This window comes from Haematobia irritans, chromosome 1 (genome assembly GCF_050003625.1).
Source record: "Haematobia irritans isolate KBUSLIRL chromosome 1, ASM5000362v1, whole genome shotgun sequence".
Classification (NCBI taxonomy): Eukaryota; Metazoa; Arthropoda; class Insecta; order Diptera; family Muscidae; genus Haematobia; species Haematobia irritans.
Window position 1 is genome coordinate 250,627,551 of NC_134397.1, and position 132,808 is coordinate 250,760,358.

At 29.8% G+C, this 132,808-nt stretch overlaps 4 protein-coding genes and 2 long non-coding RNA genes across 17 annotated transcripts in view; 3 read left to right on the forward strand and 3 right to left on the reverse strand.

The window, feature by feature from the left end:
- The window catches only part of Stat92E (Signal transducer and transcription activator Stat92E), a 157,595-nt gene extending 136,272 nt beyond the window's left edge, over window positions 1–21,323 (forward strand). For 10 of the 11 annotated variants that reach the window (XM_075288984.1, XM_075288956.1, XM_075289028.1 and 7 more), the window contains 4 exons: window positions 2,356–2,622; window positions 2,688–2,873; window positions 7,204–7,339; window positions 8,050–8,500. In XM_075288984.1, the coding sequence (XP_075145099.1) occupies window positions 2,356–2,622; window positions 2,688–2,873; window positions 7,204–7,339; window positions 8,050–8,167 (707 nt within the window). In that variant the 3' untranslated portion in view covers window positions 8,168–8,500. Of the gene's footprint in view, window positions 1–2,355; window positions 2,623–2,687; window positions 2,874–7,203; window positions 7,340–8,049; window positions 8,501–20,309 lie in introns of those variants that run through there. The other variant, XM_075289004.1, reaches the window with a different exon arrangement.
- LOC142219628 (uncharacterized) lies at window positions 16,200–17,045 on the forward strand. The gene is made up of 2 exons (XR_012717678.1): window positions 16,200–16,601; window positions 16,661–17,045. It is a non-coding gene; the product is annotated as an uncharacterized LOC142219628 (long non-coding RNA).
- On the reverse strand, window positions 16,623–17,277 carry LOC142219627 (uncharacterized). Its single transcript, XR_012717677.1, has 2 exons — window positions 17,065–17,277; window positions 16,623–17,009 (listed from the first exon to the last, which is right to left on the reverse strand). It is a non-coding gene; the product is annotated as an uncharacterized LOC142219627 (long non-coding RNA).
- Window positions 21,324–52,509: 31,186 nt separating the features above from the next.
- On the forward strand, window positions 52,510–120,178 carry LOC142220038 (fatty-acid amide hydrolase 2-A). 2 transcript variants are annotated; one of them, XM_075288895.1, is made up of 3 exons: window positions 52,510–52,857; window positions 81,598–81,778; window positions 118,209–120,178. In XM_075288895.1, exons 1-3 carry the CDS (start codon window positions 52,763–52,765, stop codon window positions 119,610–119,612), a joined length of 1,680 nt encoding a protein of 559 aa, XP_075145010.1. In that variant the 5' UTR covers window positions 52,510–52,762; the 3' UTR covers window positions 119,613–120,178. The 2 variants fall into 2 exon arrangements, with proteins under 2 accessions (XP_075145010.1, XP_075145020.1); XM_075288905.1 differs by lacking the exon at window positions 52,510–52,857 and adding an exon at window positions 79,311–79,622.
- Window positions 54,767–56,439, reverse strand: LOC142220028 (succinyl-CoA:glutarate CoA-transferase). The gene has a single exon (XM_075288886.1). The coding sequence runs from the start codon at window positions 56,184–56,186 to the stop codon at window positions 54,870–54,872; it is 1,317 nt and encodes a 438-aa protein (XP_075145001.1). The 5' UTR covers window positions 56,187–56,439; the 3' UTR covers window positions 54,767–54,869.
- Window positions 100,125–101,484, reverse strand: LOC142220058 (uncharacterized). The gene is made up of 3 exons (XM_075288933.1): window positions 101,319–101,484; window positions 101,052–101,247; window positions 100,125–100,815 (listed from the first exon to the last, which is right to left on the reverse strand). Coding segments are annotated over exons 1-3 (744 nt in total). The 5' UTR covers window positions 101,321–101,484; the 3' UTR covers window positions 100,125–100,269.
- Window positions 120,179–132,808: the final 12,630 nt, after the last annotated feature.

Sequence of the window (132,808 nt, forward strand, 5' to 3'; positions counted from 1 at the left end):
TATTAAGTTCGACTTTAGCCGCTAAAAACGTAATTTTTTCACGATTACTTTTCTTTAATAATCCATTTTAAGGAATACAAACTTTGTGAAAATTTGCTTTGGGCTTTTCCCCATCAAATTATAATAAAATTTGCAACAAATACGTATAATTTCATGCATTTTTCTTACTGATTTAGTTTTCACTTTAGCGATTTTAGCAGCTAAACTCGAACTTAGTACTCACCTTAACGAAAAAATGTATATGAAATTTTTCCTTATTATGAAATTTTCTGTAACGTAAAAATGTATTTGAGATTTTCTCCATCGAAAAATTTCTATGAAATTTTCTCTAACAAAAACAATTTGAAAAATTCTCTTTCGCTAAAAATTTCTATGAAATTATCTCTAACGAAACAATTTCTATGAATTTTTCTCCAAGGAAAAAGCTTCTATGAAATTTTCTCTAACTAAAAAAATTCTATGAAATTTTCTCTAACGCAAAAATTCTATGAAATTTTCTCTAACGCAAAAATTCTATGAAATATTCTCTATCGAAATTTTTTTCTATGGAATTTTCTTCAACGAAAAAAATTCTATGAAATTTTCTCTAACGAAAACAATTCTTTTAAATTTTCTCAACGAAAATTTTTATGGAATTTTCACCATCGAAAAAAGAATTCTCTAGCGAAAAAAATCTATGAAATACTCTTTAACTAAACAATTTCTAAGAAATTTTCTCTAATGAAAAAAATTCTGTGTATTTCTATTAAATTTTTTTTAAGAAGAATTTCTATGAAATTTTCTCAAACGAAAAAATGTATATGAAATTTTTCCTTATTATGAAATTTTCTGTAACGAAAAAATGTATTTGAGATTTTCTCCATTGAAAAATTTCTATGAAATTTTCTCTAACAAAAACAATTTGAAAAATTCTCTTGCGCTAAAAATTTCTAGGAAATTTTCCAACGAAAAAGTTCTATGAAATTTTCTTTAACGAAAAAAAAATCTATGACGATTTTACTGTAACGAATAAATGTCTATGACGATTTTACTGTAACGAATAAAAGTCTATGAAATTTTCTCTAACGAAAAATTCTATGAAATATTCTTTAACGAAAAAATGTCTATGAAATACTCTCTATCGAAATTTTTTCTATGGAATTTTCTTCTACAAAAAAAAAAAAAAAATCTATGAAATTTTCTCTAACGAAAACAATTCTTTTACATTTTCTAAACGAAAATTTTTATGGAATATTCTCTATCGAAAAAAAATCTCTAGCGAAAAAATTACTATGAAACACTCTCTAACGAAAAAATTTCTAAGAACTTTTCTCTAATGAAAAAATGTTTATGAAATTTTCATTGACAAAAAAAATTTTGTATACAATTTTTCTAACGGAACTATTTCTATGAAATTTTCTCTTACGAAAAAATGTATATGAAATTTTTTCTTATTATGAAATTTTCTTTAACGAAAAAATTTATTTTGAGATTTTTATAAAAATTTCTATGACAAACAATTTGAAAAATTCTCTTCCGCTAAAAATGTCTATGAATTTTTTTTAATGTAAAAATTTCTATGGAATTTTCTCTAACAAAAAAATTTCTATGAAATTTTCTCTAACGAAAAATTTTTTTATGAAATTTTCTCTAACGAAAAAATTCTATGAAATATTCTTTAACGGAAAAATGTCTATGAAATTTTCTCTAACGAAAAAAATCTACAAAATGTTCTCTAATTAAAACAATTTTATAAAAATTTCTCTAGTTAAAACATTTCTATGAAATTTTCTCTAAAAAATGTCTGCGATATTTTCTCTCACAAAAAAATGTATATGAAATTTTTTCCTTTCTATAAAATTTTCTCTAACGAGAAAATGTATTTGAAATTTTTCCTAACGAAAAAATTTCTATGAAATTTTCCCTAACAAAAAAAATGTCTATGAAATTTTTCCTAACGAAAAAATGTATATACATTTTTTTGTAACGAAGAAATATCTATGAAATTTTCTCCAACGAAAAAATTTCTATGAAATTTTCTCTAACCATTTCTTTTTTAATTTTTTTTCTAACAAAAAAATTTCTATGAAATTTCTGAGTTTTTATTAAATTTTCTCTAAAAAAATTCTACAACATTCTCTAATGAAAAAAACGTATATGAAATTTTCCCTAACAAAAAAAAAATTTTATGAAATTTTTTGTAACAAAACATTATATGAAATTTTTTGTAACAAAAATTTTTTGTAAAGAAAAAAATTTCTATGAAATTTTCTCTAACGTAAACATTTCTATGAAATTTCCACTAACGAAAAAATTCTATGAAAAATTCTCTTTCGCTAAAAATATTTTCTACATTTATTCTTTCTCTTCTTACAGATGAAAAACTATTCCGCCGCAATTGTATAAATGGTGATGAAGACTATATAACATGGGCACAATTCTGTAAGGAACCTCTGCCCGATCGATCTTTCACATTTTGGGATTGGTTCTTCGCCATTATGAAACTTACCAAAGATCATTTATTAAGTTTATGGAAAGCTGGTCTCATTGTAGGTTTCATCAACAAACGCCGGGCCGAAGAGGAACTTATGCGTTCGCAGGTGGGAGGTACATTTTTGTTACGTTTCTCTGACAGCGAATTGGGTAAGTTTGTTTGATTCGGTGACCATATGGAAGTAATTTTTAACCTATTATTTTTTTATTTGTAGGAGGCATTACAGTTGGTTTTCTGAATGACCAAAAAGCAGTTTTAATGTTATCACCATGGACAGCACGAGATTTAAATATACGTGGCCTAGCCGATCGTATTCATGATTTGGATATATTACGCTTTATCTATCCTACAAATCGTATGCGTGATGATGCTTTTAATGAATTTTACACACAACGAATGGGTAAGTTTTTGAAAATGATTTCGGTTTTATCTTAATCGCAACAATCAGAAAGGTATTTTCAACTTCTTTGAGAACTTTATTAAATTCGAAAAAAAATTTTTTTGGAAGAGAATCAGATAAGGTACATTATAGTGGCGTAATTCATGTACCCAAAACTTCATTATGTTTAATAATGCAAAGCTGGAGCCACCATTGTGCATTAGCATGGCCGCCGTGCTTATAAAAGGTCATGAGTTCAATCACAGTTTCGACCGAACTCCAACCATTAACCCTTAAATTCTCCTAAAGGGTTTGATAGGTAGCCACTAAACCTAACCTATAACTACATTAAAAAACACTAGAAAGGAAATGCCAGTTAATTTTCGAAATTTTTAACTGCAAATGCCGATATGACAAAAAATAAGTAAATACTTTTTTACACATTTCAAAAAAAAATAAATAAATAAATAAATAAATAAATAAAAAAATCACACGTAAGCACTTAAGGAGAAACTTGGTGTTAGAAATTGCAAAAATTTCTTTACGAAGTTCATGATGGTAATAAAACTTTGACAAAACTTTCCATAGAAATAACATTTTTACCAACATTTTTTCTATAGGAAATAGAAAAAAAATTTTGACAAAATTTTCTATAGAAATAAAATTTTGACATTTTTCTATAGAAATAAAATTTTTACAACATTTTTCTATAGAAATGAAATTTTGACAACATTTTCTATAGAAATAAAATTTTGACAAAATTTTCTATAGAAATAAAATTTTGACAACACTTTTCTATAGAAATAAAATTTTGACAACATTTTCTATCGAAATAAAATTTTTACAAAATTTTCTATAGAAATAAATTTTTGACAAAATTTTCTATAGAAATAAAATTTTAACAAAATTTTCTATAGAAATAAAATTTTGACAAAATTTTCTATAGAAACAAAATTTTGAAAAATTTTCAATATAAATAAGATGTTGACAAAAATTTTCGATAGAAATAATATTTTGAGAAAATTTTCTATAGAAATAAAATTTTGGCAACATTTTCTATAGAAATAACATTTTGACAAAATTTTCAATATAAATAAGATGTTGACAAGAATTTTCTATAGAAATAATATTTTAAAAAATTTTTCTATAGAAGTAAAATTTTGGCAACATTTTCTATATAAATAAAATTTTTATTTATTTATTTATTTTATTTATCAACTAATTACATTTACAATAAAATTATAAATATAATTGTAAGCTATGGCTGCTAGGGTCTTAAGCTTAAATAAAATTTTTATTTTCTTTTATTTGATAATTTATTATTATAAATAAATTTTGGCAACATTTTCTATATAAATAAAGTTTTTATTTTCTTTGATTTGATAATTTATTATTATAAATAAAATTTTTACAAAATTTTCTATAGAAATAACATTTTGACAAAATTTTCAATAGAAATAAGATTTTAACAAAATTTTCTATAGAAATAAAATTTTTACAAAATTTTCTATAGAAAAAAAATGTTAACAAAATTTTCTATAGGAATAAAATTTTAACAAATTTTTTTATAGAAATAAAATTTTTGACAAAAATTTTCTATAGAAATAACGTTTTGACAATTTATATTTATAGAAATACAATTTTTGACAAAATTTTCTTTAGACATAAAATTTTGACAAAATTCTCTATAGAAATAAAATTTTGACAAAATTGTCATAGAAATAAAATTTTGACAAAATTTTCTAAGGAAATAAAATTTTGACAAAATTTTCTATAGAAATAAATTGTTGACAAAATTTTCTATAGCAATAAAAATTTCTACAAAATTTTCTATAGCAAAAAATTTTTTTACAAAATTTTCTACAGAAATAAAATTTTGGCAAAATTTTCTATAGAAATAAAATTTTGACAAAATTTTCTATAGAAATAACGCTTTGAGAATTTTTTATAGAAATAAAATTTTGACAAAATTTTCTATAGAAATAAAATTTTGACACAATTTTCTATAGAAATAAAATTTTGATAAAATTATCCATGGAAAAAAATTTTGACAAAGTTTTCTATAGAAATAAAATTTTGACAAAATTTTCTATAGAAACAAAATTATCCATAGAAATAAAATTTTCGTTTTTTGTTAGGAATTTTAAAATATCCCTCTCCAACTAATTTTGAAAACATTTTCTATAGGAATAAAATTTTGACAAAATTTTCTACAGACATAAAATTTGGACAAAATTTTCTTTAGAAATAAAATGTTGACAAAATTTTCTATAGAAATAAAATTTTTACAAAATTTTCTTTAGAAATAAAATTTTACAAACATATCTATACAAATAAAAGTTTACAAAAATTTCTATAGAAATAAAATTTTGGAAAAATTTTCTATAGAAAATGTAAAAGTTTTAGGTTTCTATAGAACTAAAATTTTGACAAACTTTTCAATGGAAAAACATTTTTGGCCAAATTTTTTTATAGAACTAAAATTTTGCCAAAATTTTCTATAGAACTAAAATTTTTACAAAATTTTCTATACAAATAAAATTTAAAATTTTGCCAACATTTTCCACATATCCAACATTTTTTAAATTTTCGTGTTGGTCCATTTCGTTAAAGTCGAATAAGTTCTCAATTTTTAATGAAGTAGTAACTATGCCAGCCACCGTGGTGCAATGGTTAGCATGCCCGCCTTGCATACATAAGGTCGTGGGTTCGATTCCTGCTACGACCGAACTTCAAAAAGTTTTCAGCGGTGGATTATCCCACCTCTGTAATGCTGGTGACATTTCTGAGGGTTTCAAAGCTTCTCTAAGTGGTTTCACTGCAATGTGGAACGCCGTTCGGACTCGGCTATAAAAAGGAGGTCCCTTGTCATTGAGCTTAACATGGAATCGGGCAGCACTCCGTGATAAGAGAGAAATTCACCAATGTGGTATCACAATGGACTGTATAGTCTTAAGTGGGCCTGATACATAGGGCTGCCACCTATCCCAACCTAACTATCCCTTGTTGGTGCAAGCCAAATCGTTAAAACAAAATTCGACGAATCAGAAATTTAAGGAAGATTTATACACCCAAAAAATTGTCGCTAATAGGAGAGATTATAATACTCGTATATAATATTGCAAATACTGAAATAAACTTTTAAAATAAAATAATAAAACATTTCTTTCGAAGAAAAAAATCAAAATAATCATAAATAGTTGATAAAATAAAATTTTTTGTTTTAATTTAGTAGATTTTTGGCACGAGTGGCAACCGTGCTCAAAAGTCGGTTCTGAGCATTATTGCCAAAGACACCATATAACGATCTCGTTTCCTTCTAGGCGTTGAAAACATATGCACGAACTTATTGTACACTTTTCCACATTGTGGCACAGGGTATATAAACAGCCAATATCTATAAAAACGTACTAATTTGCTTTTGTGGCCCCAAAGTAAACCTACGATCCATTTTAGTCAAATCCAATGAATGTGGAGGCTTCTATGCGCTCAAAAATAGGTTTATGTAAGGGTATATCAATATCTGGATTGACATGATTCCTATTTCGAAAGGGATTCCAAATTCTGGCAAATGGAATGAAAATTTCAGACTGGCGAAAAACATTAGAGCCCTTGGTACAACCAGTATAACATTTTAGGAAGCATTGAATATTCTTCATTATTGGAAGTTTCACCGCAATTACTCAATGAATTCAATTATTTTTTAATATATATTTACACCCATGTTCCGATATCCACTTCAATTCCACTATTCACGTCAAATCCACGAACATGAAAATTTGGTGTTCTTAATTCCACGTTCTTTTTTGAACTTTTCTGTAACCAGCTGGGTTGCACAAATCACCCAAAAATTCACTAAGGCGGAATTCAGAATAAGTGGAATCAATAGACTTATTATAATTTATTATTTTTTTTTAATTAAAATGACGCAGTTTTAATAAAACTCATGTATTAAATATAAAACATTTCAATTTTTTTACGCGAGTACTTTTTTTTAACCGGAAATACACCCATCTTTGACATAATTCAACTTTCACCAAGACTTTTGCAAGTGAATTGATTTCACGAAAATTCCGGTGAAAGTGGATTGTAAGACACGAAAATCGTGGAATTGATTCACATTCACCTGGAAGTGGATTTGGGAACATGGGCATTAGTTACAAATATATAAAGTGTTTTAAAATTTTGGCTTGGCCGGAGTCGGAGTCGAGCAAAATTTTTACGACTCTGACTCCAGCAAAATCTTCAGACTCCGACTCCACAGCCCTGCTTTTGACGTTGTATCTTTGTTTCCGAGCATACCCATTGATTACTAGTTCCACATATAACAAAAAAATTCTTTTACTTTCAGATGAAAATACACGTCGTGATGGTTATGTTACAAGTAACATAAGAGCAGTTGTTCCAGCCATAGAAAATAATTTCGGAGGTGGTACACCCCAACACAATATGCAATCACCCCATCCACAGGATATACAAATGGGAAAGTAAGTAACACATTTCTTTAGAGAAAAATAATTAATTACACCAAATTCATCACTCATCATTCATCTTCACCAATACCCTCCACTTCAAACACAAACAAAAAACTTTTAAATTATTTTTCTATTTGTTTTTCCTCATTTTTTTGTGCTTAACACTTGTTTTTTTTTCTTCTTAATAATCGAATAATATTGTATAACACATCATTATATCGCTATGGCAACAAAAAACAACACAATTAGTTATAACGCGTTTATTAGTTTTGGAAATTATTCAGCTTATATTTGTGTTTAATTTTGTTAACAATTTCTAGCAATACTTTGAATAATATTATTTGTTGCTTTTACCTAAAGCTATTCGTAGAATTTTGAAAATGATCATCATTTGTAAAGCTTAAATTTTCACTTAGTTCAATAGTTTAAGTATAATCTCTTCTTCTTCTTTAAATTTTTATTGATTTCAATTTTTGTTTATTTTGTTTCTTCCCACTTTTCTCTTCTCTCTATCTTTTATTTTGTTTTTATGTTTAAAATATTTAATTTATCAACAAATTACAATATTAAAAAAAAACGTAAAACAAAACGCCGATCGTGTTCTCTGGGTGGTGTATTGTAATATGTTTGATTACTGAACGATGTTACTGTGCTCATCGGCCCTTCTTGCCCTTCTTCTTCCTAATATAACAATAATAATAAAAACTAATTGCAAATGAAAGTGAAAACAGCCTTAGTCTTATAGATGATCTCTACACATCACAGGATCTCAGTACAACAACGGATAGCAGTTACTGGGGCAATATGTCCGAAACCGAGAGCCTTAATTTTTTTAATTAAAACATAATGGTGTAGTAGTCTCTTATTTTGGTGGGTTTGCACATTTGCATCTACACCAAACACTGAAAATTCACAACTTACACACATACACACATAAAAGTCTGATCATTGTCTAATTGAAATTGCTACAAGAAAAAAAAATGGAAATTGTTATTAATTTAGTTCAAATCTAATTAAAGCCTAATGTAAAACTACTCCAAACAAAAAAAAAACATTTTTTTTAGAAATTTTTGTATAGTTTGTCAGCTTCCGAAATTGTTGTTTTCCCTTTCATTTATATAAAGAATAAAGAAAAATATCCAAAATACACAAAAAAAGGAAAAGTACACAAAACCCAAGTGCCTTTCGTCTTATTCTTCTTCAAATTCCTGCAATTCTCCAACAACATCGACAACAACTATAATGAAAATCTAAAAAAAAAGGTATTTACGTTTATATTACGTTTATTCCATGAATAGTTTGCTTCGATTTCAACTATTTAAAAAATAATGCCATTCACATATTCAAACATTAAGCTAATAAAAAAAGCCCCACCATTTTGCCTACATATTTTCGCTGCCGTTTCATTCAAGATACATTAACCCACCGAGCCTATGTACAAATCCTTAAAATTGTCCGTCCGTGTTTTGTATATGTCATGAAAAGAAAACATTTACATTGTCACTCCTCATTATGTGTGGTTTAATTGTTCCAGCGCACCTGAAATAAAAAATGCTTAACATTCAATACAATCATAATTTTCATGCGATTATTTAACACTTTATTTGAAATTCATTTGTGAATTTTGTTTTATTTTTTTATTTTTATTTTACTAACACAACAGTAATGGAAATCATAATTTATAAAAATAATTCAAGCTTAACATTAGCCAAGAGGAAAGAAACGCTAAAATAAACTAGGACTCTGTTCAATCAGGACCGAATCTCATACATTCCCTAAGATGTATTATATATTTTGCTAAAAAAAAAAAATTTTGTCAAAATTTTATTTCCATATAAAATTTTGTCAAAATTTTATTTCTACAGAAAAGTTTGTCAAAAAAATTTTTTTTCTACAGAAAATTTTGTCAAAATTTTATTTCTATAGAAAATTTTATCAAAATTTTAATTTTATAAAACATTTTGTCAAAATTTTAGTTCTATAGAAAATTTTGTCAAAATTTTAGTTCTATAGAAAATTTTGTCAAAATTTTAGTTCTATAGAAAATATTTTTCCAAATTTTATATCTATTGAAAAATTTTGTCAAAATTTTATTTTTTATAGAAAATTTTGTCAAATTTTTACTTTTATAGAAAATTTTGTCAAAATTTTATTTTTATAGAAAATTTTGTCAAAATTGTATTTCTATAGAAAATTATGTCAAAATTGTATTCCTTTTGTTTTGTTATTGGTGGCTTATTCTGCAATCATTATTGTTGTTTTTGATTTTATGTTTTGTTATTGTTGGTTTATTCTTCAATCATTTTTTTTTATTTCAGCTTAAAACCACTACAAGTGTAGCTTAACCACAGAGGAAAATAATGTTTGTCAAATTTATTTGGGTAAAGCAAGATGGTTGGATGGACGTACGAAGATTTATTTCGGCAAAAGCCGACTATCAAACCTTTTTTCGGAAAATTCAAGTGTAGTTCACTTTGGGTTGACTGAATTACTGTTATTCTGATAATTGGTTGATAGTTTTGCTGCAAGTAGAGGATGCTGATGAGGAATGTGGTAATTCCGTAACGTGCGTCCATCCAACCATCTTGCAGTCTATAGGACTTTGCCCAAATAAATTTGACAAACATTATTTTCCTCTGTTGGTTAAGCTGCTCTTGTAGTTTAGTCAATGCGTGGTTTTAAGATGAAATCAAAAAAACAAAATGATTGAAGGATAAACCAACAATAACAAAACAAAAGGAATAAAACTTTGACAAAATTTTCTATAGAACTGAAATTTTGATAAAATTTTTTATAGAAATAACAATTTTCTATAGAAATAACATTTTGACAAAATTTTCTACAGAAATAAAATTTTGAAAAAATTTTCTATAAAAATAAAATGTTGACAAAATTTTCTACAGAAATAAAATTTTGACGAAATTTTCTATAGAAATAACATTTTGACAAAATTTTCTACAGAAATAAAATTTTGAAAAAAATTTTCTATAGAAATAAAATTTTTAAAAAATTGTCAATAGAAATAAAATTTTGAAAAAAAAAATTTCTATAGAAATAAAATATGGACAAAATTTTTCTATAGAAATAACATTTTGACAAAATTTTCTACAGAAATAAAATTTTGACAAAATTTTCTATAGAAATAAAATTTGGACAAAATTTTTCTATAGAAATAACATTTTGACAAAATTTTCTATAGAAATAAAAATTTGACAAAATTTTCTATAGAAATAAAAATTTGACAAAATTTTCTATAGAAATAAAATTTTGACAAAATGTTCAATAGAAATAAAATTAAAAAAAAATCTATATAAATAATAGTTTGAGAAAATTTTCTATAGAAATACAATTTTGACAACAGTTTCTATAGAAATAAAATTTTGACAAAATTTGTCAAAATGTTATTTCTCTTGTAGTTTAGTCAATGCGTGGTTTTAAGATGAAATCAAAAAAAAAATGATTGAAGAATAAACCAACAATAACAAAACAAAAGGAATAAAACTTTGACTAAATTTTCTATAGAACTGAAATTTTGATAAAATTTTTTATAGAAATAACAATTTTCTATAGAAATAACATTTTGACAAAATTTTCTACAGAAATAAAATTTTGACAAAATTTTCTATAGAAATAAAATTTTGACGAAATTTTCTATAGAAATAACATTTTGACAAAATTTTCTACAGAAATAAAATTTTGCAAAAATTTTCTATAGAAATAAAATTTTTAAAAAATTGTCTATAGAAATAAAATTTTAAAAAAATTTTTCTATAGAAATAAAATTTGGACAAAATTTTTCTATAGAAATAACATTTTGACAATATTTTCTACAGAAATAAAATTTTGACAAAATTTTCTATAGAAATAAAATTTGGACAAAATTTTTCTATAGAAATAACATTTTGACAAAATTTTCTATAGAAATAAAAATTTGACAAAATTTTCTATAGAAATAAAATTTTGACAAAATTTTCTATAGAAATAAAATTTTGACAAAATTTTCTATAGAAATAAAATTTTGACAAAATTTTCTATAGAAATAAAATTTTGACAAAATTTTCTATGGAAATAAAATTTTGACAAAATTTTCTATGAAATAACATTTTGACAAAATTTTCTACAGAAATAAAATTTTGACAAAATTTTCAATAGAAATAAAATTAAAAAAAAAAATCTATAGAAATAAAATTTTGACAAAATGTTCAATAGAAATAAAATTTTGACAAAATGTTCAATAGAAATAAAATTAAAAAAAAAAATCTATATAAATAATAGTTTGAGAAATTTTTCTATAGAAATACAATTTTGACAACAGTTTCTATAGAAATAAAATTTTGACAAAATTTGTCAAAATGTTATTTGTATAGAAAATTTTTTCAAAATTTTATTTCTATAGGAAATTTTGTCAAAATTGTATTTCTATAGAAAATTTTATCAAAATTGTATTTCTATAGAAAATTTTGTTAAAATTTTATTTCTATATAAAATTTTATCAAAATGTTATTTTTATTTTGTTAAAATGTTATTTCTATAGAAAATTTAAATCCAATCACCAAAGTCAATTAAAAAACTAATTAATATTATTTTTTGTAATTGATTTTAGTTTTAGTTAAAAAAATGTTGAATCAATTATATTTTTATTCGAATATTTTTGAAAATTCGATTAAAATTTTAATTGGCATTATTTTGGTGAAAATGTTTTTTATGTAAGCAAATTGATTTTTGTGAATGTCGAAAGCCTACTTTTTCGATTTCGACTAATCGATAAGCTTGGGAGCCACCATGGTGCCCGCCTTGCATACACAAGGTCGTGGGTTCGATTCCCGCTTCGACCGAACACCAAAAAGTTTTTCAGCGGTGGATTATCCCACCTCAGAAATGCTGGTGACATTGCTGAGGGTTTCAAAACTTCTCTAAGTGGTTTCACTGCAATGTGGAACGCCGTTCGGACTCGGCTATAAAAAGAACGTCCCTTGTCATTGAACTTAACATGGAATCGGGCAGCACTCAGTGATAAAGAGAGAAGTTCACCAATGTGGTATCACAATGGACTGAATAGTCTAAGTAAGCCTGATACATCGGGCTGCCACCTAACCTATCGATAAGCTTTTTTATGTTTACAAACTCGAATAATAGATGTTGGCCAATGAATTAAATTTTTATGTTTAACATCAAATTCCAAACAAAAATGGAATGTTTACCAAAGAATTCCAAATAATTGAAAAAATGCGAAAATTCTAACAAATATACAGTTGAGCATGGTCATAACAAATTGGGAGAGATTAGGACTCTTAGTTCGTAATAATATGATTTTCGTCTGTACAAAGTAGTTCCAAATAAAACATTTTTCAAAAATTTTAAAATATCGTTATCTCAACCCCAAAATCAACTTTTGAAGTCTTCGAAATTTATTTGTTTAAAATTTTGAAAATTCTAAAGTCGTGCGCTCACATGGTGCCCCTTTACATCTGGTTTTATTTATATTAAAATAATTAATCTGCGCATAGGTTTGTTAGGTTTTTAGAGGATGACATCAATTCCTAAATCGAATTGCTGTTCAGTTAGACCATTATAGGTCCATTGTGATTACTTGAGGTAATTTTCTCAACTTCCTATTCCTGAGATGGTCTCCTTTAGAATTGCTTCCATTTGTCCGTCTTCCTTAAAGTTGCTTAAAACATCCAACATCCAAAGGCTCCGATGAAGGCGAGTATGTTCCTTAAGTTACACCTCCGCAGACCGGAAGATCGCATTTCCTATCGTTCCCCGACTAATTTCTTAGAAGAACACAATGCCGAGTAGGCATTACGGTGTACGGTATTTTCCATCCAGTTCAATTTAGAGTCCTAGAAAAGCCTGAACTGTCTTTCTGATTTCGAGAGAGTGGACTTCGTCCGTTCAAAATTCAGAAGCTTTGTATCCAATGATCTTCCTTCTTCTAAATGAAGAGTATGAGCTCTGTTTTTTCTAGGTTTCACACCCAATCCACATCCTCTGGTCCAGTCTGAATGAGATAATGTAAAGCCTCACTCAAAACAAATGTGATCATATCCAGGAATTTTATCATACGCATAACTTTTATTTCAGATATTCGTTAGTTGATGTGGGTAGGGCTAATTAATATAGAGTGGAAAAATCTTCAAAGTATTGTTAATATATAATTTCTTATAATTTCGTTCAACTTATAATTTATTTTCCGTTTTAGTACTACACTAACAATAATAACCTCAAATCATAAGCACCATCAATCATCAATAACACTAAAGCTTTACACACACACACACACAATAATGCTAATCGCTAATATCTAACAAATAACATTTCTTTTTTTCCACTTCTTTTTTTGCTTTAATCTAATTATAATGCAACAAAATAGCTTGCAAAATAGCACCATAATGCATCTCTAAATAATTTTTATTCAAAATTATGAAAAAACGAAAAACAAAGAGCAGCGAAACTAATTTTAATAAAATTTCCGAAATGAGAAGAAAAAAACTTAAAACAATTATATAGATAAAATATTTAAACGAATTTCAGAATCACAAAAAAAAAAACAATATATTTATTACAAAACGAAAAAAAAGATAAGCTAAACAAATATACATTTATTTAAGAAAATATTTAAAACAAATATTTAGTCTAAAGAAAATATTTAAAGAAAATTATACAAAATGGAAAAATATATATACTAAAATTTACAAGATGCACGTTTGTTGTTTAATAACAGAAAAAAAATTTTGGCTTCTATGTATTTTTGTTTTGAAGCTACCTATGATCGTCATACATTTTGGCAAAAAATAGATTTTATTTATTTTTTAGATTTTTTATACATGTTTGCACGCTTTTTGCATTTGTATGTAGTTGTTGATTTTTTGTTTTTAGTTTTATATTTGTTAATGTAATATTTGTTTGTTTTTTTCTTAAGGGATTTATATTGGTGTTGTTATTTAAATTTCAAACATAAATAGAAGTGAACTTCTATTTATTTTTAATTAAATATTTTATTCTCTTTATTACGTCTATTTATATTTACGATATTCACAAAGATGCCATTAAAGAATTATTTAATTACCTATATATGTATATCCATAAATTATAGCATATATGAACAGACGAAAACATGGATTATACCACATCCCATCCCATCGATGAGAATTTTCAAAAACGATGCCAAAATATGTCATTCTCAATAAAAAACATTAATTTAAAAATTGACACAGGCAGAGGGCCTTATAAATATTGAAAATCCTTGCATACTTTCAGGCAGTGGTTAGTGAAAGTCATTTTTTATACCCACCACCATAGAATGGTGACGGGGGTATAATATGTTTGTCATTCCGTTTGTAACACATCGAAATATCGATTTCCGACTATATAAAGTATATATATTCTTGATCAGGGAGAAATTCTAAGACGATTTAACCATGTCCGTCTGTCTGTCTGTTGTAATCACGCTACAGTCTTCAATAATGAAGCAATCGTGCTGAAATTTTGCACAAACTCGTCTTTTGTCTGCAGGCAGGTCAAGTGCGAAGATGGGCTATATCGGTCCAGGCTTTGATATAGTCCCCATATAAACCGACCTCCCGATTTGGGGTCTTGGGCTTATAGAAATCGAAGTTTTTATCCAATTAGCCTGAAATTTGAAATCTAGAGGTATTTTATGACCATAAAGAGGTGTACCAAAAATTGTGAGTATCGGTCCATGTTTTGGTATGGTCCCCATATAAAACGACCTCCCGATTTGGGGTCTTGGACTTATAGAAACCGTAGTTTTTATCCAATTTGTCTGAAATTGGAAATCTAGAGGTATTTTAGGACCATAAACAGGTGTGCCGAAAATGGTGAGTATAGGTCCATATTTTGGTATAGCCTCCATAAGAACGATCTCCCGATTTTACTTCTTGGGCTTATAGAAACCGCTGTTTTTATTCAATTTACCTGAAATTGGAAATCTAGAGGTATTGTAGGACCACAAATACGTGTGCCAAAAATTGTGAGTATCGGTCCATGTTTTGGTATGGTCCCCATATAAAACGACCTCCCGATTTGGGGTCTGGGGCTTATAGAAACCGTAGTTTTTATCCAATTTGTCTGAAATTGAAAATCTAGAGGTATTTTAGGACCATAAAGAGGTATGCCGAAAATGGTGCGTATCGGTCCATGTTTTGGTATAGCCCCCATATAGACCGATCTCCCGATTTTACTTCTTGGGCTTATAGAAATCGAAGTTTTTATCCAATTTGCCTGAAATTTGAAATCTAGAGGTATTTTATGACTATAAAGAGGTGTACCAAAAATGGTGAGTATCGGTCCATGTTTTGGTATAGCCCCCATATAGACCGATCTCCCGATTTTACTTCTTGGGCTTATAGAAACCGCAGTTTTTATTCAATTTACCTGAAATTGGAAATCTAGAGGTATTGTAGGACCACAAATACGTGTGCCAAAAATTGTGAGTATCGGTCCATGTTTTGGTATGGTCCCCATATAAAACGACCTCCCGATTTGGGGTCTTGGACTTATAGAAACCGTAGTTTTTATCCAATTTGTCTGAAATTGGAAATCTAGAGGTATTTTAGGACCATAAACAGGTGTGCCGAAAATGGTGAGTATCGGTCCATATTTTGGTATAGCCTCCATAAGAACGATCTCCCGATTTAACTCCTTGGGTTTCTAGAAACCGTAGTTTTTATCTGATTTGCCTGAAATTGTAAATATTCTGGTATTTTAGGCTCACAAAAACGTGTATCGGATTAAGTTTTTATCGGTCCATTTGGTAATGCCTCCATATAGACCGACTTCACTTCTTGAGGGTGTAGAAGGCGCACAGATCATGAAAATTGCTTGAAACTCAATGTAAAATTTCCAGGGGGGTTACTCTGTATTGCGATACGAAAGCAAATGCGATGCGATAGTTAAATGCGTTAAGAGTACAATTCGGTACTCTGTATCACTTGCGCAAACGCTTTCGCAAAGTAAACTGAAAATATGGTAACGCTTTAGCAAAATAAAGCGAAAATATGACAACGCTGGCTGCACAATGTAAACAATAACGAAAATGATAAAAAGAAATGTCAAAAAATTGTAAATAAAAACATTTTAAACAATCTTCCGTTCGGTGCGTGTTCTTTTAAAACTTGCTAATCGTTTATAACAAAAAAGTAATAATTATGGATTCGATAGCGTTATGGTTTGAAGAAAATTAACATGAACGAATTACAAGAAGAATTTTGCGAGATCGGTCAAATATACTCTACCTAAGTGACCACGGGTAAGAAAATGGAAACTCAAATTATGTGACAAACGTTTTCGAATATTTCATTTTTATAGATTTATACAAAATTTTCGTCTTAATAAAGATGCGTTTATGTATGTATTAAACGCTATTAAAGACGACCTCGTCGTTCCAAATAAATCCACAGCCATTCCAACTCCAATAAAAGTGGCCGCTGCTTTGAAATTGCTTGGACAAGGTGGTTATCAACACCAAATCGGCCAAGACCATCTTTTAGGACTATCAGAGCAATCTATGTCGCGCTGCTTAAAAGAAGTTTGCGAGGTGATTGAACGAATACTTTGTCCCAAGCACATACAATTTGAGGTAACTGCGGAAGAGACCATAAAGTCTACCAAAGTTTGGAACTGACGTTGCTGTGTCTGTAACTTTTTTGGTTTTTCCCTAAAACAATAAACAATTTAGATACAAATATAAAAATTTAATTGTGCTTACTTACATGTTTGTTACTTTGCGATTGCTATTTTGTTTGCGCACGATTTTTGCGATCAACGAACGAGTTTGACATACGCTTTCGCATTATAGAGTGCGGTGATGCCAGATTTGCGAAAACTAGATGCGCAAGGTAGATACGAAAACGAATTACTGAGTACCAATTACTCGATTCGCGACAATTTTTCTTACGCATCGCAATACAGAGTAACCCCCCAGATTTTACTTCTACAGATTTAAGATTTCAAATCAAGACGTTATTTAATAATTTTCTTGCACACTTTCAAGAGATGTTAATGATTCCTCTAAAACTCAAACAAAAATGGTAATTGTTTGTGTACGTTAGTTAAATTAACTAAAACCGAGGAAAAAAATATACTCAAATGAAGCATAAAGATTAACTAAATTCGTGTCTTCCACAAAATAGTTCAGTATTTCTTTAAATTTGCAAATTTTACTACAAATGCGTTCATAATGAACTTCGTATGTCACTAAAGACATTCTTGCAATTTTTAACTCCAAGTTTTTCCTTCAAACTACAAAATTTTCTTTAACAAGTGAAAAAACTTAGTTATGTTTAATAAATTTTCTTGAATTTGTCGAAAAATATTTACTTATTTTAATGCCATCGGGGTGATGCCAACGTTTGTAATCCAGTTTAGTTAAAATTTTCTACAAAAATTCAAACTTTTCTAAAATTAACCGAAAGTTTTCTTTCTAGTGGGTTCACTGTTTTTTCAGTGTAGTGCTGTATATACTTGTTTTTTTTTCAAAAACTCAAACAAAAACAAGTAATTTTTTGCACAAATGTATAGTTGCGTGAAGAAAATAACCACCAAAGCTCACCAACTTTTGATTCTCAAAAAAAAAAAAAAATAATAATAATAATAATACAGTCGAAGCTCTGTTTAACGAATACCCCATTTAGAGAAAATCCAATTTAACGAAAGTCCAAATTCCTAGCATAGAGTATTCTAAATAAAGAACGGTCGATTTAACGAAAGTGCTTTAAATCTTAAGAAAATTTAGAACAAAAAATCGGCTATATTTGGCGATTGGGAGAATGTTTTAAGTTTGTCGGAAATGTCCACAAAGTACGGCATTCCCAAGATATTTAGATTCCATCAAATGTTTGGAAATACATATTCAATGACCAGGTACCTAGGTAAAGTTAGGTTAGATAGAGTAGCAGCTCTGCTACCGGAAATGGGTCTAACCCAAAACCGGTACAGGACTACTCCCTGGTGTGAATGGGCCACTCCCAGTTCTGGTCGAAACGTATGGAAGGGACTGTTAGGTTAGATAGAGTAGCAGCTCTGCTACCGGAAATGGATCTAAACCTGAACCGGTACAGGACTACTCCCTGGGGTGAATGGGCCAGTCCCAGTTCTATTCGAAACGTATGGAAGGGACTGGCCACGGGTTTGTCCTTGACGAGGTAAATTTACACTGTAGGACATGGCTTGGAGCCATTGCAAAGGACATGACCTGAATACTGGCGTAAGTAGGACGCGTTATGAAGACGTTACTATGACCACTACTTATGTCGCATATGTACTTGAACACTAAATAACGAAAGGGCCTGACAATATATCGTTCCGAGTTTCGACTGTAATTAAAAAATGGCACATACAGAAAGTTTTATAAATCTTGGATATCTTTGCCTACTTTCAGGCTCTCATATGTTGTCCCAGAAGTAAGTATCGTTGCTTGAAGAAAATGACCACAAAATCTTATCACCTTTTCGTATGCTATAACGTCGAATATGCCATAAGACAGCTACAAAAAAAAAACAAATTACTTGATCCACGAAATTACTTGATCCAATTAATTTTTCAATTGAAATGTCTTCAATCACGAAAATGATAGTATGAATCACAGTTTTTATTGGACATAAAAAAATATTTGATTAAAAAATTAATTGGTTTCATTTGAAAATTTCAATAATAATTTTTTTGAATTGATTCAATTAAAAATTTAATTGATGTTGATTGCAAAACTCAATTATTCTTTTTTAATTAAAAACGTAACTATTTTCAATTACTTTCTTATCTGACTTTGTGCTTTTGGTATGATTAAAAATTGATTGTTTGAAATAAATTTAAAAAAAAATATGTATCAATAAAAACACTGTTGAAAAGTCGGAAAAAGGCCGACGAAACGTCCAGGAAGTAATGAAATAAAATTATTTTATTTGCATCTTCAAAAAAATGACCAAAAAATAGCCCATCACAAAGAATTAAAAATTAAAACAGCACACCTATTTATAGTCATAAAAAACTTTCAGATTTTCAATTTCATGCAAATTAAATAAAAACTACAGTTTCCAGAAGCACAAGAAGTAAAAGCGGGAGATCGGTCTATATGGGGGCTATATCAAAACATAGACCGATACACGTATTTGTGGTCCTAAAATACCTCTAGACCGAGGTATTTTAGGACCACAAATACGAATATGGACCGATATAGTCCATATTCGACCTTGACCTGCCTGCAGACAAAAGACGAGATTGTGCAAAATTTCAGCACGATTGCTTCATTATTGAAGACTGTAGCGTTATTACAACACACAGACGGACAGACTGTTTTTATTTATCCCTGATCAAGTATATATACACTTTATGTAGTCGGAAATCAATATTTCGATGTGTTACAAACGGAATGACGAAACTTATTATACCCCCATCACCATTCTATGGTGGTGGGTATAAAAATGGATCTTATAAATGTCAAAAATCATTGCCTACTTTCAGGCTTCATAGTAGTTCCATATATAGCTATAACGTAGTATGTGCCAAAAGACAGCTATATCAGTCTTGTGCCTTTTTAGGACACCTTTGTTGTAAAGAAGTGGTATTTTATATATCCAAAATCCCTAAAATGTTGGCCGAAATTGCTTTCTTTTCTTTTCTTTCTCCATCGGTTTAATGGTACAGTGCAAGGGCGTTAGTCTTGTACAACGAATTCCCTATAGGATTGGCAAAAACAATTTTTTACGTATTATATTAATTAATTATATTGTATTAATAAAATCAAAAAAATATGGTAAACAGTTCTCTAATAACATCTTTGTGGATTTCTTAGCTTTTACAATCTATTGTATATGGTTTTTGTGAATATTGTTCCATTATCTGTAGATTCTCTATATTAATGATTGTTTATGCAAATACTTTGAATTTATATATCTTTTGTAATTAATGTTTCATTTTTTTATTTCTTTTAATTTCTTCATTTTATTATTTTTTTTTACAGTGAGAACCTAAATTTTACGGACTTTGAATCCATATTATACGGAAACCCTAATTAAAAATAAAAACAAAAACTTATGGATAATGCTACATATAGTTATATATATATATATTTACATATACACATACAACCACATACAAAATTTATTATTTTTTTTATATTTTAAACACAACAAAAAAACCATATTTTTTGTTTTGTTAAAAAAAAAAACAAAGAAAAGAAATTAATATTTAGTGAAAAAAGTGAAAGAAAAAATGCCCTTTTTAAGGAAAACTAAACGTATTTTGAATACAAACAATATTTTATGTCATATATTTTACAAAAGGATATCTTGATAAAAAAATAAATGAAAATAATAATAACAATATAATATATAAATAACTATAAAATATACATACATACAATTCAATAGATGTATGCACCTCTAATATGGCATGGATAAGACAACAGAAGTAGAAGATGAACAAGAAAAAGAAACTACCCCATTAGATAAACGTCAAAGTCATTAAACTACAAGTCAACATACATTCATACACACACACACACATATAAGAAACTTACTAAATTTTAATGATAACGATAATATTATGTACCAGTTAAAGAAAACCCATAGATTTTGAGTTTTAATATATATGTTAATTAAAAATTGCTTTTAATTGCTAAGATCTATTTTTAAAGCATACAACGCTTTCTATTTCTTAACCTCTCAATTTTATCCATCCATGCTGACGAAAGAATTTCGTTTCACTGCAATTCTCTTCTACATAAAAAAAAAAACTTTAATTGTTTTTGAAACACCCCTTCTTCCTCCCCTTCCCCAGCAAAAAAATATAAACTAAAATAATGAATAATATTAAAATAAAAAGCAAATATATATTCTTAATAAATATTTGTATTTTCATTATTTTAATCCTATCTCTATAAATGCGTAAAACTATATTTTAATAAACTCATTTGTTTTAATGATTATTTTAAAATTAAACAATAATAAAAAGTGATATAAAATACAAAAAAAAACATATGTTTATTTATTTTCTTAATTATCATATTTATTACAATGTTTTAGTGACCGAATTAAAAATTTACAAAAAATATATAATTCGGAATTCGAATTCAAAAAGCTTAGTTTTATGAAAGTAAATTGCTTAGCGAAATAAAGTTTTTGGATGCTGTCGCTATTCCTGCGGCAATTACTCTCAACTATTTGTTTAACGAATTCAAACGTTGCCAGTTTTTAATTAGCCAATTTCATATTCCCTAAAAATGTTCTATAGAAAATTTTGTCAAAATTTTATTTCTATAGAAAATTTTGTCAAAATTTTATTTCTAAGAAAAATTTCATCAAAATTTTATTTCTTAGAAAATTTTGTCAAAATTTTATTTCTATAGAAAATTTTGTAAAAATTTTATTCCTATAATAAATTTTATCAACATTTTATTTCTATAGAAAATGTTGTCAAATTTTATTTCTATAGAAAATTTTGTAAAAATTGTATTTCTATAAAATATTTTATCAAAATTTTATTTCTGTAGAAAATTTTGTTTTATAGAAAATTATGCCAAAATTTTATTTCCATAGAAAATTTTGTCAAAATTTTAGTTCTATTGAAAAATTTGTCAAAATTTTATTTCTATAGAAAATTTTATCAAAATTTTAGTTCTATTGAAAAATTTGTCAAAATTTTATTTCTATAGAAAATTTTGTCAAAATTTTAGTTCTATAGAAATTTTTGTCAAAATTTTATTTCTATAGAAAATTTTGTCAAAATTTTAGTTCTATAGAAAAATTTGTCAAAATTTTAGTTCTATAGAAATTTTTGTCAAAATTTTATTTCTATAGAAATTTTTGTCAAAATTTTAGTTCTATAGAAAATATTGTCAAAATTTTAGTTCTATAGAAATTTTTGTCAAAATTTTATTTCTATAGAAAATTTTGTCAAAATATAATTTCTATAGATAATTTTGTCAAAATGTTATTTCTATAGAAAATGTTTTCAAAATTTTATTTCTATAGAAAATTTTGTAAAAATTGTATTCCTATAATAAATTTTATCAAAATTTTATTTCTATAGAAAATTTTGTCAAAATTTTATTTCTATAGAAAATTTTGTCAAAATTTTATTTCTATAGAAAATTTTATCAAAATTTTATTTCTATAGAAAATTTTATTTCTATAGATAATTTTGTTTCTATAGAAAATTTTGTCAACATTTTATTTCTATAGAAAATTTTGTCAAAATTTTGTTTCTAAAGAAAATTTCATCAAAATTTTATTTCTATAGAAAATTTTGTAAAAATTTTATTCCTATAATAAATTTTATCAAAATTTTATTTCTATAGAGAATGTTGTCAAAATTTTATTTCTATAGAAAATTTTGTAAAAAATTTATTTCTATAAAAAATTTTATCAAAATTTTATTTCTGTAGAAAATTTTGTCAAAATTTTGTTTTATAGAAAATTATGCCAAAATTTTATTTCCATAGAAAATTTTGTCAAAATTTTAGTTCTATAGAAAAATTTGTCAATATTTTATTTCTATAGAAAATTTTGTCATAATTTTAGTTCTATAGAATATTTTGTAAAAATTTTATTTCTGTAGAAAATATTGTCAAAATTTTAGTTCTATAGAAATTTTTGTCAAAATTTTATTTCAATAGAAAATTTTGTCAAAATTTTAGTTCTATAGAAAAATTTGTCAAAATTTTAGTTCTATAGAAAATATTGTCAAAATTTTAGTTCTATAGAAATTTTTGTCAAAATTTTATTTCTATAGAAAATTTTGTCAAAATTTTAGTTCTATAGAAAAATTTGTCAAAATTTTAGTTCTATGGAAAATATTGTCAAAATTTTAGTTCTATAGAAATTTTTGTCAAAATTTTATTTCTATAGAAAATATTGTCAAAATTTTAGTTCTATAGAAATTTTTGTCAAAATTTTATTTCTATAGAAAATTTTGTCAAAATTTTATTTCTATAGATAATTTTGTCAAAATGTTATTTCTATAGAAAATGTTTTCAAAATTTTATTTCTATAGAAAATTTTGTAAAAATTTTATTCCTATAATAAATTTTATCAAAATTTTATTTCTATAAAAAATTTTGTCAAAATGTTAGTTCTATAGAAAATTTTGTAAAAATTTTATTTCTATAATACATTTTATCAAAATTTTATTTCTGTAGAAAATTTTGTCAAAATTTTATTAGTTTTTATTTGATTTTTTAATTTATAATTTAAAATTGTATTTCTATAGAAAATTTTGTCAAAATTTTATTTCTATAGCAAATATTGTTTGGAGCATCGAATCATTTGTTTTATTTTTGCTACAGAATGCTGCCCTATACACCCTATTCTCCCGATTTGGTTCCGCGCAAAAATTGTTTGTTTCCAATTTTAAAAAAAACCCTTGTTTGACGGAAGCTAAAAAAGGTCTTGACTTACAAAAAATGGTGCAAAACTGGGCCAAATAAGTTGTACGAGGTTAACTGGATGATTGATAGTGTGCGTATGATTCTGGTTTCATATCCTTAAACATCATGGAAAATGATTAAAACACTTACTTTTAATGCAGATTTACATTGAATTTTTAATTGAACAATGATTTTCAGTGTAGGTAAGGTTAGGTTAGGTTAGGTGGCAGCCCGATGTATCAGGTGCACTTTGACTACATATTCAGTCCATTGTGATACCACATTGGTGAACTTATCTCTTATCACTGAGTGCTGGCCGATGCCATGTTAAGCTCAATGACAAGGGACCTCCTTTTTATAGCCGAGTCTGAACGGCGTTCCACATTGCAGTGAAACCACTTAGAGAAGCTTTGAAGTACTCAAAAATGTCAACAGCATTACTGAGTTGGGATAATCCACCGCTGAAAAACTTTTTGGTGTTGGGTCGAAGCAGGAATCGGAACCGACGACCTTGTGTATGCAAGACGGGCATGCTAACCATTGCACCACGGTGGCTCCCTGTGTAAGAGAACACTATTAAAATTTGTATGCCTAAAAGTATGCAAAGTTTTTCAAGAGACTACAAATTTATATTATTGTGATTGAATTATATCTATTCATACTTATCGTAAATGAATAATAAAAAAAAAACATTTTACCATAAAACAAAAACTTTTGTTCTTAAATGTTAAAAACTGACTTAAAAAAATCTGATTATATACTATACAACGATTATCGCCAATAATGGTGTTATTAAGTTTGATTAAATATTGATACTAAGTCAAAATTCCTCCGGTATACACAATTTTCAAAACCTTAAACATTACAGTTTAAATTTTTTTACACAGTTTGAATTTTTTTTTTTCATTATAAATGTCGAAACGATTAATATTGCATGTTATTAAATTATTTAAAAGATATAGCATGTTTTTTCTTCAACATTACCCATACGTACATACATACGTACATACTACGTAATTTTGGTTGTGATCTATACACTAATAAATACATATTTATAGTTAAGTATATGCCAAAAACATCATTTTGGAATGTTAAATAATTATTTGTTAAAATTTTATTTTGATGGATTTCTTTACAAATTATCCTGTGGTTGTAGTAACATTGTATTGTGTTATCTCTCATTTTGTGTTGCTCTATTAGTACATTAGCTTGTGTCCAGATCGAGGACATCTGAGACTTAAGTGGTACGCGTCCAGAGTGATCTGGTGCTGTGTCCAGTAGGTTTTGCCGGGCAACCGAAAAGATAATGCGTGAAATGTGGCCATCGATAGGTTTCCTTCTTTCTGCGATGTGATCGGTAGTCGGACTCCCGGGACTGGATTGATCTTGTAGTTTAAACTACAGTATGAATTCCGGTTGCAATCCTGGGAGATGGTTGTTTATCCACAAGATGGTTCTTTGGATGGTTACAGCTACATGAACCCCAGGAGATACTGATTTAATAATATGTAATTGAATTTTTACTCCGTCGATTCTGCAAGGTAGATGGGTAACCGACCTCAGATATCATCAATATAGGCCTCAGATGCCATGATTCATATGGTACAATCTCAACACCTTCAGGAGGGGTGAAGTTGAAGATATGTAGATATATGTCAGACAGTGGTGATCTCCAGCACTATCTTTAAATTCCACATACGACTGCCGCTAGCAGGGATAATTAAGCACTCAACGTTTTGTTCCAGCCGATAAGGATGTATTCTCGAGTGTGGTAGGGTAATGGCCTGTTTCTCATCCTTCGATTAACGCTAAATCAGACGATAAACTACCGGTTAGTAAAAATTCTATACGAGATCAGCAGTTTTATCGGGAGGATAAATAATAACAAGACATTGAGAAACCTGGCCTTAGAGTGATCAAAAAGTCAGTTTTTCTGTGGATGGTGCATAATCCGGCATAACCGGTTCAGCCGGTTTTCATAAAAAAGCCTAGTTTTGAAATAAAATCTAATTTTATGGTCACAAAAACTAAAAATATTAATAGTTGTATACATTTTTTTGGGTGATTATTTGTAACACATTTCATGTTATTGGAGAAAATAATCACAATAAATAGCTATTGTGAATGAATGAAACGTCACATTAGGGCTGTTTTCTTTTTAACACTGAATGTTATTGTCATGTTCAGAGAATGAAGCCGAGTCGCGCCGCCGATTTTAGCCGTCGCCGACCCGTTTTTAGCAGTCGACGCCACCGCCGAATATGTCGACTCATCTCGACTCAAATTTAGCCGCCAATTAATCTAAAATATTGATTTATATCAGAAAAATTTAATAATATTTGTTATAGTTTTTGCCAAAATTTTGAACTTTCCAATTTCAATCAATTAGTATCAAGTTTCTATAATAGTTTTACAAAAATTTAGCTCAAAAAATTTGAATGAAATGTAAATTTGATTGCAAGATTGGTTGTACAACTAATCTCATTACAATTCGGAAAACTTCAAATTGATTTTATAATAGATAATTTTGCGCCGCCGAACATACAATTTTTTATCGGCTTAGCCGTCAAGCCGCCTCCGCCGGAGGCAAAAATGTAGTGTTAGCCGCCGCCGACAAAAATGGGTCGGCTTCATTCTCTGGTCATGTTATTCGATAAAGGAGGGTATTAAGTTCGAGTTTAGCCTCTAAAATCGCTAAAGTGAAAACTAAATCAGTAAAAAAGTCATAAAATTATACATATTTGTTACAGATTTTATTTTTTTTATATATATTTGTTGCAGATTTTATTTTCTTGTTATATTTGTTATATTCGGCTTAGAATTAAATTCTGAGTCGATTTAGCGATGTCCGTCTGTCTGTCTGTCTGTCTGTCGATGTATTTTTGTGTGCAAAGTACAGCTCGCAGTTTTAGTCCGATTGTCCTAAAATTTGGTATAGGGTCCTGTTTCGGCTCAAAGACGATCCCTATTGATTTTGGAAAAAATCGATTCAGATTTAGATATAGATGCAATATATATTTTCACCGATCTGGTCATAATTGGCGTGTATATCAACCGATCTTCCTCAAATTCTGTACATCCGAATATTTTATGAGTATCGAAAAACTTGCAAAATATCAGCCAAATCGGTTCAGATTTAGATATAGCTCCCATATATAGCTTTCGCCCGATTTACACTCATTTGCCCACAGAGGCCAATTTTTTACTCCGATTTAGTTGAAATTTTGCATAGGGAGTAGAATTAGCATTGTAACTATGCGTGCCAAATTTGGTTGAAATCGGTTCAGATTTAGATATATCTCCCATATATAGCTTTCGCCCGATTTACACTCATATGACAACAGAGGCCAATTTTTAACTCCAATTTAGTTGCAATTTTGCACAGGGAGTAGAATTAGCATTGTAGCTATGCGTGCCAAATTTGGTTGACATCGGTTCAGATTTAGATATAGCTCCCATATATATGTTTTTTTGATTTCGACAAAAATGGTCAAAATACCATCATTTTCCTTGTTACATCGCCACTACTTAGTCGAAAAGTTGTAAAAATGACTCTAATTTTCCTAAACTTCTAATACATATATATCGAGCGATAAATCATAAATAAACTTTTGCGAAGTTTCCTTAAAATTGCTTCAGATTTAAATGTTTCCCATATTTATACCCTTCACCACTACTGTGGTACAGGGTATAATAAGTTTTTTTTACTAAAATTGTGTTCCACCCTAGTGCATTAGACAACTTAAATTTTGAGTCTATAGATTTTGTAAAAGTCTATCAAACTCTGTCCAAATCGAGTGATGTATGTATTTGGGACAAACATTTATATATAGCACATTTGACGGATGTGATATGGTATCGAAAATTTAGATCTACAAAGTGGTGCAGGGTATAATATAGTCTGCCCCGCCCGACTTTAGACTTTCCTTACCTGTTTTTTTTTTTTATAACTTGATGGGGAATAGCTCAAAGCAAATTTTCACAAAGTTTGTATTCCTCAAAAATAATCCATTTTAAGGAATACAAACAAAAAGTAATCGTGAAAAATGGTGATTTTAGGGGCTAAACTCGAACTTAATACCCATCTTAAAATCGTAATTTTTTCACGATTACTTTTCTTTAATAATCCACTTTAAGGAATACAAACTTTGTGAAAACTTGCTTTGGGCTATTCCCCAGCAAGTTATAATAAAATTTGCAACAAATATGTACAATTGTATGCCTTTTTTTACTGATTTAATTTTCACTTTAGCGGCTATACTCGAACTTAATACTCACCTTAAATTAGTAACAATAAATTGCTAATGTGAATCTAAAAAGCGTCACTTTATCAAAATGCAATGTGGCAACCCCTACGCGACTTGCACTGATGAGATGTTCTGGATAGAACACCAATGCAACGATGTTCTGGATAGCCCATACAAATGTTGCACCCCGTACTAAAATATAACAGCCCTATTATCAAAATGCTATCTGACAATAGGACTATTTTCTTTTATCACTGGATACCCTGAGCATTGACGGACTAAAAGAAAACAGAGTACTCGTTTATCCAGAACATCCCCAAAAATATGCAACACTGTCATCAGCTGTTTAAAAACAATCACAGAAAACAAGTGAAATCGTACATTTTTAAGGTATGAAAATCTCAACAAGGAATAAATATTTACTGCTGTGATTATTTATGACACTGTACCACTTTCAATTTCATGAATCGAAAACACGTCACTTTATCAAAATGCAATCTGGCAACACCGACCTTCGAACCTTCCACTCAATCAATCAATCAGTATCAAGTTGCCATAGTAATTTTGCAAAAATTTAGCTCAGAAAGTTTCAATGAAATTTCAACTTATCTCATTACCATTCGGATAACTTCAAATTGATTTTATAGTGGATAATTGTCCGCCGCAGAATATATAAATTTAGCCGTCAAGCCGCCGGAGTCATAAAAAATTAGTGTCAGCTGTCGCCGACAATAATGGGTCTCTGCACACAGAAAAAAAAATTCACGAAAATTTTTCCAATTAAAGTCTTAATTGAGTTTTAAAAAATACTCAATTAAAAGTTTAATTGATTCAATACATTTTTTAATTAAAATAAAAATCAATTACAAAAATTAATAGTATCAATTAATAATAATATCAATAACTCCCATTTTCATAAAGCTCCGTTAGTGTTCCGTTAACTAACCAACTTTTAAACCGTATTATAGACAAAGCTGTCATCTTGTCTTTATATTCAATAGGCCCGTTAGGAACTTAACTGACGAAAATTTTTCAGTTAAAATTAACCGGAGAGAAAATATTTGCAATTTACTTTCTGTTAACTGGCAGCTAAAGCCTAACGGAGCTACATGAAACCGGCCGTAAGTCGAAAAGTAAAAAGTCGACATTGGAAAAATGTTTGAATTTATAAAAAAAAGTATAGTTTAAGAGAGTCGAGTCCCTAATTTAGGTGCATCTAGTGTAATGGAGCTCTTCGAACGACAGGGTTTATTTGAGAAATTTTGGCTATCCTAATATATCCGCTTTTGAAAGTAAATCAATGATTTGGAATCCCCTGGAATAAGACAACATTACGGGACTAAAGCCGCCGAGAGTTCTCAATATTAGCCAACGTTGAAATGCAATGTTGGTCTGTTTTAAATTGTGAGTTGCAGAAAATAAGCTTCTAAAATATAAAAAGCGCATATTTATAAGATTATTTGTACAATTAATCTACTAACCATTCGGATTCAGAGAATGAAGCCGACCCTTTTTTGTCGGCGGCGGCTGACACTAAATTTTTGTCTCCGGCGGCGGCGGCTTGACGGCTAAGCCGATATAGATTTGTCCATTCGGCGGTGGACAATTATCCATTATAAAATCAATTTGAAGTTATTCGAATGGTAATGAGATTAGTTGTACAACCAATCTTACAATCAAATTTACATTGACTTCAAATTTTCTGAGCAAATTTTTTTGCAAAGTTATTATAGCAGTGTGAAATAGATTGATTGTGGGTGGAAGGTTCAAAATTTTGGAATAAAATACGACAATTAGTAATACATTTTTCTGATTTAAATCGATATTTTTGATTAATTGGCGGCTAAATTTGAGTCGAGATGAGTCGATATATTCGGCGGCGGCGTCGACTGGTCAAAAATCGTCGGCGGCGACTGAAATCGGCGGCGCGACTCGGCGGCTTCATTCTCTGTTCGGATTCCTTCAATTTAAATTTTTTCAATTTTGAATTTTTATTGTAATTATAACGCACTAATACAGGGTTAATATTGATCGTATTTCTTACTGTATAAAAATGTAATGAATTTTAATGCATATATATATTAATTCCTATAAACATATACGCAAAACATTTTACACAATATGGACACGTAAATTATTTACAAAAAGTGTACCATTGACGAAATATTACAAACGCATATACTACTCTTTTTCATCACAATACCTATCTATAAATGTGTGTATTGTGCATATTTACATACCCCACCTATATTTAGAATAGAACTAAATGTGAATGTTTTTTACTGTGAATGATTTTGTATGTCTCTCTCACTCTCTTATATGGCTTGTTTGTTAAACTAATCCCATATACAATTATAGAATAAATTTAGAATATCTACTTACAGTAACAAATAAACAAAAAGAGAATGTTGTTTATAATTAAGATACTCATGTAAATGACAAAAACTAAAATATATTTGAAAGTATAACAGAAAATAATATTTAAATATTTTTAGCTACAACTATATAGCATTAATTTGGAGTTGTCGCCTAAAAATGTAAAAAAAAAAAATGAAAATGAAAACTAGTTTAAAATGACAACGAATATCCATTAGATGTTTATGTTTAAAAATACACAAAAAAAGAAAACGAAAAAAGAAATACTGTGAATTTATAAAATTTGAAGTATATATACAGAATGAATAAAAATTTATATATATAGACTCATATATGTATACCTATACCTGTGAGATCGATAACGAATATCCTGTTTCAAGGAGTCAAAATTTCTACAAAGAAAAACACAATATAATAAATAAATATTCGGGAGGGAACATCACTAAGTATGATGAGATAAAAAATATGGAATATTTATAGAAATGTATTTACAGTAATCCCTCGTTTTACGTCGTCTCGGTTTACGTTGTTTCGATTTACGTCGTCAAATTTTTTGTTCCATCTAACTTCGATTTGCGTTTATCAGAAACACCTTCCATAAGTAAAATAAGTATTAACGATGATGATATCGAAAAATTTTTTTTTTTCTGAAATTCTTACTGAAATTACTGAATTACCTTTATTGTTGAAGTTTTTTATTATGTACACGCACATACATACATAAATGGACTTAGGAGAAGTATGAGCAATTTTTAATTCGGTTTACGTCGTTTCGATTAACGTCGTCAAATTCCGGAACCAATCACGACGTAAATCGAGGGATTACTGTATATAAATGTATTTAAATTATTCAAAATCACAAGTCTCAATTATTATGATGATACACTGAAAAAAAATACTATCGTAAGCACAAAGATTTCCAGCCTGTTTATTTAAGTCGAACGAGCTCTATCGATCGACCGAAATGCATAAAAACAGCTGATTTTTGTTAATAAATTCAGCTGTTTGTTTCCATTTCAGTCGATCGATAGAGCTCGATGAATTAAGATTTGTCACCTAGTATCTAGTAAATTTTAACATTAGTATCGTTTTAATGTGGATACTATAGGGGGGTTTTTTTCTAGCACTGGATACCCTAAGCCGTGAAGGACTAAAAGAAAGCAGAGTACTCGCTTATTCAGAACATCACCAAAAATATGCAACACTGTCAATAGCTGTTTCAAAACAATTACACCCTCGAAAAAAATCGCTTCTGTAACATATACCCCAAACACATTTTGCTTCAAGCATATATATTTTCAGGATTGGTCCAAACAAAATATTGTTTGTATTGTTCAAATGTTTCAAATTAGGGCATACATTGGTAGAAAAAATTTTAATGAAATTTTCTTTGTGTGGATATATTTTTAAGGCGCCAATTGGTTACTTCCATTATTTTACTTGCAGCATACTCTCTAGGTCTCTCTTTCTAAACACATATATGTTTATAGGCTATTTCTAAATTAATATATGTTTGCATCTAAGCATATTATATTTACAAACATTTTATGTCCCAAACATGTTATGCTAGTTTATGAACATTATAGGCTTGCACATAAAAATATTGTGTTAAAATATTTCAGTTCCAAGCATATAATTTTTACACCTAAACATATGAAAAACAGTCTTTTTCGTCCGTGCATAGAAAAGAAGTTAAATCTTGCATTTTTAATGTATGAAATGCTCCAATTAGTAATAAATATTTACAGCTGCGATTATTTATGACACTGAATTTCATGTTTTTCGATAAATTAGTCACAATAAAGTGCTATTGTGAATCGATGAAGCGTCACTTTATCAAAACACAATCTGGCAAGAATACCAGTGCAACAATACGGGGTGTTTTCTTTTAGCACTGGATACCTTAAGCAGTCATGGACTAAAATAAAACAGAGTACTCGTTTATCCAGGACATCTCCAAAAATATGCAACACTGTCATCAGCTGTTCAAAAACAATCACAGAAAAGAAGTGAAATCTTGCATTTTTAATGTATGAAATGCTCCAATTAGTAATAAATATTTACTGCTGCGATTATTTATGACACTATACCACTTTGAATTTCATGTTTTTCGATAAATTAGTCACAATAAAGTGCTATTGTGAATCGATGAAGCGTCACTTTATCAAAACACAATCTGGCAAGATCGGCGCGACTTGTACTGATGAGATGTTCTGGATAGAACACCAGTGCAACGATGTTCTGGATAGCCCATACAAATGTTGTATCCAGTGCAAAAAGAAAACAGCCCTAATGTTCTGGATAGCCCATACAAATAATGCATCCAGTGCTAAAAGAAAACAGCCCTTATTTTCATTCTACCCTATTTATTTCGTTAAAAAATCGAATATTTATTTCGTTAAAAAAACAAACGAATTTTTGTTAGGATTTCTTTGGGAGCGATATTTACTTGGGTGGTCATTTATTTATTCCAAAAAATATTTGTATTCTTGGAAAGAAAACCATTATATCTCAGTTAATTAATTATCCAAGATGACATTGCAAATGGAGTCACGTTATAAATGTAAAGTTTTACCACACTCTAAATACGGACTTATGCTTTTTGCCAGTTTTTTTTCGATTCCGAAGAAAAGTACCACAAATGAAAAAAAATTTATAATTTATAGAATTTTTAATTTTGTATGGACTTTTTCTGCGGAAATCGAACATAACATAGAGTAATTTCTCACTTCTTTAGCTCGGAATTAATACCAAAATAAGTTAAGTAGAGACAAATTCTCTGGAATTGAGTAAGTTTTTTTTTTCAGTGTAAATGTCGGTACTATGTTCGGTTTTCAAGTGGAAAATCACTTTAATTTTATGGTTAGTTCTAAATATTAATAAAATGAGGGTTATATTCCTTTTCTATATATTTATACAGCCCTAATAATATTATATTTATTTAATATTATTAGGGCTGTTTCTTTTTAGCACTGGATATCCTAAGCCGTAAAGGGCTAAAAGAAAACAGAATACTCGTTTATCCAGGACATCTCTAAAATATGCAACACTGTCATCAGCTGTTTAAAAACAATCACAGAAAATAAGTTAAATCTTACATTTTTATTGTATGAAATACTCAAAAAGTAATAAATATTTACTGCTGCGATTATTTATGACACTTTATCACTTTGAATTTCATGTTTTTCGATAAATTAGTCACAATAAATTTCTATTGTGAATCGAAGAAGCGTCACTTATCAAACTACAATCTGGCAACACTGGCGCGACTTGCACTAATGTTGTTCTGGATATAAGACCAGTGCAACGATGTTCTGGATAGCCCATACAAATGTTGCATCCAGTGTTAAAAGAAAACAGCCCTATTATTATTATTATTATTTTTTTTTTGACAAGTATACGTTTGTTTTCAATGATATATAAAAAAAAGTGTTTTCAACTCGCAAAACCTAACATAGTTTCGCGACCTTAGGATGAAAATAAAAAATGGAAACATTTTAAAAATGTTTACATCAATTGATAAGGTATTCACAATTGAATTTCATCCCATTATTTTAAATAAAAATAGTTAGTAAAAACTAAATATATATATCTTTAAGAGAGTAGTTAGTTAAATTTTTCAACAAGTTTGCTATTAAAAAACCAAAAAAATAAATGTTTGCTATATGTACTGTGTAATAATGGAAAACAACTTCGAATTAATTTGTTTAAAACAAGAAAAAACAACTACACAATTAACAAAAGTGATGAATGATGTTCATGAACATGAAAGTATTCATATAGGAATATTTGTGAAAACAATTAAAGATATATTTATATATACACACACTTGCAGTTAAAATTGTCAATGTTTAATAAGAAAAACAAAAAAAAATGAATAAACGAATTTAAGTGTTTTGTGAAACATGATAAAATTAAACAAAATATATATAGATATAAAAATATATTTCTGATATATTTACACTTCAGCTCTCCACAGGAAAAATTTTACTCACAATGAATTTTAAATTGTATTAGTATATGTAATAAAATATGGAAAGAAAAATGATACTAAACCTAAGATTAGTCTATAAGTATTAAACCATTAACCATTTCTAATTTGAGCATGGATACGCTGATTATCTATGTGACTGTTGGATTATTTGTAACGAACTTTATTCAATACCATCGATTTGGAAATTTCGATCAATCTATAAGAAGGCCGAAAAAACTTATATATATATATATATATATATATATATATATATATATATATATATATATATATATATATATATATATATATATATATATATATATATATATATATATATATATATATATATATATATATATATATATATATATATATATATAATATATATATAATTTATATATATATATAATTTTTATGGAAAGGTAAAGTGAGAGTTATATATTATTATTTAAATGATCCCAAAAGTATGCAACATTTTATATTATAAGTCAGTCTTACCAAAACTAATTCAGTTAGTTGAAAACGCACTGGATATGGATTAATTTGCAACATTCAAGGGCTTTATAGTGTTTTCCTTTTTTTAATTTCAGTGATCTGATTAATTAATAATCTCATAAATTTGAAATGCTTTAATTTATTTCAAATATATATTTAATTTATTCGTTACATTGGAAATGTTTCAGAATTGTTAAAGCTAGAATTAAATAGACGGGAGAGATATTTCAAATTGAATCAATCGTTTGTGTTGTAAAACCTGTTGTATACTCTTGGTAATTTATTATTGACAATTTACCCTATTTACGACAGTATCATCAGAATGAAGGGAAATAGTGCTTGGGAATATATTATTGTATTTGTTGAGGCAACCCTTACAGACATAATAAAATTAGTTAATATGACAAATTGTAAAATTGTTACAGAAAATATGGTCCAAGAAAGATATAGACGTCTCAAGTCCATTCACAATAATTTTGTTTATTTGCAGTGCGCCAGTCCTAGAATTTAGAATTTTATATGCTTTTACAATATTTGGTGTTTCATCAAGAAAACAAAGGAAAGAAAACAAATTAAAGCCAAATTAAAAAATCACTCAATTGCAGACGTAAAAGAGCACTCTACGGTGTGCAGACAAACTACAGCGCTGTAAATTCACTTGAGATGTCTATACCTTAATTGTAATGCAAATTGACTGATTTGTAAGGTAATTCTCGTTTTCCAAAAAGAAACTGAGTCACTTGACTGCACAATTGAGTGGAATGATTGCGCACTGCAAATAAACAAAACCAGAGGCAAAAATTTAGTGTCAGCCGCCGCCGACAAAAATGGTTCGGCTTCCCTGCCAACATTTTTTGAATTTGGGGGCGCTTCTGAGAATCCCCACTACGTCGAAAACAGTCGTATACGATATCCAAAACTCTTCGGAAAAGCGCCGTCACTTTTTAATTGGAAATATTTTGGTGATATTTTTCTGTGCACGAAAATGTTTTAATTGGGCACAAAAAAATGTCTGATTAAACAATTAATTGATTTGATTTTAAAACTTCAATTAAAAATGCAATTGGTGTTGATTTAAAAAACGAATTAATTTTTTAATTGATCCAATTAAAATCTTTGTTGATGTTGATTGCAAAAAATCAAATATTTTTTTAATTGATTCAATTAATAATTTAGTTTAACTTCTATTCAATTTCCAATTAACTTTCTAATTAAATCAGTTAAGCTATTAATTGAGTTTTGCAATCAAAATCAATTATTTGTTTTTGAAATTAAATTGTCAATTCAAATAATTAATTGCTTAATAGAAACTGCCAAAATCTTCACTCATTTTCCTTAGTTAATTTGTGTTTTTATTTTAATTAAAAATTGATTTATCAATTAATATTTTTATTAAAAATTAAAAATAAATCATTCCTTTTCTAAACTGACCTAGTCTTTCGAGTTTGATTAAAAAGTTAATTGTTTCAATTAATTTTTTAAATAAAAATTAATCCAATTGAAATCTTAATTGATGTTGATTGCGAAAAATCAATTAATTTTTTAATTGATTCAATTAATAATTTAGTTTAACTTCTATTCAATTTCCAATTAACTTTCTAATTAAATCAGTTAAGCTATTAATTGAGTTTTGCAATCAAAATCGATTATTTGTTTTTTAAATTAAATTTTCAATTGGAATAATTAATAAATTGATTATTTTTTTTATTAAATTGTTAATTCAAATAATTAATTGCTTAATAGAAACTGCGAAAATCTTCACTCATTTTCTTAAGTAACTGTGTGTTTTTATTTTGATTAAAAATTGATTTATCTATTAATATTTTTATTAAAAATTAAAAAAAAGAATCAATCCTTTTCTAATCTGACCTAGTCTTTCGAGTTTGACTAAAAAGTTAATTGTATCAATTAATTTTTTAAATAAAAATTGATCCAATTAAAATCTTAATTGATGTTGATTGCAAAAAATCAATTAATTTTTTAATTGATTCAATTAATAATTTAGTTAAACTTCTATTCAATTTCCAAATAACTTTCTAATTAAATCAGTTAAGCTATTAATTGAGTTTTGCAATCAAAATCGATTATTTGTTTTTTAAATTAAATTGTCAATTGGAATAAATAATAAATCGATTATTTTGTTTTAATTAAATTGTCAATTCCAATAATTATTAGCTTAATAGAAACTGCGAAAATCTTCACTCATTTTCTTAAGTAACTTTGTGTTTTTATTTTGATAAAAAATTGATTTATCAATTAATATTTTTATTAAAAATCAAAAATAAATCAATTCTTTTCTAAAGTTAATTGTATCAATTAATTTTAAATCAACTTTTTAATTGGAAATATTTTGGTGATATTTTTTCTGTGGACGAAAATGTTTTAAATTGGGCCTAAAAAAATGGTTGATTAAACAATTAATTGATTTGATTTTAAAACTTCAATTAAAAATTGCGAAAATCTTCACTCATTTTCTTAAGTAACTTTATGTTTTTATTTTGATTAAAAATTGTTTTATCAATTAATATTTTTATTAAAAATTAAACAAAAAAAAGAATCAATCCTTTTCTAAACTGACCTGGTCTTTCGAGTTTGATTAAAAAGTTAATTGTATTAATTAATTTTTTAAATAATAATTTAAAAATTTTCAATCACTGATGTAGTTGACTTATTGTGTCTAGTTTGATTAAAAAGTTCATTGTATCGCTTAATTTTTTATTTGAAAAAGGTAAACTTTTTTATTGGAAATAGTTTTTCTCTGCGGTGAACCACTCAGGGTTCATGTCTTTGCTAAATTGCAAATGATTTGTATTATCCAATTAGGTTAATCCTAAAAATATGCAATAGAGAAATAGGTAATTGTTAGTTTTAGAACCATTGTTTTTGTTCTTTCTATAACTAAGGTAAGATAAAGTCCTTAGGAGTAAATTTTGACAGGAAACTAATTGGAAGAGCCACATCAATGGGAGGACTGGGAAAGACCTCTGAGTGAGCCAACGCTATCTGCTATCGGAGATAGCGGTGGCTTATCGGAGGAAGTGAAACATAGAAATTTTACAATGGGTCTAACGAACTGTTGTCTTAGAGAATTTCCTATTTTTATTTCAGTTTAATAAAACAAAATTTAACTTATTATTTAATATATTAATTATCTTATTGTTTATTTATTTGATTATATATTAATAAATACCAAATTACTTCAAAAAACATTTTGGGCCCTAGTTGGAATGGGTTAGTAAAAAAATGGTTTTAAAAAAAAAAAACATAGGTAAAATTACAAAAAAGGTTCATTTTCTAAACCACAGTAAGAAAGTAAATTATTAAAAAAAAAATCATTGTTAAGAAAAGACGACATAGAAAAAAACGATATACTTTGTATACTATTTTACACTTTTAAAGAACAAAAAAAAAACTCTATGTATACACCGAAAGAAAAAGAAATTTTAAACAATAATTGTAAGTTTTAAAGAGATTCTATACACAGGTAAGCCTAAAATGAAAATACAGTCAATATTACAATACGTACACTATTATATTGTATGAAGAAAAACGAAAATATTTATATTTAAAATTATATTTATTATCAAACTACATATACACAAATTCTCTATATTTATGTATGTGACCGTCATGAAAAAGAACAATACATAGCAAAAAAAAAATAAACATCCAAAGACACAAAACAAATTAAAACAAGCGCATTAATTATAAATGGTAATAGGCTAATAAATGTTCTAAATGGATGTTAACTACCGTTTAAACTAACAACTATATATGTTCATTGGCATAATTATTAATTAATTGAATAATAAAAGACAAAAAAAAACTCACAAACTATTTACATAAAATAAAAATAAATACCATTAAAAAAACAACCTGCAAATAATCAGTTTTGTTTTTATATTCAAAAAAATTTTTCGAACCTTTAACAACAAATTATCTTTTATCATTTCAATTAGAAGTTTTTAATTATTTATACTGTATGAATCCACCGAGAACAAATGAATTCCATTTTACAGCATTAGTCAACTTCTTTGTAGGAATTTTTATACTTTTTAAAATGATTATATTTTCCAAAAAATATATTGTTCCTATTTTAAATACATTAATTTTTTGAATATATACTATATTCATATATTCATTCTTTGAAAATAATCTTTATTATAAAATTAGTTTATAAGTAGTTTGAGATGAACACGAAAACAAAAATCAACCATCCTTTTCTAATCATAAAATTTCTCGTGATGAATATATAATAATGAGAATATTCGATATTTTATTGGACATTTTCAATACATCGAATAAAAACCAAAAAAGAAAAACAAGCTTACACCCACAACAATATATGTATACTATCAAATTACAATAAATAAAAATCGAAAAATTATTGGTGACCAACAATTAAAGTGTTTTATTTCGAACTGGTGATACGCTCAAAAAAAAAACAGTGACCCGCCACGAAGGAAAATTTTGTTAAAGTTTAGAAAATTTAATTAAAGCGTTTAACGTAAAATTCAAGAAAATTTATTAGACGTAATTAACTTTTTTTACTTTGTTAAAGAAAAAATAAAATATCTCATGAAAAATCTCCAATTAATGTTTGGCTAGTAATTTATGAAAAAATTAAAGAGGCTATGTTGTAGAAAATCAGTAATAATTTAAAAATTAAAAAAAAAAACAAGTATGTACGGCCGTAAGTTGCTCCACCATGGATTGCGTAGAAACTTCTTCTAAGCACTGCCATCCACAATCGAATTACTTAAATTGAGGTAACGCTAGCCGATGGCAAGGTATCTTAAAACCTCCTAACACCGTCGAAAAAAAATTCTATAGAAATAAAATTTGGACAAAATTTTCTATAGAAATAAAATTTGGACAAAATTTTCTATAGAAATAAAATTTTAACAAGATTTTCTATAGAAATAAAATTTTAACAAAAATTTTCTATAGAAATAAAATTTTAACAAAATTTTCTACAGAAATACAATTTTGGTAGATTATTTTTGGCTCGAGTGGTAACCGTGATTATGAACCGATATCATATGCTGACACCACGTACCAAATTTCAACCGGATCGGATGAAATTTGCTTCTCTTAGAGGCTCCGCAAGCCAAATCTTGGGATCGATTTATATGGGGGCTATATATAATTATGGACCGATATGGACCAACTCCTGCATGGTTGTTGGATACCATATACTAACACCACGTACCAAATTTCAATCGGATCGGATGAATTTTGCTCCTCCAAGAGCTCCGTAGGTCAAATCTGGGGATCGGTTTATATGGGGGCTATATATATTTATGGACCGCTGCGGACCAATTTTTGCATGGTTGTTAGAGACCATATACTAACATCATGTTCCAAATTTCAGCCGGATCGGATGAAATTTGTTTCTTTTAGAGGCTCCGCAAGTCAAATCGAGGGATTGGTTTATATGGAGGCTATATATAATTAGCCCCCATATAATTATGGACCGATATGGACCAATTCCTGCATGGTTCTTAGAAACCATATACTAACACCACGTACCAATTTTCAACCGAATCGGATGAATTTTGCTCATCCATGAGGCTGCGGAGCTCAAATCTGGGGATCGGTTTATACGGGGGCTATATATAATTGTGGACCGCTGCGGACCAATTTTTGCATGGTTGTTAGAGACCATATACTAACATCATGTACGAAATTTCATCCGGATCGGATGAAATTTGTTTCTTTTAGAGGCTCCGCAAGCCAAATCGGGGGATCGGTTTATATGGGGGCTCTATATAATTATGGACCGATATGAACCAATTTTTGCATGGTTGTTAGAGATCATATACTAACACCATGTATCGAATTTCAGCGGGATCGGATGAAATTTGCTTCTCTTAGAGCGGGGGCGGTTTATATGGGGGCTATATATAATTATGGGCCGATGTGGACCAATTTTTGCATGGTCATTAGAGAATATATACCAACACCATGTACCAATTTTCAGCCGGATCGGATGAAATTTGCTTCTCTTAGAGGCTCCGCAAGCCAAATCGGGGGATCGGTTTATACGGAGGCTATATATAATTATGCACCAATGTGGACCAATTTGTGCATGGTTGTTAGAGACCATATACGAACACCATGTCCCAAATTTCAGCCGGATCGGATGAAATTTGGTTCTCTTAGAGGCTCCGCAAGCCAAATCGGGGGATCGGTTTATACGGAGGCTATATATAATTATGCACCAATGTGGACCAATTTGTGCATGGTTGTTAGAGACCACATACCAACACCATGTACCAAATTTCAGCCGGATCGGATGAAACTTGGTTCTCTTAGACACTTCGCAAGCCAAAACCGGGGATCGGTTTATATGGGGGCCATATGTAATTATGTATCGATATGGACCTATTTTTGCATGGTTGTTAGAGACCATATACTAACACCATGTACCAAATTTCAGCCGGATCGGATGAAATTTGCTTCTCTTAGAGCAATCGCAAGCCAAATTTGGGGGTCCGTTTATATGGGGGCTATACGTAAAAGTAGACCGATATGGCCCATTTGCAATACCATCCGACCTACATCAATAGCAACTACTTGTGCCAAGTTTCAAGTCGATAGCTTGTTTCGTTCCGAAGTTAGCGTGTTTTCAACAGACGGACGGACGGACATGCTCAGATCGACTCAGAATTTCACTACGACCCAGAATATATATACTTTATGGGGTCTTAGAGCAATATTTCGATGTGTTACAAACGGAATGACAATGTTAATATACCCCCATCCTATGGTGGAGGGTATAAAAATAATAATAATAATAATAATAATAATAAACAATAGAAAAAAGTTATACCAGCTTGCGAGCTGCAATAAGATCAAGACATCGAATTACAATACCAGGCGATCGTCATCCACACACAATTTTTTTTTTTCTGATTCAATCACGAAATTAATTGATCCAATAAATTTTTTAATTGAAATGTCTTCTATCACAGAAATGGTAGTATCAATTAAACAATTAATTGACAGCCAATTAAAAAATTAATTGATACTATTAATTTTTAATTGACTATTTCTTAAAACCCAATTAAGATTTTAATTGGAAAAATTTTCTTGAAATTTTTTTCTGTGCACATGGTCGAGAAATAAAAATGGGAGTTCGGACACCATGTATTTATGAACTAAAAATTTGCTTCTAAATACTCAAGTAATAAAATTAGGTGATAGGTCAATATGAAGGTGAAATATATTCCACCGTGGTGCCCGCCTTGCATTGGTTTAACCCCAGTTCCCGCCGAACACCAAAAAGTTTTTCAGTGGCGCTGTTGACATTTCTGAGTGTTTCGTAGCTTCTCTAACTGGTTTCACTGCAGTGTGGTACACTGTTCGGACTCGGCTATAAAAAGGAGGTCCCTTGTCCCTGATCTTAACATAGAATCGAGCAGTACTCAGTGATAAGAGAGAAGTTCACCAATATGGTATCACAATGGACTGCATAGTCTAAGTGAGCCTGAAATATAAGGCTGCCACTAACATATACCAAACCTAACCTATATTAGTGGAGGGGGCAACATATAGGCTCAGGTCCTTACTAAATAAATAATTTCACAATTGTAAAACAATGTGTTAACCAAGCTGAGTAAAATTATAAATTAACACTTCAGGCCCCAAATAAAATCCGTCATCCGTTTGTAATTTACGAGTAAATTTTGACTATTCGCTGAGCTTTCCAGCAAAAAATTTGGAAGTTCTTCCAAAGGCACAACTTTAAAAGCACTTCCAGAAGATGCACTCCCAATGATGTTCTTTATTTTAACTACCCAGGTTAAAAACAGAGTAAGAATTCATAAAATGGTACAAATCGTTTAAATTTTGTCGACAAAAATGTTAAATCCAATCTGAAAAAATTGTGAATTTTTGAAAATATTTGAGGTCAAATGTTTTCGACAAGCGTTAGAATCCATTAAAAATTATAAAAATTATTTAGATTAGATGTATGTTTATTGATATATATTATTTACAATTTGGTTAACCACTATATGTACAATTCAAAGAGTTTAAGGTTTTTATACTTTTTCTACTTAAACATAGCACTGGAATTAATGAATTAACTTAATGAGATTAATATTTTAATTGAAGGGAAAAATTTACAAAAACCTATACAAATTTTGTTAGTTAAAAATCTTATAAACTAGGCTCATATCTTAGGAGACTAGCTCGGAGATATGATTATATTCAGAATATGAACATTTGACATTAAAACATTCTATTAAATCGTTTATTTTGACATATACAAGTTCGATTCCAGCGTCCTTGTGTAAACGGGCCGTAGAATAATATCTAGGCAAATTATTGATCAGTTTTAAGATTTTATTTTGTATTACTTGAATCCTCTTAATGTGAGTTATGGCTGTTTTACCCCAGACGGGAGCTGCATAATATATAATAGCCTGGAAAATTACTTTAAATATTAACATTTTATTGTCAATGTTCAGAGCATAAGATCTATTAATGAATGGATACAAAGTTCTAATTAATATATTACATTTATTTACAATATATGAAATATGTCCTTTAAAACTAAGTTTAGGATCTAAATAAACACCTAAGTATTTGACCTTATCTTTTTAATTTACATCCAAAACATTGAATTCGGATCACACCTAAAGAAATGATGCAAATTCAGTGCAACGGCTGTTGAAATGGAGGACTTCCGTCCTATGACTAGCCCGTGTTAAATTCATCGCTTTTGCGTCAATGTTGGACCACTTCCGGATCCAAAAAGAACATTTTCATTACTTTTTTGGCGACGCTTTTTTTGCTGGGAACCTACAGAAATAAAATTTGAACAAAATTTTCATAAAGTTTTCCATGGAAATGAAATTTTGACAAATTTTTCTATAGGCATAAAATTTTGACAAAATTTTCTATAGAAATAAAATTTTGACAAATTTTTCTATACAAATATAATTTTGACAAAATTTTCTATCGAAATAAAATTTTGACAAAATTTTTCTTAGAAATAAAATTTTGACAAAATTTTCCATAGAAATAAAATTATTATTATTATTATTATTATTATTATTATCTTTATTTGTAATTTGAAGCCTTAAAGGCCAATTGAGGTAAATTACAATTAATCTACTAAAGAATAACTCCTCGAAACAAAGTTTTACTTATAATCTAAGATGGTTAAAGGTATGGAATTAAAGTTATCACAAATATAAACTTCTTAAGTCTAAAGAAAAAAAATATAAAATTTTATAATTTTCAATAAAAAAACTACTCTTGCAATTATTATTAATATTTTTTTTTATTGTTATTATTATTTTTATTTTTTTTTTTTTTTTTTTATTTTTTATTTTTTTTTTTTTTTTCGTTTTCTTTTAAATCAATATTACTATTGCGAATAAATATATATATTTAAAGTTTTTATTGTCGTCTTCAGTGACACCTACTCTTTGACAAAATTTTCCATAGAAATAAAAACGTTTCCGACAAGCATTAGAATCCATTAAAAATAATAAAAAATTATAAAAATTATTTATTTCACAAAATATCACAGAGTTTTTTTTTTAATTTACATCCAAAACATTGAATTCGGATCACACCTAAAGAAGTGATAAAATGTTGACAAAATTTTCCATTGAAATAGAATTTTGACAAAATTTTCCATTGAAATAAAATTTTGACAAAATTGTCCATTGAAATAAAAACGTTTCCGACAAGCGTTAGAATCCATTAAAAATAATAAAAAATTATAAAAATTATTTATTTGACAAAATATCACAGAATTTGTTTATTTACATCCAAAACATTGAATTAGGATCACACCTAAAGAAGTGATGCAAATTCAATGCAACGGCGGTTGAAATGGAGGACTTCCGTTCTGTGACAAGCCCATGTTAAATTCATCACTTCTGCGTGAATTTTGCACCACTTCCGGATCCAAAAAGAACATTTTCATTACTTTTTTGCCGACGCTTTCTTTACTGGGTTCTTATTTTATAATATAGAAATAAAAATAATTTCATATAAACCAGTATTGAAAACCTGATTTATTGTATTGAACTGAGTTCGACCAAATCCTCACAAAAATCCCCCCAATTTATGAAATTTCCTACCAAATTCCCAAATCCCCCAACTCAAATATTTCGTTCCCTTCGACGAAATAGTATTCCAAATTTGGGGAAAAATTCCCAAAACTGGCAACAATGGGTGTAATTGTGGTAAAATTTAAAACATTTAAGAAATCCAGAACCATTTTGTGGATAATAGGAATTTAGTAAATCTTTATGGTTCATTTGTATATGTATATAGCATTTTCACTTCATATGAAACCTTTTACATTTCAAATGAAACCTTTTTCAAATGAAATGAATTATTTTTCAAATGAAATGAAACCTTTTTCAAATCAAATGAAACCATTTACAAATGAAATGAAACTTTTTTTCAAATTATGTTAAATGACACCATTCTCATTTCAAATGAAACTTTTTTTCATTTCAAATGAAACTTTTTTTCATTTCAAATGAAACTTTTTTCAAATCAAATGAATTTTTAGATTCAAACGAATTCTTTCTACTGCAATGTTCTTGTTTGACATCCAAGCAAAAACTTTCATTACGAAATAATCTTGGAGGTAACCTATTACGAAATTGGTAAGTAATTCATTTTAAATGGAAAACTTTATTGCTTTCGCAATGACATGTCTTAGCTGAAGCTAAATTGTAGGCTTAGTAATCATGAACATCTGATGTAAGGTAACCGAAACTATCCGAAGACGGTAGGTCATTAATCTCAACTATACCGTATTGCTGAGGGTATGGCACAAATGCTCTTTGTAACCAGTTTTTAACCTCACCTACTTACCATGGAATATGCAAAACAAAAAGAAAAAAAATCAATTATTAACTTTAAAGGTTGAGTTACATATCATGCGTTAATCCGTGCGTTGATGGAAGGGTTGCGATTTTGCAGTTTGAAGCACTCTAACAAAACTGTTATAGTACACGAAAAGGTGTAGTTTGAAAGCCATACCTCCACCTCTATTCCTAGTGTGGTTCTTGCTCATCTCCTTGTATCCGTAGCAATTGTGTAAGTTAAAGATGTCGTTCAGCATAGCTCCTAAATGGCCGCAGTGTCGATTAATTGCAATTCGTAAAATCTACTCTCGCAGATGAAGTGATGTCACTTAATCTGACCGACCACTAATGACTTTTGCACGGCTCCCTGCTTCTTATTCAGTGTAATTATACTTTTGTAGCGATTTATGCCAGAACAGTTCCGGAAACACGCTCAATGCAAACGCTGCTTATACCGAATGGTTGTGTATCAGATTCCGGTAGGGGAACTTGGGGTCTACTCTAACCTCAAACATACGGAGTAGATTCGCCTGAAAGTATCTTCCCAACATGAAAAAATATAGAGCATATAAAACTGGCGACAGCCCCAAGCCAATGAGATGGACCCATAGGGTCAAGTGTCAATAATAATAATTTTCGTTTGTATTCAGGAAAACAATATTGTCCGCAGTTTTCAAAGAGTACAAAATGTAAATAATCGATAACAATAATAAATCTTAATCTATTTAGTTTCCAATATTATATGGTTTCAAATGGAGTGCGTAGGAACAAAATTCACATTTAGAAGTACTTTGCATGAATCGAGGGGAGTCAAGTAAATTCCAAGTGCACACAGGTTCGAATATATGGTATCTGGCGTAAATTGCTGGCATATTCCATTTAAACAAACATTTTCAATGTATCAGAAAGGGAAAAACTAGTTGACGTATATAAACAATGGAACAGCTGAAAATAAATAAAATCTGTTTGCTAGCATAAATAAATAAAATTAGTTTTTGTTTATATACAAATGCATTTGTTTTGGTGGGTATGGATGGTTTTGGTGGTAAGGGGGTAAGTGTTAATGAAAAATGCATATTTATCAAGCAGAGGCGTCAATTCAGTCGCATTGACTTTACATTGGCTTTAAGGGGGTCCAACACTGACATTTACCGTAATATATGTAAATGTGCTCTTGTTTTATGTGGCAAATGAATGAAATAGAGAAATTTTATATTTACTCTTCTTCGCCTCTTTGCTCTTTAAACGCCTCTGTATCAATTTGTTATCTGACACATAAAAATCGTTTTCGTTGTTGTTGTTGTGCTTTAACCACAGTTTTAGTTCTCATATGCAATGTCACTATTGTTGTTGTAGCGTTTATCATTTGCTGCATTGTCGTTAATTATATTAAATTTCGCACTTAAGTTATGAATATATTTATAAAAGGGACGGCTGTACTTAATATTTAGCGGTTATTTTTTGTGGTCCTTGATTTCCGCCAATGTTGCCAATAAAAGTGTTATAAAAAGAGCTAATGTAAAGCAAAAAATACTCCATATATTCGTTAAATTTTTAGACTATACAATTAATGAAATTAAATGGATGCAACATTTGTATGAGCTATCCAGAACATCGTTGCACTGGTGTTCTATCCAGAACATCTAATCAGTGCAAGTCGCGCCAATGTTGCCAGATTTTATTTTGATAAAGGGACGCTTCATCGATTCACAATAGCAATTTATTGTGACTAATTTGTCGAAAAACATGAAATTCAAAGTGGTACAGTGTCATAAATAATCGCAGCATTAAATATTTATTACTAATTGGAGCATTTCATACTAGAGGTCTGCATCGAATAACTTTTCACTACATGTATGCAATTCGCTGTCGAATATAGTACATACACTGTCTTTCTCTCAGAGCGTAGTGAAGTGAAGAGAACACTTGCTTGTCAAATACCACCAAGTACTTATCCGAAAAAATATGTGTTCCGAAAAAAAGGAACAATAAAAATGCAAGTACTTGAAAAAAAGTACAACATGGATTCTCTTCACTTCACGTGGTACCACAAGTATTTCTCAGTTATGTGCGAAGCAAAACTTTCCATTATTATTAATCATAGATATGTATGTATGTCACATATTTCATATATTTATGTATGTCACACACTTACCTTAACGTTTGCCGTTCTTTATAACAAACCTAAAACACATATTATGGAGAGTAACTGTTTTTTGTATTTCTGAAACTGCACGTGGTACATGGAGTACTCTATGAAGTTTTGTTCTCGCAACATACTCGACGTGATCACTCTGAGTACACTTCAATAAGAGAGAAAGAGGAATATGTGTTTGTTGGTAGTGAAGACATCAGAGTACCAACAAGAAGTTACTCGTGGCTTTTGGTGTTCATCAAAATGTGTACCAATTGTTTTGCGACTCTCTCAAATATATGTACTCATGTAGCAAGTACACGTGTACTCTTCATTTACAAATGGAATTGTGCAGACCTCTATTTCATACATTAAAAATGCAAGATTTCACTTCTTTTCTGTGATTGTTTTTAAACAGCTGATTTCAGTGTTGCATACATTTCATACATTAAAAATGCAAGATTTCACTTCTTTTCTGTGATTGTTTTTAAACAGCTGATTTCAGTGTTGCATATTTTTGGAGATGTCCTGGATAAACGAGTACTCTGTTTTCTTTTAGTCCTTCACAGCTTGGCATATCCAGTGCTAAAAGAAAACAGCCCTATTGAAAAACCAGCAGGAAGAAAATATTTTCTTAATTTTAGAAAATTTAGATTATTTTTAGAAAAAAATTACTAAACAGTATTGCAAACGCTGACATCGCGCCAATATTACAAAAATAAGTAAATATTTTTCGACAAATTCAAGATATTTTTTTCATATTTTGCATATTTTGCATATTTTTACTATTAATAAAACTTTTTTATTTTTTATATTTTCTTCTGTGTCATTATAATTAAAAAATATAGATATTTTTAGGTACGTATCACATTTGTGTTTTTTATCCCAATAAGCAATGTCTTTTGTGAAAAAGCCATTAGCGTAGCTAGACAATGGGGGGCTATAGCCTCTCTAGCTAAAAATTAATAGCAACATATATCCCCAGCAAAAAAATGTTTAAAGTTATTGTAAAGGCACAACCTAACAGCACCTTCAAAAATGTACTCACAGCGAAGTTTATTATTTTAACTACACTGGAAGGGAGCCACCGTGGTGCAATGGTTAGCATGCCCGCCTTGCATACACAAGGTTCGATTCCTGCTTCGACCGAACACCAAAAAGTTTTTCAGCGGTGGATTATCCCACCTCAGTAATGCTGGTTACATTTCTGAGGGTTTTAAAGCTTCTCTAAGTGGTTTCACTGCAATGTAGAACGCCATTCGGACTCGGCTATAAAAAGGAGGTTCCTTGTCATTGAGCTTAACATGGAATCGGGCAGCACTCAGTGATAAGAGAGAAGTTCACCAATATGGTATCACAATGGACTGAATAGTCTAAGTGAGCCTGATACATCGGGCTGCCACCTAACCTAACCTAACTACACAGGAAATTCTTTTAATTCGATTTCACTCGCTTTTATCATATTTGTAATGGCTAATTTTTTGTTTTTTTTTCATATAGGTTAAACACAGAGTAAGAATTAATAAAATGGTACAAATTATTCAAATCTTGCTGCAAAAATTCTAAATCCTTTCTAGAAAAATCGATAATATTTTAATATATTGGGGTCCAAACGTTTCAGACAAGGGGTAAAATGCATTAAAAATCACTGTGTTTTGAGTGTATAATTCCCAAATTTTGGGGCTGACAATGCACGGTTGCCATAGTTGGTAGAATTCTACCAAAAATGGTAGATTTTTTGCTGTTTGGCAGATTGGTAGAATTCTCGATGTTTTGGTAAATTTTGTAAAATATTCACCTCAAATTCAGAGGCAATTAAAGGTGTTTTCTTTTCTTGTAAAAAACGCGCACCTTTTTTGCATTTTGCCCGGAAAATGTTTTTAGGTTCTTTAACAAAAAAAAAAACCTGCAAAACCCTCAGAAATGTAATGCTGGTTACATTTCTGAGGGTTTTAAAGCTTCTCTAAGTGGTTTCACTGCAATGTAGAACGCCATTCGGACTCGGCTATAAAAAGGAGGTTCCTTGTCATTGAGCTTAACATGGAATCGGGCAGCACTCAGTGATAAGAGAGAAGTTCACCAATATGGTATCACAATGGACTGAATAGTCTAAGTGAGCCTGATACATCGGGCTGCCACCTAACCTAACCTAACTACACAGGAAATTCTTTTAATTCAATTTCACTCGCTTTTATCATATTTGTAATGGCTAATTTTTTGTTTTTTTTTTCATATAGGTTAAAAACAGAGTAAGAATTAATAAAATGGTACAAATTATTCAAATCTTGCTGCAAAAATTCTAAATCCTTTCTAGAAAAATCGATAATATTTTAATATATTGGGGGGCCAAACGTTTCAGACAAGCGGTAAAATGCATAAAAAACAACTGTGTTTTGAGTGTATAATTCCCAAATTTTGGGGCTGACAAGGCACGGTTGCCATAGTTGGTAGAATTCTACCAAAAATGGTAGATTTTTTGCTGTTTGGCAGATTGGTAGAATTCTCGATGTTTTGGTAAATTTTGTAAAATATTCACCTCAAATTCAGAGGCAATTAAAGGTGTTTTCTTTTCTTGTAAAAAACGCGCACCTTTTTTGCATTTTGCCCGGAAAATGTTTTTAGGTTCTTTAACAAAAAAAAAACCTGCAAAAGTGCGAAAAGGCTTCGAATTCTGTTGTGAAAATAGTGCGAGGCAAATTGCGGACATTTTCAGCACTGCCGACAAACGAGAGTGCTGCGATTGCGCTGTTTGCTCCTTTGAATTATTTTCTGCCCACTGCCCAACATTTTAAAAATGCGCATTCTGTACAGACAAAATGAAGGCAAAGCTCTTTTTTTCAGAAAAGAAAACACCATAAATTTTTTCTATGAAATAAAATTTTGACACAATTTTCTATAGAAGTAAAATTTTGACAAAATTTTCTTTAGAAATAAAATTTTGATTAAATTTTCTATAGAAATAAAATATTGATAAAATTGGTGAATTTTTCTTAAAATTTTGGAAGATTATTTTTAGCTCGAGTGGCAACCGTGGCTGTAGCTCCTCTATCTATAATACATTAGTAAAAAATTTTCTGGGCCCGCTTCCCAGAGGCCTTCCTACGCCTATGGAAAAAGCATTTAGTGTTTTAAATAATTTATATACCATAAATAGGAAAATAATGACCTTTAATCTAATAACAGCTGAGCTATTAATAATAATAAAATTTTATGAGGAATGCAAAAACTTTAAAAAAATTTTAACAACACCCGATGGTTGAGAATTAATTAATTCTGTATCTAAGAATACGAATTATATGTGGCGAAATAAGTTTTCTCTAAGGTATATAAAAACTTATTATTTATTGCTACATTGTTTCTGTTATTTCTACTTTTTATGATATATCTGCTTTTATTCTAGTAATTTTTATTAAAAAAGTCCAAGATAGGCCCATGGATATATGTATCGTCTTACAATATCTCCCTGATCAAGAATATAGGGACTTTATATAGTCGGAAATCGATATTTCGATGTGTTACAAAAGGAATGACAAACTTATTATACCTTCTCACCATTCTATGGTGGTGGGTATAAATATTATGATATCAAATTGTATTGAAGTCTTTTTATCTAAAAACCGCACTTTTTATTGCACCTTGTAGCGCCGTTTTAATATGAAATCGTTGACAACACTGCTCATGCTTTCGCTGGCGTTTGAGCCAGTGTTGCCAGGTGATTTTTGATTCTTCCCCCCAAATCTTAAGAAAAAACCCTAAAATTGGTCTAAGCTTTTTTCAAAAACCCCCAAAAAATTTCAGAATATAAAAGTACAAAAAGTGGTCCCAAAATTACGTGAAAAAAATCATGTGGTGATAAACTTTAAAAATTAAATTTAACACAAATATATATCCTGAAAGAAGAGTTCTTTCCTGAGAAACGAAATTTTAAAAAAACTAAGTTTTCTTTTGATGCTAAATTTTTTTTTTTTGGTTTAAAGTAAATAAAAAATAAAATTTGCTATTTAAGAAAATACTTTAAAACAAAAGAGATTTTCGTTTGTTTAAAATTTCATCCCTGAGGAAATTATTTTTTCTATGGATGTAATAATGCAATATGTATATCAATTTAAAAAGCGGGCTTACTCTTAAAAAGCTTTCAGCTGCTAAGTTAAAATGCGATTGTTTTTAATTTTGTCAAATATTAAAAATGCCCTTTCAACAGAAGAGTTTAAAAAAGATAACGAAAATAATGCTATTGGATACTTGTTTGTATTTAGGATGTTCTTGTTGACTTTCCGCATGTTTTTTCTCATAACTCATGCTAGAATTGTTCCGAATTTGCTTGAGAATTGCTCCACTTTATAAGGTCTGAAATATTTTTTACCCCCAAAAATCCTCCCAAATAAATTTTACCCCTAAAAATCCCCCTAAACGTGAAAAAACCCCCTAAATTTGGGGGGGAAAACCCCTAACATGGCAACACTGGTTTGAGCATCTGTTTCATTTCTCGCGATCATCGATTTTTGATAAAACAAGAGAGGGCAACACAAGAAATATATCACGAGAGTCACACATGCATTACTCCCCCGTAATTGTTTGTATTCCATTTATTTGTCCAACATATCCGTACTGTTCATATGTATATCATACTCCGGCTATAGATGTGAGGGCCCAAGCAATGCTGTAGAGGGTGGTTGCATATTTGTGTAGTGGTGTATGGTCAATGTTCAACCGAAATCAATCAGTCAGTCGTTTGGTGCAAGTGCACCACATAGGTTGTTTCGCCGGCGTATTGTTAGAGGGTCTGCCACAATTCTTTTTGTGTTTCTCTTGTCATTTGTAAACAATAACATTTTTATTATCATCATAAAAGAAACTAGTGAAACCACAAAAATCAAGAAAGTGTTTTTGGCCTTCGATGTGTTGAAAGAAGTAGAAATTGTAGTGATTTTGTTTTTACTAATTTCCTAGTATTTGGAATACAAAAAAAAATCATGTCTCTCGCTACAAAACCATTTTTTGTAGTTTTGCATATAATCAAGTCCATAGTGAAATATGCTAAATATCAACTGGACAATGTCTTACATGAGTGAGTATTCTTTAAAATTTTTATTGCAAAAATATTCAAATGTTTATTGATATTGAATATGTTAATGTTATGCAGATATAATTCAATTCATTTATTGGGTCAAGTGCAGGTTCTGTGTGGCTCTGTGTGCGTGAGAGTTTCTCATGCATAGTGTGTTTTGTAACGATTTGTGTGAAAGTTATTTTTCTCATTGTTTACATTTGTCCAGAGTTGCCAATGATAGTTAATGAATTTCTCTTCAAGAATCGCGAGAAATAAAAGTTGTATTAAAAAAAAAATATTTGGTGTTATTTATTTTTCGAAATTTTCCACAGCTCAATGATATTTTCCTTATTCCAAGTTTGACTAAAAGATTTTATGAACTAAATGTGTATATAAATGTATACCAAAGCAGACGAATGCACGGTTAATACGAGTAAGATCATGATTAGGCGCTAATGATTTATTACGTTATTGTTAGTTTTGTTTTTTTTTGATATTCGGAATCGCAATAATTTATTTTATTTTTAAATTTAAATATAATCGGAATATAATCTAATTGCAAATTTAACTTCTCATTAAAGAGAACTATATTCCCAAATTTTAAGTTTAATATTTTATTAACAGGAGAACAGGGGGGTTTGTAATTTCGTAAATGGAAGTTAAAAATCACACCTTTTCACATTATTATTATGTTTTTTTTTTAACGAAGCATTTTGGAAAATTGTAAGCAGTGTACAATGTAGTTCAATTTTCAACCCCAAATACGCGGTTTGATACCGTGACGGCTAGCGACGTTTTGTCAAATTAAAATCTAATCCCTTGGCGGAAAATGGGATAGTGTTGCCATCACTAATCAATGTTTTGAACTCAACACAAGGCATTGTTATTATATAGCCATGTGTAAATTCTTTTTTCTTGAAATAACGCAACAAATAACAACATATTAAATGCTTTTATTCGACTCCAATGTTGAATATTGAAAAATCATGTTATATTGACATCAAAAATCAATCGGAAACAAGAAAAGTGAAATTAATCAAAAATATTGGTTGTACAACTAATCTCATTGTAATTTGGAAAACTTCAAATTGATTTTATTATGGTTAATTGTCCGCCGCCCAATAGACAAATTTATATCCGCTTAGCCGTCAAGCCGCCGCCACCGGAGGCAAAATATTAGTACTAGCCGCCGGGAGCCTCCGTGGTGCAATGGTTAGCATGCCCGCCTTGCATACACAAGGTCGTGGGTTTGATTCCTGCTTCGACCGAACACCAAAAAGTTTTTGGTGTAATACTGGTGACATTTCTGAGGGTTTCAAAACTTTTCTAAGTGGTTTCACTGCAAAACTTTCTATAGAAAGGAAATTGACAAAATTTTCTGTACAAATGAAATTTTGACAAAATTTTTTACAGAAATGAAATTTTGACAAAAATTTCTATAGAAATAAAAATTTTGACAAAATTTTCTATAGAAATAAAATGTTGACAAAAATTTCTATACAAATAAAAATTTTGACAAAATTTTCTATCGATTTCAATAATAATTTTTACAGAAATAAAATTTTTTATAGAAATATATTTTTTTAACTTTTAAATGATATTAATTTAATTTGGAAAAATGGTCCGCTGGTATGAATTTTGGTCCAATTTTGGAAAAATGTTGGTCCAAAATAAAAATTCATTGTGGCAACGCTGATACTCGTAATAGCTTGAATTTAACGCCACCGAAAATTTTGTTAGAATAAAAAGCAATAAATTTATAAATTTCTTATGGGAAGGAAAATTGTCGCCAGTGGTGGTGCATACAGGCCTTATGAATAGGGTTTTAGGGATTTACAAAATTTTCAATGTGCAAATGAAGCTAATGCTACACAGAAATGTATGTAGGTATAGAACACCCAGCACTAGGGATACGTCTTGCAAAATGTTTTCATTGTAAAAATGGTAGTACAAAATAGTCGTATAAAAACTATATCTTTATTGGAAAATTATAAAAAAAAAGTTCATACTTTATCTCTAAAAAATCATTTTTATTCAATAATTCTTTTATTTCTTAAATCTTTGATCTTATCGGAAGTATAACCTAAAACTTCACTTAGAACTTCATCGGTATGTTGACCCAAAACCGGGGGAGCTGATCGAGCATCATTTTTCGATTCACTAAATACAACGGGTGGACCTACCACCTTAACTTCCCCATCTGTGTGGTGAGGTAAAGTTTTAACCAATTCAATGGCTTTGATGTGCTCATCTTCAAATACTTCCCGTATACTATTAACCGGTCCCACAGGAAATGAAGCTGTACAAAATAATTCCATCCATTGTTTAGAGGTCTTTGTAGAGAATATTTTCTCCAAAATGTTGACAATTTCCTTGCGATTCTGAACACGATCCTTGTTAGTTTTAAACTTAGGATCTTGAGCTAATGTATTAAGTTTCAAAAGTTCACATAGTTCTTGAAATTGTTTGTCACTTCCAGTACCTAGGGTTAGATAGCCGTCTTGAGTTTTAAAACTTTGATAAGGTACTATACTGGAATGGGCTGTACCCCATCGTTGAGCTTCTAGACCAGCATTTAGATAATTTGAAGCAACATTTATAAGCATCGAGACTTGAGTAGAAAACAGGTTCACATCGATTTTTTGACCTCGTCCCGTTTGTTGCCGTTGTAATAAGGCAGCTAAAATTGCCCCATGGGCATATAATCCAGTAGCCACATCGGTAACTGCCACACCAACTTTGCTAGGAGGTCCTTCACGTTCTCCTGTTATGTGCAACAAACCACCCATAGAAGCAGCAATGACATCATAACCAGGCCGTTTGGCATAGGGACCCTTGGATCCATAGCCAGTAAGGGAACAATAGATAAGATGTGGTGCTACCATCTTCAATTGATCATAACCCAATTGTAATTCATCTAATTTTCCTGGAACATAATTTTCCACCAACACATCACACTTCTTAGCCAATTCATAGATAACATCTTTACCCTTTTTCAAATCAATACACACACTTTTCTTGTTGCGATTGGAAGCCATGAAGTAGGTGGCATCTTTACTTTTCTCCAAAAATGGGGGTCCCCATTTACGAGATTCATCACCACCGGCATAGGGTCTTTCGATTTTGTAAACCTCGGCACCCAAATCGGCTAAAAGCATGGTACAGTAGGGTCCAGCAACGATACGCGTAAGATCGAGTATTTTTATTCCATTCAAGGGATGTAGATCAGTTATTCGATTTTTCGAGCAAGATGTTGCTAAACATTTTGACGCAAGTGTAAAAGCCAACGGCTGACGACAAAGCTTTTTACCTACTAGCCGATTGAGTGTTTGACAACGAGAGAACATTTTTCACCGATCAATGAAAAGGTAAATGTGACAACTGGTTACAGCTGAGATAAATGAGAAGGAAAGCTAATACGATCAGGTGTTATTTTATTCGTTGGCAGCCACGATGAAAATGTTTTGCAACTTTTGTTAATGTTGCTGTTGTTTCTTTTCGAAATAATAACCGTTTCCCCGTCTTCCCCCTTCTTTCCAAAACTGCGTGTACCTACGATCGCAGCTGTGCTTCGTTCAATGTTTAGCGTGCAACTAAACTCATGTCAAACAATTAAATTTATCTGCAGTCGATATTAACTCAGATGAAGAGAGTGTTGGGTGATCAGGTAAAATGGCCGATCAGATAATTCTCTTAACTACCGCACTCTTAAATAAAATCAGCCAAACATTAAATGGAGCAAAGAAGCTTATTTTCCAGTAGTCATTAGAATATTTTATGAATGGATGACGGACAGGGTTGCCATTTCGGTCCGATCGGACCAAAATTGGTCCAAAAAATTTTTAATTTTTAAGTTTGGTCCGATGGTCGGACCAAATGGAATTTAGTTGATTTTGGTCCATTTTCGTCAAATCGATAACTTTTTCAAAATTTTCTATAGAAAATTTTTGACAAAAATTTCTATAGAAATAAAATTTTGTCCAGAAGTAAACTTAAAGAAATAATTTTGTATAGATACAAAATTATGCAAAAATGTTATATAGGAAGAAATTTTGTAAAATTTTTAAATAGAAATAAAATTTTGTGATAACTTTTTTATACACTCAAAAAAAGTGAACTCTCTATTTCACTAAAGCCAATATAACTTTATTTTAGTTCATGGAATTATTATGTTTGGAGAAAGTTTCCTTTACTCTAATAATTTTTTGTGTACGTTAGTTAAATTAACTAAAACCGAGGAAAGAAATATACTCAAATGAAGCATAAAGATTACCTAAATTCGTGTCTTCCACAAAATAGTTCAGAATTTATTTAAATTTGTAAATTTTACCAAAAATGCGTCCATCATGAACTTCGTGTGTCACTAAAGACATTCTTGCAATTTTGAACTTTAAGTTTTTCCTTCAAACTACAAAATTTTCTTTAACAAGTGGAAAAACTTAGTTAAGTCTAATGCATTTTCTTGAATTTGTCGAAAAATATTTATTTATTTTTATGACATTGGCGTGATGCCAATGTTTGTAATACTGTTTAGTTAAAATTTTCTACAAATATTCAAAATTTTCTAAAATTAACCGAAAGTTTTCTTCCTGGTGGGTTCACTGTTTTTTCAGTGTAGAAATAAAAATTTGATAAATTTGCTATAGAAATAAAATATTGACAAAATTTTTTGTAGAAATATAATTTTGGCTACATTTCCTAAAGAAATGAAATTCTGACAAAATTTTTCTATAGAATTGAAATTTTGACAAACATTTCTAATGAACTAAAATGTTGACAAAATTTTCTATAGAAATACGATTTTGTCAAATTTTCTATAGAAATAAAATTTTGTAAAAATTTTCAAAAAATTTTCTGTAAAAATTAAATTTTCAAAAAATTGTCTATAGAAATAAAATGTTGAAATAAAATTTTGATAAAATTTTCTATAGAAATAAAATTTTGACAAAATCTTCTATAGGAATAAAATTTTGACAAAATTTTCTATAGAAATAAAATTTTGACAAAATTTTCATAGAAATAAAATGTTGACAAAATTTTCAATAGAAATAAAATTTTGTCAAAATTTTCAATAGAAATAAAATTTTTACAGAATTTTCTATAGAAATAAAATTTTGACAAAATTTTCCATAGAAATAAAATTTTGACAAAATATTCTATAAAATTAAAATTTTGTGTTTGTTGTTGATATTTTAAAAAAATTTTTTATAGAAATAAAATTTTGACAACATTTTCTATAGAAATAAAAATATTCAATAGAATAATAAAATTTTCAATAGAAATAAAATTTTGTCAAAATTTTCAATAGAAATAAAATTTTTACAAAATTTTCTATAAAAATAAAATTTTGACAAAATTTTCTATAGAAATAAAATTTTGACAAAAGTTTCTATAGGAATAAAATTTTGACAAAATTTTCTATAGAAATAAAATTTTTACAAAATTTTCAATAGAAATAAAATTTTTACAAAATTTTCAATAGAAATAAAATGTTTACAAAATTTTAAATAGAAATAAAATTTTGACAAAATTTGCTATAGAAATAAAATTTTGACAACATTTTCTATAGAAATAAAATGTTGACAAAATTTTCTATATAAATAAAATTTGACAAAATTTTCTATAAAAATAAAATTTTGACAAAATTTTCTATAAAAATAAAATTTAAAAAAAAATTTTGTATAGAAATAAAATTTTAATAAAACTTTCTATATAAATAAAGTTGTGACAAAATTTTCTAAAAAATAAAATTTTGGCAAAATTTTCTATAGAAATAAAATTTTGACAAAATTTATTATAAAAATAAAATTTTGATAAAATTTTCTATAGAAATAAAATTTTGACAAAATTTTCTATAGAAATAACATTTTGACAAAATTTTCTATAGAAATAAAAATGTTCAATAGAATTAAAAATTTTATAAAGTTTTCTATCGCAGTAAAATTTTGAAAACATTTTAACTTGTAAAGTATTTTAATTTAATTTGGAAAAATGATCACCTGGTACGAATTTCGGAAAAATTTGGTCCAAAATAAAAATTCATTGTGGCAACGTTGATGACGAACCTACAATACAAAAATTAAAGATAAAAATGCACAAGTCATTGAGTATAAAATTTAACGTTGAACAATTTTGTGTAGCTTAAGTTGGGTAAATTTTTGGCAAGTTTGTCATCAACATGTCAGCGACTCATAGTGAGAATTCGAGAAAAATTTTCAAGACGATCTGGGGTTGTCCGTCTATCTGCTATAATCAGTGTACAACAAGATCAGGTCTGTATCTTGCTCTGAATATAAGAGAACAAATGTCAGTGTAAAGGGCTTGGAGAAAAATTAGCGTTTTCTGTCAAACCTAAAACATCAGTACTATGGTTAAACAAACCGCAATAAATATTCGCTTTAACATCCACACACATTATATTTCAATTTGCTATCATTGTTTTTAAATTGTTTTTGTGGTTTTTGATATTTATGTTATTGATATTTTCCGACTCAACATGTCGTATATATTTGAGAGACACATCGACGCAAACATCATGTCATTATGTTGGCAGTAGGTCTGTCATTTAGGGACGGGATTAATCCCGGAATTTTTCATTTTAAATCCCGGGATTTTTCGGGATCCCGAAAAAATAATTCCAATTTGTGTCTTTTGAGCATTATTTATTAATAAATTGAAGTTTTCATTCAATGCAAACGGCTCTTAGATCTCATAACCGACAGATTGAGTTAATAAACATTTATGTTACACCTTGAGTAAGAATCTATTATACATGAGGTATATTATAATAAGCACAAATTCATCAAAAGCCAAAGTTAACGATAAGGTCCTCTTTTGAACAATGTGTTCATATGAAATGAAATTCGTGCCACATAAAACCATAAGCAATGATAAATGGCGAAAATATTTCAAGATCGCAATATAATCTGATAAAAATTTGGATGCCTTGATATTTTTAAAATGTCACATAAAACAGTGAAGTACAAATGGATTAAACAAGTGTATGAAAATATACCTAATCTAATCAAAATCCTTAAAATATTTTGCTGAGTAACCCAGATTTATACCCACCACCATATAATGGTGATGATCAGGGAGAAATTCTAAGACGATATAATCATGTCCGTCTCTCTGTCTGTTGTGATCACGCCACAGCTTTCAACAATGGAGCTATCGTCCGGCAATTTGGCACAGATTGGGCTTTTGTTTGCAGGCAGGTCAAGTTCGATGATGGGCTATATCGGTCCAGGATTTGATATAGCCCCCATATAAACCGACCTCCCGATTTGGGGTCTTGGACTTATAAAACGTAGTTTTTATACAATTTGCCTGAAATTGGAAATCTAGAGGTATTTTAGAACCATCAAAAAAGTGCACCGAAAATGGTGCCTATCGGTCCATGTTTTGGTATAGCCCCCATATGGACCGATTTCCCGATTTTGCTTCTTGGGCTTCTAGAATCCATAGTTTTTATCCAATTTGCCTGAAATTGGAAATGTAGAGGTATTTTATGACCACAAATAGGTGTGCCAAAATGGTATGTATCGGTCAATGTTTTGGTATAGCCCCCATATAGAACGATCTCCCGATTTTACTTCTTGGGCTTCTAGAATCCATAGTTTTTATCCAAATTGCCTGAAATTTGAAATCTACAGGTTTGTTAGGACCATACATAGGGTTTCAGAAATTGATGTGCATGGGTCCATGTTTTGGTATAGCCCCCATATAACAGGTTGGCTGATAAGTCCCCGGTCTGACACATAGATGGCGTCGCTAGTATTAAATGCATATTATTTTTATATAGTACCAACCTTCAAATGATTCGTGTCAAAATTTGACTTCTGTAAGGCAATTAGTTTGTGAGATAGAGCGTCTTTTGTGAAGCAACTTTTGTTATTGTGAAAAAAATGGAATAAAAGGAATTTCGTGTTTTGATAAAATACTGTTTTCTGAAGGGAAAAAATACGGTGGAAACAAAAACTTGGCTTGATAATGAGTTTCCGGACTCTGCCCCAGGGAAATCAACAATAATTCATTGGTATGCAACATTCAAGCGTGGTGAAATGAGCACGGAGGACGGTGAACGCAGTGGACGCCCGAAAGAGGTGGTTACCGACGAAAACATCAAAAAAATCCACAAAATGATTTTGAGGCCTTAAAGATATCAAAGGAACGTGTTGGTCATATCATTCATCAATATTTGGATATGCGGAAGCTCTGTGCAAAATGGGGGCCGCGCGAGTTCACATTTGACCAAAAACAAGAATGTGTTGATGATTCTGAGCGGTGTTTGCAGCTGTTAACTCGTAATACACCCGAGTTTTTCCATCGATATGTGACAATGGATGAAGCATGGCTCCATCACTACACTCCTGAGTCCAATCGACAGTCGGCTGAGTGGACAGCGACCGGTGAACCGTCTCTGAAGCGTGGAAAGACTCAAAAGTCCGCTGGAAAAGTAATGGCCTCTGTTTTCTGGGATGCGCATGGAATAATTTTTATCGATTATCTTTAGAAGGGAAAAACCATCAACAGTGACTATTATATGGCGTTATTGGAGCGTTTGAAGGTCGAAATCGCAGCAAAACGGCCCCATATGAAGAAGAAAAAAGTGTTGTTCCACCAAGACAACGCACCGTGCCACAAGTCATTGAGAACGATGGCAAAAAATCATGAATTGGGCTTCGAACTGCTTTCCCACCCACCCTATTCTCCAGATCTGGCCCCCAGCGACTTTTTCTTGTTCTCAGACCTCAAAAGGATGCTCGCAGGGAAAAAATTTGGCTGTTATGAATAGGTGATCGCCGAAACTGAGGCCTATTTTGAGGCAAAACCGAAGGAGTACTACCAAAATGATATAAAAAAATTTGGAAGGTCGTTATAATCGTTGTATCGCTCTTGAAGGGAACTATGTTGAATAATAAAAACGAAGTTTGACAAAAAAAATGTGTTTTTCTTTGTTAACCGGGGACTTATCAGCCAACCTGTTAGACCGGTCTTCCGAGTTTACTTCTTGGGCTTCTACAAAGCGTAGTTTTTATCCAACTTGATTGAAATTCCAGGACCATAGGTAGGTGTTATTGTGTATGGGTACAGATTTTAATATATCCTCCTTATAAACATGCCCTCCGATTTGGGGTCAAGATTCTGTTGGTTTTTCAGAACCACAATTAGATGTGCTTAATTTGGTGTTATCATTTTTTTGCCATCAAAATTTCAAAATTTTTTCTTCTAATCATTGGAATAATGGTTGTAAAGATCTACATATTTCAGATTTCAAATCAAGACGTTTTACATCATTTTCTTGCACGCTTATGCGAGATGTTAATGGTTTCTCTAAAATACATAAAAATTGGTTCTTTTGAATCCAGAATCTACTATAGTGTTTTATATTTATTTTATTGTTTTTTTTTGTTTGTTAAACGTTATAAATTTACAAATTTCATAGTATGGCCTCAGCGCCATTAAGGCATTGTAGAGGCTCGTTGGCAACATGTTATATAAACTTTGATTTAAATGTATTAAAAATAAAAAAACTCAAAGATACAACTACAATTATATTAGGAGCTCATCGACTTTGGTTTTCAAAAATTCCTTTATTCTTACCTTAAAAACTGAAATACTTGAAACAAACTTGATTTCACTGGGTACGTGCTGGGCAGGTAGAATCTTTAAATTTATCTTCGAGAAGCATACTGGTTGAAGTGATTTGCTTAGGAGAATATCTATCATTAAACCCCCTAAATTCTATATATTATCGAGTAACTCGCTACGACGAAGACTTTTCAAAGGAAACTATTATATTTGATACATGACAACGCTAAAAAAAGTGGGTTTGGATGGAAAGGATTATCGTATCGATTCCGTGTAACAAAATTATTTTAAAGTAGCTAACAGACGTTAAAGAAAATTTCCACTCTTTGACTGTGGGAAACAAAATTAAAAGTACTTAGTGTGTAAATATAACCATAGCGGTAGGCGGTGGGCGAAACATTTTTTCGGCGACGACAAATACAATAAGCTTGTCGGCCTAATTACTTTTATATATATATATATATATATATATATATATATATATATATATATATATATATATATATATATATATATATATATATATATATATATATATATATATATATATATATATATATATATATATATATAATTCAATCTAAGTTTGTTTATTTGTTTGTTTGTTTGTATGTTCCGAGTTGGCTCCGAAACGGCTGAACCGATTTACTTGAAACTTTCAGAGATCGTAGAGGGCGTTCATGTGGTGAAAATAGGGTACCTCATTTTTTGACACCTGGTCGCGGAGGGGGACCTCCCCTCCGTCGGACTTTTTGAAAATTGGACCAAAGTTGACCGATTTCCTTGAAATTTTCATTTAAGATTGGGGTTGGCATCTAGACAAAGATCCGCTACTTTTTATTTCGATATTTGGTGGCGGAGGGGGGCCTCCCCTTTGTTCGACTTTTTTTAAAGTACAGTTAAAAGGCTAAAATTCTCTAAATTATCTGAGATTTACAGAGAACATGTGGTGAGGTTATGGAATTAATATGGGGTACCCGATGATTTCATATGTGGATGGGGAGGGGGACCTCCCCCTTGCCCTACTTTTTGAAACTTGGAACAAAATTATGCGATTTGCTTGAAATTTTCATTGAATGTTGGGGTTGGCATCTAGACAAAAGTCCGCTACATTATTTTTCGATATTTGGTCGGGGAGGGGGACCACCCCTTTGCCCGATTTTTTTTTAAAGTACAAACAAAACTAAACTCCCCCGACGGAAAATTTTACCGAAAAAAATGGGTTATGAAATTTATATCAGTTTCTTAATATTTTAATAAAAATAAAAGGGCTTAGGGAGACATCCGCTTCTCTTAAGTACATTCAGAGAAACAATTAAACTTTACCGAGTTACTTGAAATTTACAGCGGACTGGGAAGAGGTTACGATATTAATAGTTTATACTTGATTTTGTGATATTTGGACGGAAGAGAGGCCGCCCTTTTAGGATTATAATTTGCTTGACATTTTCTGGGACGTTTACAAAAGATACGCTACATCACTTTTCGATATTTAGTCGGGGAGGACTCTAAAACTGCAAAAAAACAACAATTCTTAAGTTTTCTTGAAATTTACATAGGCAGTGGGGGAAGGTTATGAACGAAGAGGCAACCTTCCTTGCCCCACACTTGAAGGAAAATTTCAAGAATTTTCAGGGAAGGTTAGGGGTGCTATTCACTACGGTGTTTGTCGATATTGTATCGCGGAAAGTGACGTCCCTTTAAAACAATAGAGCAAAATTTAAACATATCCGATCTACTTGAAATTTACAGAGAACGTGGGGGAGGTGATTCAATTTATACATGATTTTTAAATTAGTATATGATTTTTCGATATCTGGTTGGGGAAGGGGAAAATTGAAATAAACTTTGTCGATTTACTTCGATAGAATTTGTAGGGACCATTGAGTAGTTGTGAAATTAATATAGGGTACGTGATAGTCCGATATCAGGTCGGGGTGGTGCGAAGGTGGGGGTAGGGTTCCCTTCTGTCCGTTTTTTTTTTCTTAAATTGAAGGTAGAGGGTTGTCCGTAAATGGGAACTCGGTACATAATTTTATGATTTTTGCACAGGCTTCTGCCAGACTTCTTTTTAGTAAAGAACTTAAATTTACATGAAATTGGCAGCCAACATAGAGGGTGCATCATTTTCCAACATTTTAGCAAATGTTTGCTTTTTCCGATTTATTGGATGGGAAACAGTAATTCTTTGTATGTTATTATAATATAGTGCTTAATTTTCAGATATGTTGAGGAGAAGGATAACTTTCCTTGACAAACCACACTTAAAATTCACAAGAAATATAGAAGAAGGTACACCCTCTCCCGCCGTATTTGTACCTATAAACGAAGAATCAAGTAGTCCGATTTGTTTAAAAGAATTCAAATCTTTTCGAATTTGTTTTCAGCACGAAGGATATAGTTGACTAAGTTAACGCAAAATATTCCTGCAAATACGCTTCGGAAGGCGCAGCGAAGCGGGCCGGGTTACGCTAGTGTAATATAAATTTAAAAAGTCATAGTCAATATTTTATTTTCCCAAAAATGTTAATTCCTATAACAATCTTTAACAATGCCCTTCTTTGTAAATCTAAATTCGATGAAATAAATCCAATTAAAAACATTTATTCTGTAATTTCCTTCCAACACATTATGAATGTGTGTCATTTATTTGTGAAAACCCCCTATTTCAAATTAAAATGTAATTTCCAGTTCTTATGATTTCCGTACTTTTGTTTGCTCACTGAGTAAAGATGCCTTTGTCCCCGACGAACCTTGAACTTCACTCAACGTTGGTTTTTCCAAATTGATGTTATTAAGCCCACAAATGAACACAAAGGATTGATTATTTGTCCATTGTGTTCTTAAACAGGTTATAATAAAATCTTAAATAAAACCAAAATCTTTAATTTAAGAATAATGAATTCTCTTCAGAGAATGTGTAATAAATGGGAGCTATAGACATCACGCATAATTTTAGTAATTTTGTAATAAATTACATTTTTAAATTGAGTAATTGGTTATAGTTGAATCTTAATTCTCTGGATATGTTTGCCATATGTTATTTTAGGGCACTTCCCAAAAAAAAACATTATCTTTTTTTTCGGTTTTACAGTTAATAGTACAAAAGAAACAGGATTTTGGTCAATAAGTTTTGAGATAATGTTTTTTTTACCACAAGGAAATGTTCAACAAATTGTATAAATGTCATGTACAATTTTGAATCTCCAGCACATATATTAAAATAGGTCAAACCATGTCAATAATTACTATTTAAGTTTATAGCTATGTGTTCATCAAATCAATGACGTTTGCATTCCGAAACATGCATTACAATCTCACTATATTACATGCCCAATGTTACATCCTTCATAACATGGATACAATTAGCTTATGACAATTAAAATCAATGCAGGTATGTAATTATTAATTACACAATTGTGCAGTGGTTAATTTAACCGATTATTGTAAACAAATTACCTGCAATAACATAGGATTAGCCATAGAACTATGATGAGATTCCAGTCTTGAAATATGAAGATATCTACTATGGACACGGTAAAAATTTTTAGACAAATAAAATTTTATACTGTCTTAAACTTAAACAAATTATATTAGAAAAAATAAAATTTGATCTTATTGCAAATTTGTCAACATTTTATTTCTATAGAACATTTTGTTCAATATTGTATATATAAAAATGTTGCCAAATTTTATTTCTATAGAAAATTTTATACACATTTAAAATGTATAGAAAATTTTGTACAAATTTTATTTCTATAGAAAATTTCTGTAGAAAATTTAGTAAAAATTTTATATCTATAGAAGTTTTGTAAAATTTTAAATCTATAGAAGACTTTGTCAAAATTTTATTTCTATAGAAAATTTTGTCAAAATATTATTTCTGCAGAAAATTTTATCTATAGAATATTTTGTCAAAATTTTATTTCTACAGAGAATATTGGTCAAAATTTTATTTTTATACAAAATTTTGGTCTACATTTTATATCTATAGAAATTTTCGTCAATATTTTATTTCTATAGAAAATTTTGTAAAAATTTTATTTCTATAGAAAATTTTGTCAAAATTTTATTTCTATACCACATTTTGGTCGAAATTGTATATCTATAAAAATTTTGTCAAATTTTAAAACTATACAAATTTTATTTCTATAGAAAATTTCTGTAGAAAATTTTATCAAAATTTTATATCTATAGAAGTTTTGTCAAATTTTAAATCTATAGAAGATTTTGTCACAATTTTATTTCTATAGAAAATTTTTTCAAAATTTTATTTCTGTAGAAAATTTTGCCAAATTTTATTTCTATAGAAAATTTTGTCAAATTTTAAATCTATAGAAAATTTTGTACAAATTTTATTTCTATAGAACGTTTTGATCAAAATTGTATATCTATAAAATTTTTTTCAAATTTTAAATCTATAGAAAGTTTTGTCAAATTTTATTTCTATAGAAAATTTCTGTAGAAAATTTAGTCAAAATTGTATATCTATACACGCTCACAAAAAATCGCTTCTGTAACATATACTCCCAAACATATTTTGCTTCAAGCATATATATTTTTGGGTATTGCCCAAACATTTATATGTTTGATCTCTTCCAATATATAATATGTTTGAAAGCATATTGGTCTAAACAATATATATTTGGGTAGTCTAAGTTCCAAACATTTTGCATTTTTGCATCCAAATTCAATAATGTTGTCTTCCAAAAAACAATGTGTTATTATGTGAACATATAATATGTTTGGAAGCATTTTGCACCCAAAATTATTATATGCTTAAAAAAAATTCTCAAAATTTTATTTATTTATTTATATATATATTTACAATCATAATGAATTATGAAAATAAACAGGTAATATAGGTGCTAACAACATAGGTTTTCGACCTGAATGCTCAAAATTTTGTTTCTGCCCAATTGTATATTCCCCGACATCTTTCTCACTTCCACGAGATTTTTTAGTTCTTAGCACCTTTTTCTGTAATACAAACATTGTAGAAGAAATTATTCAATTTTATGATTTTTTATTTTTATTTTAATTTTACCTTTTGCCGGACGGGGATTCGAACAGCGGACCACACAGTTTGTAAGGATCAAAGAAGTAGCTGATCAATTGCCCAAGGAAAAATAAAATGTTGATTTTGTAATAACAAGCAACAACCACCAACTTAATTCAATATCGCTCCCTGTTAAATAGCGCTCCGAGCTACTAAACACATATATGTTTATAGGCTATTTCTAAATTAATATATGTTTGCATCCAAGCATATTATATTTACAAACATTTTATGTCCCAAACATAATATGTTCTAACATATTAACATATATGTCCCAAACATGTTATGCTAGTTTATGAACATTATATGCTTGCACTCAAAAATATTGTGTTTAAAAATTTGTGTTCCAAACATATAATGTTTATAGCCAAACATATGAAAAACAGTCTTTTTCATCCGTGTAGAAGTTTTGCAAAAATTTTAAATCTATAGAAGACTTTGTCAAAATTTTATTTCTATAGAAAATTTTGTCAAAATTTTATTTCTACAGAAAATATTGGTCAAACTTTTATTTTTATAGAAAATTTTGGTCAAAATTTTATACCTATAGAAATTTTGGTCAATATTTTATTTCTATAGAAAATTTTGTAAAAATTTTATTTCTATAGAAAATTTTATCAAAATTTTATTTCTATAGAACATTTTGGTTAAAATTGTATATCTATAAAAATTTTGTCAAATTTTAAAACTATAGAAAATTTTGTTAAATTATATATTTATAGAAAATTTTGTACAAATTTTATTTCTATAGAAAATTTTGTCAAAATTTTATACCTATAGAAGTTTTGCCAAATTTTAAATCTTTAGAAGTTTTTATCAAAATTTTATTTCTATAGAAAATTTTTTCAAAATTTTATTTCTGTACAAAATTTTATCTATGGAAAATTTTGTCAAAATTTTATTTCTATAGAAAATTTTGTCAAAATTTTATTTCTATAGAAAATTTTGTCAAAACTTTATTTCTTTAGAAAATTTTGTCAAAATTTTATTTCTATAAAAAATTTTGTCAAAATTTTATTTCTATAGAAAATTTTGTCAAAATTTTATTCCTGTAGAAAATTTTATCAATGGAAAATTTTGTCAAAATTTTATTTCTATAGAAAATTTAGTCAAAATTTTATTTCTATAGCAAAATTTGTCAAAATTTTATTTCTATAGAAAGTTTTGGCAAAATTTTATTTCTATAGAAAATTTTGTCAAAATTTTATTTCTGTAGAAAATTTTGTCAAAATTTTATTTCTATAGAAAATTTTGTCAAAATTTTATTTCTATAGAAAATTTTGTCAAAATTTTATTTCTATAGAAAATTTTGTCAACATTTTATATCTGTAGAAAATGTTGTCACAATTTGGTTCTTATAAATATTTGGTCAACATTTTATTTCGATAGAAAATTTTTGTCAAAATTTTATTTCTATAGAAAATTTTGTCAAAATTTTTTATCCATAAATTTTTTTTTGACAAATTTTGTCACAATTTTATTTCTGTAGAAAGTTTTGTCAAAATGTTATTTCTATAGAAAATACTCGTAAAAATTTTATTTCTATGGAAACATTTGGTCAAATTTTTATTTCTTTAGAAAATTTTGTCAAAATTTTATTTCTGTAGAAAATTTTTTCAAAATTTTATTTCTATAGAAAATTTCTGTAGAAAATTTTATCTATAGAACATTTTGTCAAATTTTAAATCTATTGACAATTTTGTCAAGATTTTATTTCTGTAGAATATTTTATTTCTATATTTATTTCTATTTCTATAGAAAATATTGCAATAATTTTATATCTATACAAATTTTTGTCAAAATTTTATTTCTATAGAAATTTTTTTCAAAATTTTTTATCTATAATTTTTCTTGACAATACTATAGAAAATTTTGTCACATTTTATTTCTAGAAAATTTTTTCAAAATGTTATTTTTGTAGAAAATAATATAGAAATAAAAATGGTCACATTTTCTATAAAAACTTTCTATGGAAAATTTTATTTCTGTAGAATATTTTATTTCTATAGAAAATTTTGCCAAAATTTTATTTCTATAGAAAATTTTGGTTAAAATTTTATTTCTATAGAAAAGTTTGGTTAAAATTTTATTACAAATTTCTATAGAAATTTTGAAAAAATAGTCAAAATTTTATTTCTATAGAAAAGTTTGGTTAAAATTGTATTTTTATAGAAAATTATGCAAAAATTTTATATCTATAAAAATTTTTTGTCAAAATTGTATTTCTATAGAAAAATTTGTCATATTTTTTATCTATACATTTGTCAAAATTTTAGTTCTACAGAAAATTTTGTCAAAATTTTATATCTGTAGAAAAAATTTATCAAAATTTTATTTCTTATAAAAATTTGGTTAAAATTTTATTTCGATAGAAAAATTTGGTCAACATTTTATTTGTATAGAAAATTGTGACAAATTTTTTATCTATACAATTTGTTTGTCAACATTTTAAAATGTTATATATAATTTTTTTTTTTTCATAATTTTAATTTTGTCAAAATTTTATTTTTGTTGAAAATTTTGTCAAAATGCATTTTTATAGAAAATTTTAGTCCAAATTTTATTTCTATAGAAATATTTGATCAACATTTTATTTCCATGGAAAATATTGACAATATTTGTTATCTATAAATTTTTTTTGTCAAAATTTTAATTCTACAGATAATGTTGTCAAAATGTTATATGTAAATTTTTTTTTTCAAAATTTTAATTCTACATAAATTGTTGTCAACATTTTATATCTGTAGAAAATTTTCTCAAAATTTTATTTCTACAGAAAAGTTTGTCAATATTTTATTTCTGTAGAAAATGTTGGTCAAATTGTTAATTCTATTGGAAGTTTCGATCAATTTTGAAAAATCTTCAAAAACAACAAGAATTCTACCAATCTATCAAACAGTAAGAAATCTACCATTTTTAGATAGAATTCTTGCTTAAAATCCCTCTCATTATTATGTATATGATGTCATCATATAAATAAGTTATAAGAATTAATAAAAAAAGTTTAAAACAAAAATTAAATAATTTTCTTAAATAATGTGTTAGTTAGCTTGGCTTGTAAATCTGACTCCTAAATGTTCCTGTATCAGCTCTATAAATTTTTTTTTTAAAATACTAAAAATTTGTTTGTATGACATCAGTCGTCTGCATATTCTTAATAAGTATCATACTATCCCCATCCAATTTAGATAATTTAATTACCAGTTAGTGAACCTATTATTTTATGGAATTATTTCGATACAAGAAACGTGAAACGCATTTTCTACAACAAATGTAAGGAGGTTGAGTTTTAAGTGTACTTTTAAGGTATTATTATTATAGATTATGAAATTAATTTAATATTGACTTAATGGCCACAATTAAAATTAAAAATATGTATTTGTGTTTTTCTGTTCTGCTTAAGTGCATGTTGCTATTCCTACAGATGAGAGCAATGAAATCCAGCAAAATGGGGTTATTTTATAAATATAAAAAAAAAAACAAATATACACGTGGACCTCATTAAGCTTAATGGAGGGAAAAAATCATTGAAATTTTTAAAATTTTCTTGGTAATTAAGTATGAGAGGGATATATAAATTCTGATAGTTAAAATCATAAAAAAAATCGACTAAAAGCTGAAGTCGTTTTCTATTATGCTTTAATTTAAGAAATATTAACATTTTTGAACAAATAAAAAACTGAACCCTATATGGCACTAAAACCAATTTAATTCTATGGCATTATGTTTTGACAAAGTTTTCTTGACTTTAATAATTCTTTGTGTACGTTAGTTAAATGAACTAAAAAGGAGGAAAAAATTATACACAAATGAAACACAAAGGTTCGTGTCTCCCACAAACTAGTTCCGAATTTTTTAAAATTTGGAAATTTTACCAATAATACGACCATCTTGAACTTCGTATGGCACTAAAGACATTTTTACGGATTTTTTTTTTTCGGTGTACACAGTTATATCTAAAACTCAAACAAAAAAATGGTTCTTATAAATGCAGAATCTAATCTAGTCTTCATAGGTAAAATCTTTATATTTATCTTCGGGAAGCGAACTGGTTGAACAGATCTGCTTGGGAAAATATCTGTCATCAAACCCCCCCCCCCCCCCCTGACATCTTCAATGGAAACTTTTATATGTGATTCATGGTGGTGGGCATTTAAGATTCGGCTCGGCCGAACTTACTATTGTATATACTTGTTATAAAATAAAACATAAATTGAACCTATATCTTCAGTCTATTAACCCTTTCACTACCGATGTCCTCCAAGGAGGACATTCGAAAACGACACCAAACTCTATTTCCCCACTTAGCTTCGATTTATTTCTCGATGTTATTTTAAAGTAGAGGCTTTAATCTAAATAAACTGTAAATATTTTCCATATTGGTGAGCACTAAAATGCATTTTTATAAACTTCTTTAACAATACACACAAAAAATTTTTTCTCTGTTTCAATCACCAAATTAATTGATCCAATTAATTTTTTAATTGAAATGTCTTCAATCACGAAAATGATAGTATCAATCACAGTTTTAATTGGGCATAGAAAAAATTCTTGATTAAAAAATTAATTGATTTTTTCAGCAAAATTCAATTAATTTTTTAATTGATTCAATTAAAAATTTAATTGATGTTGATTGCAAAACGCAATTAATTTATTAATTTAAAAAGGTAACTATTTTTAATTACTTAGTTAGATTGGCTTAGAGTTTTTATTTGGATTAACAAATGATTTTTTGAAATACATTTTTAATTAAAAAAGTAAAAAAAAATCAGCACTTTTTTTAACTGAATTAGTCTTCCGAATTTGATTAAAAAGTTAATTGTATCAATTAATTTTTTAATTAAACATTTTAAAAATTTCAATCATTGACTTAATTAACTTAAGGTTTCTATCATATCTATCTATCATCATATAAAAAGTTAATTGTATCAATTAATTTATTAATTGAAAAAATTTTCAACTTCAATTAACTTTTTAATTGGAAATATTTTGGTGATATTTTTTTCTGTGTAAGCGAAAAATACGAAATTTTGAGTCCATTTTTCTACTGTATGTCTCTAGTAAATGGACATTCGTACAAAAACTATACTTGATATTTTTCGGGTTCTTTTTGGTATTTTTTCTCACACTTCTATAGATATAATAGGTCAAATAGAGCTATTTGGTCACAATTCAAGAATCAATTTTTCAGAACAAACTCATATAGCTCTTGGAGTAATTGAGGTAGGTCCTCAGAATTACAATTTTTATTCTAACAGGTTGGCTGATAAGTCTCCGGTCTGACACCTGCAATGTGGAACGCCGTTCGGACTCGGCTATAAAAAGGAGGTCCCTTGTCATTGAGCCTAACATGGAATCGGGCAGCACTCAGTGATAAGAGAGAAGTTCACCAATGTGGTATCACAATGGACTGAAGCCTGATACATCGGGCTGCCACCTAACCTAACCTAACCTAGATGGCGTCGCTAGTATTAAATGCATATTATTTTTATATAGTACCAATCTTCAAATGATTCGTGTCAAAATGTGACGTCTGTAAGTCAATTAGTTTGTGAGATAGAGCGTCTTTTGTGAAGCAACTTTTGTTATTGTGAAAAAAATGAAAAAAAAGGAATTTCGTGTTTTGATAAAATACTGTTTTCTTAAGGGGAAAAATACGGTGGAAGCAAAAACTTGGCTTGATAATGAGTTTCCGGACTCTGCCCCAGGGAAATCAATAATAATTGATTGGTATGCAAAATTCAAGCGTGGTGAAATGAGCACGGAGGACAGTGAACGCAGTGGACGCCCGAAAGAGGTGGTTACCGATGAAAACATCAAAAAAATCCACAAAATGATTTTGAATGGCCGTAAAATTAAGTTGATCGAGATAGCAGAGGCTTTAAAGATATCAAAAGAACGTGTTGGTCATATCATTTGTCAATATTTGGATATGCGGAAGCTCTGTGCAAAATGGGTGCCGCGCGAGCTCACATTTGACCAAAAACAACAACGTGTTGATGATTCTGAGCGGTGTTTGCAGCTGTTAACTCGTAATACACCCGAGCTTTTCCGTCGATATGTGACAATGGATGTGACAACATGGCTCCATCATTACACTCCTGAGTTCAAGCGACAGTCGGCTGAGTGGACAGCGACCGGTGAACCGTCTCCGAAGCGTGGAAAGACTCAAAAGTCCGCTGGCAAAGAATGGCCTCTGTTTTCTGGGATGCGCATGGAATAATTTTTATCGATTATCTTGAGAAGGGAAAAACCATCAACAGTGACTATTATATGGCGTTATTGGAGCGTTTGAAGGTCGAAATCGCGGCAATACGGCCCCATATGAAGGAGAAAAAAGTGTTGTTCCACCAAGACAACGCACCGTGCCACAAGTCATTGAGAACGATGGCAAAAATTCATGAATTGGGCTTCGAATTGCTTCCCCACCCACCGTATTCTCCACATCTGGCCCCCAGCGACTTTTTCTTGTTCTCAGACCTCAAAAGGATGCTCGCAGGGAAAAAATTTGGCTGCAATGAAGAGGTGATCGCCGAAACTGAGGCCTATTTTGAGGCAAAACCGAAGGAGTACTACTAGGGGGTGGCTATAGCCACCCTAGCAAAAATGACTACAATCACAATGTATACAATTCTTGTCAATGTCGTTGAATCATAATATAATTTTCTTTAAGTGTATATGCAAAGTTTGTATTAACCATTGATATCTTCCTTTCATCCGGCAATATCCATTCGTATATTGTAATAATATTGTATGTAATGATATATGCCTGTCATTATATAGAACTTTATCAGTTGAAATTCACTCATTTATGTATTCCGACATAACGGCAAGTTCTGAGAAACTTCCAAGATAATTGAAATGTTTACAAGACTATTATTGCGTTTGAATGCAATGGCTTTACATTGTATTTGGACATTTTTATATGGTAAAACCCCAATTTTAAAAAGATATGAAATATCTCACACATATGTGATAGATTTCGCATATCGACCAGAAAATTCATGTTAGTAGATATAGTATCCAAAAATACTTTTAACTCATAACATTTCCATAGAAGAGTTTAACTTATAACATTTCTATAGAATTTTGCATAGTCAAAAATTAATATTTTAATTTTTCTCGAGTCATAATACCATAATATTTCATTCAAATAATACATCTTAATATAAATATATGCTTATAAACAGAAGATCTTGTGAAAAAATCATGTATAATAAAAATTGAGAGAGGCTTCAAAGTTTCGCTTTGAGAAATTCGAAACTTGTTTTCAATTAAAATCCTTCGAAAACAATACGTAGGCTCGACATATCAAAATATTCTACAACTGTAAGACAACATTGGGAATTTTGAATATTTTTTTTGTATTCCTGTAAAAAACTTTTCCACACCAATGACGCATTATGCATTCTTAACTGCACACATAAATTTGTATTCAGACTGTGTTTTCCCCACATTTTACCTATTTCATTAAAAAAAACTTATCTCAGCTTTTGTGATAAGTTGTGGTTATAAAATTTATTCCACGCGCATCTTAAAGATAGTTCTGTATTGTGTTCAATGCAACATCGAACTTGTGTCGTAGATGCTTCAATACAGCAGTGTTGCCAGGTTGGGGGTTTCCCCCCTCCAAATTTAGGGTTTTTTCACTTTAAGGGGAAACATTTATTTTGAGGGGATTTCTGGGGGTAAAAAAATATCTTAAATCTTATATAGTGGAGCAATTCTCAACCAAATTTGGAATAATTCTGGCATGAATTATGAGAAAAACAAATGAGGAAAGTCAACCCATGTTCCTAAATATAAGCAAGTATGCAATAGTATTATTTTCGTTATATTTTTCAAACGATTCTGTTGAAGGGGCATTTTTAATATTTAACATAATTAAAAACAAATTATTCTTATAAATCTTAATCAGGGAGAAATTCTAAGACGCATGTCCGTATAAGCGATATCGTCCAGAAAATTTTCACAGATTTGTTTTTGATTTGCAGGCAGGTCAAGTTCGAAGATGGACTATATCGGTCCAAGTTTTGATATAGTCCCCATATAAACCGACCTCCCGATTTGGGGTCTTGGGCTTATAAAAACCATAGTATTTATCCAATTTGCCTGAAATTGGAAATATAGATGTATTTTAGGACCACCAAAACGTGTACCGAAAATGGTGCCCATCGGTCAATATTTTGGTATAGCCCCGATTTTGCTTCTTGGGCATCCAGAAAGTGTAACAGGTTGGCTGATAAGTCCCCGGTCTGACACATAGATGGCGTCGCTAGTATTAAATGCATTTTTTATATAGTACCAACCTGCAGATGATTCGTGTCAAAATTTGACGTCTGTAAGTCAATTAGTTTGTGAGATAGAGCGTCTTTTGTGAAGCAACTTTTGTTATTGTGAAAAAAATGGAAATAAAGGAATTTCGTGTTTTGATAAAATACTGTTTTCTGAAGGGAAAAAATACGGTGGAAGAAAAAAATTGGCTTGATTATGAGTTTCCGGACTCTGTCCCAGGGAAATCAACAATAATTGATTGGTATGCAAAATTCAAGCGTGGTGAAATGAACATGGAGGACGGTGAACGCAGTGGACGCCCGAAAGAGGTGATTACCGACGAAAACATCAAAAAATCACAAAATGACCGTAATATGAAGTTGATCGAGATAGCAGAGGCCTTAAAGATATCAAAGGAACGTGTTGGTCATATCATTCATCAATATTTGGATATGCAGAAGCTCTGTGCAAAATGGGTGCCGCGCGACTCACATTTGACCAAAAACAACAACGTGTTGGTGATTCTGAGCGGTGTTTGCAGCTGTTAACTCGTAATACAACCGAGTTTTTCCGTCGATATGTGACAATGGATGAAACATGGCTCCATCACTACACTCCTGAGTCCAATCGACAGTCGACTGAGTGGAAAGCGACCGGTGAACCGTCTCCGAATCGTGGAAAGACCCAAAAGTCCGCTGGCAAAGTAATGGCCTCTGTTTTTTGGGATGCGCATGGAATAATTTTTATCGATTATCTTGAGAAGGGAAAAAACCATCAACAGTGACTATTATATGACGTTATTGGAGCGTTTGAAGGTCGAAATCGCGGCAAAACGGTCCCATATGAAGAAGAAAAAAGTGTTGTTCCACCAAGACAACACACCGTGCCACAAGTCATTGCGAACGATGGCAAAAATTCATGAATTGGGCTTCGAATTGCTTCCCCACCCACCGTATTCTCCAGATCTGGCCCCCAGCGACTTTTTCTTGTTCTCAGACCTCAAAAGGATGCTCGCATGGAAAAAATTGGCTGCAATGAAGAGGTGATCGCCGAAACTGAGGCTTATTTTAAGGGAAAACCGAAGGAGTACTACCAAAATGGTATCAAAAAATTGGAAGGTCGTTATAATCGCTGTATCGCTCTTGAAGGGAACTATGTTGAATAATAAAAACGAATTTTGACCAAAAAAATGTGTTTTTCTTTGTTAGACCGGGGACTTATCAGCCAACCTGTTATTTTCTATCCGGTTTACCTGAAATCTAGAGGTATTTTAAGACCATAAAGAGATGTGTCGAAAATGGTCAGAATCGGTCCATGTTTTGGTATAGCCCCATATGGACCGATCTCCCGATTTAACTCCTTGGGCTTCTAGAAACCGTAGTTTTTATCCGATTTGCCCGAAAATGTAAATATACTGGTATTTTAGACCCTCAAAAATCGGTATTGCATTTATTTTTACCAGTCCATTATGTAAGGCATCGATATAGATCGATTTCACTTCTTGAGGGTATAGCAGGCGTACTGATCATAAAAATTGCTTGAAAGTAAAATTTCCAGATTTTACTCCTCGTAATCATTTAATAATGGCGGTACAAATTTGCAGATTTAATATTTCAAATCAAGGCTTGATGATGAAATACATTTACACGATATGTTTATGTTATGATTTCTCTAAAACTCAAACAAAATTGTTTCTTATAAATTCAGAATCTGATCTAGTCTTCATAGGTAGAATCTTAAAATTTATCTTCGGGAAGCTACTGGTTGAGCTCATCTGCTTGGGAGAATATCTGTCATCAAATCCCATGAAATTCTATATATATTATCAAGTAACCCGCTACGGCGAAGAGTTTTCAAAGTAAACTATTATATTTGATTCATGGTGGTGGGTATTTAAGATTCGGCCCGGCCGAACTTCCTACTATATCAACTTGTTATAATTAATTTGATTTAAAAGATTTATGCATTGAATTATTTTGTTTTGCCTGCTTTCCTTAGGGACGAAATTTTAGAGAAAAACAAATTTCTACTTGTTATAAAGTATTTTCTTAAAGAGTAAATAAACCCGAATTTGTGACAAGTGTTGTAATGATTTCGTCTAATGATTTTTGTTTACTTTGAAAGAAAATTGTTTAGCATCAAAAGAAAATTTAGTTTGTCAAAAATTTCGTTCCTCGGAAAAGAAACCTCTTCTTTCAGTATATATATTTGTGTTAAATTTAATTTTTAAAGTGTATCACTACAGAATTTTTTCACGAAATTTTGGACCCCGTTTTATACTATATACATACTCAAATTTTTTGGGGGTTTTTGAAAATAGTCTAGATCAATTTAGAGGTATTTCCCTTAAGATTCCCCCCAAATCGTAATCAAAAATCAACTGGCAACACTGCAATATAAAATTGAATTGTACGACTACCTAAGGTAGGGAGCAGGGTTGCCATTTTGATCCGATCGGACCAAAATTGGTCCCAAAAATTATTAATTTTTAAAATTGGTCCGATGATCAAATCGGTAATTTTTTAAAAATTGTTTATAGAAATAAAATTTTAACAAAATTTTCTTTAGAAATAAAATTTTAACAAAATTTTCTTTAGAAATAAAATTTTACCAAAATTTTGTACAGAAATAAACTTTAAAAAATTTTGCATAGAAATAAAATTTTGACAAACGTTTATATAGGATTATAATTTTAACAAACTTTTCTATAAAAATAAAACGTTGACAAAACTTTCTATAGAAATAAAATTTTGACATAATTTTCTATAGAAATAAAATTTTGACATAATTTTCTATAGAAATAAAATCTTGACAAAATTTTCTATAGAAATAAAATTTTGATTTGTATAGAAAAAATGTTTTGGCAAAAGTTTATTTAGGAATATAATGTTGACAAAATTTTCTATAGAAATAAAATTTTGACAAAATTTTCTATAGAAATAAAATTTTGACAAAGTTTTCTATATAAATAAAATTTTGATAAAATTTTCTATAGAAATAAAATTTTGACAAAATTTTCTATAGAAATAAAATTTTGACAAAATTTTCTATAGAAATAAAATTTTGACAAAATTTTCTATATTAATAAAATTTTGACAAAATTTTCTATATAAATAAAATGTTGACAAAATTTTCTATAGAAATGAAATTTTGACAAAATTTTCTATATAAATAAAATTTTGACAAAATTTTCTATAGAAATAAAATTTTAACAATATTTTAATACAACAAAAGTTTTGTTCCGTTGTAGATTTTAATACTGTTGTCATTTCACCTTAATGTGTATTTGATGGGAAATGGTGTAATGGTTTTGTATATGATGTGGTTGCATGGTTCGATCATACCATCGTACTAAAGAGAGAACTTTTCTCAAGCCATACAGGGAGCTCTAATCAAGAGCGGCTTCAAACAGATTTGTTTGGACAACAAAAACAATTTTAAGTTTGTGGTTTGTATTTTTTTCAATTCAACAATAATACAACACATACAATTTGTTTAAATAACTATGTAACTATGGCTTAAGAAACTATTTGCTCAGCAGAGGTCGTCGTGCGTTAAACTCGTCGTTTTTTTGCTGTGTGTACGCTCTGTGGGAAAATAGAAATAACTATAAACGAAATTGATTTTAAATCAAATATCGAAAACCCAAACATTTGTTGGTCGTCATAGTAACTCACTGTTGTGGGGTTTTAGTAGGCTACGTCATAATTGTCTGTCCACTGGGTGTCCGTGTGTCTATATATGTACCATTCGCAGCCGTGATTGACCAGACGGGCGCGGGCGCTTTACGAAAAGTGAATAATATGAATGCAACAACTGCCAGTAGCCATTAGGCCTGTATAGTGTATGCGTGTAGGTGTGTGTGCGCGCATGTGTGCTTATGGAATGCAATTTTGTTGTTGTTTTGTACAAAACAAAAATTAATTATTTTAGTCAAACGAAAAAAGATAGATCAATACAAATTTGTGGCTCGTCTATACTGCAATTAAATTTTGATTTATTTTTGCAAAATAACCAAAACGAAAAAAATAGAAAAAAATATATATATGAAATTAAATTGTATAAAAATCCAAATAATGGATACTATTTTCCACACGAAATATTAATGAAAACACATTCGAAAATAATGATGTTTTTCTAAAACAAATCTAGAACACAGAGAATTAAAAAATATTGTATCAATGAAAAAATACCTTTTTCGAAAACCTCTAAAATACGTTATATTTTAGTGAACCAATGCCATTAAGATTTGGAAATCTTTCAAATCTTGCAGATTTCAAATGTTTATGTGCGTGTGTGTGTGTTGCAAAAATTACATAAGTTTTTGTAAAAAATCACAATTTGGGTGTTGCTAAAAGAATTTTTATTTGTTTGCTTTTTGCAAAAATCAAAAACACATACCACAGCTCTGTAAACGAAAAGAGCAAAGTGTGAGAGGTGAAGAAAAATATTACCAATAAATATAATTGTGTTGTTTTTCTTTGTTAAATAAAAAAGAGGAGGCATGAGTAATTAATTTAGCTATCTGGGATTGCTAACAATTTTTAAATGTTATTAAAAGCCTCAACACTAAACTACAACCAATAATTCAAACACTATTGTGATTGATATTCCATCAACCAACAACAAACAATCAAACCATCACCATCTTACATGCGTCGGTGTCATTAAATGTTGTGTGATTGTAATAACAGCGATTGTATATACATACATTGTTTGTGATTATTACGCGTTCGTTCATGTCCAGTGGTCATCGTGTAATTGGCTGTAATCATCAGACGAAGCTTAGGGGCCACTTCAACCATAAATAGCAAGTAGTAACACTCATAATAGCTACATATGTATATGGTGGATATTGTGCAACCTCCTCTCGATCAATACATTAGCACCATCACTCTCTCCGCTCAAAGTTACAATAACATATATATGAGTACACAAAACACAGAAGTATTTGGGCTGCTGTAAAACAAACTAAACTATCAAATCGATCAGAGTCAGTCAACAACTAACTCCTGTCAGTTAGCAGCATCTTAAGTGGTTTTACAACCAGCTGTAGCTAAAATACAAAAACATAGTACGCTAGTATTTGTAGATCTGGCCGATTACATTGCACAATCCTTGTGGCTTTTTGGCAAATATATATATATATATATATGTTTTAAGCATTCGACTACGGCAATCAATCGATGCAACAACGTTAAATGCCCCCATAGGCGGTAGTAGTAAGGCCGTTTGTATTGTTGTCGTTGCCGCCTCGAATGGTGTCGATGGTGTATTATAAAGTGCCGCCGTTGTAATCCGTATTTACAATTAGACGCAGCTGATACTAACTATGCCTTTGATATTAGTATTAGCTCTCTCACTAGCTCTCACAAACATAAAGCAAACATAACAAATGAGAGTGGCATCAGCTAAGCCAAATTGGCCAATGGTTAAACAAACAAAAGAAATAATAGCATCGTCATTTGAAAAAAATTATAAAAAAAAAACAAAAACAAAGCCTTATTATGTTGCATGTCTAAGATAATCGAGGCGAAACTAATAAACATTAAAAGTGTGGTGTATTGGCGATAATAAAGCCAAACTAAAAAAGAACAAAAATAAACTCAAATTGTAAATGATTTGAAAAAAAAAAACACAACAAAAATCAACAGAGAGAATTTGTAATTTGACCCAGTTTCTCTCTATATCTAAGTACTCTCTCTTTCTCTGTCTTCCAAGAGGATTTAGAAAACTGCAATTTTTCTAATATAAAATAAACATTTTTTATTTCCTGTCTACCCCCCGTTATTCAAAAAAACCGCCAAAATTGCTGTCCTACTGTGTTCCAGAATTATGGGGTACATAATGCGGCGCTTTCTGCGTACGGCTATGATCGTGTTCAGTTGGTTCGTTGTACCCTATAGCCGTTTCACCAACATCAAGGTGAATCGGAAAAAGCTGCCGCCCATTAAATCGCATCTATTGGAAATTCCTGCCGTCGATCTCGCCAAAATGATCAGGACAAAAAAGGTAAGTTTACAAGATATTTTAAAGGTAAAAAAGGTGCATAACCTTCCGGTTTTTAATTTTCGGAGTCAGCTCTTTCAAGCTACATTTATATTGTCATAGCCCGTCCACATTAGGCTCCAAATCTATTACAGCTCTTTCAAGCTACGTTTAGATTGTTATAGCCCGTCCACATTAGGCTCAAAATCTATTAAAAGTAGATTTGAAATCTCTTTTTATAAGGCAAATGACGTTTGAAATCTGAGTAAAGTGGATTTTTGAAGTATAATGTGAATGAGGTATTATTTAGAACCAAATGAAATACATTTTCGAACTGAACTGAACAATCATTTTTATTTACATCTAACTTGGCATATGAGCGTATTGTCTTTGTTTATTAGAATTTATTAGTTTTAATGGAATTGTCAAAACATATGTATATGTGACATTCACTTTCGCCATTTATTTTTTTTGTCGTTTCACAGTCTCGTGTCTTTCGATTTAATTAATTGTCACAATTAATATTAGATGCCAGCTTTATTAAGGACAATTTGGCGATGATGTTTTCAAATACATTAGCATGTACTCAAAAATTAGGAATAATAAAATTATTCTTTATTTTTCGTACAATATTGGAAATTATTAAAATAATAATAAAAAAACAACGATAATGGGAATAAAATTTGTATGAGTGCAAATTACATCCCAAATGCTATATTGGATTTTGGTAAAGTGATGCTTTCCTGAATCACGATAGATCTTTATTGAGGTTATAGTGAATACTCTTAGAAGTAGATACTTACGCAACCAAGGTTAAAGTGGCAGCCCAATTTTCAGGCTCACTTAAATTACACACAAAAAAAATCTGATTCAATCACGAAATTAATTGATCCAATTAATTTGTTAATTGAAATGTTTTCAATCACAGAAATGGTAGTATTAATTAAAAAATTAATTAACAGTCAATTAAAAAATTAATTAATCCAATTAAAAAATTAATTGATACTATTTTTGTTTCAATTAAAAAATTTGTTGTATAAATTAAATTTTTAATTGAATATTTTTTAAAACTCAATTAAGATTTTAATTGGAAAAATGTTCGTGAATTTTTTTTTTAGTATTCAGTCCATTGTGATAAACCTATATTTCATTCATATTAGGAAAGTATAAAGACATCTCGTATAAGAAAAAACAGGCATAGAAAAACGTTTTTCAAACCACTAGACCTTTTGTTTTTTGTATACTCAAATAAAATTTTACTTGCATCCAATGATTTTGACTTTCTATGTGATTTTAAATCTAGGATCAATAAAATCAAAATTAGAATAGAGATTTCATTTATCAAATATTCATTCTCTTTTAAAGCTAGTACGTACAAACAAATGCCAGTTTAAAAATCTAAATAATAATGGATACTTCAAAATAAAAAATGCTTTCTTAATTAAAAAAACAAAAAAAAACTTTAAACGAAAGTTGCTAAATCGTCAAAATAAGTCTTAGCCTATATTTGAACCGTTTTTATCTTAAATCTAAAGATTCAATATTTCTGTTAATATAACGACGATTTCCTTTAAATCAAAAAATTGTTTCTTTATGTTACTTTAAGACTTAGTTCACAGACATACGACTTTAACAGAGGGACGCAAATTTCCAGAATTGGTGTCCTAAATTTAATAAAAGAATTTTTAAGCAAAGATTATAAACTTTATTTTAATTAAAATTTCGTTATTTTAAAGAAATTTTTCCTTAAAATGCGCATTCTAAAATTTATGTTGCGTAATCTTTAATATCACGTAAATATTTTGTTCAGTGTATGGCAGAATGACTATAAGATCTGCATTATTTAAACCGTTTTATACAATTAGAAGCTTAAATCATTCGTTCAAAGAAACACAAAAAAAATATTCGGAATCTTTCAGAATTACTTAAAATTTATAAATTTTACCAATAACGCGGTCATCTTGAACTTCGTATGGTACTAAAGACACTTGCAATTTTGAACTCCAAGTTTTTACTTCACCCTACGAAATTTTCTTTTACAAATTAAAAAAAAAAAAAATAATTATGTGTAATAAATTTTCTTCAATTTGTCGAAAAATATTTGCTTATTTTTATGAAATTGGCGTGATATCACAGTCACCCAGCAAAAATAAGTGTCGCCAAAAAAGTAGTGAAAATGTTCTTTTTGGATCCGGAAGTGGTACAAAATCGGCGCAGGGCTTGTCATAGGACGAATGTCCACCATTTCAAATGTCGATGCACTGAATTTGCAGCACTTCTTAAGGTGTGATCCGAATTCAGTGTTTTGGATGTAAATTAAAAAATTTCGCAATAATTTGCCAAATAAATAATTTTTATAAACTTTTATGATTTTTAAAGCATTGTATCTCTTTTCTGAAACATTTGACATCAAATATTTTCAAAAATTGGCAATTTTTTAGAAATGGATTTTGCACTTTTTTCGAAAAAAATTTAATAATTTATACCATTTTATTAATCCTTATTCTGTTTGTAACCTATTTGAAACAGAAAAAGTTAAAATTTCATTTCAAAAATATGATAAAAGCGAGTTACAAAAAAATTGAATTAAGAGAGCTTCCTGAGTAGTTAATAAAGGGTGATTTGTTAAGAGCTTGATAACTTTTTTTTAAAAAAAAAACGCATAAAATTTGCTAAATCTCATCGGTTCTTTATTTGAAACGTTAGATTGGTCCATGACATTTACTTTTTAAAGATAATTTCATTTAAATGTTGACCGCGGCTGCGTCTTAGGTGGTCCATTCGGAAAGTCCAATTTTGGGCAACTTTTTCGAGCATTTCGGCCGGAATAGCCCGAATTTCTTCGGAAATGTTGTCTTCCAAAGCTGGAATAGTTGCTGGCTTATTTCTGTAGACTTTAGACTTGACGTAGCCCCACAAAAAATAGTCTAAAGGCGTCAAATCGCATGATCTTGGTGGCCAACTTACCGGTCCATTTCTTGAGATGAATTGTTCTCCGAAGTTTTCCCTCAAAATGGCCATAGAATCGCGAGCTGTGTGGCATGTAGCGCCATCTTGTTGAAACCACATGTCAACCAAGTTCAGTTCTTCCATTTTTGGCAACAAAAAGTTTGTTAGCATCGAACGATAGCGATCGCCATTCACCGTAACGTTGCGTCCAACAGCATCTTTGAAAAAATACGGTCCAATGATTCCACCAGCGTACAAACCACACCAAACAGTGCATTTTTCGGGATGCATGGGCAGTTCTTGAACGGCTTCTGGTTGCTCTTCACTCCAAATGCGGCAATTTTGCTTATTTACGTAGCCATTCAACCAGAAATGAGCCTCATCGCTGAACAAAATTTGTCGATAAAAAAGCGGATTTTCTGCCAACTTTTCTAGGGCCCATTCACTGAAAATTCGACGTTGTGGCAGATCGTAAGTCTATTCATGATGAAATGTCAAAGCATACTGAGCATCTTTCTCTTTGACACCATGTCTGAAATCCCACGTGATCTGTCAAATACTAATGCATGAAAATCCTAACCTCAAAAGAATCACCCTTTATAAAGAACATCTTTGGAAGTGATTTTAAAGTTGTGCCTTTAAAGGGTGATACGGTCAAAATTTGGTCAATATAAACTTGACGTATTTCTTTCAATTTTGCATTTAAAAAACCTGAACACCCCTCATTTTGAAGGTGTGTGTGTGTAGAATGTTGCTCCTATTTTGATTTTGGAATTCACTCTTCAGTTGTCAAAATGCCGTCCAAGCAAAAAGAGCAGCACTCGCACGCAAAGCTGGCAAAATCGACGGCCAAAGCGCGATCCCGGAGGCTGTACACGACGATGCTGATGAAGTTTGACTGCGTGGTAATGGACGACGAAACCTACGTCAAAGCCGACTACAAGCAGCTTCCGGGACAGGAGTTTTATACGGCAAAAGGAAGGGGAAAGGTAGCAGATATTTTCAAGCACATAAAACTGTCAAAGTTCGCAAAGAAATAGCAGCATTTTCATAGCTTCCGGGACTGTCAACCGAGAAATTTACGTGAAAAAGTGTTTGAATAAACGTCTGCTGCCTTTCCTGAAGAAACACGGTTGTTCCGTACTGTTTTGGTCGGATTTGGCATCTTGCCATTACGGTAAAAAGGCCATGGAGTGGTACGCCGCCAACAACGTGCAGGTGGTTCCCAAGGACAAGAACCCTCCCAACACGCCAGAGCTCCGCTTGGGCTTTTAGAAACCGTAGTTTTTACCCAATTTGCCTGAAATTAAAAATCTGGAAGTATTTTAGGACCATAAAGAGATGTGCCAAAAATGGTGAGTATCGGTTCATGTTTTGGTATAGCCCCCATATAAAGGGTGATTCTTTTGAGGTTAGGATTTTCATGCATTAGTATTTGACAGATCACGTGGGATTTCAGACATGGTGTCAAAGAGAAAGATGCTCAGTATGCTTTGACATTTCATCATGAATAGACTTACGATCTGCCACAACGTCGAATTTTCAGTGAATGGGCCCTAGAAAAGTTGGCAGAAAATCCGCTTTTTTATCGACAAATTTTGTTCAGCGATGAGGCTCATTTCTGGTTGAATGGCTACGTAAATAAGCAAAATTGCCGCATTTGGAGTGAAGAGCAACCAGAAGCCGTTCAAGAACTGCCCATGCATCCCGAAAAATGCACTGTTTGGTGTGGTTTGTACGCTGGTGGAATCATTGGACCGTATTTTTTCAAAGATGCTGTTGGACGCAACGTTACGGTGAATGGCGATCGCTATCGTTCGATGCTAACAAACTTTTTGTTGCCAAAAATGGAAGAACTGAACTTGGTTGACATGTGGTTTCAACAAGATGGCGCTACATGCCACACAGCTCGCGATTCTATGGCCATTTTGAGGGAAAACTTCGGAGAACAATTCATCTCAAGAAATGGACCGGTAAGTTGGCCACCAAGATCATGCGATTTGACGCCTTTAGACTATTTTTTGTGGGGCTACGTCAAGTCTAAAGTCTACAGAAATAAGCCAGCAACTATTCCAGCTTTGGAAGACAACATTTCCGAAGAAATTCGGGCTATTCCGGCCAAAATGCTCGAAAAAGTTGCCCAAAATTGGACTTTCCGAATGGACCACCTAAGACGCAGCCGCGGTCAACATTTAAATGAAATTATCTTCAAAAAGTAAATGTCATGGACCAATCTAACGTTTCAAATAAAGAACCGATGAGATTTTGCAAATTTTATGCGTTTTTTTAAAAAAAAAAGTTATCAAGCTCTTAACAAATCACCCTTTAGAACGATCTCCCGATTTTGCTTCTTGGGCGTCTAGAAATTGTATTTTCTATCCGATTTGCCTGAGATTTGAAATCTAGAGGTATTTTAGAACCATATAGAGGTGTGTCAAAAATGATGAGTATCGCTCCATGTTTTGGTATAGCCTCCATATAGACCGATCTCCTGATTTTATTTTTTGGGCTTCTAGAAACCGTAGTTTTTTATCCAATTTGTCTGAAATTAAAAATCTAGAAGTATTTTAGAACCATATAGAGGTGTGTCAAAAATGGTGAGTATCGGTCCATGTTTTGGTATAGCCCCCATATATACCGATCTCCCGATTTTATTTTTTTGGGCTTCTAGAAACCGTAGTATTTATCCAATTAACCTGAGATTTGAAATCTTGAGGTATTTTAGAACCATATAGAGGTGTGTCAAAAATGGTGAGTATCGGTCCATGTTTTGGTATAGCCCCCATATAGACCGATCTCCCGATTTTATTTTTTTGGGCTTCTAGAAACCGTAGTTTTTATCCAATTTGGATAATCACCACAAACATGTTTCAAGAGCAAAATGTTATTTTTGTATGGTGACCATGTAACATGTTTGTCACTAAAATGTTATTTTCTCGTCAAATATAACCCATAAGCCCGATCTCCCGATTTAACTCCTTGGGTTTCTAGAAACCGTAGTTTTTATTCGATTTGCTTGAAATTGTAAATATTTAGTTTTTATCGCTCCAGTTGCCTCTATATAGACCGATTTCACTTCTTAAGGGTATAGAAGGCGCACTGATCATACGTAAAATCTTTAAATTTATATTCGGGAAGTGTACTGGTTTAACTGCTCTGCTAGGGAGAATATCTGTCATTTTTTTTTTTTTTTGACTTTCTTATATCCGTTATCAACTGTAATATTTTATTTGGCCCGTACGAATGTTACGCTGAAAAAGAGTCCGTAGTTAAACTAACCCCGAATTTAACTTATTTTAATTGCAAACATTTTATGAACTAAGCGTGGGTATAAAATTCAATGACCTTACGCATAAGTTCAATATAATCTAAAGCAGAAGAAAATTTTCGTACGATTCCTAAAAATAGTAGGAAAAAGTACTGTGTGCGCACACTTTTATTTTTTATCTTCGATCACGAAATTAATTGATCCAATTAATATTTAATTGAAATGTCTTCAATAACAGAAATGACAGCATCAATTAAAAAATTAATTGATAGTCAATTAAAAAATTAATTGATCCAATTATTTTTTTGTGATTGATTTTTGTTTCAATTAAAAAATTTGTTGAATCGATTCAATGTTTAATTGAATACTTTTAAAAATTCAATTAATACTTTAGTTGGAAAAAATTTCGTGAAATTTTTTTTGTGTGCTTAAAATGGTCATGATTTGGCATTTTAGTTCAGTTTAACATCTATAAGAGGGTGTAATTTAGTGAATTGTAGTTAAAAAGAATGCCGGAACATTCGATTTTCCTAGTTTTAACAACGTTTTGAGGAAATTTCAAAATTGAACGAAATTGTACTCCACAATTTAGTTCAATTTTCCCACGAGGTAGTTTATTCTTCCTATAAAACAGTTTACTTTTTTTAATAATAATAACACTTTTCAGCAGACGAGAAACATATAGTTGAACTATTCCGTGAAGAACTTATACAATGTCATGTAGCATAGATGTTTTGATTTCACGTTCATATTTTCAAATTTGAATTAATAATATTAAAATACGCATATATGAAGTATTTTAATATTATTAATTCAAATTTGAAATTTCATATGTTAATTACATATATTTACATGCATATGAAATTTTCGAGGCAATTTTAGTCAAAACATATCCCAATAAGATGATAACATTTGATTTTCTAATAGATGATATATCTCTAGAAGGATCACGCAAACACATGGTCAGCGCTCTAGCAAGTGGAATATAAATATGATATTAAATTCTGAAACATTGACGTCACATATTTAATGGACGATTCGATAGGTTTTGCAATGCCGTTTTCTCTAGCTTCTAAAGAAATTTAGAAATCACCTACAAATTAATGAAGACAGATTGGCTGACAGATATACTCCACGAGTCATTGATTGTTTTTCTACCATGTTATTGATGATTAATTATCGGCATTGTTGTCTATCATTCACTATCATGATGGTATTACAACCAACATCGCCTACTGTTAGCAATCAGACTTAATTGCATTCCGCGCCAATTTAATTTACATATGAATTTTCCGTTTCAATTGATTTTTATTGAAATTATTTCAAAATATTTCACATTACTTCATTTGACCTGTAGAACGGCGTTGTGAGAAATAGTGTGAGTATATTATGGTGACACCATTGAACCCGGAAAGTGTAATATTTTATGAGGATTTATAGGAATGACATTAATTTTGCAAAAAATACACCATTCGAAAAGGTGAAAATAATTTGCAAAAGAGCTTCTGAACTTCTATTCAATTTAATGAGTATGTGAAAAATGCTTGACAGCTTTAGTTAGTAGATAGCATTTTGTTTATACGTGAAATGAAATAGGTTTTAATGTGATTTTTATGGCACTTGATAAGTAAGCCATGAAAGAATAAAACAAAGTGATAAATATAAGATTTGTTTGCTATAAAACTAAAACACAAAAAATCAGATGAAAATATTGAGAAAAATATCACAATAGTAAAATTTTACAAATTTTAATGAAAAACAAGTATATACGGCCGTAAGTTCGGCCAGGCCGAATCTTATGTAACCTCCACCATTGATTGTATAGAAACTTGTACTAAAGACTGTCATCCACAATCGAATTACTTGGGTTGCGGTAACACTTGCCGATGGCAAGGTATTTTAAAACTTCTTAACATACGGGGTATATATTAAACAAAAAACAGCCGATTAAATACGTATATAATTCAGTTTGACAACAGTTTCTATAGAAATAAAATTTTGACAAAATTTTCTATAGAAATAAAATTTTGGTAGATTATTTTTGGCGATATGGACCAATTTTTGTGTGATTGGCGATCGGCTATATATAACTATACACCGATATGAACCAATTGTTGCATGGCTGTTAGCGGCCATATACTAACACCACGTACCAAATTTCAAGCGAATCGGATGAATTTTGCTCATCCATGAGGCTCCGGAGGTCAAATCTGGGGATAGGTTTAAATGGGGGTTATATATAATTAAGACCGGTATGGTTGTTAGATACCATATACTAACACCACGTACCAAATTTCAACCGAATCGGATGAATTTTGATCATCCATGAGGCTCCGGAGGTTAAATCTGGGGATCGGTTTATATGGGGGCTATATATAATAATGGACCGATGTGGACCAATTTTTGCATAGTTCTTAGAGACCATGTACCAACTTTCAGCCGGATCGGATGAAATTTGCTTCTCTAAGAGGCTCCGTAAGCCAAATTGGGGGATCGGTTTATGTGGGGGCTATATATAATTATGGACCGATGTGGTCCAATTTTTGGCGTAGTTGTTAGAGACCATATACTTACACCATGTACCAAATTCCTATGGACCAATTCCTGCATGGTTGTTAGAGTCCATAGACTAACACCATGTACCAAATTTCAGCCGGATCGGATGAAATTTTCTTCTCTTAGAGGCTTCGCAAGCCAAATCTGGGGATCGGTTTATATGGGGGCTATATATAATTATGAACCGATGTGGACCAATTTTTGCATGGTTGTTAGAGACCATATACTAACACCATATACCAAATTTCAGCCGTATAGGATGAATTTTGCTCCTCCAAGAGGCTCCGCAAGCCAAATCTTTGGATCCGTTTATATGGGGGCTATACGTAAAAGTGGTCCGATATGACCCATTTGCAATACCATCCGACGTACATCAATAACAACTACTTGTGCCAAGTTTCAAGTCGATAGCTTGTTTCGTGATTTCAATAGACGGACGGATATGCTTAGATCGACTCAGAATAAAGATTACGCAAACTTAATTGTAGAATGCGCATTTTACAAAATATTAAGGACAAATTCCTTTAAAATAAATAAATTAAATATAATAAATATAATAAATAAATTAAATAAATTAAAATAAAGATTATAATCTTTGCTGTAAAAATATTTTTCATTAAATTTAGGACACAAAAGTTGTAAATTTGCGTCCCTCCGATAGAGTCGCATGTCTTTGAACTAGGGAAAATGTTCCTAAAAGTATTGAAACACATTTCTGATGTAAAGAAATCATCCTTAAATTAACCGAACTATTGAATCTTTAGATTTAAGATAAAAATGCTTCAAATATAGGCTAAGACTTATTTTGAGGATTTAGCATCTTTGATTTAGTTTTTTTTTCGGAATTAAGAAAAAATTTTTTACTTATAATTTTGATATTTAAACTGGCATTTGTTTGTACGTGAATAGCTTTATTGATATAGCGCGAAAAGAGAATGAAAATTCGATAAAAGAGATCTGTATCCAAATTTTAATTTTATTGATCTCAAATTTAAAGACAGAGAGGTCGCTAAAAAAGCTCTTTACCATCGCTTTTTTTAACATACTTAGTCTTCCGAGTTGGTTAAAAAGTTAATGGTATCAATTAATTTTTTAATTAAAATTTTTCAATAAATGACTTAATTAACTCTTGATTAATAAGTTAATATAATATATAATAAATAATTGTATCAATTAATTTAGTAATTGAAAAAATGTTCAACTTCAATCAACTTTTTAATTGGAAATATTTTGGTGATATATTTTTCTGTGTAGGTGGCTACAAAATGTCTTTAGTTTAAAGAAGCCGCGTCTTTGGCTCGGATTTCATACCAAAATCCCTAATGGAAGGTCAAAATCATAGGATCCAAGTAAACTTTTTTGAGTGTAGAGCCATAACTATGTTGTTGAACAATTTTTTGAGGATTGTTTTATTAAGGAGTCAAAATAAAAATTAATTCGGTTTTACCATAGACCAAGAAATGCATTCACAATTAACATATTTTGCTTATTTTCTATGCACAGTCACCGCAAAGGTGACAAAGGATAGAACCCCAAAAAAAAATCAATCATTTTCCGACGAAAAAGTGCCATCTACGGTGAATAGATAGACTACTGGGCTGTGAATGGACTAGAGGCGTCTATACCTTTCTTGGTCTATGGGATTACATTATTTATATTTTGAAATGTTTTTTCTACTAATTCACAATAACCATCCATTGTGACTTGAGTTTTTGTATCGTCCTCAGTTTTGGTATTCTGAAATTTTCACGGTTACTCTATTAAAATAATTAGTTCAACTGGAGCATCGGTACCAGTCCTGTGCTACTAGGCCCGATGTTACTTTCTGATAAAAGTGAAAATTTTTGTACATATTTTGGATAAATTTGTTTCTCTTTTGTGAACAATTTTTTAGAAATTTTTTTTGTTCTATGCAAGGTAAATTTATGACAGAAAAGTATCGAAATAAATTATCCTCATAATTGATGGTAAGAATTACTTCAATTATTCTTGTAGACCGTATCATATCATAGGCCAATTAAAATAGAGACATACCTTGATAATTCACCATGGTGTTGTTTATTTGCAGTGCGCAGTCATTCCACTCAATTGCGCAGTCAAGTGACTCAATTTCTTTTTGGAAAACGAGAATTACCGTACAAATCAGTCAATTTGCATTACAAAAAAGGTGTGGATTCATAGAATTTTACATGTTTTTCCAATATTTGGTGTTTCATCAAAATAACAAACGAAAGAAAACAAATTAAAGCCAAATTTAAAAATCACTCAATTGCAGACGAAAAAGAGCCATCTACGGTGTGCAGACAAACTACAGCGCTGTGAATTCACTTTCGTTGTCTATACCTTCCTTGGTCTATGATCATATTTCGAAGCATACATCGATCATTTCCAGATTTTCTCTATTTTAAATTTCCAACTTGTTGAACATATTGTTCAACAAGTGAGAAATTTAATTCAATTTGACTGACAATCAAAGTTTCAATATGGCGACTGACATTTTTGTTTTTGTAATACTAAAACTACCTTACTAAATCTGCCTTGGTTCTATGTTGGAAATATACCAATGACATAGAACTCAACTGTGACCTATCTTTATCCCAAAATTTGTGAAATTTCATTGTGACTCATATTAATATTAAATTCCCATGACATGCCATACAGCAGAGAAACAAAAATCTTCGATGCTTACATTATCATAACCATTTCAAATTTGTACTTTCGTAATAACTATCCCACCGTGAAATAGTTTCAACCGACAATGAATGAAGAATGAACATTTTGACAACGACAAAATGAAGACAACAACTTGATGGCATATCATTGACCGAAGAAACATTACTGCTAAACATCAGACGCACTTGGCAAATTATATCCATGTGTGGGTAAACTAATACACTGCATATTGTTCGAATAGAGTCAGGTTTACCGGATTATAGTTGCCCCACAACGAAATAAGCATAAACTATTCGGAACATCAGTGCATTTTTTTCTATCCAGACCATGGTAGCCACAGTTGGTAGATTGATAGATTCTTGATATTTCCAACTAATAGGTACTTCACAAATTTTCCATAAAAATTTTCTAAAACAAAAACTTTTGAAAAAAAAAATTCTATAGAAATAAAATTTTGACAAAATTTTCTATGGAAATAAACTTTTGACAAAATTTTCTATACAAATAAAATGTTGACAAAATTTTCTATAGAAATAAAATTTGGACAACATTTTCTATAGGAAAAAAATTTGACAAAATTTTCTATAGAAATAAAAGTTTGACACAATTTTCTAATGAAATAAAATGTTGATAAAAATATCCATAAAAATAAAATTTGACAAATTTTTTGAAAAAATAAAATTTCTTTGGAAATAAAATTTTTACTAAATTATCATTTTTGAAAACTTTTCTATAGAAATAAAATTTTGAAAAAAAAAATTCCTATATAAATAAAGTTTGGGCAATATTTTTTATAAAAAGAACATTTTGGCAAAATTTTCTGTAGACATAAAACTTGGACACAATTTTCTGTAGAAATAAACTTGAGCAAAATTTTCTATAAAAACAAGTAAGGAAAGTCTAAAGTCGGGCGGGGCCGACTATATTATACCCTGCACCACTTTGTAGATCTAAATTTTCGATACCATATCACATCCGTCAAATGTGTTGGGTGCTATATATAAAGGTTTGTCCCAAATACATACATTTAAATATCACTCGATTTGGACAGAATTTGATAGACTTTTACAAAATCTATAGACTCAAAATTTAAGTTGGCACTAGGGTGGAACACAATTTTAGTAAAAAAAAATATGGAAACATTTAAATCTGAAGCAATTTTAAGGAAACTTCGCAAAAGTTTATTTATGATTTATCGCTCGATATATATGTATTAGAAGTTTAGGAAAATTAGAGTCATTTTTACAACTTTTCTACTAAGCAGTGGCGATTTAACAAGGAAAATGGTGGTATTTTGACCATTTTTGTCGAAATCAGAAAAACATATATATGGGAGCTATATCTAAATCTGAACCGATTTCAATCAAATTTGGCACACATGACTATATTACTAATTGTACTCCTAGTGCAAAATTTCAACCAAATTGGGCCAAAACTCTGGCTTCTGGGGACATATAAGTCCATATCGGGCGAAAAATATATATGGAAGCTATATCTAAATCTGAACCGATTTCAATCAAATTTGGCACGCATGACTATACTACCAATTGTACTCCTTGTGCAAAATTTCAAGCTAATCGGGATAAAACTCTGGCTTCTGGGTCCATATAAGTACATATCGGGCGAAAGATATATATGGGAGCTATATCTAAATCTCAATCGATTTCAATCATATTTTGCATACTTGACTACACGACCACGCATAGCTATAATACTAAATCTACTCCCTGTGCAAAATTTCAACCAAATTGGGCCAAAACTCTGGCTTTTAGGACCATATTAGTCCATATCGGGCGAAAGATATATATGGGAGCTATATCTAAATCTGAACCGATTTCAGTAAAATTTGTCACTCTTGACTATACTACTAATTGTACTCCTAGTACAAAATTTCAACCAAATTCGGCCAAAAATCTGGCTTCTGGGGCCATATAAGTCCACATCGGGCGAAAGATATATATGGGAGCTATATCTAAATCTGAACCGATTTCAATCATATTTTGCATACTTGACTACACGACTAAGTGTTATGTTTGTACAAAATTTCGAGCAAATCGGTATAAAACTCTGGCTGCTGGGTCCATATTAGTGCATATCGGGCGAAAGATATATATGGGAGCTATATCTAAATCTGAACCGATTTCTTCCAAAATCAATAGGATTCTATTCTGACCCAAATTAGGAACATGTGCCAAATTTGAAGACGATTGGGCTTAAATTGCGACCTAGACTTTGATCACAAAAATGTGTTCACAGACAGACGGACGGACGGACGGACAGACGGACATGGTTATATCGACTCAGGGACCCACCCTGAGCATTATTGCCAAAGACACCATGTGTCTATCTCGTCTCCTTCTGGGTGTTACAAACATATGCACTAACTTATAATACCCTGTTCCACAGTGTGGCGCGGGGTATAAATACAATTTTGACAGCATTTTCTAAAGAAGTAAAATTTGGAAAAAAATTTTCTATAGAAATAAAAAAATTCCTATAGAAAAAAAATAAAATTTTAACAAAATTTTCTATAGAAATAACATTTTGACATAATTTGCTATACAAATAAAATTTCTATGGAAATAAAATTTTGAGAAAAATTTCTATAGAAATAAAATGTTGACAAAAATTTCTATAGAAACAAAATTTTGACAACATTTCCTATACAAAAAAAAAGTTTGGAAAAATTTTCTATAGAAGTGAAATTTGGAAAAAAAATTCTATAGTAATAAGAATTCTCTATAAAAATTGAATTTTTACAAAATTTGATAAAAATTTCCATAAAAATAACATTTTGGCAATTTTTTTGACAAAATAGTTGGAAAAATAAAATTTCTATGGAAATAAAATGTTGACTAAATTTTGAAATAAAATTTTGACAAAAATTTCTATAGAAATAAAATTTGAGCAATATTTTTAATAAAAATAACATTTTGACAAAATTTTTTATAATTTTTTTTTTGACAACAGTTTCTATAGAAATGAAGTTTGGAAAAAATTTTCTATAGAAATAAAAAAATTTCTATAGAAAAAAATAAAATTTTAACAATATTTTCTATAGTAATAACATTTTGACATAATTTGCTTAACAAATAAAATTTCTATGGAAATAAAATTTTGAGAAAATTTTCTACAGAAATAAAATTTTGAGAAAAATTTCTATAGAAAAAAAATGTTGACAAAAATTTCTATAGAAACAAAATTTTGACAACATTTCCTATACAAATAAAAGTTTGGCAAAATTTTCTATAGAAATGAAATTTGGAAAAAAATTTCTATAGAAATAAGAATTCCCTATACAAATTGAATTTTTACAAAATGTTGTATGGAAATAAAATATTAACAAAATTTCTATAGAAATGACATTTTGCCAAAATTTTCTATAGAAATTAAATTTGGGCGAATTTTTTTATAAAAATAACATTTTGAGAAAATTTTTTATAGAAATAAAATTTGGACATAATTTTCTATTGAAATAACATTTGGACATAATTTTTTATACAAATACAAATTTTCCTTGATTTATTTTGTTTCTTGTTCGATCTTTTTCAGTTTAAATAAAATTCTTTATTTTGCCAAGATCTAGATCTCAAGCTTGGCAAAATAAAAAATTTTGTAAAAATTTTCACAAAATTTTCTATAGAAATAAAATGTTGATAAAAGTTTCCATAAAAATAACATTTTGAATTTTTTTTTTTGACAAAATTGTTGAAAAAATAAAATTTCTATGGAAATAAAATTTTGACAAAATTTTCTATAGAAATAAAATTTTGAGAAAATTTTCTACAGAAATAAAATTTTAACAAAATTTTCTATAGAAATAAAATTTCCTATACAAATAAAAGTTTGGCAAAATTTTCTATAGAAATGAAATTTGGAAAAAATTTTCTATAGAAATAAAAATTCCCTATACAAATTAAATTTTTACAAAATTTTCTATGGAAATAAAATTTTACAAAATTTTCTATATAAATAACATTTTGACAACATTTTCTATAGAAATAAAATGCTGATAAAAATTTCCATAAAAATAAAATCTTGACAACATTTTGTATAGAAATAAAATTTGGGCAAAATTTTCTGTAGAAATACAATTTTGACAAAATTTTCTATAAAAAAAATTAAATTTTGACAAAATTTTCTATTGAAATAACATTTGGACATAATTTTCTATACAAATAAAAATTTTGACAAAATGTTCTATAGAAATAAAATGTTGATAAAAATTTCCATAAAAATAACATTTTGACACTTTTTTTTTTGACAAAATTGTTGAAAAAATAAAATTTCTATGGAAATAAAATTTTGACAAAATTTTCTATAGAAATAAAATTTTGAGAAATTTTTCTACAGAAATAAAATTTTGACAAAATTTTCTATACAAACAAAAGTTTGGCAAAATTTTCTATAGAAATGAAATTTGGAAAAAAATTTCTATAGAAGTACAAATTCCATATACAAATTAAAAGTTTACAAAATTTTCTGTAGAAATAAAATTTTAACAAAATTTTCTATAGAAATAACATTTTGACAAAATTTTCTATAGAAATAAAATGCTGATAAAAATTTCCATAAAAATAAAATTTTGACAACATTTTCTATAGAAATAAATTTTGACAAAATTTTCTATAGAAATAAAATGCTGATAAAAATTTCCATAAAAATAAAATTTTGACAACATTTTCTATAGAAATAAATTTTGACAAAATTTTCTATAGAAATAAAATTTTGACAAAATTATGTATAGAAATAAAATGCTGATAAAATTTTCTATAGAAATAACATTTCGACAAAATTTTCTATAAAAATATAATTTTGACAAAATTTTCTATAAAAATAAAATTTTGACAAAAATTTCTATACAATAAAAATTTTGGCAAATATGATTTTTTTTTGATAGCTTTTTTGTAATTTGTATTAAAAATTTTAAAAATTTATAATTTTTTTTTGCAATAAAGAATAATAAAAATATGGTAATTTTGACATATGTTTAACAAAGGATATTTTTTGGTGTATGGACCTATCCTAGTTCTAAAGAAGAACTGAATAAATTAACGAAAAAATCATACTTTTAACTTTTTCTCTATTAAATTGCACCGCAATGTATGCATAGGCTTGTATACAAATCCATGTATTAACGTATAATGTCGGAAGATTGTCATTTCATACAATAAATATTGGATAGCGTATGTAAGATTGTACTTATAAACATCATTGCATCCAACCATCCATTCAGCAGTACCTTGTTCATTCATTCATACGCATGTACAACTGTCGTTGATGGTTTATCAATGTCGACCCATCCCGCTTTCGCAGTAAACATTTCATGTTCATATTCCAAGTAAATAATTGTAGTTGTTTCTATTTGATTTAATATGAAACTCATAACTCCATGACATACAAAAGACAGGGGGCTAATCACGGCATTCGATATCGAGTTCATAATCGTATCGAAAAAATTGCCGATACGATTATAAGTTTGGATCACGGCATTCGATCGAAATTTGATGCAATGTGTCTAGCATTGCCAACAGTAAAAAACGAAACAGAACAAAACGAAATAACAAAATTAAGTCAGCGGCACAAAGTAAAATATACAAAACTCATATATTTGATTAATTCAATATATAAAGTAAATTGTTTTGCATTATTTCGTATGGATCCAAACCTCTTTTTATATTCCTCATCTTCCGACTCGGAGGATGGGATTAATATAAAATTAATACGGCGACAAATAAGGGATAAGAGTAACCCGTTGTCTTTGTCTGATTTCGAGTAAGTGCATGGGTATGAAATGGTGTCCATTGTTAGAAAAAGCCAACTTTTTGCAGGTTCAAAAGACGATTTCGGCTAACGAAGGAAGCGTTCAATTATATACTTGGAGAAATACATTTTTCTGGCGACATGTCAACGTCAGTTCCTTCGATATTGCAATTGGCTACCGTTTTAAACCTCTTGGCCAGTGGAAGCTTTCAACATAATGTGGGCAACGACTACCTTGTTGGAATTGCACAGAGTACACTATGTAAAATCTTAAAAAATATTACCCGTGAAATGCAAAGGAAGTTATGCCCAAAACATATAAAGTTTTCTCCAGAATCTTCCACAGAATGCATGGAGTCGTTTATGAACAAATATTCGATACCGGGAGGTAATTGTTTAGCACTCTTGGATCCAATTATTTGTTAGTGAATGGAAGAAGCTTCTTTCGGTGTATTAATGTATTTGTTCTAGTAATAGGATGTGTCGATGGTACACACTTTGGGTTGCAGCGGCCATCTGTGAACGAGCACACCTTTTTTAACAGAAAAGGATTTCACAGCTTGAATTCAATGGTGGTAAAACTACATTCACTCACATACCGACATCCATTAAAAAGCTATATTATTTTCAACAGATTTGTGACCATAAATACCAAATTTTGGCAATAAATTCCAAGTATGGCGGTGCAGCACATGATTCATTTGTTTGGAGTCACTCGGAAGAAAGGCATTGCCTTCAAGAACTTTATTCCCAGGGCTTTAAAAACGTTTGGTTACTTGGAGATGCTGGATATCCTCTAGAGCCATGGTGCATTGTTCCATACAGAAACGCAATTGAGGGTTCCGATGAAGCCTATTTCAATGACATACATTCCAAAGCAAGGTGCATTGTAGAGAGAACAATAGGTATTCTGAAGGCGCGATGGAAAATTCTTTGTCATGACAAGAGAAGTCGATATGCTCCACAGAAAATGGCACTTTTTGGAAATGTTTGTGCAGCACTTCACAACATTTGTATATTATTTAAAGTAGATTCATATGTTCAACAATTTCCGATAGAACCCACATTTGATTTTACAAACTATGATGGGGAAACACACCTAATAAGAATAGGCGAAAAAATTCGTGACCAAATTAGAATTTCATTAGTAAACAATTAATGTTTGTATTTAAAATACTTGTATTTGTTTTATTCTAGTTTAGAATTAAATAAACTTAAAATTACATATGATTTTTAAATTGAATTCATAAGTCTTTCAGTTTCAATTTAATTGAAATAAAAATAATTTAGGTATCAAAAATTTAGTTTATGCTAATCGCAAGTTCTCTAATTCCAGAGTTTTAATTTCAAGATCTATTTTCTTGGTAGCCATCTTCGATTTAAATTCGGCTTCTTTGAAGTGTAATGACTTTTGCTTCAATAGTAACATTCTATCCAATATGTTATTGTTCTCCTCCATTACTTGTACGTGTCTTTCCTTCAATTGTATTAATTTGTCCATTTTTGAGCATATCTCAATTTGCCAATCCTTTATTTGGTCCATGTTTTCTTTTAGAAGTGTTAATTTGTTTTCTGCTTTAGGCACACGTCTTTTTGGCGTTTCGAAAGTGGCTTCATGGTCAGAAACAACGAAAGATGATTCTGCGTTATCTATACCTTGAAGACCACTGCTGCCAAAACTCTCTACTGACACCAAACCTTCTACCGCTGCTGTTAGTCCAGCCGCTTCTGAAATTTGCTCATCTGCCGCAGATAACTTTTTCTCCTCATATGGACCACCTCCTGTTCTTTTTAGAGAAGCCTTGTTAAAGGAAAGCTTCTTCTTCACACTATGCTTTTGGTCAGTATAAACCTAAAGTACAGGTACACATTTTAGCCATTATCATTTCTAATAATCCTCGGTCGAGTTTTGTGCCAAATTCAAATCCATTTTGATTTTCGGATGCTTAGATATATTTCCTTGTGTTTTATTAATATGGCACAAAACTTGATCAAGGTGAATTAGGTCGATTGCAGGATTACGGTGGAGTACAACGGGAATCCAAGATCTATCGTCGGTGGCCGTTAGTATACTTTTCTTATATTTACCTTCTTCCAAGCTACACTATTCTTACAAGGTGGTCCAGAAGCGTTAAGTTTTGTGGTTAGTTGGTCCCACAACTTCTTGGAAGTTGCTCTTGCCTGTGCACAATTTCTAATGTGGTTTTTTGCCAAGCTAGGATGCTCGCTCATGAACTCGGCAAGAATCAATTTTTGTTTGCCGTTTATTCGAGTTATATTAGTCCTAAATATTCAAAATATATTCATTATATGTACATTTATGATAAATTAACAAAAATTTGGTATAAAACTTACATTTTTACTCCTCCGGTATACGAAAACGATGTAAACGAAAAATAAAAAAATGCTTTACGATTGCAATTTACCAATCGAAAAAATTATCGATCACTAAAACTCGATATCGACTCCCGTGATCAGAAAATTTTAGATTTCGATCAAAAGTTCTCGATATCGAATGCCGTGATTAGCCCCCAGGTCACTGAATGTAATGGCCAGTCATACGCACACTTGACTTGAGTCTATTAACCCCAAGTGGAGGTGTTGATGGTGGTGTTGGTTGTCCGGGTTAAACCACATTTAAGTCTATAGAGTAAAGTCCCGAACAAAAAAAACGATTTAAAAGCAGCACAAACAAAACAACACTTGACAAAGCAAAACATACAAAAAAGAAGTTATGACAAATTACCTTTGGATTTGCAAGAAACGAAACCTTAAAGTAAACATTTTTTTTCAAAAATGTTTACATCTGAGATACCGATGATTCATTTGGTACATACTCGTATTGGACTTTTCTTGAGGGTAATCAAAAATTTATTGTGTTGGGGCACTAGGTTAATTTTAATGAATGGGATGTGTTGTGGTACTTCATTGACACGTTTAGTAATTGTCCAAAAGGATAATAAATGCTAATATGTGGCAATTAACTAAAAATGTTTATATTTCCTACACGCAGAGAAGGAATATGATCACCGTAAACATGTCTCAAGATCAAAATGTTATTGTTAGACGATGAACATGGAACATTTTTGCCACGAAAAGTATTTTTCCAATTAATTTTTAATTGAAATTTCTTCAATCACTGAAATGGAATTATTAATTAAAAAAACAAGTATATGTTGTACGGCAGTAAATTCGGCCGGCCCAAATCTTATGTATCCTCCACCGTAGAAAATTACACTAAACTACACTAATAGAAAAAGTTTCGTTATATTAACGAAAATTGTCATTAAAAGTGAGCCAACGAAAGAAGTTCCTTAATACAATGAAGTTTTTCGTTATTATGACGACTTTTCTGTTAATCAACGTAACGTTTCGTACTATTAACGAATATCTTTATTGTATTAATGAAAATGTTTCGTTATAACAATGGAAATTTTTCGTTGGCTCAATTTTAATGAAATTTTCATTGTGTGTATACATAATTAAGGACCGATAATAACCAATTTGTTCATGGTTGTTAGAGGTCATGTAATAACTCTACGTACAAAACTGTAATCGAATCGGATGAACTTTGCTCCTCCAAGAGGTCTGGAGGTTAAATCTGGGGATCAGTGTATATGGGAGCTATATATAATTATGGACCGATATGGACCAATTTATGCATAATTGTTGGAGGACATATGCTAACACAACAAAATTTCAAGCTGATCGGATGAAAGTTGCTCCGAAAGCCAAAACTGAGGATCGGTTTATGGACCTATATGGACCAATTTTTGGCATGAATTTTAGGGATCATATACTAACACGACATATTAAATTTCAATCGAATCTGATGAAATTTGCTCCTCCAAGAGGCTCCGTAGTTTAAATCTGGGGGTCGGTTTATATGGGGGCTATAAATAAATATGATCCTACATGGACAAATTTTTGCATAAATATTAAAGACCATACACTTACACCACGTACAAAATTTCAACTGGATCGGATGAAATTTGCTCCTCCAAAAGGCTCCGTAGGTCAAATCTTTGGGGGTCTATATATGACTATGGACCGATATCGAGCAATTTTTGCATGAATGTTAGGGACTATATACTAACACCATGTACCAAAGCCAAATCAGAGGGTCCGTTTATATGGGGGCTATGCGTAAAAATTTGCAATACCATCCGACCTACACCGATAACAACTATGTTACTTGTGCCAAGTTCCAAGTCGATAGCTTGTTTCGTTCGGAAGTTAGCGTGATTTCAACAGACGGACGGACATCGCTAGATCGACTCAGAATTTCACCACGACCCAGAATATATAAACTTTATGGGGTCTGAGACCCTCCTGTGGTGGAGGGTATAAAAATATGATGTGTATCGGAGCGATCTCACGATTTGACTTTTTGAGCTTTTAGACATCGCAATTTTTTCCGATTTGCCTGAAATTGGAAAACATGAGGTTTTCTTAAATAGCTATTCCAAATATCGGTCCATGGTTTGGTATAGCCGCCATACACGCAGAGAAGAAACATGATTGTCACAATCATATTCGAAGAGCAAAATAATATGATAGGAGCTATTTTCGCGGCGACCATGTAACATTTTAACCTGCAACCATGTTGGCTCAGTGAACATGGTTATAAGGAAAATATATTTGTCCTTATCTAAAATGTTATTATATTGATAAAAAGAATTTTGTTTGAATGAAAAGACAATGGTCACGATTTAAAATGTTATGGTATTAATTAAAAATGTTTTTCTCCTAGTTAAAAGAACATGGTCACAACCGAAAATGTTTTGATCTTTATGAAAAAACTTTTTTCATCGTCGAAAAAGGACGCTACTTGGGAAAAGAAAATCCAAAATTAAATTTATTTCTTTGTTTTATTTATGTATAAACTAATTCATTGTTTATTTGTATTTATAATGCCGTTCAAGCAAACATATATTTTTACACACTCTATTTTAATTTCAATTTACACACTCTATTTCAATTTCAACAATAAGTAATTATTCCATATTTACATCGTGCCCATCATGTAACTGCAAATAAAAATAAATGATCCATATAGCAAAATGCAGAACAAAAACAGGTACATTTTTTCAATTACACTTTCCTTTTTTGCGTTCACATAAAACCACGTGCCACTTCTGAATAAATAAATTAACACACAGTAAATCCGTATTCAACACACGACTGACGCTCAAAATGAAAATCGTGTGTACCTGCTCAATGTTTTTATAAAATTATTTTCGCTGCAAACAAGTTAAAAAATTAAATGGTCACGAAAACAATGTACATGGTTTTTATGGTCATGTAATGGTTCTAGACATGTCTATATGTAACCTATAAAAATACTTTTTTCTCTGCAAAAAAGTAAAAAAAAATTGAATGGTCAGGTACATGATTTTCCCGACCATATAATGGTCTCAAGTTCTATCATTTAAATGATAGAACATGTTTGCGGTATTTGAGAACCATTCAAATGCTTATAGCCACCATACATAGTACTCCGCTCGAAAACTATTTTTACAAAGATAAAATACATGGTTTTCACGGCAATTACATGCTCTAGATAAGCATTAAATGGATGCGGCAACCATGTCCAAACAGGGGTTTTCTGTGCGTGTATAGACCGATCTCCCGATTTGACTTTTTGAGTTTCTACACTGAAAAAAATATTGTCGTGAGGTCAAAGATTTCATTTCATCTTAACATGAAAGAAAAAATTTATAGGCTAAGGTCAACTTGACTTTAATAATTCAGAAAAATTCTTTAAATTTAATGAAATTGTCTTTAAATTTGTTATCTTTTTGCATCTTGACTACAAAGCAAAAAATCGTTCAAATATAGGACATGTTTTTCAAAACTTTATTTTAAAGAAGTTTTTTACTTCAAACATAGCATAATTTCTACTGGAAGTCGAGTCCTAATTTGGGAAAATAAAGTTGCCGTTAACTCGTTTTTAAAGGAATTTGATAGCATATGAAGAAAAAAAGCTGAGAAAGCGAAAAATTAAAATTTGCTTCCTAGAAGCAAGTACACAAAACCTAAATTTAAAAGAGAATTGTGTCTTAAAATTATCCTTACTTGTATTCTCCGCTTCTTTGGCTCGGAATCAATACCAAATTTTTTAAAGTAAAGGCAAAATCTTTGGAACCGAGTATGCTTTTTTTCAGTGTAGACATCGCAATTTTTATCCTCCACCATCCTTTGGTGGAGGGTATAATAATTGGTTCAATTAAAAAATTAATTCGTCCAATTAACATAACAATTAAATAATTAATTGATACAATTAAATTTTGTGTCAATTAAATGTAAAATCTTAAATTTTTTAAGAACAGCGAACAATTTTAAAATCTAAAATCTGTTATTTTTCCTTGCCCAAAAGTCGATAAACTTTTCATTGAAGTCATTTTGTTCTGTGCTCGAAAATATCTTATACTTGGCTTTAATAATTCTGAAAAATTCTTTAAAACTAATGATATCGTCTTTAAGTCTGTTCACTTTTTAAATCCTCACTACAAAGCAAAAGAGCATTCACAAATAGGAAATGTTTTTCAAAACTTTATTTTAAAGACTTATTACTTGGAAAATAATTTCTACATGAAGTCGAATTTGAGATTGGAAAAGTAAGATTAAAAAAAAATAAAAACAAAAACTAAAAAATTAAAAATTTTTTCATAGAATCAAATACGCAAAACTCAAATTTAAAAGTGAATTGTGTATTAAAAGTACACTTAAAAAAAGTTTACTTGGATCCAAAGATCTTGACCTTCTCTTAATGATTTTGGTATTGATTCCGAGCCAAAGATGTGGCTTTTGTAAAATAAAGGCATTTTTTAGCAATATATCTGGCTTTAAATCTGGGATCAATAAAATTAAAATTATGATACAGATCTCATTAATCGAATTTTCGTTCTCTTTTCGCAGGTATATTAATAAAGCTTTTTACGTACAAACAAATTGCAAGTTTAAAAATTCAAATTATAACGGATAGTTCAAAGTAAACAAAGTTGTTTTTAATTCCAAAAAACTTTAAACCAAAGACGCTAAATCCTCAAAATAAGTCTTAGCCTATATTTGAAGCCTTTTTATCTTAGAACTACAAATTCAGTATTTCAGTTTTGTTTGTTTAAATCAAAAATGTTTTTCTTTTCCTTAAGGAGAATGTGCCTTTGTTTAACGGAGGGACGCAAATTTCCAAAATGTGTGTCCTAAATTTAATATAAAATACTTTAAAGCAAAGATTATAAACTTTATTTTAACTAAAATTACATTATTTCAAAGAAATTTTTTACTTAATATTTTGTAAAATGCGCATCCTAAAATTTACGTTGCGTAATCTTTAATATCACGTAAATAGTTTTGTTCAATATATCCTTATTTCAATTCTGCGCTTTTTTGGCTCCAAAGCAATACCAAGATACTTAGGCTAATGATCATATTTTTAGAACCAGGCATAATTGTTTTTCAGTGTGGTATAACAAAAAGTTTTTATTTTTAAATTATTAGAGTTTTTATTTTTAATGCTATAGAAAATCAGAAGCTATTCTTTTACTTTTTTTATTTGCATATGTGTCGCTGTGCGTCGGTCCCGGGTTCAACCCCCAAAAAGGATCTTGCCTATGCTCGTCTAACTACAGTTTTTGGGTAGTTTTTCCTTAACCCTTTCACTACCGGAATTAACCTTAATGTTAAAAACTTCAATTTTTCTCTTTAATTTTTGCTTGTACTAACAGCGTGTAGAATATAAATTATAACTTTTTGGACATGCCTTCAAGAGCTATATGAGTTTGTTGTAAGAACTTAATTCTTGAATTGTGACCAAATGGCCTTACCAAAATAAGCGCTATTTTCCCTATAATATCTTCCCAAGTGTGAGCAAAAATACAAAAAAGAACCCGAAACAAGTATATACGGCCGTAAGTTCGGCCAGGCCGAATCTTATGTATCCTCCACCATGAATTGCGTAGACTGTCATCCACAATCGAATTACTTGGGTTGCGGTAACACTTGCCGATGGCAAGGTATCTTAAAACTTTTTAACACCGTCTTCTAAATTGTATGTTAGTCTATATGGGGTATATATTAAACAAAAAACAGCCGATTAAATACGTATATAATTCAGTTTGACAAAATTTTCTACAGAAATAAATATTTGACAAAATTTTCTATAGAAATTAAATTTTGACAAAATTTTCTATAGAAATAAAATTTTGGTAGATTATTTTTAGCGATGTGGACCAATTTAGACCGATATGGACCAATTGTTACATGGCTGTTAGCGGCCATATACTAGTGCTATGTACCCAATTTCAACCGAATGGGATGAATTTTGCTCCTCCAAGAGGCTCCGGAGGTCATATCTGGGGCTCGGTTTATATGGGGGCTATATATAATTATGGACCGATATGGACCAATTTTTGCATGGTTATTGGAGACCATATAATAGCACCATGTACCAAACTTCAACCGGATCGGATGAATTTTGCTCCTCCAAGAGGCTCCGGAGGTCATATCTGGGGATCGGTTTATATGGGGGCTATCTATAATTATGGACTGATCTCGACCAATTTTTGCATGGTTCTTAGAAACCATATACTAATACCACGTACCAAATTTCAGCCGGATCGTATGAAATTTGCTTCTCTTAGAGGATCGGCAAACCACATCTGAAGATCGGTTTATATGGGGGCTATATATAATTATGGGCCGATATGGACCAATTTTTGCATGTTTTTTAGAGTCCATATACTAATACCATGTACCAAATTTAAGCCAAATTGGATGAAATATGCTTCTCTTAGAGACTCCGCAAGCCAAATCTTTGGGTCCGTTTATATGGGGGCTATACGTAAAAGTGGTCCGATACGGCCCATTTCAATACCATCCAACCTACATCAATAACTACTATTTATGCCAAGTTTCAAGTCGATAGCTTGTTTCGTGATTTCAACAGACGGACGGACGGACATGCTTAGATCGACTCAGAATTTCACCACGACCCAGAATATATATACTTTATGGGGTCTTAGGACAATATCGATGTGGTACAAATGGAATGACAAAGTTAATATACCCACCATCCTATGGTGGAGGGTATAAAAATATCAGCTATAGTCTTTGTATGAATGTCCATTTACTAGAGACATACAGTAGAAAAATGGTCTCAAAATGTCGTATATTTCGTTTTTTTGTTAAAGAAATTTATAAAAATACATTTTAGTGTACGTCAATATGGAAAATATTTATAGCTGAAGCCTCTACTTTAAAATAACATCGAGAAATAAATCGAAACTGAGTTGGTATACAGAGTTTGGAGTCGTTTTCGAATATCCTCCTAAGTGGACATCGGTAGTCAAAGGGTTAAGTTATAGACACATTATGTCTAAAAACTTTTTCATTTGAAAATTTTTCAATGAAAAACTTGATGGGGAGGGGGCTTAGGCCTCTACTGAGAAAATTCTATGCTCTCATTTCATAATTCAAAGATATCGATTTATAACTTTTCTGGTTATATGGGTTGCGCTAGGATGTTTTCCGAGCCAAAAATAAACCAGAAGTGAATGAGGCCACAAAAAAAATCTTTTCTGAATTAATCAAGAAATTAATTGATCCAATTAATTTTTTATTTGAAAAGTCTTCAATCACAGAAATGATGATGTATCAATTAAAAAATTAATTGATACTATTAATTTTTGTGATTGCTTTTTATTTCAATTAAAAAAAAAATTGTTGAATCAATTAAATTTTTAATTGAATATCATTTAAAACTCATTTAAGACTTTAATTGGAAAAATTTTCGTGAATTTTTTCTGTGTAGTTAAAAGGCTCGAACATTTGATAGACTTTTGAACAGGTTAGCTAGGCTTGAGGGGGGACATTAAAATTTGTATTAAGTAATTTTGCAAAACCATTAATGTAGTATTATTATAATTTTTTTGTGTATTGTTGTTCTCTCTAAAGGTCACCGTCGATTAACAGAGCAGAAGTTTTGCAGGTTTAATTATTTTTATGAACAAAAAAAAAAAAAAATAGATAATAAGATGCCTTATCTACATGTCACAAAATTCTATGTACGTCTGTTGTGTTATCATTGCTTATCCAAGTTTTAGTTTAATTACTAAATTCAAAAACTAAGTCGACGTGTTTTATTGTATACTCGAAGGGAGGAAATGAAGAAAAACACAAAAACACTTCCGAATGAATAAACTTTGATACAAAGAAAATGTGATCTTAATACAGACAACTGTAGATTGATGATGAGTGCATTCTGAGCTTGAGGGGTGCCGATAAGGCATATCTCTACAACATCAACATGATTAATAAAAAAATAGTAGAATATTTTAATTTAAATGCAATTTAACTACAAAAAAGTTTTCTACAGCAAATTCGAAAAAAACTCGTCGCGATTATGAATTTCATATCGAATACCCATAATTTGAGGGTATAGTTTTTATTAACAATTTTAAGTCCAATAACATATATACAAGAGTGGGCCAATAAGGTCCGCTTAATGTATTACTTTTTGTAACTAAATTATACACTCAAATGAACCCATCTCTTTTCTTTGGATGAAAATTAACTTTTCTGTCGGTTTAACAGAAAAATGCACATGTATTGGAAAATTTTCCATAATATTCTACACTTCTCCATTCGTATACTCATAGTTATTGAAACCATTATCGATAATTAGTAACACATTTTAACATGCTATTTCGAAACAATTGCAGACATGTGCCAATAAACTTGTACGTACGTATACAAAAATGTCAGTTATGACAGCAATTATTTCAAATATTTCAAAGATGGAAGAAAAAAATCCCTTGTAGTGACGTTAATAACTCCACACGAGATTTAACGATGTCAATATCAAGGGAAACCTAGTGATCTGGGGGAAATAAAACAAAATTACAATGAAAACATATAGTCATAAATATACGGATATCGCCGTGGGTCATTTCTGTTTTTTATGTTTCTATAGAAAATTTTGTCAAAATTGTATTTCTATAGAAAATTTTGTCTAAATTTTATTTCTGTAAAAAATTTTGTTAAAATTTTATTTATATTCTATAAAAATAAAATTCCCCAAAATTTACTTTCTATAGAGAAAAAATTTTTTTTGTCGAAATTTTATTTCTATAGAAAATTTTGTCAAAATTTTATTTCTATAGAAAATTTTGTCAAAATTTTATTTATATAGAAAATTTTGTCAACATTTTATTGCTATAGAAAATGTTTTCCAAATTTTATTTCTATAGAAAATTTTGCCAAAATTTTATTTCTATAGAAAATTTTGCCAAAATTTTATTTCTATAGAAAATTTTGCCAAAATTTTATTTCTATAGAAAATTTTGTCAGCCCATCCGACTGAAATTTAGCACGTGTTTTTAGTATATGCCTTCTAACAACCGAAAATTTTGTCATAATTTTATTTATATAGAAAATTTTGTCAAAATTGTATCTATTGATGTTGTTTTTGATTTCAGCTTAAAACCATGCATTGACTAAACTACAAGTGTAGCTTAACCAACAGAGGAAAATAATGTTTGTCAAATTTATTTGGGCAAAGCCCTATAGACTGCAAGATGGTTGGATCATCAGCATCCTCTACTTGCAGCAAAACTATCAACCAATTATCAGAATAAATTCAAGCAGTTCACTAAACCCAAAAGTAAACCACACTTGAACCTTCCGAAAAAAGGTTTTATATGATAGCCGGCTTATGCCGAAATAAATTCGTACAACCATTTTATTTCCATAAAAAATGTTGTCCAAATTTTGTTTCTTTAGAAAATTTTGCCAAAATTGTATTTCTATAGAAAATTTTGTCAAGATGTTATTTCCGTAGAAATGTTTATCAACATTTTATATCGAAAATGTTTTCAAAATTTTATTTCTTTAGAAAATTTTGTCAAAATTTTATTTCTATAGAAAATTTTGTCAAGATTTTATTTCCATAGAAAAGGTTGTCAACATTTTATTTATATTAAAAATTTTGTCAAAATTTTATTTCTATAGAAAATTTTTTAAAAACTTTTTTTTCCATAGATATAGAGAGAAATATTTTGCAAAATCTACCAAAACATCGTAATATCTACCAATTTACCAAGCAGTAAAATATCATCCAAAATTTTAATTTTAGTGAAAATTTTGTCAAAATTTTATTTCTATAAAAAAATTTGTCAAAATTTTATTTCTATAAAAAATTTTGTCAAAATTTTATTTCTATAGAAAATTTTGTCAAAATTTTATTTCTATAGAAAATTTTGTCAAAATGTTATTTGTCCAAATTTTATTTCTATAGAAACATTTGTCAGCTGATCCGACTGAAATTTAGTAAGTGTTTTTAGTATATGGCTTCTAACAACCGAAAATTTTGTTAACATTTTATTTTTATTTTATTTCTATAGAAAATCTTGTCAAAATTTTATGTCTACAAAAAATTTTGTCAACATTTTATTTCTATAGAAAATTTTGTCAAAATTTTATTTCTTTAGAGAATTTTGTCAGAATTGTATTTCTTTAGAGAATTTTGTCAGAATTGTATTTCTATAGAAAATTTTGTCAAAATTTTTTTTCTATAGAAAAATTTGTCAGCCGATCCGTAATCGTAAACGGTGTTTGTTTGTATAAAACTTAACATTTTTTAAAACTTTTCAAGTATGCTCTTCGTGCTTGACACAACACAAGGAAAACTAATATTATGTTCTATTACTATGATAATAATATAAAAATCCCTTCCAAAAATATTATAATTGCTATAGTTATCTTACCACATAAAGTAACATATTAAATATTAAAATTTATATAGTTCACATTAGCGAAGGTCTATGGTTATGTGGTTTCATAAAAATCTACAAACTGGGTAATTTCATACATAATAAATGCAATAATATGTATGGTATATATAATATTTGAAATTTTAATTGAATTTTTTTATTGCTTTGGTTTACCCGCCGTAATATCCAATTACATTTGTAAGCTTACGTCGACATACGATGTCGACGGACTGTGCCATGATGTACTAGAGCGCGAACATCATAACTACACTTTGACCTTAAAGCAATGGCATGATTGCAATTCAACTTTAATGGTTCAACGGGGAAAACGTTCATGCATTCACAGTCGGATGAACAATTGTAGCCCCAGCTGTATTCATATGTAGGTCAAGCTGTGATTAAAATTTTACTTGACTTATACTTTACTTCATCGCATATAATTGCATAAACTAGGAATTTCGAATTTAAAAATTTACTATTATATAAAATCTTTAAAAAACATATCTATTGCATTGGAAAATTTTAGGAGCAAGATTTCCCTGTTAATACATTATAACAAAAAAACCCAGAAACCCAAGAATAGTTTTTGCAAAAAATAATTCCATAAGTTTGAATTTATAATGAGTCAACTGTGTCATAGCATAGACTAATAAAAAATCTTGGTAAAATCTTGTTTACACGCAAAAAATTAATTTCTTTGCTGGGAAACGAAATTTAAGAACAATGAGATCAAATCAACAATCAAAAATTTTTTTATCAACAACTTTACAATGAATCATGATACACAGAAAACCACATTTATTGGCATCAATTAGAATTTTAATTCACCAAAAGAAATTTATTTATAAAAATTAATTCATCCAATTAAATATTTTGTTGATTAAGTGATTGATTACAGTTTTTATTAAAAAATACATATTGTAATATTAAATTAATTAATTCAGTTGTCTGAAGGAAATTTTTAGACCAACGAATATCGTATAGAATTTTCTTTCAATTTCCTATCATTTCCTATATCATTCTCATTTTCTTGGCATTTATTTGGCTATGACCACTTGTAATTTGTAATACAAAGAATAAGGGACCAAATAACAGATTTTATATATATATTTGTTTAAATTTGCCTCTTTTCGTAACGAAGATGGTTCTATTCTCAATCCTAATTATTCAAATTTCAAACTATAAAATTTCTTTAACAAGCGAAAAAATTAATTATATCTAATACATTTTCTCGAATTTGTCGACAAATATTTACTCAATTGTTTGATATCGATGATGTCAGCGTTTGTAATACTTTTTAGTTAAAATTTTCTAAAAATATTCTAAATTTTCTAAAATTAACCTAAATTATCCACTGTTTATTTCAAAAATTTCCACTGTTCTTTCAGTGTATGGATAAAGCGCAAGTAGCACCCCGGAAATAGGGTGTTAAGAAGCTCGCTAAGAAGTCAAGAGTGCCACCTACGGTTGCCACCGTGGTGCAATGGTTAGCATGCCCGCCTTGCATACACAAGGTCATGGATTCGATTCCTGCTTCGACCGAACACCAAAAAGTTTTTCAGCGGTGGATTACCCACCTCAGTAATGCTGGTGACATTTCTGAGGGTTTCAAAGCTTCTCTAAGTGGTTTCACTGCAATGTGGAAAGCCGTTCGGACTCGGCTATAAAGAGGAGGTCCCTTGTCATTGAGCTTAATATAGAATCGGGCAGCACTCGGTGATAAGAGAGAAGTTCGCCAATGTGGTATCACAATGGACTGAATAGTCTAAGTGAGTCTGATACATCGGACTGCCACCTAACCTAACCTACGGTTGCCATAGTTGGTAGAATTCTACCAAGAATGGGGAATTTTTATTGATTGTTTGGTAATATAGACGAATTCTTGATGTTTTGGTAGATTTTGCAAAACATTCCTCCCCAAGTAAGAGGTAATTAAATTTTCCATGGCAACAAAAATTTTGACAAAATCTTCTATGGAAATAAAATTTTAACAAAATATTCTATAGAAAAAAAAATTTTAAAAAAATATTCTATAGAAATAAAATTTTGATAAAATTTTCTATAGAAATAAAATTTTGACAAAAAATTCTATAGAAATAAAAGTTTGACAAAATTTTCTATAGAAATAAAATTTTTGCCAAAATTTTCTAGGGAAACAAATTTTTAAATAAAATTCTTTATTTTGCCAAGCTTGAGATCTACTTGTTTTTATTATTTTTAATTCATCCGTCCTAATATTTCGCAATTTTCGTTGAATTGCTTCATCAGAGGTGTGTGATATAAATCAATCACTATACACAAAATTCTTATTAGAGCATCACTGCTCTCGTCAACTTTCGCTATTGATGAAGCAATTCAAATAATCTCAATTAAATTAAAAATAATACAAACAAATAGATCTCAAGCTTGGCAAAATAAAGAATTTTATTTAAACTGAAAAAGATCGAACAAGAAACAAAATAAATCAAACAAAATTTTGTCAAAATTTTCTATAGAAATAAAATTTTGTCAAAATTGTCTATAAAAATAAAATTTTGACAAAATTTTGTATAGAACTAAATTTTGACAAAATTTTCTATAGAAATAAAATTTTGACAAAATTTTGTATAGAAATAAAATGTTGACAAAATTTTCTATAAAAATAAAATTTTGGCAAAAATTTCTGTACAAATAAAATTTTGACAAAATTTGCCATAAAAATAAAATTTGCTATACAAATAAAATGTTGACAAAATTCTGTGCAGAAATAAAAGTTTGGCAAAATTTTCTATAGAAATAAAATTTTGACAAAATTTGCCATAAAAATAAAATATTTATAGAAATACAATTTTGACAAAATTTTGTATAGAATTGAAATTTTGACAAAATTTTGTACAGAAATAAAATTTTGACAAGATTTTCTATAGAAATAAAATTATGACAAAATTCTGTTCAGAAATAAAATTTTGAGAAAATTGTGTATAGAAATAAAATGTTGACAAAATTTTTTATAGAAATAAAGTTTTCACAAAATTTGCTATAAAAATAAAATTTTCTAGAGAAATAATTTTTTACAAAATTTTCTATAAAACTAAAATTTTGACAAAATTTTCTATAGTAATAATTTTTTTTTCTTATTTTGTAATAAAATTTTGAAAAATTTTCTATAGAAATAAAATGTTTGTTAAAATTTTCTAGAGAAACAAAATTTTGTCAACATTTTCTATAGAAATAATTTTTTTACAAAATATTCTATACAAATAAAATGTTTGCCAAAATGTTCTATAAAAATAAAATTTTGACAAAATTTTCTATACAAATAAAATGTTAACAAAATTTTCTATTGAAGTACAATTTTCACAAAATTTTCTATAGAAAAAAATTTTGACAAAATTTTCCATAGAAATAAAATGTTGACAAAATTTTCTATAGAAATAAAATTTTTACAAAATTTTGTATATAACATTTTGACAAATTTTTGTATAGAAATAACATTTTCACAACATTTTCTATAGAAATAAAATTTTGACAAAATTTTCTATATAAGTAAAATTTTGACAGAATTCTGTACAAAAATAAAATTTTGGCAAAATTTTCTATAGAAATAAAATTTTGACAAAATTTTCCATAGAAATAAAATTTTGACAAAATTTTGTATATAACATTTTGACAAAATTTTGTATAGAAATAACATTTTCATAAAATTTTCTATAGAAATAAAATTTTGACAAAATTGTGTATATAAATAAAATTTTGACAAAATTCTGTACAGAAATAAAATTTTGACAAAATTTTCTATAGAAATAAAATTTTGACAAAATCTTCTATAAAAACAAAATTTTCTATAGAAATAAAATTTTGACAAAATTTTCTATAGAAATAAAATTTTGACAAAATTTTCTATAGAAGTAAAATTTTGGCAAGATTTTGTATAAAAATAAAATTTTTACAAAAAATTAAAATAAGCCCAAAATAGATTGGCTTAATATGGTTGATTTGTGCTAAAATTTTCTTCAAATTTTTGGCAAATTATTGCTGTAGAGAACGAGCTTTAAAAACGCAACATGCAAAAAAAGCAATGTCCAGACATTTTTACTTTCTAAGTTCACTACTCCAGTGTATTGCCGTTGGAAATCGATCTGCCAGAGATTTAATGCAAGTAAAAATGACCCTCCGTTTTTTTTATTTGATATGTTGGGGAGATCATTTTCAAAATAATTTGAATGAGTAGTTCGTCCAATAAGGCGAGCTGATGAGGATGTGAAAATTTGAAACAGTTGTCTTCCCCTCGACTTTCGACAACATTTTTATCTTTCCATAATACCATAAAAAATCGGTAATTAAGGATAGGCTAATAAATAAGTCATTATATCATTACATGTACTAAGGTACAATAAATGTACTAAGGTACAACAAAGTTTTAAATGCGCATCATGATAAATGTATTTCGGAATCGGAATAAACAAAACACAATATATCTAATTTGTTTCTCTCCCTGTAATGTTAATCACTATATTATTCAAATAAATATGTTGTGCCAATATTCCAATAGATATTCAATTAAATCTTAATTGGGTTTCTATTGGCTCATTCAATCGTTTCACAAGAAAAATCCCCCATTCCATTATCTAGAAGAAAAAACAACTAATACCAATCACTAATATACAGCTTTGAAGACAGATGTTATTACTAATTGTTCTTTAAATGATAACTGAAAATGCTTTGTCATTTTACGCTCCGCGTCATTTGTTTATATATTTTTTCTACGATTTTTCATTGACGCCCCATGCATTAATGTTTTGTATGTTACAGATATGTATGTGTTTTTATTATGGATAGAATAATTAATAGCCTTGACTTTGGCAGTTGCTACGAATGGGGTTTGCCACGTATGAAGGTTTTTTCCTATGTCATTCTAAATTGCAAAAAAAAAAATATTATTTCTTGGAAGTAGCACACTTCTGTGGGAAGTTTCCAATTAGAAAAGCATTTAAAATTTGGTTTTTTACCATTAAGTTGTTTTTTTCTTCTTGTCAAGGAAGTCAGTTCTGCAAAGATGAAAACTCAGGGGTTCACTCTGGCAGGACGCATTTGGAACACGGTTGCCACAGTTGGTAGCAGAGACCGTAACGGTTATAAGTGCTATCAAAAAAGTTATTTTTTAATCGTTATTTTGTGACTAAAAAAATAAAAACTCGAATGAAACTGTTAAAAAGATAGTTTTATTTATCCGTCATAAATAAAACACTTTTTATAAGTTTTATTTTTCCTTCAGAAAATGATACTCTTTTTTGGAGTTTTATTTTTTCTTCGGAAAATAAAACTCATTTTTAGACGATAAAGGTGAGTACTATGTTCGGGGTTTTCACCAAAACACTAAATTAAAAGTACAAATATATTTAGGAAGACGATTATATTTTGATCAAGTCTTGCAAAATAATGGATGGAAAAGATCCAAGCAATTGATTGTAAATAATTTTATATTTCTAAATTAATTAATTAAAAAAAGTAACCGTGAAAACAAGCTGGTTTTCAGCTTGAAAACTGAACATAGTACTCAGCTTAAGTTAAAAATTATTTTAGGAACATGACTAGTCATCTTAATTTACCTTTACCGCAGACGGGATGAATTCCACTACTTGATGCTAAAAAGCTTAATGCGTTATAAATCCTTCTGATTGAAAAATGTCGATGCCGCGCTTAATCTAAGTCTGTCAGAATGGGAAAGCCCTCTTGGAGCAAGCAGAGCGATTATTTTATAGCGATTTCTTTAAAATATGGCTTCAAATGAAGCTAGAAATTCGTCGAAGCCGCCAGCTCAGAATTTCTGACAATATTAGAACGGCGTGAAAACTTGCTGCTAAAAAATCCAACACTCCTTGCAGCGACCTGTGTTTAAATCTTTCCGTTGAATATTTGGAAAAAATATGTTCGTTAAATTAAATAAATAAATGAATACAAACTTTATGTGAGATAAACTCAATAAAACAAGAAATTGTAAAAAAAAAGAATATGAGTGTTATTTAAGACGAAAAAATAAAACTCCTGAAATGAGTTTTATTTTCCGAAGAAAAAAATAAAACTCCAAAAAAGAGTATTATTTTCTGAAGGAGAAAATAAAACTTATAAAAAGAGTTTATTTATGACCTTTTATTTTTACGTTGAAAAATAACCGTTAACTTTGGAGTTGGGAGTGTTTTTTTAATATCACCATAGATTCTGAAAGAGCTTTCCGAGATGAATCTATTGGTATATGACAATATAGGTCTCCGTTGACTCTAACATGAAGAGTTTTTGAGTTGAAATTTTCTGGATAACAGTTATTTACGGTCCCTGATTTCTATAGAAAATGTTGCCAAAATGCCAACCTATTATAATAACCAACATCAACAATTGTGTATAGAAATAAATCATCCATTTTCTAGGAGCTTTATCTAAGCCCTAAATTTTCTATAAAAAAATCTAATTCTCACATTTTTCTCATCTCTTGCAGGTCAAAAGCGAAGAAGTGGTGGAAGCCTATATAGAGCGATGTAAACAAGTGAATCCCCTAATAAATGCCATTGTAATGGATCGATTCGAGGAAGCCCTGGAAGAAGCCCGTGAAGTAGATCGTGTCATAGCCATGGGCATCAATACCGAAGAGGAAATGGAGGAAAACACTCCACTCCTAGGTATACCGGTTACCGTGAAAGAATCAATAGCTGTCAAGGGGTTAACAAATCAAACGGGACGAGTCTTCAAGACACCACAAATTGCTAAGGCCGATGCTCCCGTAGTGGAACAAATCAAACGTTTTGGTGGTATTATTCTCTTGGTATCCAACACTCCGGAATTGTGTCTGCTCTGGGAAACATACAACAATGTGACAGGACAAACAAGAAATCCCTATGACTTAAAACGTACTCCTGGAGGTTCATCGGGTGGAGAAGCTGCTCTATTGGCTAGTGGTGCATCGCTATTGGGTTTAACATCGGACATAGGAGGATCTTCTCGATTGCCGGCAATGTTTAGTGGTATATGGGGCCATAAACCCACACCTTATGCCGTGTCTTTTAAAGGCCATCATCCAACATCGGATTTTCCCAAATGGGGAGATTTCTTTACCATTGCCCCAATGACACGTTATGCCAAAGATCTACCATTACTGCTAAGATGTATGGTCGATCCGCAGGGACCCAAGCTAACATTGGAAAAGGAGATCAGTGTCAGTGGTATACGTTTCTTTTTCATGGACAATGATGGTCCTTCGGGTATGATGAGGCCACTCAGTCGCGATCTACATGCTGCCATTAATCGAGTGGCCAATGATTTCAAAGCCAAGCGAGTCAATATACGTAAAATGAAATGGTCCCTTGATATTTCTCTTTCGGCCATGTTGACCATGAAGAATATCGAAACCATTTATCACAAGACCGAAGAGGGTGAAAGACCAAAGACCATTTGCACAGAGACAGTAAAATATTTCTTTGGCTGCTCCGATAGTATATTGCCATCGGTGATTTTTGGCCATTTGCAAAACTTCATGAAAATCATACCAAATTCAAGGCACAAGCATTTGGCCACCATAATAGAGGCCCTAAAGACTGAATTCAAAGAACTATTGGGTAATGATGGTGTCTTCATCTATCCCACATTTCCCAATACAGCCCATCAGCATTATCAGATCTATCACAAGCTGTTGGAGCCCATGTATATGGCAATTTTCAATACCCTGGGATTGCCAGTGACCAATTGTATGATTGGTTTGGATCGTCGTCGTTTGCCTATGGGCATACAAGTAGTGGCGAATCCGGGTCAGGATCATTTGTGCTTGGCTGTGGCCAGAGAAATGGAAAGACGCTATGGTGGCTGGGTAAGGCCGCCCTCGGAAGATTCTAGTAAACGTAGTGAATAAATGTATTAAATTAAACACACAAAAAAACGCAATACACAATACCCATAAATTCATAAATATATACATCACACATCTACCCAAACATCGATATAAATTTAGACGATTTTTTAATTTAATTTTAATATTACTATTAAACTTATATCGTATTTTTTCTCATCATTTAACATCACATTTTTTATGGTTTTTTAAATGTTTGTTTTTTGAAAGTTTCCATTGTGAATCAATTAAAATGTAATATTTTTCTGTATTTGTAGTGTTGATAGGAAGAGAATGGATTCTGTTTTTTTATAATAATTCCATTTTATAATTACGAAAAATTATATCGCTGAAACAATAGACCAATACAATTCATGTTGATTTGGAATACCAATTAAATTAATTTTTTTTGAATACTGATCACATTAATGACACAAACATTATTTAAATTTTGATAATAAATAAAATATATTCAAATAATTCAACGAACAATACAATTTCCAATAATAGAACAACTATTTAGTGGTTAACAACAAAAATCATAAAAAGGCAAATTTTCAAATCGTATAATAAACAGTTACATTAATTTATTTCTGTCATTAAAATCCCTATTTTGAAAGATTTAAGATGATTCTGATAGTTCTTTAATCCATTACTATAATTATGGAAATTTTACTTAGATTTGCAGCATTGTTCGCCACGTGGCAAAGAATCGGTGGCAACTCGATGTCACTTACCGTTAAACATAATGACAGAGTGAATAAAAACAGTGTCGCACAATGCATGCAGCTTTGGTATTACAGAACTGGGTGACACCGACGCAAACTGTATGATATTTGAGAGAAGCGCAAAGTTTCGCTTCACAGTTTCGTTCTCTTGTATTTTTATTCTCTCTGATAATGAAAGAAATTGACTCTTCTACAGAGAAATCAAATGTCAATAGTATAGATGTCGCTCAATGACCAAAGCGTTTTAAATGTGTAAACATACCAGGGATGGAAAATACAATTTTTAAGAAAGTAAAAAAAAAAGTATTTTTCGAGCGAAAACTTTAGACTGAATTTTAAAGAAAATAAAATTTAGTTTGTCAACTCCTCAATTCTAAATATTTTTTTAGTTTTATATCCGCTTACAAAGACTACAGTAGTATTGTCGGTATATTGGTAGATTTCATGGTATTTCATACATTTTCTGTAGATAAATAAAAATAAATTGTTGACAAAATTTTCTACCGAAATAAAATTTAGACAATACTTTCTATAAAAATAAAATTTTGATAAAATTTTATATAGATATAAAATTTTATATAGAAATAAAATTTTGACAATATATTCTATAGAAATAACATTTTGACAAAATTTTCATCAGAAATAAAAATTTAGAAAAAAATTTATAAAAAATAAAATTTTGACAAAATTTTCTATACAAATAAAATTTTGACAAAATTGTCTATAAAAATAAAATTTTAACAAAATTTTCTATAGAAATAAAATTTTGAAAAAATTTTCATCAGAAATAAAATTTTGACAAAATTTTCATCAGAAATGAAATGTATACAAAATTTTTATCAGAAATATAATGTTGACAAAATTTTCATCAGAAATAAAATTTAGACAAAACTTTCTATAGGTATAAAATTTTGATAAAATTTTATATAGAAATAAAATGTTGACAAAATTTTATATAGAAATAAAATTTTGATAAAATTTTATATAGAAACAAAAATAAAATTTTGACAAAATATTCTATAGAAATAAAATTTTGACAAAATTTTCATCAGAAATAAACATTTTGAAAAAAAAAAAAATTATGTAAAAATAAAATTTTGACAAAATTTTCTATAGAAATAAAATTTTGACAAAATTTTCATCAGAAATAAAATTTTGACAAAATATTCATCAAAAATAAAATTTTTACAAAATTTTTCAGAAATGAAATGTTGACAAAATTTTCATCAGAAATAAAATTTAGACAAAACTTTATATAGATATAAAATTTTGATAAAATTTTATATAGAAATAAAATTTTGACAAAATATTCTATAGAAATAAAATTTTGACAAAATTTTCATCAGAAATAAAAATTTTGAAAAAAAATTATATAAAAATAAAATTTTGGCAAAATTTTTAATAAAAATAAAATTTTGACAAAATTTTCTATAGAAATAAAATTTTGATAAAATTTTCATCAGAGATAAAATTTTGACAAAATTTTCATCAGAAATAAAATTTTGACAAAATATTCATCAAAAATAAAATTTTGACAAAATTTTCATCAGAAATAAAATTTTGACAAAATATTCATAAAAAATAACATTTTGACAAAATTTTTATCAGAAATAAAATGTTGACAAAATTTTCATCAGAAATAAAATTTAGACAAAACTTTCTATAGATATAAAATTTTTATAAAATTTTATATAGAAATAAAATTTTGATAAAATTTTATATAGAAATAAAATTTTGATAAAATTTTATATAGAAATAAAATTTTGATAAAATTTTATATAGAAATACAATTTTGACAAAATAACATTTTGACAAAAAAATAAAATACAATTTTGACAAAATTTTCCAAAAAAAAAATTGAAAAAATTTTCTGTAGAAATAAAATTTTTACAACAATTTTGCAAAATAATATTTTTTTTTAGTTTTTGGAAAGATTTTCTCCAAATGTTAGTAGATTATTTTTGTCTCATGTTTCAACCGTGACTGTAATTGTTTCCATTATTTTACTACGCGATCGATAACTTCTTACTAGAAAGTATTCGTGTGGAAGCGTAATATAGAATCACAGGATTTTTTCGACTAAAACAGTATTGAAATTCAATAAAATCCTGTTTTTGACTATGACTTTTACAAAATCGAGATTTCCCGAGATGAACTTGTCTGTTTTGTCAAATTTGTAAAAGACTATTAGCAAATAAATGTGTTAAAGACTTTCTTAAAATATTAAAATATTTTGTCAAAACTATCAATAAATCTGATATCGGCTCAAAACGTTCCACACAAAAGGTACTAAATCATTCGCGGGGGTACTAAGGTACTGACCAGGATGAAAAAAGTATTGAAAAATGTACTATAGTACTGAATTTTCCATCCCTGAGACATACTCATTGCAATAAACGGTAGGCGAAACATTTTTCCGCGACGAACAAATACCTTAACCTTGTCGGCTAAAATCTCGTATTTTTTTGTGTTTGATATCAATATAAAACGATTTTTCAATATTCAACACTGAAAAAACATCGACTACACCCAAAAAAAGGGAACTCTATATTTCACTAAAGCCGATTTAATCATCTTGCCAACATTTTTTGAATTTGACGGCGCTTCTGAGAATCCCCACCACGTCGAAAACAGTCGTATACGAATCCAAACTTCGTCGCAAAAGCGCCGTCACTATTGAGAAGTTGTACCACGCCAAGTTACTACAATAAAGCATTGCGTGAGTACAATTATTAGGTGCCTTTTTAGATCAATTTAAAACGAGGCCAATAAGAACCCCCTTCAAACTGTTAGATAAAGTGCATTTTGAGATAGTTATAAGAGAATCATTGTGGTCAAGTAAAATACGATTGTTTAGATGTTTATTAATTTGAATAAAAATTTATAAACTATTGCAGGCATTTATAAGAATAAAAACACATTGAACATATTGTCTAAACCAAAGAATTATGTTGATTTATAAGTTGCAATTCTGCTATATTCGGCTGATGCTCCAGCGTCTATCAGTGTTTATTCTTAATGGAGGAAATGTGTCTGGAAAAATATCTGAAAAACTATCACTTTATTCCATTTGGAAAGTTGAAAATGGGTCACCAATATTCCTTTCACAATTTTAAGCGTAATAACTACGTTTTCAGTACTTCATTTTCGTTTTTATTTAAATAAATTATAATAAGATAGTTGCGCTTGGTGTTTCACAAAATAAAAAATTGTGGTGGCAAAATTTTTGACACGCTGCCCCCATCACAGTTGGCGATTGTTGTAGTGTCACTTACGACTCTGTGATAGCGATGAGGATGTAATGGAACATTGAAATGCTGGCAGGGTATATATGACATTTGTGTTCTCTCTCTCTCTCTCTGAGAACCAGGCTCCATCTTCTTCTAAATTACCTTTGGTTCCAGTGAAATAATTTAGAGTTACCAGAGTTATACACAAATTTCGAAACCTTTACGACCGGTTCGAATTCGAAACATTTAAATAACCCAATTAGCAATTTGCAATGGACTTATCCTATTGTATCATCTTAATGGACTTTATCTTATATATCGAATATTATAATTACTATTTGTTGAATGATTTCTCTTCCAGTCGACAACAAACAAATAAGACATAACAAATATGACACATTAAATTATTTTTCTAATTTACTAAATTAATATTAAGTTATTATTTTCCATCACAAAACAAAGAATATCATACATGATTTGATATAATCATTTTCGTTCATAGTAATTATGTAAATAATTTACCTTTGTATTGTTTTGCAATAAATCAAAGATTTAATTATAAGGCAAATCATGAAAAATCAATCAAACTTATTCTCTATTATTTTGTTTTTTTTACTATAACAACGCCACATCACCACAATTTATAGAAGTAGTACATAATTTTACTATGAACAAATTAAGAAACGAATAAAATAGAAAAACAAAATAATAACAATAATATATATTTTAACTCTGTACATAATTATATGGCAATTACAATTTAATAAAATTCTTAAAATAAAATCTTAAGCTGTGAGTATGTACAATTTATTTTCAATAAAAACAGGGCATTTAACGAAACAACTGCGCACCCACCATAATCGAACGAAGACGTTTACCTCCAATAGAAAAAAGTTTTACGGCAATTATAAGTAGTAATTGCATATATTAGACAGGTTTTATAATTTAGTTATTGGCGATTGAACCAATTTTAGACGTCTCTATTCTATTTTCCCCATGACGAATATTTACATCTTAATACCCAAATCAAAAGCTTATAAAGTTGATTGAAAGTTATAAGTGATAAGTTTATTACTAAATCACTGGAAACATGATATCAAAATATGAGTTAGTTATTGAGCTCCATTAAATTTAAATCAAATAAAATTCTAAGCTTTATCGATTATTGAGGTTATACGTACTCAGAACATATTGATATACGAGCGTGTTGCTTACAGCAATTTGAAATGTTCCTTTGGTCCAAATAATAGAATTAAACCGTGAACATTTTCTCAACATAACTTAACACCAGTACATCGATGAACTTAATTCGATTTTTTGGCAATGAAGATCCGTCAAGGACCAGGCTCACTCCAAGACGAATTGCAAGATCGTCATGAGACCTGTCGTGAGATTGATACACCCTTAGCCATATGTGGGACCACTATAAATTCAATGTCGATTGAACATTAGATGTCAAAAACTTTATTCGCCATGAATACTACACAATTCGTCAATCATTTAAGAAAAGTTCGTGTCGATTGGTCAAAAGAAATACTCCAAACCAGTGTTGCAAGTATTGGGTATTTCCCCCAAATTGGGTTTAGTTTTTCGTCGATGGGGACGACATTTTTGAGTTGGGGATTTGATGGAGAATTCACATAAATTAGGGGACATTTTGTCATTGTCGAAAACCCTTCAGTATAAGAAATCACGTTTATATGAAATTCTTTTTATTTAGGTTAGGTTAGGTTAAAGTGGTAGCCCGATTAAGATTCAGGCTCACTTAGACTATTCAGTCCATTGTGATACCACATTAACTAAAAGTACCTATTACATATGGGCACTTCTAGTTTTAACCGTTGAACCTTCTCGATTATTTTCTTCTGTTGAACCAACCAGATTGTTCCAAAAACATTAGCAGACTGCTTACCGACCCGTTATAGCAGATATCAGGAGTGATATCTGGCGTCTCGAGAACACTAGCATATCTAGTGTGCGGTTTAAGTTTAAATGGGGCCATATTTGCTTGGTGTCGTTACAACCCTTACAATTCTCCCATCGAACATTTGCCATCATGACAGCCTTCTCACGCAGTAAGAGCTTGCAGGTAGCCAGAGGCATACCAACAGATTCTAGTTCCCCTGGAATATGTAAGGTAGTTCGTAGCCTTGCTAGCTCATCTGCTTCGCAGTTCCCCGGTATGTTCCTATGGCCAGGCACCCATATTAGGGGAATATTGTGCTGCTCAGCCATCTCATTGAGAGATTTGCGGCAGTCGATGGCCGTTTTCGAGTTGAAGAACACAGAGTCCAAGGATTTTATTGCAGGTTGACTGTCTGAGTATATATTAATGCCAATATTGCTTGGAGCATTACTTCTCAGCCAATTCACCACTTCTCTTATTGCTAATATTTCAGCCTGAAAAACACTACAGTGATCAGGTAATCTTTTCGCTATTCGAAGTTCCAGATCTTTAGAATATACTCCGAAACCCACTTGGCCATCCAATTTGGAGCCATCAGTGTAGAAATCTATATATCTTCTATTCCCAGGGGTCCGTGTACACTACGCCTCACTGTTGGGAATTAGAGTCTCAAACATTTTGTCGAAAAGTGGATTCGCCAAAGTGTAATCCGCTACGTTGGGCACATCTGGCATTATTTTGAGGACCGAACTGAGACCGTAACTTTTTTTCCGACCACAGCGATAGCTCGCGCAACCGCACAGCCGTTGTTGCAGCTGACTGTTTGGCCAAAATGTCCAAAGGCAATAGATGCAGTATGACATTAAGGGAGTTTGTTCCTGTTTTGCTGAATGCACCTAAGATACACAAGCACGCCATACGCTGAACTTTGTCTAAACTTGTCGGCTGGTTCTTTTTATTTAAAACAAACCCCAGATAATCGTCAAAATTTAAAAAAAATCTCATCTTTTCACGGCTGTCAATAGGGTGGAAGTGCAGCATTTGGGCTAGAAACAAACACATGGTTGTATTTTGGGGGCTCAAGCGATAATTTATAATTTTACTCAGCTTGGATAATACATTTTTCGACAATTGTGAAATGTAACCCCCTCATCATTGAGTTGGACAATATATCCGACAAATATAGAAATGATGAAGATGTTCCATCCAATTTTATTGCTTGATTGATACTTAAAGTGGTCGTCAAAATTTAAAAATTTAAAAAAATTAATTAATCATCTTTATGTCACGGCTGTCAATAGGGTGGAAATGCAGCATTTGGGCTAGAAACGAACACATGGTTTTATTTTGGGGGCTCAAGCGCTAATTTATAATTTTACTCAGCTTGGCCAAGACATTTCTCGACAATTGTGAAATGTAGCCCCCTCATCAGTGTTCATCATTGATTTGGACAATATATCCGACAAATATAGAAAGATTTTTCACCTAATTTTATTTCTTGATTGATACTTAACGTGGGTTCTAAGTTCGAGTTTAGCCGCTAAAACCGAAATTAAATTAATAAAAACAGTATAAAATTGTACCTCTTTGATGCAAATTTTATTAAAACTTGATGGGGAATATTCCAAAGCCACTTTTCACAAAGTTTATATATATATATATATTTTTTTTTTTGTTTTGATGGATTATTAGAGAAAAGTAATCGTGAAAAATTGGTGATTTTAGCGGCTAAACTAGAACTTAATACTCACCCTTAGAGGTTCATTTCGTTCATAATACATGTTGACCGAACTCCCAATTTCATTTCCCGAGCATTTGGAAGGCGGTCGCCGGTCTCCTGGTGTAGTGTTTCCAAATCTTGATCTTATTGTACGAAAAAAAACTGTTATAATTTTTCAATTAAAACATTTTTCTGATTTTCTTTATTTTTTTATAATAAAATTGTAAAAAAAATATTGGGGATGAAACGTCCTGATTTGGGCAGAAGAGTCAGACAAATAATGGCAACACTGCTTCAAACATATGATGGCGGTGCTTTGAGACACGTCTATGACATCGTGACAGGTGAATAGTGGATTTACGCGCCTATGAGCCCGACAGATGAGCCGGATCCAACAAAAGTTGCTCGCGCATCGAAGCATTTCCAAGCAAATGGATCGTCTATTTTTCGGAAAAACTGGACATGTCGCAATCGTACCACTTATAGTTGTCTTCCAAGAAATCAGAAAAACCAACTGCCACGCTACGACAATGCGAGCTCTCACACATCGGCTCAAACAACTTCATTTTTGACTTGGTATCTTGACTTGGTATCGAATGACTTCTTTTTCCGTACGTAAAAAGTAAAATATGAAGTCAACATTTTTCGACAGCTGAAGAAGCTTTGGATTAGTTCAGAATCCATGATGCCTCAATCAGAGTGAAAAAGACTTTCGACAATTGGTTCAAACGCATGCACAAATCTATAGATCAGAAGTGTGTAACTATAACCATAGGGGAACATTTATTTGCGCGAACATATACAATAAATTTGTCGCTAAAAATTACCTCTTTTCTTGTTTCCATTGATGGGAGCCACCGTGATGCAATTGTTAGCATGCTCGCCTTGAGTGGATTCGAACCCAGTTTCCACCAAACACCAAAAAGTTTTTCAGCGGTGGATTATCCCACCTCAGTAATGTTGATGACATTTCTGAGTGTTTCAAAGCTTCTCTAAGTGGTTTCACTGCAATGTGGAACGCCGTTCGGACTCGGCTATAAAAATTAGCTTAACCTAGAATCGGGCAGCACTCAGTGATAAGAGAGAAGTTCACCATTGTGGTATTACAATGGACTGAATAGTGAATAAGTGAGCCTGAAATATCGGGCTGCCACTATACCTAACCTCACCTATCCTTGTTTCCATTGATATACGAGCGCTATTCATCATTAAAGTTTAATAAAAACAAGATATATCTTGTTTTTTTGTTGAGTTATTTGAAGATGGCTAGGCAACAACAATGCCTAGTGGTGAGTTAAACAAAATTGATAAGCGATGGCATCACTATACCATTTTCCGTCAAGAAATTAGAATCGATTTTCATTTGGCGACACATCGCTAGCAGTTACGGTATTCCGTCCCGGATTTTGGTCTTCCCATTATGATATGCACGTAAATGTGTAAATATAACCATAGCGATAAGAGGTAGGAGAAACATTTTTCAGAGACAACAAATACAATAAGCTTGTCGACAAAAATGCCTTCTTTTCCTGTTTCTGAGTGTATTGACGTCAATATAGCATGATTTTGCAATATTTAATATTGGAGTTGAATAAAACCATGTAATTTCTTGTTATGAGCTGAGTTATTTGAAAATGAAAGAATTTCCATGCGACCAGGAAATTTTTAGTGATGAGTTAAAAATTTTCATATGCGATGGCAATACTATAGCATTTTCCGACAAGAGGCCTGTTCAAAACCGAAACTTTTTACAATACCCATAACAATACTCGCCTCGATTTACGTCAAATTTTTACCAACGCTAGTAAAAAGTTTCAGGCCCAAGGAATTAAGGTTGAGTTAAATACCATGTGTTAATCCCTGAAAATTCAACTCTACACTCAAAGGACGCATTAAAGCATTTAACCTAATACGGCGACAATCCGCTAGCCGTCACGGTATTCCGTCGCGAATTTTGGGCTTCCCATAAGAAGGAATAACGCGACGACTAGCGGCGTGTAGCCAAATTAAAATCTATTCTAATTCCTAGGCTTAAAATGAGATAGTGTTGCCATTGCTTATCAAATTTTTGAATTCCTGTTCAATGTATTCCTGTTTCATGGCCACGTAGAAATTCTTTTTTCTTGAAATAACTCAACAAATAATAAGACATTATTGTTTTTATTCAACTCCAATATTGAATATTGAAAATTCATGCTTAACTTCATGACAAGAAGAGAGGATATTTATGCCGTCAAGGTTGCTACCTGTCGCTATCTTTATGTTTTGACACTAATGCCGATGTCCGTGTCCATTTATCGATCTCCCCTAAGCCCTGTATGATCGAATCAGCAATCGAACCGTGCTCTCTATGTGAGCCTATAACCTTCTATAGGCCATCAAGTAATATACAACTAAACTAAACAGAAGTTGAGGCACTCCTCTCACTGGCATCCGCTCTGTGGAGACTCGAAACTTATTATTCTGGATATGTTTGCATTTAAATTTAATTCAACATATATCTTGATTCTGTCAAACGTTTTTGCAAATCTTGATAAAAAAAAAAACAAACCACCAAAAATTGTTATGGCCAAAAATTTTTTTGGCTAAATTTTGCCTCCGAAACAAAAACAACAACAACAAAAAACGATAAACATTGTTATTTGTAGCTATTGCCACCAGTGTTGTTGTTTTGTTTGGTGTGTTACACGATGGATGTCGGTTGGTTAGTTGAGTTCTGGTTGAGTGGCACAAGGCCGTTTGTAAAGTGGAATGGTGGCTAAAAAGCTGAAGACGGGAGGGGTCCGATTGCATAATGCCAATACAAAATATGTTCACATACATATCCATGTCTTTGGATCGGAGGAAAATGTTACTCTAAACATCGATGTACAGTGGGTATATATGGCGGGAAACCCCGTCGCAAGTCTTAATCCTTTAAAGTAAAGTATAATACTGGCGTTATTTTCTAGAGGAGCAAATGAACTGGAGTCGATGTTGTCCATTTTTTCAAAGTATTTAACTTATAGCAGACTTCTTTTACGCTTTTTACGAAGTCACCTCGGGGAAATGCCAAAGGGGAGTTTTCGCGAAATTTTTTGATTTTTCAATTACGATTTCTTGGGTTTTTGAAGATCCATCTCCATAATTGAAAATTGACTTTTCAATGTTGTCGAACAATTTAATTCAGTACTTTGTGCAATAAATATACCAAACCTTGCCAGTTTGGGCAAGGTTAGATATATTTTTGGTTCACTTAGTCTATTCAGTCTATTGTAATATCACATGTGGTGAATTTCTCTCTTATCAGTGAGTGAGCGCTGCCCGATTCAATATAAGCTCGTTGACAAGGTACATCCTTCTGATCAGTGCTGCCAGTATTGGGGCTATTTTTTCGTGAATGGGGACGAAATTTCTGAGTTGGGGATTTGGTGGGGAATTTTCATAAATTTGGGGATTTTTTCGAAAAATCGGTTTAATCTTTTTTAAAATTTTTTCTATAGTAATTTTTGTCAAAATTTTATTTCTATAGAAAATTTTGTCAACATTTTATTTCGGCTGTAGGTCTATATTTCGGCTGTAGGTCTATAAATTAAAAATCATAAAAATTAAAATAAAAGGTCAACAATATCAACAAAAAACATAAAACATTTTATTTCTATAGATAATTTTGCAAAAATTATATTTCCATAGAAAATTTTGTCAAAATTTTATTTCTATAGAAAATTTTGTCAAAATTTTATTTCTATACATAATTTTGCAAAAATTCTATTTCCATAGAAAATTTTGTCAAAATTTTATTTCTATAGAAAATTTTGTCAAAATTTTATTTCTATAGAAAATTTTGTCAAAATTTTATTTCTATAGAAAATTTTGTCAAAATTTTATTTCTATAGAAAATTTTGTCAAAATTTTATTTCTATAGAAAATGTTGTCAAAATTTTATTGCTATACAAAATTTTGTCAACATTTTATTTCTATAGTAAATTTTGTCAAAATTTTATTTCTAGAAAAAATTTTGTCAAAATTCTATTTCTATAGAAAATTTTGTCAAAATATTATTTCTATAACAATTTTTGTCAAAATTTTATTTTGTCAAAATTTTATTTCTATAGAAAATTTTGTCAAAATTTTTTTCTATACAAAATTTTGTCAACATTTTATTTCTATACAAAATTTTGTTAAAATTTTATTTCTATAGTAAATTTTATCAAAATATTATTTCTATAGAAAATTATGTCAAAATTTTATTTCTATAATAAATTTTGTCAAAATTTTATTTCTATAGAAAATTTTGTCAAAATCTTATTTCAATAGAAAATTTTGTCAAAATTTTATTTCAATAGAAAATTTTGTCAAAATTTTATTTCTATAGAAAATTTGGTCAAAATTTTATTTGTATAGAAAATTTTGTCAAAATTTTATTTCTATAGCAAATTTTGTCAAAATTTTATTTCTATAGAAAATTTTGTCAACATTTTATTTCTAGAGAAAATTTTGTCAAAATTCTATATCTATAGAAAATTTTGTCAAAATATTATTTCTATAGAAATTTATGTCAAAATATCATTTCTAGTGAAAATTTTGTCAAAATTTTATTTCTATAGAAAAGTTGGTCAAAATTTTATTTCTATAGAAAATTTTGTCAAAATTTTATTTCTATAGAACATTTTGTCAAAATTTTATTTCTATAGAAATTTTTGTCAAAATATTATTTCAATAGAAAATTTTGTCAAAATTTTATTTCTATAGCAAATTTTGTCAAAATTATACTTCTGTAGAAAATTTTGACAAAATTTTTTTCTATAGAAAATTTTGTCAAAAATTTATTTCTATAGAAAATTTTGTTAAAATTTTATTTCTAGAGAAAATTTTGTCAAAATTTTATTTCTATAGAACATTTTGTCAAAATTTTATTTCTTGAAAAAATTTATTTCTTGAGAAAAATTTTATTTCTATAGAAAATTTTGTCAAAATTTTATTTCTATAGAAAATTTTGTCAAAATTTTATTTCAATAGAAAATGTTGTCAAAATTTTATTTCTATAGAAAATTTGGTCAAAATTTTAGTTCTATAGAAAATTTTGTCAAAATTTTATTTCTATAGAAAAATTTGTCAAAATTTGATTTCTATAGAAAGTTTTGTCGAAATTTTATTTCTAAAGAAAAGTTTATCAAATTTTTATTGCTAAATCAAATTTTGACAAAATTTTCTACAGAAATAAAATTTTGGCAAAATTTTCTATGGAAATAAAATTTTGACAAAATGTTCTATATAAATAAAATTTTTACAAAATTTTCTATAGAAATAAACGTTTGACAAATTTTTCTTTAGAAATAAAATTTTGACAAAATTTTCTATAGAAATAACATTTTGACAAAAATTTCTATAGAAATAAAAATTTGACTAAATTTTTCAAAAGAAAAAAACATTAGGCTAAATTCTCTGTAGAAATACAATTTTGTTAAAATAATTTTTTGCAAAATAATATTTTTTTTGGTAAGATTTTCTCCAAATATTGGTAGATTAATTTTGTCTCAAGTTTCGACCGTGACTGTAATGGTTGGCATGGGAGCCACCGTGGTGCAATGGTTAGCATGCCCGCCTTGCATACACAAGGTTGTGGGTTCGATTCCTGCTTCGACCGAACACCAAAA

Excerpts from the sequence above, each read along its gene's own strand:
- LOC142220038 (XM_075288895.1), top strand. The coding sequence starts at position 52,763 with ATGTCTCTCGCTACAAAACCATTTTTTGTAGTTTTGCATATAATCAAG. Across the intron at positions 52,858-81,597 it reads CTGGACAATGTCTTACATGA|AATTATGGGGTACATAATGC; the intron begins GTGAGTATTCTT and ends ACTGTGTTCCAG. Across the intron at positions 81,779-118,208 it reads AAATGATCAGGACAAAAAAG|GTCAAAAGCGAAGAAGTGGT; the intron begins GTAAGTTTACAA and ends CATCTCTTGCAG.
- LOC142220058 (XM_075288933.1), bottom strand. Across the intron at positions 100,816-101,051 it reads ATAGTGTAGCTTGGAAGAAG|GTTTATACTGACCAAAAGCA; the intron begins GTAAATATAAGA and ends CCTGTACTTTAG.
- LOC142220028 (XM_075288886.1), bottom strand. The coding sequence starts at position 56,186 with ATGTTCTCTCGTTGTCAAACACTCAATCGGCTAGTAGGTAAAAAGCTT.